At 34.5% G+C, this 142,862-nt stretch overlaps 12 protein-coding genes, 1 non-coding gene and 1 pseudogene across 26 annotated transcripts; 5 read left to right on the top strand and 9 right to left on the bottom strand.

The window, feature by feature from the left end:
* Positions 1-2,396: 2,396 nt before the first annotated feature.
* LOC110630663 (uclacyanin 1) lies at positions 2,397-3,973 on the bottom strand. Its single transcript, XM_021778183.2, has 3 exons — positions 3,676-3,973; positions 3,050-3,586; positions 2,397-2,898 (listed from the first exon to the last, which is right to left on the bottom strand). Exons 1-3 carry the CDS (start codon positions 3,857-3,859, stop codon positions 2,516-2,518), a joined length of 1,104 nt encoding a protein of 367 aa, XP_021633875.1. The 5' UTR covers positions 3,860-3,973; the 3' UTR covers positions 2,397-2,515.
* Positions 3,974-6,545: 2,572 nt separating this feature from the next.
* On the bottom strand, positions 6,546-8,291 carry LOC110631325 (blue copper protein). Its single transcript, XM_021779099.2, has 3 exons — positions 7,917-8,291; positions 7,446-7,829; positions 6,546-7,020 (listed from the first exon to the last, which is right to left on the bottom strand). Exons 1-3 carry the CDS (start codon positions 8,098-8,100, stop codon positions 6,629-6,631), a joined length of 960 nt encoding a protein of 319 aa, XP_021634791.1. The 5' UTR covers positions 8,101-8,291; the 3' UTR covers positions 6,546-6,628.
* A 4,448-nt stretch (positions 8,292-12,739) lies between these two features.
* Positions 12,740-14,488, top strand: LOC110631099 (thylakoid lumenal 16.5 kDa protein, chloroplastic). Of its 2 annotated transcripts, XM_021778816.2 has the most exons (4): positions 12,745-13,176; positions 13,714-13,853; positions 13,929-14,001; positions 14,127-14,488. In XM_021778816.2, exons 1-4 carry the CDS (start codon positions 12,813-12,815, stop codon positions 14,234-14,236), a joined length of 687 nt encoding a protein of 228 aa, XP_021634508.1. In that variant the 5' UTR covers positions 12,745-12,812; the 3' UTR covers positions 14,237-14,488. The 2 variants fall into 2 exon arrangements, with proteins under 2 accessions (XP_021634507.1, XP_021634508.1); XM_021778815.2 differs by having other exon boundaries at positions 12,740-13,176; positions 13,714-14,001.
* Positions 14,489-14,966: 478 nt separating this feature from the next.
* LOC110599825 (methyl-CpG-binding domain-containing protein 11) lies at positions 14,967-20,638 on the bottom strand. Its single transcript, XM_021736405.2, has 3 exons — positions 20,501-20,638; positions 20,312-20,403; positions 14,967-16,061 (listed from the first exon to the last, which is right to left on the bottom strand). Exons 2-3 carry the CDS (start codon positions 20,396-20,398, stop codon positions 15,246-15,248), a joined length of 903 nt encoding a protein of 300 aa, XP_021592097.1. The 5' UTR covers positions 20,399-20,403; positions 20,501-20,638; the 3' UTR covers positions 14,967-15,245.
* Positions 20,639-35,930: 15,292 nt separating this feature from the next.
* LOC110631097 (axial regulator YABBY 5) lies at positions 35,931-39,921 on the top strand. Of its 3 annotated transcripts, none has more exons than XM_021778813.2 (7): positions 35,931-36,038; positions 37,579-37,698; positions 38,261-38,381; positions 38,516-38,564; positions 38,722-38,797; positions 38,904-38,972; positions 39,631-39,921. In XM_021778813.2, exons 1-7 carry the CDS (start codon positions 36,006-36,008, stop codon positions 39,676-39,678), a joined length of 516 nt encoding a protein of 171 aa, XP_021634505.1. In that variant the 5' UTR covers positions 35,931-36,005; the 3' UTR covers positions 39,679-39,921. The 3 variants fall into 3 exon arrangements, with proteins under 3 accessions (XP_021634505.1, XP_021634504.1, XP_021634503.1); XM_021778812.2 differs by having other exon boundaries at positions 35,945-36,071; XM_021778811.2 differs by lacking the exon at positions 35,931-36,038 and adding an exon at positions 36,264-36,637.
* Positions 39,922-44,419: 4,498 nt separating this feature from the next.
* LOC110599915 (nuclear pore complex protein NUP1) lies at positions 44,420-50,970 on the bottom strand. Of its 2 annotated transcripts, none has more exons than XM_021736532.2 (8): positions 50,528-50,970; positions 50,222-50,289; positions 48,953-49,119; positions 48,447-48,768; positions 47,726-48,043; positions 47,551-47,634; positions 45,690-46,322; positions 44,420-44,980 (listed from the first exon to the last, which is right to left on the bottom strand). In XM_021736532.2, the coding sequence occupies exons 1-8, from the start codon at positions 50,799-50,801 to the stop codon at positions 44,528-44,530; spliced, it is 2,319 nt and encodes a 772-aa protein (XP_021592224.1). In that variant the 5' UTR covers positions 50,802-50,970; the 3' UTR covers positions 44,420-44,527. The 2 variants fall into 2 exon arrangements, with proteins under 2 accessions (XP_021592224.1, XP_021592225.1); XM_021736533.2 differs by having other exon boundaries at positions 44,420-44,962.
* Positions 50,971-66,157: 15,187 nt separating this feature from the next.
* LOC110600009 lies at positions 66,158-68,337 on the top strand (annotated as a pseudogene).
* A 763-nt stretch (positions 68,338-69,100) lies between these two features.
* LOC110600008 lies at positions 69,101-70,884 on the bottom strand. The gene is made up of 3 exons (XM_021736678.2): positions 70,192-70,884; positions 69,699-69,871; positions 69,101-69,473 (listed from the first exon to the last, which is right to left on the bottom strand). Exons 1-3 carry the CDS (start codon positions 70,786-70,788, stop codon positions 69,335-69,337), a joined length of 909 nt encoding a protein of 302 aa, XP_021592370.1. The 5' UTR covers positions 70,789-70,884; the 3' UTR covers positions 69,101-69,334.
* A 15,279-nt stretch (positions 70,885-86,163) lies between these two features.
* Positions 86,164-90,854, top strand: LOC110599714 (pentatricopeptide repeat-containing protein At1g11710, mitochondrial). 4 transcript variants are annotated; one of them, XM_021736254.2, is made up of 5 exons: positions 86,233-86,371; positions 87,369-89,441; positions 89,541-89,620; positions 89,742-89,858; positions 90,203-90,854. In XM_021736254.2, exon 2 carries the CDS (start codon positions 87,420-87,422, stop codon positions 89,382-89,384), a length of 1,965 nt encoding a protein of 654 aa, XP_021591946.1. In that variant the 5' UTR covers positions 86,233-86,371; positions 87,369-87,419; the 3' UTR covers positions 89,385-89,441; positions 89,541-89,620; positions 89,742-89,858; positions 90,203-90,854. The 4 variants fall into 4 exon arrangements, with proteins under 4 accessions (XP_021591948.1, XP_021591946.1, XP_021591947.1 ...); XM_021736255.2 differs by having other exon boundaries at positions 89,506-89,620; XM_021736256.2 differs by having other exon boundaries at positions 86,164-86,371; positions 87,372-89,620.
* A 1,774-nt stretch (positions 90,855-92,628) lies between these two features.
* On the top strand, positions 92,629-92,700 carry TRNAH-GUG. The gene has a single exon. It is a non-coding gene; the product is annotated as a tRNA-His (tRNA).
* A 5,811-nt stretch (positions 92,701-98,511) lies between these two features.
* Positions 98,512-101,755, bottom strand: LOC110630991 (EIN3-binding F-box protein 1). Its single transcript, XM_021778667.2, has 2 exons — positions 101,447-101,755; positions 98,512-101,283 (listed from the first exon to the last, which is right to left on the bottom strand). The coding sequence occupies exons 1-2, from the start codon at positions 101,469-101,471 to the stop codon at positions 99,341-99,343; spliced, it is 1,968 nt and encodes a 655-aa protein (XP_021634359.1). The 5' UTR covers positions 101,472-101,755; the 3' UTR covers positions 98,512-99,340.
* Positions 101,756-109,723: 7,968 nt separating this feature from the next.
* On the bottom strand, positions 109,724-113,492 carry LOC110630750. 2 transcript variants are annotated; one of them, XM_021778313.2, is made up of 3 exons: positions 113,263-113,492; positions 112,489-112,636; positions 109,724-110,087 (listed from the first exon to the last, which is right to left on the bottom strand). In XM_021778313.2, the coding sequence occupies exons 2-3, from the start codon at positions 112,629-112,631 to the stop codon at positions 109,937-109,939; spliced, it is 294 nt and encodes a 97-aa protein (XP_021634005.1). In that variant the 5' UTR covers positions 112,632-112,636; positions 113,263-113,492; the 3' UTR covers positions 109,724-109,936. The 2 variants fall into 2 exon arrangements, with proteins under 2 accessions (XP_021634005.1, XP_021634006.1); XM_021778314.2 differs by having other exon boundaries at positions 112,489-112,633; positions 113,263-113,418.
* A 5,011-nt stretch (positions 113,493-118,503) lies between these two features.
* LOC110600216 lies at positions 118,504-119,615 on the bottom strand. Its single transcript, XM_021737008.2, has 2 exons — positions 119,109-119,615; positions 118,504-118,999 (listed from the first exon to the last, which is right to left on the bottom strand). The coding sequence occupies exons 1-2, from the start codon at positions 119,257-119,259 to the stop codon at positions 118,731-118,733; spliced, it is 420 nt and encodes a 139-aa protein (XP_021592700.1). The 5' UTR covers positions 119,260-119,615; the 3' UTR covers positions 118,504-118,730.
* A 3,742-nt stretch (positions 119,616-123,357) lies between these two features.
* On the bottom strand, positions 123,358-127,362 carry LOC110630783 (TBC1 domain family member 13). Of its 6 annotated transcripts, none has more exons than XR_006348399.1 (9): positions 126,698-127,362; positions 126,476-126,568; positions 125,463-125,567; positions 125,159-125,311; positions 124,973-125,071; positions 124,608-124,736; positions 124,280-124,459; positions 123,986-124,076; positions 123,358-123,895 (listed from the first exon to the last, which is right to left on the bottom strand). XR_006348399.1 is itself a non-coding variant. In XM_043950061.1 (9 exons), the coding sequence occupies exons 1-9, from the start codon at positions 127,052-127,054 to the stop codon at positions 123,872-123,874; spliced, it is 1,257 nt and encodes a 418-aa protein (XP_043805996.1). In that variant the 5' UTR covers positions 127,055-127,361; the 3' UTR covers positions 123,358-123,871. The 6 variants fall into 6 exon arrangements, 4 of the variants coding, with proteins under 4 accessions (XP_043805996.1, XP_021634054.1, XP_043805997.1 ...); XM_043950061.1 differs by having other exon boundaries at positions 123,986-124,102; positions 126,698-127,361; XM_021778362.2 differs by having other exon boundaries at positions 123,358-123,845; positions 123,986-124,102; positions 126,698-127,354.
* Positions 127,363-142,862: the final 15,500 nt, after the last annotated feature.

Raw genomic sequence — 142,862 nt, 5'->3', positions numbered from 1 at the left:
CTACAAACTAAAATATTCTTTATTGTTTATATAATTTTTTCAAAATAATAGCTGTTATCTAATAAATAATTTTGAGAAAAAAATAATATAATATTTTATAATTTATACAATAATAATTTTAAATATTTTAAAACTCATGCAAGTAAATGGCCAATTATCTAGTGAGAAAAGAGAAGGGAATTAATAGCTGTTATGCTTTTTGACCAGCTAATTTAGAAGCTACTACTATTTGATTACTAATTTACCTTATTTTATTTATTTATTAAAAAAAAATAGTTCTATGATGCTTCGAATTTGAACAGACTAGGAAATTGACAATGTCATTGCAGAATTTTTCAGGTTCAATATTATACATAGTGACAAATTAAAAACGGTTTGAAATGCCTCCAATTTGAGCAGGCAACGAAATTGACGGTGTCATTGCAGAATTTTTCAGGTCAATTTGGCCATATCATAGTGACGAATTTTGTATATTATATAGTTTCTTATGCACCAGTCCCGTACGTGTATATATGTAGGATAATTACAATATTTTTTAAAATATTTATGAGAAATGATATGACAAAATTTAAATAATAATTATTTAAAAATTTCTTACTTCGAATTACCAGTTTCAGAGAGTGGGTTTCTCTCCTAGTCTCTGGAAATAGGATTTACATAAAGTATTTGCTTTTTTCTTTTTGTTACGGGTCAGAGACCTGTGAAAAGAGCTCTGTTCTTGTGTAACTTGTGTGTACTAGTATAGCTACATGAAAAGAGCTCTGTTTTTGGACGTCTTTGGTTGGTGTTGTTCCACTCCTAGCTTGGTGGTTCGTTGTTTCGGCTCCATGTCTATGGTTCTTCAGCTGAGTCCTCTGTTCCTTGGCTAGTTTTCGAGTTGGGAACTCTTTTTTGGCACCTATTTGAGTCCTCTGTTCCTTCGGCAAAACAATACTTTTTTTTCTCCCCCGGTGAAAGATGCTAATAGAGTGACCTTGCCTCTTCCGAATCTTGGGTTCGGATTGGTTCCCTGGCTAGTTTTCGAGTTGGGCTTTTAACTATTTTTCTTTTAGGCCATGTAATGGGCTTGAAGCCTTACTTAGCAGTGAAATCATTATAGATTCACACCGAAAAAAAAAGGAAAAATTCGAGTTAGGTGACCCAATTAGGCCGTCATACTCATTAGGTTTGCTGGAAATATCTGCACCCATGATTTGTTAAGCAAATGGTCTCCAAACCAATTAATTAATCATGGACCCTATTCCAAAGAAAATTCCATATTCATGAAACCCATTAAATTAAATTAAATTAAATTAAATAAATATGTTAACCTTGTAAATTATACTCATAATTTAAATAGCAAAAGAAAAATTTTAATTACTAACTTTTTATTTGAAAGTCTCAAAATTACAATGGAACTTTAACATTTAAGAATGTTATGATAATCATACCCGTTGTATTCTCGATACAATAAATTTGAGAATGAATTTTAAAAGATTATCTCCTTACTCCTACTGTTTTAAAAATAATTAAATTAATTTTAGACTAATTTATTAAGACAGACTTTTTTATTGTAACTTTACATATTATAAATTTTAATATAAATTTTACTTATAGTAAAAAAAAATTGATATTTCTATTAGTCGATATATCACTCTACTCTTTTATATTTTTGTTAAAAATTTTATTAGATATAATTATTTCTCTATTTGAAATGATATATCTTTTTATTTAATAAAATTTTATTAATATAACTAATAATTTTATTTTAAAAAAAATACCCATATAAATATTGAAAATAAATCCATAAGATTTCATGTGATTCGGTTTTTATTTCACAATAAAAATCCACATGATTCAATTTTAGGCAATAATTTGCCCAACAACTATGCAGAATTCTCCGAGGAAAGTGAACAATTCTATTTAGGTGACCTAATAAGGTCGTCGGACTCAGAAATCAAAGGTGTTTAGATAGACTTGACTTTCTCTACCATGCAAGAAAAATCTGCATACCCATTTGTCAAGTTTTTTATTATTTTTTTTTCGACCTATTCGTCAAGTAAATACGTGTCTGCACCAATTAATCATGGACCTCTTTTCAAAAGAAATTTAAAAATTCATAGACCCCACCCAGTAAATTAACCAAACATGTGAACCTCGTAGAGTCTTGTCGCAAGTCTTTGCAGTCTAATATTTGACTAAGCTTTTTTAGTAAATATCAGATTAACTTAAGCAGTCAATTTAATTAAATTTATCAAATTATGGAAACTAAGGACTGAAATATTTTTATAATTATGGGTGTTGTTAGATTTTTGTATTTTTTAAAGTTTAATTTTTCATTTTCCAAGCTCAAACTATTGAATGTGTAATCCATCCACCAACTATTAGACAAAAAAAAAAAAAAAAAAATTGTGAGCTGAAATTTCAAAAACAGCTTTATTGAACTGTCCAATTATATGAACTCAATCTGTATAACAATAAAATTACATAAAAATGAATCACTCTCACTCTAATTAATGGATCCTCTCATCACAATTTAATACAAGCAAGCTACAACAATCGACAATAAGGTGGCAGATAGACCAGCGACGCTCAGAGATCTAGCAGAGCTGTCTGATGGAGGAGGGACGATTGGGGTGGGTGGAGTGGTGGAGGATGGTGGTGTAGTGGTGGAGGACGGTGGTGTAGCAGTGGAGGACGGTGGTGTAGCAGTGCCGCTGCTGGTGACATTGATGGCTAGCTTTTGGCCAGCAGAGCAGTGGCCGGGGATAGCACAAACGTAGAAATGCTCACCGGCGGTGAGAGTGATTCTTGTTGGTGGGGTGGAACTGAGAGAGATTGGGTTATTTGTATTGCAAGAGTTGTAATTTTCTTGAGTCAACTCAGCCACATCATGTGCTCCATTGTTATAGTTGAAAACTGTAAAATCATTTATAAGAAAAAAAAAATTAGGAAAAAAAGTACATAGTTTTTTTTACATTATTATTATTTGAAATTTGTTAATTACGAATCAAAATCAAGAACAGAACTTCAAAAAAACACTAATCCAATGAAATATTTTATGACTTACCCAAGATGTCTCCGGGCATAAAGTTCTTGCCGGAAGCCCAATTTTGGTAAAAAGCGGCAGTATTGGAAAGAAGAGTCCAGCCCTGACTGTCTCCAACAGTGTAAGTTACTCCAGGCGCGGATGGTCCCGGTGATGGGGCAGAAACCGGTGAAGGAGTCGGTGTAGAAACTGGAGAAGGTGATGGGGCAGAAACCGGAGTAGGAGTTGGAGCAGGAGTAGCAGAAGGTTGAGGAGAAGGGGTGCTGGGTTGAGGAGCAGGAGTAGGAGTAGAAGTAGAAGGCTGAGGTGCCGGAGAGGAGGAAGAAGAAGGTTGGGGAGCTGGAGAAGAAGTTGCGGCACTAACATTGATCATCAACTTTTGACCGGCCGAGCAGTGGCCGGTGAAATTGCAGATGAAATAGTGCTCTCCGGTAGCATTAATGGTGATTCTAGCTGGGCTGGCTGTTTCCATAGAAATAGGATTGGTTGTGGTGCAAGCATCGTAATCAGCTTTTGTTACTTTAGCCACATCATGCTGGTTTGCCGCAAAATTAAACACTACAAATGATATTTAATGAAAAATATTCAGTCTTCTGCCTCTCTAATTTGTAATGAAAATACACAAATTTTTTTTTTTGCATTCTTACCAAGAGTGTCACCCACAGAGAAGGTTTGGTTTGCAGCCCAGTTGGGATAAAAAGTAGCGCCGCCGGGAGGAATAATCCAGCCAGAGTTATTACCTACAACATGGGTTGTCTGAGCGGCGGAGATCTGCATCAAAACAGCAATCACAACGGCTACAAGAAATGCCATGTGTAATTTTCTTGCCATGGAAATGTGTTCTAAAGTTCAGCTCGCCCCTGTTCTGTTTTTACTCTGTTTCTGTCCTGTTAAGTGAGACTCTGTTTTCCAAAGTGAAAGATGACTGAGCAAATCAAATGCTTGTGGGCTTTCTAATTTATAGAAAGATTGTTCAGGCCTTACGGTGATTGGCTGGAACATGTAATTGATTATGAGCCATTAGATGGGAACAGGTGTTTGATTTTCGGGAAATGATGAAGCTACGAGTGATTCTTCGTGGGCGGCTGTGATTAGTGAGAACTTGAACTTTGCCGCGTTAGAAAAGCACTCACCAAACCTTAATGACTTTGGGCGTTTACTAAGTCAATAGGTTTTGTTTGTTATAATGTGAAATTAAAGTAAACCATATTTGAAGGACTCCAACTCTTGGGCCACAATCTTGGAAGAATTGGTGCAAATGGAATTTTATTGGCTCTGAAGATAGAAGACAAAAAGAAAAACAAGATTATAGAGGAAAGTTATAAAACCTTTTCAGTTTAATGATCTTTAATTATTAAAATGTTATTTTTAAAAAAATTTATAAATGCACCATATAATTAATTTTATTAAAATAAATCTTTGTAATTTGATTTCTTTAATTGTGTTTATTTAAGTTTTATTTAATGACAATAACAACTTATTTTTAAATAAATAAATAAAATTAATATTATATGAGTATATTGATAAAAGTATTTATTTAATTATATATGTATACATATTAAATAAAATCAAAATAAAGAAGCCTTAAATCTAGAAGAACGTAAAATTAATTAATTAGATATTGAAAGGACGTGCATAGGTTGTACTAGCGTCATAAGTCAAACTATTAATTTTATTTTCTCACTTAATTGCTATGTCAAAAGGAAAATAGTTGGACCAAGGAGTAATCTAGACATTGCACATAGTCAAATTTAGAGAATTAGCCTTAAGGCTTTCTTCTTAATTAACGATTAAGTATTGACTAGTTAACGGTGGTATGATAAATTTTCTCATTTTTAATATTTCATCCTTCGTTTGCACTTATTTTTTACTCCAATTTTTTTTAATAAGAGGTTGAGAGATGGAGGCCACGGTCTTTTTATTAAAAGAGTGATATAGGCTTTAAATACCGATAATCAATTTAGTTTAAAATTTAATTTTGATTTTTAAAAGTAATCGATTTCAATTGAATTAATTTAATTTAATTCGATTCGATTTTATCAATTAAACTTTTTAATTTTTTAAAAAAATTTTATACTTTATTTTAATTATTTTAAAATTAAATTAAAATATTTTAAATTTAGCCATAACTTAATCTTTATATATTATAAAAAATAATATATTTTTTCACTAATAAATTTAGCTCAATTTTATTAATATTTTTTATCAAAATTAAACTGAATTGAAATAATAAAAAATTTTAAAAATAAAAATTAAATCGAATTAAAGAAAATAAAAATTTTAATCAAAATACTAAATTAATTCAATTTTTTCGATTTAAATTAAATAACGTTCTATCTACTAACCTATACTAACCTATTTGTGCATTACATTAACATAAAAGGGGAAAAATATACTCTAGTAATTTATCAAAAGTATAATCTCCTTTTTCAATTAAAATCATATTTCTAATCTTAATTAATGAAATTTCTTTGAAATGCTTATTTCCTGTTGAAGTTGAAAGATTAGAAAAATAAAAAGTATAATTTATGGAAGCTTTTTATTATAAAAATATATGAGTTAGTCAGCATCTCTATAGACAATACTAACTTTAGAGCCCATTCCCATCCTTTTTCTCATTTGCTACATTATTTTTATTAGCTCTAGATCTAGAAGAAAATAGTTAAACTCAAGAAATTAGATTCCAAATCTTGTGCATAGTTCTTAATATTTAATTTGAAAGTGATATTTTTACAAGCTTTACCTTTTGTTAGTGCGCTTTCTTAAAAGAGATGTTTGTTTTTAAAAAATTATTATTTAATTCTTATAGTGTTTACTTATTATTTTAAAAAAACGTGTTTTTAATATTTTATAAAATTTATTAATTGAATTTTTATTAATTTTTTTATTAAATATTTTATTATTTAATCTTTAATTTAAAAAAAATTATTAGTTAATTTTTTATATTTTAAAAAAAATTATTAATTAATTTTTTATTTAAATTTTTTTTTAATACTTAACCGTTATAGCTAATAATTTTTTTTAAAATGTTAGAAATATTTTAATATATTTTTTAAAATTAAAAAATTAACTAATTAAATAATTAAATAATAATTTTTTTAATTAAAAAAAAAAAACAGCAATTCTAAATGCCCTAGTTTCAGTGCAAATAATATGATTTTAATTGAATTGAAATTAGAGATTTCAAAAATATTTCATTAGGGGATAAATTCAATTTTTTATTATTTATTAATAACCCTTATTTTTTTATTTAAAGATAATAGAAAAATTCGTAATTTTGCGCCATCTTATTATTTAATCGAAATGCTGCGGTTATAGACTAATAAATTAAAAGTTTCAATTTTGAAGAAATTTTAGACAAAATGTAAAATCATTTTAGGAGGATTTCTTTGTGCTCGGCTAATCTAAACATAAAAAAAGAAATACATGTAATAATTGAAAAGCATACTGACAAGATATATATATATATAGAATGTGTATAAAAAAAATTATATATATAAAAAAATCATCAATAGCATTTCAAATACAGGATATAAAGCCACGAATTAAGAAAATGATCAACCCAACAAAAATATCAACTACATAGGGAACTATATATATCTAAAACACAGCCATGGCAATGGAAATCATGGTAATTAAAAATCCAGCAATAACCCGAGATGACGATGAGCTAGCTGGAGGAGGAGATGTGGCAGGGCCGAGTGTTGCACCACTGCTTGTGCTGCTGCTTGATGGCGGATGTGCGATGCTAGAAGAAGGTGTAGTACCATGATCAGTAGTACCGTTCCTGGAGACCACCCTGATGGCTAGCTGCTGACCCAAGATGCAGCCGCGTGGATAAGTGGATGTGAAGAAATAATCACCAGTAGAATTGAGTAAGATCTTTGCAGGACTTTTAGACCAAACTTGGATAGTGCTACTTGTGTTGCAGGTTTCATAGGCTTCCTTTGTCACCAGGGCAACATCTTGTAATCCTTCCACGAAGTTGAAAACTGCACCGACTCATTGACATTGAAATACATTAATGAAAATGACCAAACTAAAAAGTTGTATTCCTTTATTTTATAATTTTTATTATTTTTTTATTATTCTAAAATTTTTTTTTTTAAATTATAATAATATATAAATTGCCATTTCTAATTTTATTTTATTTTTATTTTTTTTCAAAATATCTCTTAATTTAATATATAAATAAATTGATAAGAATTTTTGTACGTTATTAATTGAAGTACTGATATCATATTAATATATGATATGAAAATACAATATGTTTTAAAAAATTACTATATATACATATAAAAAAAAATTTACCATGAAATTCACTTCTTCTTCTTCTTATTATTATTATTATTATTATTATTATTATTATTATTATTATTATTTCTCCTATGTATCACTTATGACTTTAAGGACATACCTAGAGCATCTTCAACCATGAAAGTTTTGTTATAGGCCCAAATCATGTAAGCAAGTTGACCACCAGGAGGGACAAGCCAACCCAAGCCATTGCCGACGACGTAAGTCACTGGTGCTCTAGGAGAGACTGGCGAATGAGCTGTGGGTGGAGAATAAGGATGAGGAGCAGGATTGGGTCCAGGGCCGGTTACATAGATGGCTAACCTTTGGCCTAGTGGGCAGTGTGCGTATATTGTACTGATAAAGAAGTATTCACCAGAGGCATCCAAGGTGAAATTTGCAGGACCAGTTGTTTTCAGAGAGATGGGATTGGTTGAGTTGCAGGTTAGATATGCTTCCTTTGTAACCCTGGCTACATCTTGTACTCCACTTGTGAAATTGAACACTAAAAGAAGAACAAATCAAATTAGGCATAACAAGAAAAAAAAAATATCTTCCATTGTTTTTGGAGAATTCTTTCTGTTATACATACAGAGAACATCACCGACTGTGAAGTTATTAATGGCTGCCCAAGTAGCATAAGCGAGGTCACCACCTGGAGGCACCAGCCAGCCCAAGCCATCCCCAACAACGAGCGTCTTTCCTGCAGTAGCTTGCACAAGTGAAGCAACAGCAAAGGCTAAAATGGCTAAGTTGATGGTTACTGTTCTGGCCATGTCTAATCAAAACTGCCAGGAATTTTCTCTTCTTCACCTTCGTGGGTTTCGAGACTAGAGAGCTGAATTGTCGGGTTAAGTTGTGATCATTTTATAGAGGCTGAGAACGTTTGAAGAAATTGTACTAACTGATCATTTTGTCTTGAATTGATTGGCTAAAATTGGTGAGATATCTAGAAGCCATGAAATCAAATTGGTTTTGTTGGGGAGGCTCAATTAATTATAAACAAATGCGGGTGATAATTATAGAAATGAAGAAAATAACTTGGGATAGAAGATCTTCTGTTTCATTGGTTCACTGAATTTCTTGTGCAATTTTATTTTCATTTACTAGGATTAATTAAAATCAAGCAAGTGCACATTTGTCAATAGTCTATATTCCTGTGTTTTGACTTTTTGCAATTTGAAAATTACCGAAAATTTTCAATATTTACAATATAGCCCTTTAAATTTATCAAAATCTATAATTCAATTTCTATTTTTTTAAGACTAAATAATTTAATTTTTGAATTTTTATTTTATTAACCAAATACCCTTTTGTTAAGTTTACTAATTGATGACCGCTGGATTTCTCCATCCGGATTAGGGTCAGACCCATATCGTGAGCCTATCATTTGGGGGTCCAAGGCCTCCCCCGTGAGACTGGTCCAGCCCGTCCCTCTCCAGATCGGGCTCCAATCAATTTCCTCAATCAGGTCGGTCTAACCTCTTAGACCTGATGAACAGATCTTTCTTGGGCTTAGCCCATGACTTATCTTCCGGTCCAGTCCGGAATCAGGAGAGACCCACTTGTCCGTCATGTGGGTCCATACGCATGCCCGCCCGAGGAGAATCAATGGCCGTCACACATGGGACAGAGATCTAATTCCCTCGTACGTCCGTATCAACGTAGCAGGACAGGTGGTTCAATGATACACGTTCTGTTAACACGTCACTAGCAGACAAAAGAAAATATATAAAAAGAGAAATATTCTTCTCTAAGTCTAGACTTTTCCAGCTTTATAAAATCCATTGTAAAACCTTATTTTCTAGATCTCAAAGATCATCACTATTAATTAATTATAAAATTAATAAAGTTAATTCAAATTAAATTATTAAATTATTATAAATATTAAAATTATAAAAAATCATGTTATAAATTGTCAAAACTAAAGGATTAAATTGTTGTAAAAGGTGAAATTAAAAAAAAAACATAATTGATAGTCTAATTTTAACAGAATAATATTTTATTTACAGAATAAAATTTTAAAAATAAATTATTTCTTATTAAAATAATAGAAATTAGATTGTATGTTTTGTTAAATTTCAACAACTATATTATAAAATACAATAGCTTTAATTAGTTAATCTTGACCAGAACTACTTAGTTATAATAATAAATGAAAATAAAAAGGCAACAGTCTTAGAACCTTCTCTTCTTATTCTCCTTCTTTTTTCTTGTTTCTTTTTTTCTTTTTTTAATTGGTTTTTCCTTTAATTCGCTCAGTTTGTTTACTAAATTTTTTTTAACAAAATAATTTATTTTTATTATTTAATTTTAATTTAAAAAATAAAATATATTAATAAATATATATATGAAAAATATTAATAAAAGTTTTAAAATGCAGTAAATGACTCATCTATACTACATATACAAGTGGGAAGAGAGAAAAATAATAGGATTACCAATTTTACTCTTATATTATTTAATTATTTATAATTAGCTTTAAATTTTAAAATAAATAATTATTTTATTATTTAAATAATTTTAAGTTAATAAATTATTCATATATCATCTAAAATGGTTTTAGATATTTATCATTTAAAATTAATCCATATTTAAATTTCTTATTTATGAGTTTAATTAATTTTATTTGACAATTACGTACAATAATTATTAAAAATTAATCATTTTAATAATATTTAAATTAAATTTTTTGAGATAATATTATTACAATAATAAATTTAAATATTAATTTAAATATTAAAATAATTAAAATGATATCGTATTATTATATTTAAATTATTAATTTTCTGAATTTAATTAATTTTATTTGACAATTAATTAATATTTAAATATATTTTAATAATTATTATCTTAAATGTTTAACGTTGATGTATTTTGTGTATTTAAAATTTTGATATTTTTTTAACATATTTACCACTAAATTTATAGATTTTGATATATATATGATTAAAAAAATTAAAATTTTTAGACATAGTTATTAAAATAACAAATTTAAATATTATTTTAAAATATCAAAAATAATTATCACAATATTAAAATATTAGATAATAAATTCAAATTTAAAAGGTAAAAATTGTATGATATATAAAATTATTATCACAAATTAATGATTAAAAAAAACAAGATAATAAAGTGATTATCTTAATTGGTTTTATTATTATTTAAATATTTAAAAATTTTAAAAATACTTAAAAGAATAATCTTATTATCTCAAATTTTTTAAAACTATGTTCTTAATCACACAAACTGATATATGTTAGAGTAGTAGAAATTCAATAGGATGCTAATCTCATATATTTTAAAATTTTTAATAAATGTATTAAAAAATTTTAAATAAATTTTTTTCTATAAAAAAATATTTGATAGTTTAAATTTAAAAATATTTAAATAAAATATTAAAATTTATTATGATAATAAGTAATTACTTATAATTAAATGGTAATTTAAGCCTATTAAATTTTAAGGAGATTTATTATTTAGTCTCTGATTATTACCATCATTAATAAGTCAGTTCTTATATTTTCAAAAATTTATTAAAATATTTTTATTTTTATTTTTTGTCAATAAAATAGTCATTTCGTCCTTTTTTTCGTTAAAAATAAATGAAAAATAAGAGAAAAAAATTTTTAAAATTCAATTTTACTCTTAAATAAAACCCTTTATTTTTTCTCTAGATATTATCATTATTAACAAGTTAATCTCTATATTTTTAAAAATTTATTAAAATTTTTTTATTTTTTTAAAATTTATTAAAATATTCTTATGTTTTGCTTTTCATAAATGAAATAAGCGCTTGTTTTTTCTTCCTCTAAACACAGAAGAAGAGAAAGAGGTATCTAGAAAAGAAGAAAATGGAAAAGAGGATGACGTGTCTAGAGAAGAAAAAGAAGAAAAATCAAAATCAAAGAAGAAGAAAAGAATAAAAAGAGGCGGAGAAGAAAAAGAAGAAGATGAGGAAAAAGCTTCTAGAAGAAGAAGAAGAAGAAAGAGAAGAGAAGTAATAAGGTTTTTCATTACATTTTTAACGGTAAAAGTAAATAGAAAAATTATAAAAAATATAAAGATATTTTAATAAATTTTTAAAAATATAAAAATTAATTTATTAATAATAATAATATCTAAAAATTAAATAATAAATCTTCTTAAATTTCATTTTTTATTCACGTAAAAAGTTACAAAATACTGTACTACAGTAAAAACTTTTTAAAAATTTCTTCTAATTTTTAAGATTGTAAATTTAGAGTATCGTTTAAAAGCTGTAAATAGGATGAGCCGACTCTCTATTTTCATTTATAAAATAATTTTATTTTTTTGTTATTAAAAAAAATATTATGAGTATGTATATATATAAATATAATATTATTTTTATGAAAAATATGTTTTACTTTATTTTATAATAATTAATAAAATTTAAAATTTAAAATTTATATATATTTAAATTAATTTATTATTAAAAAAATTTAAATTTTAAATTGTATATAAATAATAAAAAGATAAACTTATGGTATAAAATTATTAAATTTAAATATTAAATAATATTAAAAAAGAAAAAATGACTATAAAATTATCAGATAATTTATATATATATATATATATATATATATATATATAATTTACAGTATTATAACGAGTATATATATGTACATCGTTAAATAATGCTAATTTTTTAAAAAATATGAAATTATTTTTTTAAAGTCACTTATTTTTTATTAAGAAAATATATTTCATTAATTAATTTTTTTTGAATATTTTAAATGTTAGAAATTATAAAAACTATTTCTTTAAAAAATATTTTTCCGTGAAAGTACGGAGGGTAAGATGTATATGATTTTCTTATACAAAAACTATTATTTGCAGAATGATTTATCTAGCCTCCCGTAAAGAAAGAGGCTTGTCATTTCATGGAATACTCCATCGTTGTTATGGTAAATAATAAAACTATAATTTATTTTGAAATGTACTTTAAAATATTTTTTTAAATAAATTGTACATATTATTACAATAATTTCGTCATTAATTTTAAATAATTATTATATAATAATTGAAATAGAACTGATTTCTAATAATAACAAAAGAAATTTAAAAAAATAATTATTTAATATTTAAGAGTTAAACGGTTATGATTTATAAAATTCGTAGACTTTATAGTTATATGTTATGAAATTTAAAAATTAAATATTATAATTTTGTAAAGTTTAAAAATTAATGAAGAATTGTTTACTGGGCAATTCAATTTTAATATTCATTTTGTTTGAACAGTTGATTAGACCTTCGAGAAATGGCTAAATAGAGTTGAAAAATCATCCAAGGATTAAAAAGAATATATATGAATTGACTAGAATACCCTTGAGCATTTGAAAAATGACTGGATCAGATTACAGAATCCAGCAACCTTATCCTCTTAAAAAACCTGCAAAAACTATCAATACCTCTGAAATTTTCCTACCAAAAAAATTCCAGAAAAAAAGGAAAGAAAAAGCAGGAAATGGCATTGGCAACAACGTTTCTCTCATCTGCAAACTCCTTCCTCTCCTCCTCCTCCTCCTCCTCATCATCATCTTCTTTATTTTTTCGACAAAAGAACAATGCCATGAGACAGGTGTCTATTTGCAGAGCTTTCAGTGAGTCACCATCACCATCACCATCTTCTCCAATTTTAACGAAACGAAGCCTCTCTATTTCCTTCATCACCAGCTTTGTCTTCTCATTGGCTAGCAGGAGCAATTCCAGTGCCAATGCAGCTATATTGGAAGCTGATGATGATGAAGAGCTATTGGAGAGAGTGAAGAGAGACAGAAAGAAGAGGATTGAAAGACAAGGTTTCATTAGTTCATCTAACAAGGAAACAGGTTCTATTTCAAGCAGAGCCCACTATTTCTACAGTTTGAATAAAACCCATATTTTGTTTTCTTAGGATTGTGATCAAATTGGATTATTTTTGGTGTTCTAATTGTAATTGGATATTTAATTTAAGTGATTTTGAAATATGTACGAACTAATTAATTTTTTAAAAATTCAACAACTTAATAATAATTTAATTTTTTAATAAGAATAAACTACTATTTTGTTCCTCACTTCTGCCATGTTTAGTCCTCGACTCCATGTTTGGTAGAGATGAGTCAAAGCTTCTTTGGATTATAGAAGTAACTATGAAAAAAGATTAGTTATAAAGTAGTTTTCAAATTCTAAGGTTGCACCTCATGCTGAAAGCTTACAACTTCCAGAGCTCACTTTTTGCTGTCTCCACTGAATGGATCTTCCAACAGGAATTGGAGTTAGAAAGAAAAGAAGTATTCATTGGTTTATTTTAAAATTATTTCTCAAGGGAAGACAAGGTGTTAGGCAGGCTCAAGCTTGAAAATTAATGCAATGAGAATCTGTTGCAGGATATTTGCAGGATCTGGTTTACAAGCTGAGCAAAGTGGGTCAAGCCATAGAAAACAATGATCTATCAACAGCTGGTTCAGTTCTTGGCGGAAGCACAAATACAGATTGGGTCCAAAAGGCTAATATTGCTTTCTCCAAGGTAAACATGGTTAATATTGTTCTTTCATTCAAATTATTGTCCACATGTGATTGCTTTTGTGTTATTTGTCCACAGCTGAGCTCCAGTACTGAGGAGAAGAAACAGGTGGATACGTTCAATTCATCTCTATCTTCATTGATTTCGTCAGGTGGGTTATTTTTAAAATTTACGGGCTTATATTGCCACCCATTTCATATTTTCATTTAGGATTGCCGATGAATGCAATATTTGTGCAGTAGTTGTGTAACTTAATGAGCCCTCTTAACTTCGCAGTTACAGGAAAGGACATTGAATCCTCCAAATTAGCTTTTGTGTCATCTGCCACAGCATTCGAGAAATGGACAACCTTGACAGGGCTGTTCGGACAGCTCAAAGGGCTTTAGTTAGGACACGATTATGTTTTTTCCAGTTGTCGTGCACATCCTTTCTTTCTCCTTTCGAGCATTCTGAGTTCCATTCCTTTTAACACCCTCGCTTATATTGTTTGATCTGTATGAGTAGTTCCAGAAACTAGAGACCCAACAGGCTATTTTCCCTGCACAAGAGTTGTAGTTCTTTGCTCAATCCTCTTGAGCTACAAGTATAAAACATTTCTTATAAATTGAATTTCTATGAAAATTGCAGTTAAGTTTTAAGGAGACTTGAAACTCAACCAACTTCTAAAAAAAAAAAAAGAAATTAATATTTAATGTTTTATAGAATAAGAACCCAGATTTTAAAAAATACATTTATTAAATTTTAAAAAAATTACTAATTACTCATTTTTTTAGCAGTTAAATATTTTAATATTTAATCCTTTAATATAAAAAACCTCATTATTTAGTTCCTAATTTTATAAAATTATATAATAATTAATTTTTCATATTCAGAGTATTTTATATTTTTATGCGGCAAAAAATTAATAGAAAAATCAAGTAGTAAACTTTTAAAATTTTAAAAATATTTTAATTATGATTAACTAATAAATTTCTCTACCAAATAATAATTTCCCAAAAATAATAAAGTGATAACCTACCAGCAACTTTTAAGATAAACTGTAACAATCCTGAAGAGAAGAAACAGGGGATTCACAATCTCGCCGGAGACCAAGAAGCTTGATAGATTACGTCCATAGAATCTCTGAAAAGAGTTGTATTATTATTACATAACACCATGATGACATTACAATACCAGTATCTCATATCATACTTCTACAATGGCTACAACATACTTTTCTACATTACACGTCTAACCTGTCTCTATTAAACCAATGTCTGAATGAACAATCAGATAGCTATTGTTACAACATAGAACTACAGTCATCCAAATTTAGCAGATTTTTAAGGTCAGAAAGTGTGAGATAGAAGAAGAAGAAAGCATCAAATTATTCTCTTTGATGTGCTAACTCAAGGCTTAACCTTGCTTGGCATTGGCATCACTGCCACTTCTCCCATTCTCAGTTACCTCTCCTTGAACCTTCTCATTCAAAATATCCGTAAAATTTGGTTTCTCCTTATTGCCATTTGCTGCTTCTTTATCCTTGATCTCTCCTTCAGACTCGGGAATGCTTTTGTTATGTTTCTCTTTGTTTTCTCCTTCAGCTTCAGATTTATCATTCATGCCTGTGCCAGCTTTATCTTGTTCCCCAGATCCACGTCCTTCTGAAGCCTCAACCTGTGGTTGCTCATCCTCTCCTTGAACCTTATCATCATCAACATTACCTTTTCCCTCTTCAGCTTCTTCAGATTTATCAGCATCTTTTTCAACTTTAGCTTCTTCAGTAGGAGTTGCTTCTGTTTTAGCATCACTGTCTAGTGGTTTATCTTTATTCCCTTCCTGGTTTCCTTTCACATCCTCCTTTCCAGCTTCCATTTCTGCATCATCCTTTCCGATTTTTCCAGCTTCTTGCATTTGAGTATCTTTTGTCTTCTCAGCTCCTTCTGGTGCAGTTTCTGGTTCTTTGTTCTCCTTTTTAGGAGCTGATAATTTCCTGCTTCGTTTCTTTGGTGATTCAGTTTCAGGGGTTGGAGCTGCCTTTGCCTTCTCGCTAATCCTTGCTGATCGTCTGGGTGTCTCACCAGTGCCCCAATCAAACTCAGATGCAGCGGGACCACCAGGGTGTGCTTTGAGATATTGTTCCAACTGTCTTCTGCCAGTGATTTCCTCCCCGGATGGGGCAGTGAATATGATCTCATTTTTCTTAGGGGTCCCACTCTTCTTGGGCACAAACTGTACATGAACATAAATCATCAATGTGTGTACTAGGCCAAAAAAGGACAGGAAATATACAATATCAAGGTTATCTGAATCTGGAAATTTTCGATCAAAGACTACAGGCAATGAAAACTTGAAATGGCCAATTACAGCCAACTATAAAGAACCTTCACAAAAAATATCAACAAACAAGAAATTCCATTCCATAACTGTAATATCATATAACCAAAAATGGTGGGATCAAATCCTATAACTAAAATAACTTGTTTAGTCTTATAGGATTCAAGAACAGAAGCGACAGCCTCCATGATCTTCAATATACATCATCCAGCACATCCAAAATTGTGCCACGGGGTAGCAATCAATTTTGCAGAATTCACTACATATGGGAAAAGGGTAAATCAGTGTGTAAGAAGTCAGAAGCATGCACATCATTAGAAGATAATTACAAGACTAGAATAAAAGTTTGAATTAAAAGAACTACCAGGTACAAAATAAGCACTTCTAAATAATGGAAATCCTTTAAAATGGTTTCAGAAATTTCCTCCGTAGTCAAGAATTCCAAATAATGGATACAGCCTACATAACTTGAAAAATGGTATGTTGGATAACTAAGTTCACTAAATGCAAGGGAGAGATGGGTTGCTGCAGTTGCTTGGGCAATGACACAATTCCAACATGTTATTAGGAAAGAGCTCTGAACCGCAATCTAATGCTGGGGGAAAAATTATTTTTTATTCCACATATGTTATAAGTCAATGTGCTTCCAACTCCCCCTAAGAGACAATTTTATCAGAAAGGAAAACAAAAAACAGGAGACATTGTTCATTGTATCACTAGAGAATTCAAAAATGGAATATTATATTTAAGTTGCTCGCTGCACGACCTAATGCATTCCCAGTTTCTCTCTGTTGCGGCTAACCAAAAGAATATGAGTAAACCATCCAGATGAAGACAGCTACCATAATCTGCCCACGTCTTCACCCCAAGACATTCACGAACGGACACAACCTTGCGACACATTTTTTGTCTGAGAGGAGAAACAAAAGGAGGAACAACAAGCAACTTCTCCATTTATTAGTTTACCAGGAAGAATGAAAACCTAACCTAAGTGTAGGCACAAGGCTAAATTTGGCACATGAAAAATCCATCAGAGTCAACTATTCTTTCCTCACTTCTGTGCACCTTTTGGTATTTGACATAAGAAATTTAGTTTATTTGGATGGATCCAATGTTTATAATCTCCATGCTTTTTTCTTCTTCCTGCAAACATTTCCGTCAGAAACAGAGAAAGAAAACTCATTCTTCTATTTTGCATCCCTTTGTTTAACCTTTAGAAATTATATGAATCCCATTGATATGAATCCCTAACCTTTTAGCACCTTATATTCTGGCAAGATGAGTAATGCTTTGCACATTCAATCCGTACAAAAATTCTCCCTTGCATTTTGTTTTCACCCTTCTACTATCTCAGCCCAGAGATGATCATATTTTAACACAAATGCCTTTTCCTAGCCACAAAACAAACAGCCATATCCAACAAACAATGGCAGTAAATAAATCATATTAATTCAAACCTTCAGAATGACAGACTGACAACACAACGAACAAGTTTGCTTTACTCAAGAGACAAATAATTAATGCAAACCATTTGAAACACTGCAAACATATGAAAATTCATTGCACATTGTTAACAAATAAGAAAAAACCATGAATTTGAAGAATAAGACGGTTTCATTATTAAATCATAACGCAAAACATAAGTAAGAACCTTTCTAACACAGATAAGTACTCTAATTTCATGAACCCAAAATGATTCATTTGTTTTCACTAAAATAATTAAACAGCAGATATACATTCTATGCTATTTGAAAATGAACCACTATCAATTGTAAAAAAAAACTAGGCAGAAAACAGTTTGACTAAGTGTAAGAAACTTTAGAAAACCAACTACATAATGAAATATAGTCTGTACTACATTTTAGCTTGTCTTTGAAGTTCATGATAAAGAACACAACTCATAAAATACTTTGACCCAAACACATTGGGTCAAGTGTCAACTCACTTTCGACCAACAAAAAGTGTCAACTCACTACCTAGCACAAGAGTGCATATTATTTAAGAGTCCAAGCACCTCAACAGCAGCGAAGGAATGACTTAGAAATAGCTTACTAGAAAATCCTTTATTCTCTAAAAAAAATCCAACACGAGCCTATGCAAAGTTTGCATTCAAGTAAGATAGTGAGAGAAATCAAGTCATGCCGCCCAAATAGCTACTTTACAAGGTCAAAACTAAATTAATGCTACTTATAATCAAATTAGTTTCCCACATAAGATCAAACTGAGAAATATGTTAATATGTTGGCACATATTTAACTTCCACCAAACTTACTTAGAATAAAACCCTCTTGAAAAAACTTTAAACATGATAATGAAATTAACCAAGCAGAACATGACAAGTCTTTTGCATAGACTTTAACTTAGCTAACGTCAAAAAATCACATGATGAGCCATAAGAAAAGGTTCATTGCTTTCTCACTAAACACATTTCTAACATGATGAGAGCCTTAGGTGCCAGACCAGAAATGCAAATATAGACCCAATAAGAAAACTAGCAACAAAATACATCATATGATAAGACCATCCTAACGAGATAGTGGAAGTTGCCACACTCCATTAAGTGTTAATTGCATTTCATTACCCTTCTGGGATTAAGACTTAGTTGTTGTAGTTGTGCATTCATCAGCCTTTTCGCAATCACATGAATTCACCATATCATCTTTCTTCTTCCTCAATTTATTCTACTTTTGGTTTTCATTCCCCCTTTGGATGTGAGAGAGGCTTCCCAATAAAAAATTCTTGTCCAAAATAGCCTTGTCAACCTCTTTCTTTGATTTTACTGTGCTCTTAACACGATCAATCTCAAATTTCAGTATGAACCGTTTCCCAATTCTGTTCTCCCTAGCATCTTCTACCTAGGAAGTGGATTTCTTCATTTTCTTAGAACTGTCACTCACAGAACTGCAGAACAACTATTTAAGTGGATAAGATTTACAGCACTCAAGACAGCTAACTTCCGAACTTAAGTGGGATCTTGGAGATAATTGCTTAATTTGGTTTCTACATTCACAATCCACAGGAAATTTCAGTAGCTTAATTTGGACGAGTTAAATTTCCTGGCTGGTACTGTCCCCCTCTTGATATTAGAGAGACTGTAAGCAAACTACTACAGCTTTATTTTATTAAACTACCCCAATGTCTCTTGAAACAACTCGAATAAGAGTCTACATAAAAACTAAATCCATAAAGGAAGCCCAACCTCAACAGATTTTTGCCATAACAGCTTCTATGAAGTAATATGAGAAAAATGTCTGGAGGCTGGTAGAAAGCAAAAGTAGAGATAGTCTTGTCATGGAACATAGAAAAGAGGAAAGTGAAGAGCCTATCCAACAAAATGGTTATATAGTATAAACAAAGAACTGAAGAAAAAAAAGGGGAAGAAGGACGAGGAGGAGGAGAAGTCAATAGCATTTGATAAATTCTGGGAGTACATTGCAGCTACCCAAAATAGTTACATAAATCAGGGAGTAGATACATTGATAATTTTCCCATATTGACAGATGAAAGCCCAAAAATAGTTATAGTTGCCGCATTGGTTGATTGCAAATAAAGAGAAATTGTAACACTCATAATGAAAAGGATCATAATCAGCAGAATTTCTTGTGCCAACTGCAAAAGGTTCTCACTCTCACCTTTAAAGTAACTCCAACTGTAACAACTTTCCACTCACAATTTGCGTTCCCACAGAGAATATAAAAACAGCTCAAAAAAATATTCACCTTGAAAAAAACAGAATAAATTGGAGATACTGAAGATCTTAAAGAAAGCCACAAACCGACAAGTAAAGTTTAAACAAACTACTAACAGCCCTTTATATCGTCCTACCAGGCTATCTCCAACTAAACTCAAGGACGAGGAAGAACCCACACAGCCTCTTCAATAAAACCCTAGCTGATAGAAATGACTGAAACCAGAAATTTATAGAGAAGTCAAAACAATTGACTTAAAAAATACAACCTAATTCCAGCTTATGGAGCAAACCCAAAAAGCCCTAGGAGCCAAAGCAAAAAAATTCAAAAAACCCACTAGCAATTCAAGTAAATTTAGCGAAATTAAGTCCAAGAACCACAAATTTAATGGGAGAAAAAGAAAAAGGAAGCAAATTGTATCTCCAAAACAAGAGAGAGAAGGAGAGAGCGACAGACCTTCTTTTTCCAGCCAGGAGGAGCAGGAAGCTCTAAAGAGAAATCCTCCTCTTGTATGGAAGTATCCTTCTCCACTGAACTCGCCATTTCACCTATCAAATTCAAAAATTTTCAACACCACAACACAATATATACACCCATAACTAAATTAAAAAGCGGCGTAAGCTCTAGAGTCAAAGAGAAGGCCACCAGAAAAATGGGGAAAATTTTAAAATTTATCCGTTGTTGTATTATCCCTTTCCCTGCAAATAAGATGACAAAACCACCTGACACCCGTCGTTTGATTTTATTCCCAAATTAGCGTTTCCCTGCTCCTTTTCCTTTCGTCCGATCACCATTTTAGCATTGGGTATTTTCAAAGCGTCACGGTGCCACGTGAGAACGACACCTGTCGCCGGTTCCACTACTCAACGGTTTGGATCATGCCGGTCATTAAGTCGGTGGTGGTTGTAGTATTTTGTGACTGTTAAAGTTTTATTACTTTTTTTTTTCCCAAATCCATTTCCAAACACATGGGAAAGAAGTCAAATTCAAGATAGCCTTAGCAGTTGGGGCATGGCATTATGGAATTTTGATTGATTAATTTATATTATAAACTAATTTATATAATAACAAATTCCCTTTTGATGAATTGCAAGAAAATGGGTGATATTGATTTTTCTTAATGTGGTAATATTACATCTAAATTAATTAGAGGAGGGAAAAAAAAAAACAAAAAGAAGCCAACAATATTTTAATAAATTTCTATTTATTTTATATTTTTAAGTCTTTTGTATATTGTATAATAAATGGATATCTTTTACAGTAATAAAATAAACTAATATGTATTTTTATTAATTATTTTATTAATGACAATAATATATCATTTAATAAATAATTAAATTATCTAAATAAAAATAAAAAATAAATTATATTTTAATCTCTAAATTTTAACGTAATTAACATATAAATTTTTATTTTTTTAAAATTAAATACTTAAATTTTTATATAATCATTTTATTCAAATTGAAATCCCCTTCATTCATAATTCTGTTAATCAACAAGTCAAAATGAAAATAAACATTTCAAATATTTAAAATATTTTCGTGATCACTTAAACATTTAAATTTTTGTTAATATAGGTAAAAATTTTATACTATATAAAATATACTTTGATTATTAAATTTTAGCGTAATTGACAAATCAGTTTTTATATTTTTAAAATTAAAATTTTAAATTTTTTATATTTAATCTTTCTAAAATTACAATCTTTTTATTCATTATAGTAATGGATAGTCAAATTTATTCTAAAAATATAATTTCTCTCTAAAATACTCTTTATATAAATTTACAATCTATTTAAAAATTAATCATATCACTTAAAAATAGTTAAAGTCATATGTAATTTATGAAGATTTTATAGTTAGAAGTATTGAAATATTTTAATAAATAAAAAGTAAAAAATAAAAGTATTAAAAATTAGTTAAATGAGATATTATAGAGATTTAAGTGTTTTTTAAAATAAAAAATAAAGGATTAAAATATTTAAATTATAATAGATGATGACAGATTGATTATAGAGAGATTTAAGTATATATTTTTTAAAATATAGGAACTAATTTATTAATTATGTTAAAATTTAAGAATTTAAATATAATTTATCCATTTAAAAATAGTAATTAAGACATTTCTATATTTTTAATGATTAAAATAAATGGAGAGATCTCTAATTTATATAAATTAATTATAAAAAATTTAAATATTTAATTTTAAAAATATAAAAATCAATTTATTAATTATATTAAAATTTAAAAATTAAAATATAATTTACACTAAAATATATTATTAACTATGGATAAAATAAATTATCAGCTTATCAATTGTGTAGCATTACTAAACTAACCAAGCCTTGAATAAAGATAGAGTTTAAGGATTAGGGCAAAAGACCCTCCAAAATATGTGCAGCACTTTGGGTTTCTTCCAACGCACATACGTAATTATTAATGGGATGGACAGAAAGTGTGGTCGAAGCATCAACCTTAACAAACCAGGTTCCACTTATTGCAATGGCTTTCACGTTTGTGGGCTCAGGGCTGGGCTAGATGGATTGCGCTTCCAAAATGGGTTGGTGCATCTCTTATGCTTTGAGGTGAACACTCGGTTCAAAAACCGAAAGTTTAGCATTTATGAAAATTAAATTAATTTTAAATAAAAATTATTTTAAATTAAATTAATCTAATTCAATTAAATTTGATTTGATTTGATTTCATCAATTAAATTTTTTATAATTTTTTTACTTTAAAAATCGAATCAAATTGATTTTAGATAAAAATCGATTTAAATCAAATCAATCTGATTTAGTTCAATTTAATTTAATTTAATCGATTAGACTTTTTCATAATTTTTTTTTATTTTTTTACACTTTATTTTTAATATTTGAAACATTTCATTTTTGTTATGGTATAATTTTATTATATTATCAAAATTAATATATCATTGTTCGTTAATTAGTTTATTTTTATTAATTTTTTACTAATTAAAATTAAATTAATATAATTAAAAATTTTAAAATAAAAATTAAATCGAACTAAAATTTTAAATTAATTTAATTTTATTTATTTTTTTGATTTAAATTAAATAGTGATCACGTTTATTTATATTATGTTTGATTTAAAATATCATCTTAAATATAGTTAAAACTTATAAGGGTGACGTTAAAATACGAATTTATATGAATATTAATTTTTAATTTATTTATTATATATAGGATAGGTTTGTTTCTTTAAAAAAAAATCTTAATTCAATTCATCTCCCCACAAAAATAATACTATAAAATTAATACTCATATCAATACATATTCTACTTAGTCTCATCCTAGTTAAAAAAAATTGAGATTTTTGAATATTTACCCTTTAAAATTATAAATTTTAATATTATAAAGTACCACCTTCATTCCGCAATTATATATTTAAGATTTATACATCCAAATTAATAAAATTAATTATTTAATTTTAAAAATATTTATAATAATTTATTTAAAATATCCTTCAGATTGTTATAATTTCTTTGCATATTAATATTAAATAATTTAAAAAATAGTAAAAATATATATGAAAAAATTGTGATAGATAATCTGAGAAAAAAAAAAAGAAAATATATATTTGACAGTTTTAATTTTATGCATATATTTTTATTTATACATACATATACATATCCCTAATATTAATTACCTTTCATTTCTTTACCTTTTCTTAATTATAATTTTTGTTATAAGTACATTAAGTTAATTTATAATTCTTAATTTAAAGTTTTAAAATTGTTATTAATACACAATATTTCTTATTATAAAAATGCATTTAACAACAATTTTTTATTTTATATATTTAAACTATAAATATAAATATAAACTACTAAATAAATAAAATAAAATTTTAATTTCAATAATTTGTTTACTTAAAATATATAAATAACTACACAAATAAAATTTTCTTTATTTAAAATATATATTATATATAATTAAATTGAATTCTAATTTTAATAATTTTAAATTATTGTTTTAATATTAATACAAAACTGGGCCTCAGGCCCAGAACAATTGAAAACAAGGTAACTCACTCATAGTACAAACAAATCTAAATCCAAGCCCCAAAAAACCTTACCCAATAAGCTACCCAACTCAAAGAGTTGATCCAATGGAAAGAAGCTTCTCACTGTCGTCCTTCATCACAGCTACACCAGAATTGCTCTCTGCAAATATGGTGGCCGGCCCGAAGGATACTCTTTGGTGATAATAGCATTAAAACACATTCCTTTTCTTATGCATGTCCTTAGATTTACCATTCTTGGACTATATCAATACGCAATTAGTCCTCTAGTCACATATGACAAACCCTCTGAGACAACAAGAGCCGACCGACGTTAGAAGACAATCCTAAATCTAGAATTTGGCTGCAACAGGTGGAAGTGAGAGATCTCATCAGTGTCTCACTCGTATGTCACCGTCGAGATACCACCAACTATCTCGTTCTTGCTACACATGTCGAGCCATATGAACTGACGAAGAAGAGGATCTAGTGCTCCAAAATCTAAAAAGTCCATGCAAGCAAGCAATAAAAAAAAAAAAAGCATCTAAACAAACACCCATGGAAGAACACAAGGAGAAGCCATGGCAGTCCAAAGAAATCCTCTCAAGAAGCTTCACTGCCAGCAAAAGATCAATAAAAAAAATTATATACACCTTAAACTGAGGTGAGGAGGCAGATCCACGGCCGTGTCATGGGAAAAGACGGTCATTCCCTTGCCAAAGCCATGCGAAGTGGCAGATGAGTGAGATGGAATATATTATTATTATTATTATTATTTATTCATCTAACTTTAATTAAAGTTTAAATTTAAAAATAACTACAATTATTAAATTGAAATTGATCCGCATCACATTTCCCTAAATTCATCAAATGGATGTCATATTTCATCGACTTTATCATATGTAGATCTAAAATTGAAAATGATTAGCTTTTGTGTGTGAATAAATTCTTCCACCGAACATCAATGTTTGGGTCAGTGGTCCAACCATGAGTTATTGACCCATATGCTTAATGGGAAATATGATCCACATATAATCATCTTCATAGTTAGTCAGGTATTGATTGAACCAGTAATATGGATGACCGACCATAAGTCAACTGCTAGATATGCAATATTTCTTGGCAAAAACCCGCTTGCATGGAACTTTACGAAATGAGAGCAGTGGCTCGCCCTTCTACAGAGGCAAAATATCAAGCGCTTGGGGGGTAACAGCTAAGGTAACATGCAACCAAAACTCCTCAAAGACACATCAATTTCAACCCAATGAATCCACCAAAATTTTGGTGTGATAATAAAAGACCCACCTATATTACAATAAATCCAATCTTCTATGCTTGGACTAAGCACATTGAAGAATATTTCCATTTAATGAGATACAAAGTGGCGAAGAAAGAAATCATTGTTCACTAATCCTCAAAATATAAAGTTGCTTACATCTTTACCAAGCCTCTAACTTGAATTGTAAGATGATATTTTACAAGTAAAAAGATGCATTTATGGTTATAACAAAGACTGGAAAAATTCCTAGTTACCAACATCATGATGAGTGCTCCAACAAAAGGAAAAAGGTCTGGACCCTTGAAGAATCTTGAGTAAAGAAAAAAAATCCTGGAGATTGCATGCATGAGTAGGCAAAAGAATGATAATATAAACTTATAATTGTTCCTGTGGGATGCATGGTGGGTGTCTAAGTTGAGGACAAGCAGAGTTGGGTATGATAAGGAAACACTCATCACATGGTACACATGGACTTTCATGGCAAAGATGCTGAGCATCAAGATCATATGATTATGCCTGTTTTGATCTATCACCATCATCCTTCACACCCATTCTTAAGTTTTATCATTCAAAGAGTATTATGCTTCATTTTTCCTTCAAGCTTCTCTCCCTTTATTATTGGTTTTATTTATGAAAAATATCCGTTCTACATCCACTCAAGGTATAATTCTATATTACAATTTAGAGAAATTTACTATTAATTTTTATATTATAAAAAAATTTATTAGTTAATTTTTTATTTTAAAAAATATATTAAAATATTTTTAAAATTTTAAAAAATCTACTAATTAATTATTCTGTAAATTTTAACTAATAAATATTTTATTATTTAGTACCTATAGTATTGAAAAACTCATTAATTAGTTTCTAAAATCAGTAACTAGGTGGTTGACGTATATGAGCATATACTTTGACGCTCAAATCAGTAACTTGTTAGAATGTGTGAATTTAATAGATTATTTTGAATTTAGAATGAATATATAAAAATGTGTATTTTGAACTCTGTACCCCACCGTAAAAAAATGAAGTTAGTTATTGAATCTCATGAAAATTCGATCAGTATCAGATAATATATAAAAGATCTCGTGACTATAACTATAATTAGAATTTATTAAATTATATGCATTAACGATAACTTTTTATAAATATTTGATTTGTTCAGAGTATTATGGTATTCAAAATTTTTATGACTAAATGTCAACTTATTAAACTCTTGTTATGGGGTTTTATTCTATAACAATAATTCATAATTTATTTTGAACGATTATTATACCGTATCACTAAAATAGATAGAGTGAAATAACATATGTAGAATTATTACAAACTTGTGACAAGTAGCTATTGTTTATTTAGCTATTGTTTATTTAATTAGGCCATCGTAAGATTATAATGTATTTAGCCATTATGTTTTTTTTTGTTTTTTTTTTACAATTATGAGTACTAATTATAATTAATTATAGAATGATGAAAATCTTTATAAAATTTTCATTATTATTTATAATTTTGAGTAAAAATAATGATATAGGAGCTACCATTTTACAATTTTTTATGCATTGTGATGAAAGATTTTAAAATTTTAAATATTTTATTAAGCATTTTAATCATTGTAATTTTTACGGAAATTTAAAAAATTTAAAATAAGAAAATATTATTTACATCTAAAAATATTAAAAAAGAGGAAAAACAAATTTTCAAATTAATTGATTTAATTTTTATTTTGAAATAAAAAGTTAATTTGTGGAACTTAATTTTTAATGATAGCCAATTAACTTAATTTATAACTTTTTTTTCCTTTGTGGAACTTAATTAACTTTAATAGTATAAACTTTATTTCCTACATCAACAACTTAATTATTTACAGATCGGAGCTCCTTTGCATTTCTGGGATCTAGATGATTTGGTGCTCTTTAGTCTTCGGAGGTTTTCGCCTTGAACCGATGATGGTGGCATCTCGGAAGACGGTGAACCTAGGGTTAGTGGCTAGGGACTTGGGCTCTCCTACTGTATTGGGCCTTTCTACTATTGTATTAGGTCTTTTTTTTTCCCCTATTTTTAATGTATTTGAGGTCTAAATCTGTAATTGCATTTAAAAATAAATAAATAAATAAAGTGGCTTATAAGCCAAGAATATACCTCCATATATTGCATTATTATTATTATTAAAATATTGTTTCTATTCGGCAAATGATGATAAAAAATTAATATTTATATTTAAAAGTTAGATGAATAAATTATAAAAAATTATTTTTATAATATTTAATTAACAATAAATAACACTATTGTTAACCATTAGAACAATTAGTGTCGTTGATTTAATATCTATTATTTTCATAAGAATTAATTTATTCTCTGAAATTTTTTTATTAATAAAGTAGTTATTTTGTTAAAATTTATTATTTGAATATAATAATTTTATTATAAATTTATTTTTTTACAGAAATTTAATTCTTATATTTTTAATATTTATAATAGTTTAATTTTTATAATTTTAGTATTTAAATTAATTTAATCATTTTAATTTAGATCGATTTCTTTCATTTATATTTGACTAATAACGAATTTAATGAAATAACTATTTCATCAATAAAATAAAAATTTAAAAATTAAATTGGGAATTTTATTAAATCTATAGGCTATACTTTTTTTTTTTCACTTACATCCCATGTAGATTTGATTTGGTAGTTGACTATGAAGTAGACATGTAAAAACAATTGACAGAGAAACAACATTCCTTCATCTTCTTTTTTAAAAAAAAAAAAATTGCATGTCTTAGTTGCCTGTACTGATTGGCTTGTAAAAGAAAAGAAACCTATCTTTCTCTCCAGGAACTATCTAAATCAAGATACCCACATAAGATTTCCCAATAATTTTTCTTTTTTTTTTAAATAAAAAATAAAAACAAAAACACTTCACATGTTTTTTTTTTTTTTCATCTCTGATATAATGAGATAGCTCTTGCTACATTGTAATATAGGACTGTGTGTCTAGAATGATAGAGAAATTCATAGGTTTTGCTTTTCACTTGGATGAAGACAGCTATTCTCTTATAGGCCTCATGAAAAGAAGAAAAATAAAAAATTTAGCTTTTCTTAATTTTATTTTATAGCTTTATATCCTGATGGATCAGAATTATTAAGACAGTAGCATGCAAAATTTTTTGGCAGAGGAAAGAGAGAGAGAGATGGGTCAGAGGCAAAAATTCCTTTTTTAGATGAGAGAATGTAACATGTAATTTATAATCACATCTTCTTTCATCTGCTGCTGCTGATACAGAAAACTTTTCTTTTTGGGCCTGTTAAATGGGGAGAGGGGAGTGAATGAGGCGCAGCAATTGCTGCCCACGGCCAATACTAGCTAGCTGCCCAGTCTCATCTACTGTGTGCTCCATTCATTGCTATTCTGACTCTCAACTCTCAACCTCTTTTTCACTTTTTATCTCAGGACCCAAGTTTCCTGTTCCTTTTTTACTTTGTATAAGAGAGCTTAGTCTAATAAAACTAGATAATTAAGATGGGAATTTATGAAACTAGATAATTAAGATTGGCAATTTTTTACCTTTGATTAATTTCTCCCTTGGGTTGAGAATGAGAACTTTTTCTCTTGAGTGGCTTTTTTCTTTTTGAGGCAACAAGCTTCATTTAGTGTGTCAGACGTGTGGCTTTTTCTGTCCGATACGGGTAAGGGTGGTTCCCTCACTTTACCTAGAGTAGATTTCTCCTTCCTCCTCGTCCAGGTGATGTGTGTATAGATTTTATGGTTGTTTTTGACTTAGCAGGCCGTTCTTATGTGAAAGGGTGACCCTTTTCTTGCTTGGTTTAGATGGTGCTTTTGTGTGTTAGTTGTTTTCATGTTTGGAGTTGCCACTAGATCTGTGCCATGCAAGGTTGAAGACTAGAGAAGAAGCTACAACGGTGTACAGATCTTGCATCGACGTCTATTTAGTGCTCTCACCATATTTTGGTGTATCTGGTGTCGCCTCCCTTAGCTTAGATGATGAAGTTCCTTAAAGATCAATGAAGTATTCCCTTTCCATCATTTCTAGTCCCATTTGATATTTTATGTTTCTCATTTGGTTTTTGCATCTGCCTTCTTGGCATTGTTCGCTCTTCGCTCTTCATTAGTGGAGTTAATTAGTAAGGTTTTGACCAATTTTTCAATGACAGACTTCTCCTACTTCGACGTAGACAACAGTTTTGGACTTTCAGAGACGGAAAGCACCGCAGTCTGATTTAGCTATCTAGTCTAGTCGGAGTCAGAGGGTTTTTATTCGAGTTGTAAGGAGATTAAATGGATCAATTTGAATTGAATAAAAGTTGTATCGATTCAGTTTAATTTTTAAATGAAATAAATTTAAATTTAATTTTTAAATTTATTTAATAAATAAATTAATTTAAATTTGATAATAATTTATTAATAGTCTCATTAAATAAATTAATATTATTATTATAAAAAAATAAACTCATATTTAATAATTATTTTTATTAAAATATATTTTTTCAACATGTCATTTTTAAAAAAATGATTATTAAATATTTTTAATTGTTTTGACGAGATTAAAAAATATTAATTATTTTGTTTTAATTTTATATTTTTTTACTAAACACAATAATTAATTACTTTCACAATTTCCAAAAAAAGCCTATCTTATTATTTAATTTTTTATTTTTTAATGATCCCAATTGGTAGTTGTTGAGATTGGAGTAATTATTTTCTTAATCAACGTATAAAATCTTTTAACAAAATATAAAAATAGTGAAGGGAATAACGAGTAGGCTAGATGCGTAATACATGAATGCTACACGTCCGTACAGCTGAGCTTGCTAGATTGATAAAATAATAGTAAAATTCAATATATCTACACACATTTCAAGGTTGCCATTAATTGTCTGGTGCAGTCCTGCTTGAGGGCCACACTCTCATATTAACCTTCTTAAAGTTATTTTGATATCATTCTCTTTTTTAATTAAAAAAAAAATTAATTTCATCCTGATAATAAATGCATTCTATTTTTGACAATCAGAGGTGGGTTTTACTTATCTTTTTCATCAGTACATATCTGGAATAAATTAACAAGAAGTTTAGCAAGGTGTTCAATTTTCCTCGTTAAGAGAATATAAAATTTGAAGGTGAAAAATGAATTGATCCTTGGATTGAGAAATTCTATTTATAAATTAAGAAGCTGACATGGAGGCTCCACCAGGCACTAGCTAGAGAGTAGGGTTAGCTGGTTATTGATAGTTTGTGTACGTGAAAAAAGAGTACTAAAAAACGACAGAAAGTGAGCTGTGGGTGTCCAAATTTTGATAAAATCAAGCTCTCCACCCAGCATGAAATGACTCTTATGATTCCCAATTTCACTTCCTGCTCCTTTTCTCTTTTCCCCACCACACGCCTATTCCCAATTTCTTCCTTTTTTTTTTTTTCCCTCTCCTATTATTTTATAAAACTATTTATCTTTTTAGGCAAAATATATATTATATATATGGAATTAAGCGAGAAATATGCAATTTATAGCTTGGACGTTTCGTTTATGGGTTCAAATACAAAATTCACACCTTCATTTAATGATGATATTTATCAGCATCGAATTTTAACCAGATCTAAATATCAGTACGAAAAGTATATATCTTTGATCGAGATTTATAAATATATAAAAATTTAATTTAATAATTAATTCATTCAATTTAAAAAATAATTTTAAAAGAAATAAAAAAAATTTCAAAATTAGTATTATTATATGAGAATTTAATTTATTTCTTTTTCTTGCATATAATTATTTTAAATGAAGATAATTTGTTACCTAAAATGAATTGTACAATTTAAGACATGTAGTATCACAAGAAAGTTTCTCTCTGTGATCTTATTATGATTCGATATTATCATCTTTTTTTTTCCTTTAAATTTTTTTTTTATTATCTATGAAATACGATATGCGTTAATTAATTATCAATAAAAAAGAAAATGTTGTTGTTCCTATTAAGAGTTACAGAAATATTTTGATCGTCACTTATGATTTCTGTATGGTGAGAATGTTTCTCACGTACAATCCAATCAATTTTCAGAATATGCAAACCTCTTTGGTAGATTTTATGGTTGCAATTCTCGGACAGTTATTGTATTGAAAGATTTGGTTTCTAGTTACAAGCAGGACATTTATTTTTTATGGAAACAAAAACTCTTAGTTATCGTATGGAATCTTTTCATAATTTTTAACATTTTGATGGTTGCTTCTCAATTAATAGACAAGAATTGGGAGGAGACCTTTCGTTAACGTGGAAGAGTCATGGATATGTTTCTATGGTTAGCTTTTTTTCAAATTTTATTGATTCGGTTGTTTCGAAATGTAATATTCAATGGAGGTTTACTAGTTATTATGGGTTTTCGAAATCACAACGACGACGTCAGTCTTGAAATCTTATTCGAGTTTTATCTCGTAGAAACTCTTTTCTATGACTTTATTTGGGAGATTTTAATGATTTATGCTCGAAAGATGAGAAAGAAAGAGAAATATTTTTGTCAAATTATCAGTACAATAAAAATTAAAATTAATTATAAAAATCTTACGGCAACATTACTTTTAATGTTGTAAAAGTTAATATTTAGTAGTAAACGTGAGTATTGGTTGATTTAGTTTAAAATCGAATCGAATTAAATAAATTAAAATTTTAGTATTTGTTAAAATCGAATCGATCTGATTTTAAATAGAAATCGATTTAAATGAAATTAGTTTGATTCAGTTTAGTTTAATCGATTGAATTTTTATTTTTTATATTATTTCTAATATTTTAAAATTTAATTAAAGTATTTCAATTTTAATTATAATTTAATTTAACTATATTATAAAAAATAATATATTATTGTGACGGATCGATTTGGTTTGATTCTATAAATTTTTTATTAATAAAAACTAAATGAAATCGAAATAATAAAATTTATTTTAAAAAATCAAATAAAAAAAATAAATTAAACTAAAATTTTAAATTAATTTAATTCAGTCAGTTTAAATTGAATATTACTACTACTTAGTTAATCGTAATATAAATAATTATTGCCGATCATATATAAAATGATATAATAACGACAAAATTTTTAAAATTTAGTAAAATAATTATTTTTAATAGCATTATTTATTATTATAGAAACAATCATAACCGTACATTATAAGCAACAATAATATTACTGCTATAAATTTATATCAATAAAATTTATATTTTTAATAGAAAAATTACTACTAACTTTATCATTTCTGGCAGTGTTGTCTCTTAAATATAGACATATTAGTAGTCCTAGAAATATTAATGAAGCTTATTGTCCACTTAGATTATAGTTTTTTTTAATGTAATATGCTTGTTTCATAATTTTTATTTTTTTACATATATTAAAAAATATAATTTTTTATTAATTTTTGAATTATATCTATATTAAATAGATTAATTTTATTAAATATTAAGAGAAATTTTAATTTTTTTTTATAAATAAAATAGAGTTATAGTAATTAATTTATATTAATGTTGTCTAAAAATAATAATAATAATTTTGGGATAAATAAAAAAATCATAAAAATTATAAAACAAAATAAGTATATAACTAATTGCGAGGTGACTGAACATTCTTGGATTAGATGTTCTGCCCCTTTCTTATCTTACATAGTATAGTCCTTTTCATTGTGCATATAAATTAATTATTGGTTAGACATTAAATTAATTCTATAACTATATATTATTACCATTAATTCAAATTTTGTGGTATACAATGCTTCTAACTTTAATTTGATGTGCATTGCTAGGTTTGATTACAATTTTAAATTCTCAACCATTTGATTCCTAACCTAATTGACCCAACTTGACTAAATCTAGAAATTGATAAATTAAATTAAATTAAATTAAATTAAAATTCATGAAAATTTTTATACAAATTCATACCAAAACAAATTTCCTTCTTTTATATTACTTCAATTAAAAAAAAAAAAACTTTTTGGTCACTAAATGTGTTATTGGGATATTATGAAGTAAAAAATTTAAAATAAAATAAAAATAAAAATAAATAACGAATGTAAGGGTTGATTTGAAGTGAAGATTGAAGAAGGGTGAATTGTACTTGCTCCTAATTAGTGTATGTGAAGCTGATGCAATGTGCCAAACCAATAGAATTTGTTTTGTAATTGGATTCTTATATTCCACACGCATGTGCCTTTCTAATAAATTTAGATGCTTTCAATTAATAATATATACTCATAAATTAATATTATTATTTAAAAATGAATAAAAGATTCAATCCTAAATTATGAATTTCAATTCCCAATATCTTGATTATGTTCCGCGCATCCCTATATAATTTATATATAGCGTGCGTGTAAGATTTGTTAAGAAAGATCACCCTCTTCCCTTTTATCTGCTAGTGACGTATAACCGCTTCTCTGTACCACCTGCTTCTCTAAAACTCTGATTCGTACGTGCGGACGAGTCAAAACATCCCACTATACTAGGCGGTCATTTAATTCTTTCCGGTGCGCGTGCTAATAGAATTGTGAAGTGATTGAACTCGCTTCACTTATCTTCTATCACGTCATTGGATTAGCCTTTCCTTAGGTAGGTCCACGTGCGTAGTCAATCCGGTTCACTTCACGTCACAGGACTGAATCGCGTGATGTTGAGCCGATTTACTTGCGCGTAGCTTGATGGGCTTTGGACTCGTATCATTCTCCAAGACTCAATCTCGTCCAATGGTGAGAGAAGTTCGGCGTTCATCATATATATATATTAGGTTTATTTTTTTAAAATTGAATAAAAAATAATTGAAGAAGGAGCTAGTATATTGTAAGCAAACATGGAAAAGGACCAAACCTAAATACGCAATGCTCAATCGACAAACAAGAGATCTTAATAATGTTGTGCTTTATCCATCTTCTCTCGTGTCCTTATGTTTCCATCCCTTTGATTGCCTTTGTCGTCTTCTATATCTCTTGCTTTCCACTCTAATAATCACTACTTTTTTAGGGCTGTGAATTGCTCTCAAATTTTCAGTTTCCACCCGATAAAAGTTTTAATATGATTTTATGCAAAAATACTACTGTGTTTTGAAAAGATTACCTTATTTTTATATAGGGAAATCTTCATAATTGTACCTTTAATTTTTTTTTTGAAAAAATATTTTATACTAATGATATTTTTTTATAATCCTACTCTTCATTTATATTTCCGCTAAAAATTAATATAAAAAATTAATTCAATATAAAAAATTCACCCATTAACAAATATGAACCCTAAATAGACTTGTACCACTCATCTGTATTTTTATTATTCGCCCTACACGGAATGTTGAAAGTTTAATCACGAGATAAAAAAATATTTCTTTTTATCTATATATATTATTATGTTTAAATATTACTCTAATTAGGATTTTTCTTTATTAATTCAATGAATTTTTATTTTAAAAATGAATTTTTCTTGTTAATTTTAAAGGAAATATGAACAAATTGTATAAAAATATATGTATAGAGTATTTTTATGAATATTATCTCTTTTATATATATACCCATATTTATATATTTTTCCCAAAATTGGTAGATATCTCCTTTTCTTTTTTGATACTTGGAAAATTATTAAAGGAGATGTGGTCTGTTAGAATTTATATCAACTAGATCTAATCCTTCCTCCAAAGAACATAAAATCATATTTTTATAGTTTTAAAACACAATTAATATAATTTGAATACATTTATACTATATTTTATACGAATTAAAAAAAATAGTTAATATCGTTGAAATTTATAGATATTATTTTATCTTTTCTAATATATTCTCAATTTATATTGCTTCATTTAATAAATTAAATAATTATTTGAACTAATAATTTTTTAATGCATATTGTTTAAGGGTATATTAGTAAATTAATAAATAAACTACATTCTAAGAAAATAAATTTTCTTATAATTTAAATAAACGAAAAGAAAAAATAAGTCTAGAGTATACACACTTATATATAGCCAAGTATCAAGGTGTTGAGTCTTAATTGGTTCATTTAAACCAAGTTTAAATAGAACATAGTCTCTAATTATTACAATGCTAAAATTGGAGAAAAATTTTTGTACCTAAAAATATAAAATTTGCTATTATAAATTTATATCAGCACATATAAAAATTTTGTACATTATTGCTATAAAATTGTCACAATAATAATAAAAATATTATATATTAATGTTATAAATTTGTGATTATAAATATTTTATAATAAAAGTATGATTGTTATTAAAAAAATAATTATTAATAAAGCCTAATATAAACAAAACTTTTACGTAATTTTAAATGTTTTATTTGCAATATTTTCATTTTAAATTGTTTACATATATAACATCAGGCATAAATTGGATAAACACCTTTATATTTTATATTATGTTATGGTCAATGTGATACTCAATAGTTTACATCTTTCTCGCATTTTCTTCAGTTTCACCTTATCCATGTATCTATATATTTCAAAACAGAAAAATCATACTATCATAATTTATTTTATCCACATGAAATAATAATGTGAAAATCTCATAATAACATAATTAAAATTACATTAAAAAGTAAATTATGATGTTTAAATATACTCAAAATAACGAAGACGAACTCAATTTATATTTATATTTTCGATAAATATTTATATCATCAATTTTACTTGAGTTTTATTTGATAATATTTCACTGTAAATTGTTGTAGAGGTACTTATTCATTTATTAGTAAGAAAATCTTGTGGGATATAATGGTGTAAATGAACTTTGTACGTAGCGCACACAAAATACAAGATATGAGTAAAAGATATAAAATGAAAAAATTTTCGCCCCCCTCGTCCGCTGTGGAGAAGCAGAAATGAGGAGGGACTGGTCACACTCACTTCTTCAGGTACCTACAAACTTCAATCTCGACAGACTTATGGTAATACTTCTGCCAAAAGCTATCCTGTTCCCACTTCAAACCCTAATTTTCTTCCTTTTTTTTTTAAACTTTTTAATTTTTAATTTTATTTTTTTAACCTTCACAGAACACTCACTTTTTCCTCCTCATTCATTGTCCAGCATTTTTGCTTGACCCAACTTTTTTTTTTTTTTTTTTTTTTTTTTGCTCTCCAAAGGCCTAATTGGCTATGGCTTTCTCTCTCTCTTTCTCTATCTCTCTCAGCTCCTCTTTGGAATTTCTCTCTCTTTCTATATATATGGGCCATAGAGTTTTACTGTTGTGATACAATAGCCCGGCATCAAAGCAAAGTAAGGGTGTTGTTAGAGAGAATAAAAGCTTTTGCTTTCTCCTTTAAGTAGAGTTTCTTTGCAATTTGCAAGAGCCAGCTTCTTCTTCTTCGTCTTTCTTCTTGTTCTTGAGGCTAAAGAAAGTAAAATCTTTAAATCTTTTTAATTATTTGGGTGAGAGAGATGTCGAGCTGCATCGATGTTGTGCCTGAGCAACTCTGCTACATCCCTTGCAACTTTTGCAATATTGTTCTTGCGGTATATACGACTCTCATCATCATCTTTAATGGGATCTGTTCTCTTTTTCTGGGTTCTTATTAGCAACTTCTAATTCAAGTGTTTTTGGTTTTTGTTTTTTGTTTTATTCTGTTCTGTTCTGCACTTCTGTTTCTCCCCTTTTCCTTTGTATCTCTTAATATGAAAGAAAGAAAGAAAGAAACATATTAGATCCTGATAAAAGCTAGTCTGAGGCTTCTGCTGATCAGGCTCTCGTGCTATTTTTAACAGGAAAAAAAAAGGCTAACTCTATTGATTTTCCTTCTGGGGTTTCTTGTTTTTGTTACAGTCAGGTCTCCATCGTTGGACTTTTCTTTTTTTCTTCTTCTTTTGCAGTCAAAGAAAAGTCAGACCTGCTGCTACAAGCCACTGAGAAGAGATTATTGTGGTTTTACTTCCGTTAATAGAGGATTTTTGGACGTCAAAACAACAATTTACTGATAAATTTTTGATGAAGACAACTCCTTCACCACTGGATTTTCTCTCTCTTCCCTTGTTAATAGACTACTGCACCATCAAAGTGCTGCTCCATTAGGCTTTTAGCTGATGAGAAAAAGAAAATGAAGATCTCAGTTTGGTGTTTTCTTCTTCTAAACAAAGGAACCCAACCCAATTCTTCACTTTTGATTCTAAACCTTTTGTTTATATCAAATAACCCATTTTCTTTTGGAACTTTTCTTCCAGTTTTAGCAAATTAATCCAACCCTATTAGGATTTTTCATGAGCCCAGTCTTCTTAATTTTCTTTTGATCTTTCCTCTTCCTTGGATCAAGAGCGAGAATCGAAGAAAGTTTCTAATTGGTTTTTTCTTGACTTTATTTTTCTTGTTAATTCTCGGTTTCACTGCTTACATGAAAATTAATACATGTACAGAGTTCTTCCTTGAAGATCGACTCGGTTATTAATGGAGTTATTGTGTGCAGGTGAGTGTACCATGCAGCAACTTGTTTGACATCGTGACCGTCCGATGTGGCCACTGCACCAATCTATGGTCCGTCAACATGGCAGCTGCCTTTCAGTCACTTTCATGGCAAGATGTTCAGGTGATGTTCTTGTTTTTTTAATGACAAATAAAAACATGTTTCAGCTTATTTCTAGGGGGGTTTGCCAGTAAATCTAGCTAGGGTTTCTGGGTCTTTTCATCTTTTGAGGAAATTAATCAAGAACCCTTGAGTTATCAGACAAAGCCTCGTTTCTCTTTCTGATTTCGACTAGTATTTATTTTTCAAAAAAACATTTCCAGCAGTGCAAATCGTAGCTGCAGCCGCCATAACCCAAAACCTATTTTTTCTACTTTTCGTAGAGAGCAGCTGATATTTGCGGCCGCAGCAGTTATATGTATATGCGTCAGGGCCTAACAGTGTCTAGGGTTTCTTTTCTTTCTTGAGCCACTTTCTCTGTAGCTTTGATTATACTGTTAGGGTTCTTAATAAGTTTAATGATTTCTTTTCATCAGCTTTGTCCTTAAAGTTTTCATTTCACCACCTGTCCATTAACGCAATACAATTCTAACTGATTCAGTCACTTCAATGCTGCTTCTTTTTCATTTAAGTGAAAATAATAATAATAATTAATTAATTAATTAATGTTTTGTGTTATTTTTAGACACCAAGCTATAGCTTTCCTGATTACAGAATTGACTTGGGTTCATCATCCAAGTGCAATAACAAGATCTCAATGCGTGCTCCGGCGAGTCATGTCTCTGAGGACAGGGTCGTTAATCGACGTGAGTTTTGCAAATTAGTCTTCTTTCTTTTTGGACCCTTATTTAAAAAAGAAAAAAGAAATGGTAAAAATATAATAGATATGTTGCAGATCATGCATGTATATGATTCATTGTGCTGTTGTTTTCCATTTCAGCTCCCGAGAAGAGGCAGCGCGTACCTTCTGCATATAATCAGTTCATAAAGTACTGCAATCCACAGTCTCTTGAATTTTTCTGATCATTTTGCTTCTGATGACACCTTTATTCATAGCCATAGAATTTCTTTGTTAATTTTTGGAAAATATTATTTTATTTTATTTTATTTTTAATTTGTGAACCAACCTTTGAATCTTTTGTATAGAGAAGAGATTCAGAGGATCAAGGCAAATAACCCAGATATCAGCCACAGAGAAGCATTCAGTACTGCTGCCAAAAATGTAAGTGGAGAAAGATCTTTATAAAACTTATCAACATTTTCTTGGATTTCCATACTATCATCCTAAGATTTTATGGGTATTGACCCCCAAATTTTTTGTATTCTAGTGGGCACATTACCCTCACATCCATTTTGGGCTTATGTTGGAGACCAACAGCCAAGCTAAGCTGGATGATGTAAGTACTACCATGAAGTCTCTATTCTCTCTCTCTCCCTTGCAAGAAAGAAGAAGGAAATTTTCCTTTTCTTTTTGCTTCCAAGTAATTATTTTAAGTTGCTTGCTGCCATATAGTAATTATTTTAAAATTTTGTCAAGTACATAAGCTTTATTCGTATACACAATGTCAAAAAAAAAAAAAAAATCCACTTAGGAATGAGATTGATGATATATATAAATCAAAATTTGATTATTAAGCAATAATTGAAATTTTTGATTTATCTTATTGAGCTACCTTAAGTTATTTCTCACTATAAAAAAATAAAAATAAAATTACAACATTTTGTCGATAAATTCCTATTTCAGATTATTAGTAAAATCATCAATAATTTACTTGAATAATTACTTTTTTAATAATTTAATCAGTAATTTTTTTTTTAATTTTTAAATTTTTTAACAAATTGTATTCTTATAAAAAAAATTGAAATCATTGATACACATAGAGGATATTATTTTATTGAGATGTATGAATAAGGTTTTATACAAATGAAATATTGAAATCTTTGTCCTAATAGGAATTCTTATAGAAAATCTTATGATCATGTCCTAAACTGGATTATACAGTTTCTTTGTTCATTAATGGACAGCATATCTTGAAGCTTAATTACTTTGTGCAGGCCTCTGAGAAGCACCTAATGTCAAGGGCTGCACTATATAACAAATGATGGACTTGATTTTTCAAGACCAACTTGATGGAAGTCTGTGCTATTACCACTAAAGGAAGTGTTGACTCCAATGTGTTTGAAAGACATGAATTAATATCTATTATCTATATTCTTCAGAAGTGTTTGTCATGACTTGAACTTAACTAGCTACTTGTTTTGTCATTTAATTTTATATGAATATCCTCCTGTGTCCATGTCAAGATATGAGGAGAAAATAAATTTCAATATCTATGTTGTTTGTCTTGTGGCTTTGTTTCATCTCTTTGATCATTTCATTTCTCCTCTTTTTCATGATATCACCTCAGTTTTAGTTAAGGAAACTTTATAGCTTCATAGGAATCAAATCAGCTCTAAAAAATGTTCTTATTTATAATATTTATTATTAGATAGCTGATAAACTCTCGATAACCGAGTAAAAACATGATAATATTTAAAAAATATATAAAATAACAGAAATAATATAAATTTTTATGAAATTAATTATAATTCGTGTGACTATGAGAATTATTGAAATTTCAAGAAATTAATATAAAAAGGAATTTTTTTTATTACAATAATCAATTTTTTAAAATTTAAACTTTATTGTAATTTACCAATAATTAGGAAAAATTCAAGTTCTAGTTTGCAGTCTGCAATTTTTAAATTAATTAGTTTAAAGCCTTCTTCAATGGCATTCTAGGGTTTGAAGTGAACCAAAAATTTTAAATAAAATATAAAAAATAATATGTTTAATTCATTGTTAAATTGAAATTTTCATCTAATTATTATACTACATTTACATGTGAAATCTTTTTTTTTCCCCGATTTCCATGTTTGAAAACCTAAATGGGTGAAACAATTAAATTACTTTTAAATGTAAAAATTTCATTTTAAAAGAAAAAAAAATGGAAATATAAAAATTAGATTGAATAATATTCTTGCAAATTTTTTTTTTTCTTTCAAACTAAGTCATATGTTGAAAATGAACTCGATCATTGACTTTTAAGTTAGCGATCCTGCTCAAAAGTCAAATTCAAGTGAGAAAATATATATATATATATATATATATATATATATATATATATATATATATATATATATATATTTAGAGGAAATTCCAGAATGGAAAGAACAATAAAAACATAATATTCATAGAATCAACAACCCTTCTATTTAAGCCTATCATTTAATAGTTATCTACCACTCTATAATTTAAACTTCACCTAAAATTAGAACGTAAAAAGTTAGACTTTAACACTAGTCCTTTTCTTAAAAATTATAACAAAAGAAAAATCATGCATTTAGAAAATAAATAAATAATTAATGCATAACATGTGTATTAGTTAATATTTAAAAAATTCCAAAAAAAAAAACAAAACACAAAACTTAGGTTATGGGTGTTTGATGAAGGCTAGATATACTTGCCGTAAAAACAAGCATATGCATGTGAAATTTTTGGTAAATACAAGATATAGAAATTATGATTATAATCTTTTTCATCTCGCACTCATATCATGAAAGTAAATCTTACAGTCGAATCACAATCAATTTTTTTATCTATTATTTTATTTTCTTATAATTATTGAATGGATTTGAATTTAGTATTATATATATATATATAAAGAAAAAAAAAAAAGAAAAGTTAGTTGCATGAAATATAGATGAAAAAGAAAGAAAGTCTAGTTTTTGAGAGGCAGAAGCTGCAAATATATATATATATATAGAAAGGAAAAGCTAGAGAGGCTTTATATGAGAAATTTATCAAGTTCTCTACAAATGGGTATGTTTAATTTTTGAATGAATAGAATGAAAAAAGCTGTTTCCTTTTTCTTCTGTTTCAAAGTAGATATCTAAGAAAAAGAGTTTATCTGTCTACCACTCAATGAAAAGGAATTTCATGGACCACCATTTTTGGCTTCTCCCACCCAATACATTGCCCTACTTCTTTCTTTTTCTTTCTTCCATTCAGCTTAAGATTGATTCAATTATTTCAGAAAATTAGCCAGACAAGTTTTGCTAAGAGTTTTTAGAAATGATTAATTGTTTTATATATTTTCAAAGGGTTAATTAATGAATTATAAGATTTCACATTATCTATGATATAATAAAGGCATTAGGGGACCATAGCATCCACTTGCCTCTTCCCCCATCTGTATGTTACTGTCTTTCATAAATGGAAAAGGGTAAGACTAAAGATAAAGCTTTGATTTTTCTTCCATTTTCTCATTATAATAATCACAGGATCACCAAACTCTAGCCTGGATCCATCTACTTAATTTAGTTATGTAGTGTTGAGTATATAACGCTTTTATTTTAAAAAATTTGAATTAATTAGACGAATGAAACTTGAAAACAATTTGAGTTGGCAAATATGAGACAGTGGATGGGTGAATTGAAGTTGCTATTACCCGTCAAACATATAAATGAAATATGAAATTTGATTGAGTTATCCTTTATTTTACATGATTACTTTCATTTATATTAATTTATTAATAGAAAAGTGAAATAATTAAAAAAATAAATTTTATAAAATTATAAAAATGATAATTTTATTTAATAGAAATAAGAATAAACTATAAAAATTAATTAATATTATTTAATCTTTTGAATATATAATTTAGAACAGATTAACTTTTCTAATCAGGGTTAATGGAGGGAAGTATTTGAAAGATGGAAGGAGAGTAATGATTGAAAGACATCCGGATCAGCAAGTGGATTGTAGTAGATTACAAGCTGGCATATATGTTTTCTTCTTACAAAATAAAAAAATAAAATAAAAAAAGTGACAGAGAGTGGTGGTGGTGGTGAGTGAGGCCACTCCGGTGGAGAGGAGAGAAGAGCAGCCCCGCCACTCTGACACTTAGAATCTGAAACGTCAAATTCATGTCTCTGTAATGCATTTAATTCATTTCCTTCGCTACCAAACACGTCCCCCTTCCTTTCCGCTCCATTTCTATATCTTTCTCTACTCTTTGCTCTTTCCTCTCTCTCTCTCTGCTCACTGGTCACCTCACCTCTGTTTATTTGTTTTATCTGTATTACAAAAATTAAATTTATTTTATTTTTATATAAATTAAAAAAATATTATAAATAGAATTAAAACATTTTCAATTTGTATTGAAATTAATGATATTTTTAAAAAAAAATGGAAAAGTGAAAGTAAATCTATTTCTATAAAATGGAAGGAGAAATTAATATGATTAAAGTAAATTCTATTTGATATTTTAATTGTATTTTTAATTATGTATTAAAAATTAAATAATTTTATCTTAAAGTAATTTTTTAATTCAATGAATTTCATTTTGCTATCCCGCTGTATCAAAATAATAGTACAACCTTCTCTTTTTTTAGTGTCCCAGCATAATAATTTCATTTATATTATTGGTGTTTTTGGACCTTTACTATAACATTCCTATCTAAGTACTGATGTGTATAATTAATATTATACCATTTGTCTATAATTTCTATTCACTTTTATATTTTTATCTTTTCAAAATATTATTATTTTTTATATTATAATTAATATATAAATCAATTATTATAACTCTATTTACATTGTCATTCATATGAATCTTGTATGAGTTAGTTATTCCACCCAACACACTAGAAAAATGAGAAAATTCCAATTAAACTATATAAATATTTTACACCCTATTTTTAAACTCTTTGAAATAGAAATAAAATTATTATTTTAAGATAAAAATATTTAAAAGTATAGAAGAAAAAACTTTAAGATAAAAAAATAATAATAAGTATATCTTTATAATACAAACGCAAATATATACATATTTTTTATGCTTCAGATTTACTAATTTTTAGGACTCGTTTGGTTCGAAAATATTACTCCGCGGAAAATAAACTTTTCAAAAAATAATTTAATTGGGTCAGACATCAAAAGTAAAAGTCTTATGACTTCCAAAAAATCAAGAAAATATTAACGACCCAACAAATAATAAAATATTAACGGCCCAACAAACAAGATTTTAATATTTTTCAATAACTTTAAATTTTTTAGTTAAATTAATCCAATCAAACAAAATTTGAGTACACAACTCTACAAATGAGTAGTGTTTCATTCATACACACGTACAAGGAATAATTAAAGGTAGAAGAGCGAGTCTGGCAATGACTATAAGTTGCTTAATAGAATCTTAAACACCATATAAAAGAGATAAAAAGAAAAATGGGAAAACGAGAAGGATATAATAAATGAGAAAAGGGCCCGCTAGCTGACAACCTAGCTTAGCTGAAAATTGGGGATAAGTTCCTGTTGTAATGAAAATGGGAGCAACATGTGATTCTTCCAGTGGCATCATGTTCTATTGTGAAGCTTAAATTCTTCAATGTGTGATCAGAATTTGTTCTTGCCTACTCGAAGCTCATCCAAACATCTGGGTCACCACTCACCCACTTTTGTCTCCCAAAATCTAAATTACATGCCTATTAGTTACCGCTTTAACAGTCCTAAACCTTTTGGGCCAACATGAGCTTCGCCTAGAACTATCCATGGGCCATCATAAGAACTTATCCCATGTTCAATTTCAATCAGACAGTACAACAACAAATTCTTAATATTCAACATTTTCAGGATTACCTTCCTCAACATCACCTCAAACATGCAAATAGAAAACAGACTCTTCACCTTGGATGACAGCTCTTGCAGCCAAGATCTCTGGGAGCACTAAATTCTCTTTCATTATACTCTTCCCTTAGCTCTCTACCTGCGTCTCTCTCAAGGAATAATAATGCAGAGGCTTAAATATACAACTAATTGACTTCATATAAACTGAATATTCAACATAGTCCAATTGGAATAAAGAGTAAAACTGGAATAGGAAAAGAAATGAATATCCTTGAACAATCCTTACACTCAGTAACATATGGCACCTTGGCCTATAGAACTGAAAGATATCCTCGGCGTCTTTTCTGATCCGAAGTTGAACTTCAAGTCAGATACGTCATCAGGTACGGGGACGCTGCTTGTTGAAGGGAAAGAAAAAACAAGGGCTGGAGTAGACCTCTTCGTGCCAAAATTGTATGAAGGGATTGATGATCCATCATTCTGTTGATGCAGATCAATGGATGAGGATAATGGCATGATAGAAGGTGTCGGCGGCTCAGATGATACCCCAGAAGATGCAGAAACTGGGAAAGTAAATCCTGAGCTATTATCAGAGGAAAATGTCCACCTTTGGTTAGGCTTATCAACGTTGATAGAAGGCAGCACTGGTTTTGTACCGGAAGATTGAGGTGGAAGCTTTTTATGTAAACCGAAAACCTCAGAACCAGCAGCATTTGGCAGAACCTTTGAATTTGAAACATCCTGTATATTAAATGATGAGGAAGATAGTTCAAGTACATGCAGAAATTCTAAAGACTGTATTATGCAATGCAGATAAGGAAAATGGATGGAAGACAATACAAAGTTTTGTCCTTTGAGTGCTTTATTTTAATAAAATAAAATCAGTTGAAAACAACTTCAGCAACATATCTAATCCTAGAAGGGTTTAGACTTTCTTGATAGGTGTGAATCCTAAATCAGGCTATTGTGAGGCCTGTAGTTCTATTTTTTGTGTGTAATTCTATTGAAACCAGGTTAAAACACATTTGGCTTGATTTGCTACAGTTAATAACCATTTGCTGCATTAGTTGGAAGAATGATACAATAAGCGCCGTTAAGCATATATCTATTAACACATAAGGGCTTGCTTGGTGCTTTGGCACACTTGAATCTGACAACATGATACAATATTCTCCTCCACAGATGCAAAGGCACGAACCCTCACATAAATCCATCTCCCTGCTCCCACCCAAAAAGAGCATGTCATTGCTCCCCTTGCCCAAGAGGGACTGCATAGAGATGATGGTACAAAATTTACCAATGCTGAGACTGCCTTCTTAAATACTTCATGGGTGAAGCTAGATGGCGTCTAAAGGATTTATACCATGTTTTTATGCCCAGTCAGCACTTGTAAAAAAAGAAAATAAATAAAATTTCATCAAAGCCACAATTGTAAAAAATTAACAAATACCTCATGCACAGTCATTTGTTGGGAATCCCAGAGTTTTCTAAAATCTTGTGAATGCGCTGCATAATCACCATCTTTTGAAGCTGTACCAACTTTCATTTTTGAAGCTGAAGTGTCATTATTTGCATCACCAGTGACCCCATTAACAGGCTCCAAAGGATTATTTTTATGAAGTTGAATTGATTTTTCAGAAGAATTCAAACCTCCTAATTGAGTTGGGCTGTTAAGTTTGCTGGGCATGATAGTTGCTAGATCAGAGGACTGACCTTTCTTCCATGAAGTGGCTAACCTCAACTCAGCAGACTTATCTTTAGGGGTGGGTGGATTTCTCTCAAGGTGCTCTAATATTTTCCGGGCTACCAGACTAGAATGTGGAGGAACAGTTGGGACACTGACTTCAGAGCTTTGTGGCTTACTGCTTGCAGACTGAAATTTTACAGAGCTAACTGTTCCTCCATTTTCAAAATTTATCTTTGGTGTTGAAAATAAGCTTTCTGAAATACTGAAGTTTTCCACCTGAGGACTGTTAAAATAAGCAGATCCTCTAGGAGTTTCTGCAATGACTTTATTCCGTAATCTCCGGATGGGGCCCACAGATCCATGGCCATCATTGAAAGCATTTCCCCTTGAATTTATCTATGCAATCAAAGGAAAAATTATGAAAATAAGTATAATCCCTGAAATTTCTTCAGCACAACTTCAAACTTTTACAAAATCAGCATCAACAAGAAAAAAAGAACTTATTTGAAATGTTCCATAATGCAAAACAACTTCTAGTATCATAATGATAGAGGTCCAGAAAATGGGGATCCAGGAACAGGACAACTGAGAGTATACTACATATGAAAAGAAGAGGATTAGAAAGGAATAGAAAAGAATATTCTAGAAACAAACAGAAGGAATTAGTTGTAACGACTTCCCCGTTAGAGGGAATTGTTGAGATAGAGTCACATGGAAAATGGGCCAGCCAGGATGATTCAGAAACTATATATATGGAAACGACTTCGCTCTGTTAGAGATAATAGCAGAGGAAGAGTCACATGGAAAATGGGCCAGCTGGAATGATTCAGAAGCTTTGTATATTATATGGGAGTAATTTCTGAAGTAGAGGGAGGAGAGTATTTTGTTGAGTTGCATCTATTAGCTGGGAAGCACTTTGCTAGCATTGGGGTTATCTCCTGGGACTTGAGCTATCAGTTATTTCTGTATTTCTTATTCCGATTGTTATTTCCAGAATTGAGAGGAAAAGGTAGCAGCATACTTGCAAGTTATTTGATTGTAGGCATTCTATATTTTCCATTGAAATAAAAAGCTTCATGTTTCCTTCCTTTCATATTATTTTTTGCATTCCCAGTGCATCCAGAATTCACCAGTTCCAATGATGGGACTGAAATTGTTTAACCACAGTGTTAAGTTAGTAGTAGAATGAATGAGAAGAGAATGGAGAGACCTCAAATGATGTGGAGGAAAATAATATCAAAATATTTACAATTATTTAAATGTTGATGTGGACTTGATTTCAAACAGAGGCTGAATATTGAAAAGGACCAATATAGCTGACCTCTTCTAGTTTGCAATTAAGGCTTAGTTGTTATTGTAACAAAACCAGAATTTCTTCAGAACTCACAGCAAGAATGCAAAATTGCAAATGTAATTGCTTGTACACACACAAACCCTCATCCCGATAAATATAAATTTCATTATGAAAAAAAAATACCAAAGGAGATCAAAGGGGTGTCAATGTTATAAATTCTACAATATTTTTAAAATAACAAAATAACATGAAGGAGCATCATAGAGATGATATAAATTCCATCAGCATCAAGACAAACAACTCTGATCACTGCTAATATGGAAAGAGTACCTGTCCAAATGGATTTTGCGCCTGCTGAAAGGGAGTAGCTATCGTTTTTGGGTTTCTATCACTATTGCCCTGTAATGGAATCAACTGCAGAGACAGAAAAGAAACCAATCATCACATATGCAATAAATCATGTTAAAGCATCATTAGCACAAGACTAAACAATAATTCCACATACCTTGGACTTAGACTTTGAATAAATAGTTCTAGAATAAGGTGTTCGGGGGAAATTATGAAGCCCAATTCTCCCTCTTTGACTCTGTGGGGTCATATAGCCACGCTGGTCCTGCACCAGGGCACCTGGCCAGCAAGGAGATGATTTGGGGACAGGTGATGGCAAGAAGGGTTTTAGTACAAGTTCTTCACTGCTTGGTATTGTCCCTTCATCTTTTGAAACTAAGCTGTGAGTACCATAGCCTACTTCTGACGTTCGATTTTCCATATATGCTCTCGCAATTTCCATTGGTGAAGTACCAACATCATCCTGTAGTTGTGCCTGTCAGATAGCAAACAATTATCAAACTATCTATGGATATAAAACTAGCAAACAGTAATTTATAGTTCAGGGCGCTTGTCATAATACAAGATAAAAGAAAGATATATGTCAACTTGATCATATTTTAGCAGCAAAAGAAACGCAGGTAAAGGAAAAAACTAGACATTATAGAAGTTAGATTCTCATCTTTTGCCACCAAGATTAGAAAATTCTTCTTGTTTTATTTTTTCCCCCCAAGTTTCTTTGTTCTCTTTGGTGTTCAAATATCTTGTCCATAGTTGTTCACATTTGTGGCGTCAAGGCTTTGTTACCATCAAGAATGATGCTTTTTTTCCCAGTAAGAATTTAAAAGCTGATTTTAAGAACCTCAGAAAGTGAAACACACGTTAATTATTTCACTTACTTTCAGCTGGAGAAGAGGAGATCTATCCAATTCTTCATGCTTTTCTTCAATATGCCTTGAATTTTCAAGGGCATTTGCAGGCTCTCGAGAATCTACTGAAATTGTATTTGAGTATTTCCTTTCTCTAATTTTTGAGGTTCCTCCAATAGCTCTATTCAAATCTTCTTGCTTTTCTTCAGCTGACTTCCCTGAAAACCCAAGGGCAACCGTAGACCTTCTAAGATCTCCCACAGTGAGGCTTATAGATTTACTTTCTCGCTCAACCTCTGGAGGATCAATAGCCCTTGAATTTATTATCTCTATTAAACGGTTAACTTCATCCCTACAACAAGGGGGAGAGAACATAGAGAAAGGTTTCACATTAAATTAAAGCAGCCAGCTCCTATATTGGTTCATAGACATGGCAGGGAAAATGCAATACAAAAGGCCATGTTTCACAATATTATAGAAAACAAATATAGGACTGCTATCCAAAAAATACAATAAAATGAATGGATGCAATATACCTAGAAAATTTTTTATCTTTCATTAGTTGCTCAAGTTCAGATAACCCATTAGGATCAGAAACGTCAACTTTTTGGTTTTGTTTGAGCCCATTAAAGTCTGAGTCGCTATTTGATCTATCCACTACATGGCTACTACCAGCTACTCCAGTTGCTTTTGATTCCACATGCTGTAAAATAATAATTCCCAATAGTTAGAATACTTTTTAATCACAGGAAAATGACATGTCATACAGCACCATGAAAGCTTATGTAATGTAGTAAGATAAATGTTTGGTATGTCATTTCATAACAAGACCTAGATAAGCCAATCAAATATGGCATTCTTAAGTAAATAGTTACAATAGTTAAACAAAAGCACATAAGAAATGAAAACAAATTCTTACTTATGCCAAATTGCTATAAGATTTTGTTAATGAACAAAAAAGCATATATTCTGAGCACCGAAATACCATTAAAATTTTGCATTATTATTATCCAAAAACATTAGTTAAAACAAATAAAAAAAGTTTACATGAAAAGCAAATGTGACATGATACACCAATGAAAATGAGTTGGAAGTAAGTAAATTTGAAGTGCAACTGTGAAGTAAAACGTATAAAAACTAAAAAGAATTTCTGCACTGAAAGCAGCACAAGGTATAGACAGAATATTGAGCCAATTAATACAGAGAAACAGTGCAGCAGAAAAAGTTAAAGCAAGTATGCATCTGAATTAATCAAATTAAACATGATTTACATGGTGGATCAAGACAAATAACTGAATTATTGTATAGATACCAGGCAGCACCCCTTTTCTTTTATTTTGTTTTGCTCCCTCTGTTTTACTTTTGCCTAGGAGGGGGATAAATTGAGTTACAAAGACAGCTTATTCATATAATCCCTAATTTGAAAGGAAAAAACATAAATTAGTCGAAGTAACTATAAATAAAATACATTTTAACAAATGTCAAGGTTGTGGTAAAAGTAAAATCAGATTAGCCACTATTCAATAGGTCTAAGCAGGTTCCCTCCAAATAGAACAGGTCTAATGATCACTTTATCAGTACCTCCTCAAGTGTCCAGTCCACTGAATCATTGAGAACAGATTGGACGCGGAGGAGCACAACAAATGTTTATGCACGCTAATAGGCAAATAATCCAAAAAATGAACCTAGAACCTAGTAATAAATTAGCATGAATAACACCAGAGAAGGCAACTAATCCATAGAATAAGTAAAGATGAGGCTAATTTTTGCACAAGGAAGATATTATGAAATTGGGAAAACATTACATTCCAAGCGAAATTGACATCATCACCACTAGCATTTTGTTCCACCTCCGTGTGCAAGTCTTGTGAACCTGAATGCCCCCATGAAACGAAAAAACAACAAATAAATCAAGAGCTTTGAAATCCATATCAGCAAGGATGGAGAACCATCAAAATACATCATTCAAAAAGCTCCACATTTCGCTATGAATGAGAATTCGTTGTAAAACGTATAATAATGTCAGCTGAAAATTATACCATTAAACCCTAATAAACCACAATCAATAAACAAGAGAACTCGAGAGAGATAAGTTTTAGTTCAGAACCAACCGTATCCGGCGCTAGGAAAAGGTAGCGCATTGACGGATGGCGATTTCGAGAAGAACGAAGGGAAGATTAGATTGGCGCCGCCAGCGATAAGACGGAAAGCAGGATCCACGAGCTTAGAGAGCCAACGGCCGCGCTGCTCCTGGTTCTGCGGCGGGCGAGCATAGGGAGTGGCCAGTGGCCTACGCGACGGCGGTTTCCTCAACTTGCCGCCGGCGCCTCTCTGCTCAGATGCAAGCGAGGCAAACGACGTCGTTTGTGAGTCTCTCTTCTCCATGAGTTGCAGTTAGAGGCAGAGTCACACAGTATTGACCACGCACAAGCACAGAAGACACATGCTCGCAGGTAAGCGCGCTTTTTGACCGTTTTCAGTTTCAGGTTTTGGCTTCTTTCGGCGTCGCCAATATGTTATTAGGGTTTTTATTGAGTTAGGTAAGGGACACGGTGTACCCTCAAGGAGCTATCGTTACGCATTACGCTCCCGTTTGAATTTTGTGGGACCGGTTAATCCCTAGCCATTCCAGTAAAGCCACGTTCCTCTTTCTAGCAGTTTAGGACTCGTTCACTGTTCGACCCAAAAAAAAAAAAGAACTCATTCACTGCTGATAGGTTTTCTTTTTTTAGTGTGACTTAAGTAAATTCAGTGCGGATTCAAAACTTCCAAGAGAGAGTTAAAATTAATGATAAAATTTTTTTTTTATAATTTATTTAAAAATATAAATTGTTTTATACTAGCTATTTTAAATGGTAAAATTCAATTCTCGTACCTTTTATTAATTTATACAAGTATTGGGCTTAAAAGTATAGCTTTTAGTTTGAATTGATAATTTTAATTTTGTACCACATTATCCATTAAATGCTACATAATGACTGCAAACCCCTTATAAAAATGTCTAAAATAAAAAATATTAAAGATAATTTATGTGCAATAAATAATTCAACTAATTTAATATTATTATAATTGAAAAAAAATAATAATATCTGATGACCGATGGATTTTTTCACCCCGGACCAGGGGCTTAACCACCGCTAAAGGCCCATAACATAGAGGCCCACGTATCTGATATACCCAACAAGCCTGGCTCATTCAACCTTCAAGACCGGGCTCGGCCCAGCTTCTTCATTCATAACGGCCCAGCCCACACGAAGTAGGCTCTCTCCTCTCAAGCCTAGCGTCCGGCCCGACTTTCGGCCCAACCCAGGATCCAGAGTAACATTCACCAGACAGCCTGGCAGATCCGCTTAAACTTACGCACGAGGAGAATCAGAGGCCATTACGCATGGAGCAGGCGGCTGATACCCTAGTACCTCCGAATCCGCATGGCAGAGACGCGTGGCCCAATCCTGGAGAGACCTTTACACGTCACCAGCAAGCAAGACAATGTATAAAAGAGGAGTCCCCTCCTCAGGAAACTTAAGCCTTATTCTGTAATACATAAACCCTTGTAAAACCCTATTCTATTGGATCTCAGATCATCAATTGGCGCCGTCTGTGGGAAACGAAGGAGATCTTTTCATCACCGGAGTTTTCACTTTCAAAACCCACTGAGATCCACGATGGCAAACCACCAAGAAAGTAACCTTAACACCCCAAATGACTTGAACTCTGCCCAAGAAGGGCAGCAGTTCTCTTTTTCTAGCCCTACAACGCTGAATAACCAAACGCCTATTCCTCTTAATCCCTCGCCAAGCTTGACAGGGAATACTCCCACCATGATCCTGTCCAACCAGGACATTCAAACTATGGCTCTCCAGCTACAGACTACTGCTCACTGGTTAGGGCAAATAATGCAACAGAGGGGACTCAGCACCCCAATGAATACACTCCCAGTGGTGGAAGAACCCAGAACCAATGAGCCTCGACCCACCTCTGACCGCCTACAAACTAACAGCCATGACGCCAGGGAAGAAGAAGAACCGGAGGCCCGAATCCATGGGAGAAGGGCAAGGGAGTTGATAGAAAATGAGGAGGCGGACAACTATTCCGCCGAAACAACCAGGGAAACGGGAACTGAAACGGAGGAGGAGGAATGCAGTTTGGGCAAAAGCTCCAGCCCTGAAGATGAGAAGATGAACCAAAAGCTGAAAAGGTTGAAAGAGCAGCTCCTAGCCGAGCTAGGTAAGAAAGATCAGAGTCAAACCTCCTTGCCTACTTCTTCTCCCTTCTCAAAGTTAATGCAGCAGGAGACCGTTCCCAAGAAGTTTATGATGCCGCCGATGGCGGCCTATAATGGGACTGGTAACCCGAGAGAGCATGTCATGAACTATAAGACCTTCATGGAGTTGCAAACTCTGTCAGATGCTCTGATGTGCAAGGTGTTCCCAACAACGCTCTCGGGACCAGCGAGGGCATGGTTCAACAGCCTGGAGGCCGAAAGCATTAAAAGTTTCGGAGATCTTGCCACCCGCTTCATCAGCCGGTTCGTAGCCGGGGTGCCGGCAGATAGGAAGACGAGCTATCTGGAAACAGTGAGACAAAAAGTTGGTGAATCCCTCAGAGAGTATGTCGCCCGTTTCAATACGGAGGCCCTGCAGATTCCCGAGCTCGACGAAGGAAGGGCGGTAGAGGCCATGCAAAAGGGAACAACCTCTGCCGAGTTCTTTGGTTCACTGAGCAGGAAACCTCCAACCTCACTGGCCGAGTTGATGAAGAGGGCGGAAAAGTATATAAGGCAGGATGACGCCTTAGTAACGAGTAGATTTGCCAAAGGGGTGGCAGGAAAAGAGAAAGCCCCGGAGGAGGGGAGGCCGGAGAAACACGAGAAGAAGCATGGAAAGAGGCCTGAGCCGTATAAGCAGGCCTGGGAAAGAAGGGATCAAAGGCCTCCTCCTCCTCGGGTTCTTGAACCAAGAGTGCTTCCTCCTTAGGTCCCGGAGAAACCGACTCCATTAAATGCGTCCAGAGCTGAGGTGCTCATGGCTGTCCAGGATAAGGAGTTTCTCCAGTGGCCCAAACCTCTGAAGTCGGAAGCAGACCAACGGAATCCTGACAAGTATTGTCAATATCATCGGACGCATGGCCACGATACCAACAGCTGCTTCCAGTTGATAGCAGAAATCGAGAGGTTGATAAAGAGGGGGCACCTAAAGAATTTTGTGAAGAAATCGGAGGGGCAGAGGCCTCAGCCCGGTCCGGCAGCCCAGACGCCGAGAAGAATTGGAGGTGGTCCAGTGAACGATGGGTCCAGTGGGACCATCAACATGATTGTTGGAGGAACGGGAGGACGGATGAGCCGTCGAGGCAAGAAAAGAAACCGGGAAGGAGAGACCAGCAATGCGGAAGTCATGCAGATCGTTGACCATTCTCCCCTGACCATCACCTTCTCCTCAGAAGATGCTCAGGGCATTCAGATGCCCCACGATGACGCGCTTGTCATTGAAGCCGTCATTCATAACTATCGGGTAAAGAAGGTTTTGGTAGACGACGGGAGCAAGGTCAACCTGCTGCCATACAGAGTGTTCCAGCAGATGGGGATTCCGGAAGAGCAGCTAGTCCGAGACCAGGCACCAATCAAGGGGATCGGAGGAGTGTCGGTACTCGTAGAAGGAAAAGTGAAGCTGGCTCTTACCTTGGGAGAAGCGCCCAGAGCTCGCGCCCATCATGAGGTGTTTTTGGTGGTCAAGCTCCCGCTGAGTTACAATGCGATTTTGGGGAGACCGGCGTTGTTCAACTTTGAAGCTGTTACTAGCATCAGATATTTGGCACTCAAGTTCCCAACGGAGGAAGGAGTGGGGATAGTACGGGGCAGCCAGGAAGAAGCAAGGGCAGTATACTTGGCCACAGTGACGGAACCGAGCTCAACCGGAGAAGCGCTTGACTCGGAAGTTTTGGAGGTCAGGGATGAGACAAAGGAAGCCCGGACAGAGCCCGTTGGAGAGCTGGAGACCTTCTCCCTATCAGAAGAAGAAGCGAGTAAGGTCTTCAGTCTCAATGCCGGCCTCACCAAAGAACAAAAAGGTGAAGCCATGGCCCTGATCCGAAGTCACTCGCCGACCTTCGCATGGAAGCCCTCGGACATGCCGGGAATTGACCCCAAAGTGATGACACACCAACTGAATGTCCTCCCCGAGGCCAAGCCTGTAAAGCAGAAGAAGAGAGTAGTGGGAAGAGAAAAGCAGCAAGCCACCCGGGAGGAAGTGCAGAAGATAGAAGAGGCAGGTTTTATTAGGGAAGTTATGTACCCGCAGTGGTTGGCAAATCCTGTGTTAGTTAAAAAAGCAAATGGCAAATACAGGATGTGCATAGATTTTACTGACCTAAATAAGGCCTTCCCTAAAGATTGTTACCCCCTCCCTGACATTAATAAAATGGTCGACTCAACGGCCGGATTTGATTATATGTCCTCTTTGGATGCTATGTCTGGTTACCACCAAATCCCAATGGAAAAGACGGATGAGGAGAAAACCTCATTTATAACTGAAGATGGAACATACTGTTATAGGGCTATGCCCTTTGGGTTGAGAAATGCGGGGGCAACTTATCAGAGGTTGATGAATAAAATTTTCAGAAACCAGATCGGCAGAAACGTGGAAGTGTATGTGGATGACATGGTGGTCAAAAGTTCAACTTTCCAACAACACACGGCAGATTTGAGGGAAGTATTCGAGGTATTAGATCAGTACAGAATGAAGTTGAACCCAGCAAAGTGTGCCTTCTTCATCAGAGGAGGAAAGTTCTTGGGATACATGGTAAGCGGAAAAGGCATCGAGCCCAATCCGGAGAAGGTAGAAGCTATATTGAATATGCCGGAGCCGACCTGCGTAAGGGACGTCCAGAGATTAACTGGGATAGTAGTGGCGCTTAACCGATTTATGTCGAGGTCGGCAGAAAAGTGTTTGCCATTTTTCAAAAAATTGAGGAAGGTTCCAAATTTTGAATGGACAGAAGACTGCCAAAAAGCCTTCATAGAGCTTAAGGAATACCTCAGCTCGCCTCACGTGCTCAGCAGCCCCATAAAAGGGGAAGAACTCCTGATATACTTGGCAGCCTCAGAGCAAGCAGTCAGCGCAGTACTAGTAAGGGTGGAAGAAGGAGAGCAGAAGCCTGTCTTCTACGTCAGCAAGGTGCTCAGAGATACCGAAGTCAGGTATTCAAACATAGAAAAATCGGCTTATGCCCTGTTGTTGGCAGTCCGGAAATTCAAAGTTTATCTAGAAGGCCATCAAGGAGTTGTGATGACAGATCAACCCCTAAAGAAGATTTTATGCAGGCCAGAAACTTCAGGGCGAATGTTGGCTTGGTCCGTAGAGATCAGCCCCTATTGTTTGGAATACTGACCTCGGACAGCTATAAAATCTCAAGCGCTGGCTGACTTCATAGCAGAATGCTCATTCAATGAGAAGAAGGAAGGATCATCCTCGGAGACACCAAGAAAGGAGGAAGAGGGAGAGCTTTCCCAAGAATTTAGCTGGAAGCTATACGTAGACGGAGCATCAGGTGCTGAGGGCAGTGGCGCTGGAGTAATGCTTAAAGGGCCGGAGGGCTTTAAAGTATGTTATGCTTTACGGATGGAGTTCAAGGCTTCCAACAATATGGCCGAATATGAGGCCTTGGTGAATGGGATGTTGGTAGCCTTGGAAGTAGGGGTAACCGACCTCGAAGTAAATAGCGAATCTCAGTTGGTGATCAACCAGGTGACGGGAGTATATCAGGCTAGGGACCCTATCATGCAGAACTATCTTGATAAAGTCAAAGCTATAGAGGCCGAGCTTACGGGTCGGGGAGTTATCGTCAGGTTTCAAAGGATACCTCGGGATGAAAATGAGGAGGCAGACCTGCTTAGTCGGTTGTCTAGAGAAGAGCTAGAGCAGCTTCCCGATGAAGTATATATACAGCATGTCCGTACACCTGCTTTCAAAAAGGCAAACACAACACTGCAGGTGGAACAGAGCCTAACATGGATAAGTCCTTATCTAAAATACTTAGAGAAGGGTGAGCTCCCTGAAGATAAAGACGAAGCCAGAAAGATAGTAGCTCGAGCTGCCAATTACCAAGTAATAAGGGGAACCTTGTACAGAAAAGGGAAGTCCAGCCCATGGCTCCGATGTGTGAGCCCGGAAGAGGCTACGAGGATAATGGAAGAGATACATAGAGGCCTATGTGGAGCTCACGAGGGAGCAGGGACATTAGCCAACAAAATATTCAGGCAAGGATACTATTGGCCCACTGTTAAAAAAGAAGCAGAAGAGTTTGTCCGGAGGTGCGACGTATGTCAGAGATTTGCTAACGCCATCAGGACCCCTGCCACTCCTCAAGCAAGCATATCCAGTCCATGGCCTTTCTCACAATGGGAAATTGACATCCTGGGACCTTTCCCCAAGACTACGGGGCAAAGGAAATTTGTAGTAGTGGCTGTGGAATACTTCTCGAAATGGCCAGAGGCAGAAGCAATTGCCACAATCACAGCCAGAAAGATGATAGATTTTGTATGGGGGCATATCATCTGCAGATTTGGCATACCCAGAGTGCTTATCTCAGACAACGGCAGACAATTTGACTGCAGCACTTTCAAAACCTTCACGACGAACATGGGCATATGGCATAAGTTCTCCTCCGTGGCTCATCCTCAGACTAATGGCCAAACAGAAGTCACTAACAGAGCAATCCTCCAAGGATTAAAGAAGCGGCTGGATGGTGCAAAGGAGAATTGGGCAGAAGAACTCAATAGCATCCTATGGGCACTCTGAACTACTCCAAGAGCACCCACTAAAGAAACACCGTTCGCACTCGCTTACGGCATAGAGGCCGTAGTTCCAGTTGAGTTGCAGATCCCCACTCATCGAGTCCAATTTGTTAGTGAGGACACTAATGGGGACAAGTTAAGAAGCAACCTGGATGCTCTTGAAGAAGTCAGAGAAGAAGCCCAAGTCCGGACTGCTGCTTATCAACAACGAGCAGCACGATATTACAACCAAAAGGTCAGGGAAAGAAGCTTGAAGGTAGGGGACTTGACCTTAAGAAACCTGGAAGCTACAGGAAAAAGAGTAGCCGCAGGCAAACTAGCACCAACCTGGGAAGGACCTTTCAAGGTAACAAAAGTGGTCAAGCCAGGGGTATACCGAATCGAAGACATGCAAGGAAACCCCGAGCCCCACGCTTGGAACATCCAGCACTTAAAAAGGTATTTTTCTTGAAATATTTGTAAAGAAAAAACGTTGTATTTTGACAGACATGAGTAAATAAAAATTGTTTATACAATGTGATTATCTTCATGAATAACGTTCTACATAAGATCCCCTGAAACAAGGCCTCAGTTAGGCACAAAACCAGCTGAGATGACGAAGCGACAGTAAGGCCAATGAGCCTGAATCTTGTACAAAACCCCAAAGTAAACAACCGGCGAGGCCCCGAGGTCGTCCCGGAAATTCAAAGAAAACCAGGATCCCGTAAGATCTCCTGGAAACAAAAAACAACCGGCGAGGCCCCGAGGTCGTCCCGGAAATTCAAAGAAAACCAGGATCCCGTAAGATCTCCTGGAAACAAAAACAACCGGCGAGGCCCCGAGGTCGTCCCGGAAATTCAAAGAAAACCAGGATCCCGTAAGATCTCCTGGAAACAAAAACAACCGGCGAGGCCCCGAGGTCGTCCCGGAAATTCAAAGAAAACCAGGATCCCGTAAGATCTCCTGGAAACAAAAAACAACCGGCGAGGCCCCGAGGTCGTCCCGGAAATTCAAAGAAAACCAGGATCCCGTAAGATCTCCTGGAAACAAAAATAGGTCGGTGAAGGACTTAAGAGCCTCCCGAAATGAAAAATTTTCCCACACCACATGCAGGGACAACTTATAAAATCCAATTCCGACCTCGGAAAGAGAAGAGCCCAGAGCTCTAAAAAAAAAAAAAAAAAAAAAAAAAAAAAACTCAAGGTACAAAGGAAGAGGCCGAACTTCCAGCTCGGATAGTCAGATTCCGACCTACTAAAAAGGCGCAAGGCCTAATAGCTAAAAAAGCGCCGATCTCGAAATAGATGCTAACAATAAAAGTTTAGCTACAGAGCAAGAGACCTCGCTCTCAGCTCGGATAGATCTATGTTCACCAAGGCTGAAGACCGAGCTCCCAGCACGGATAGACTTACATCCTCAAAAGCTGAAGGTATAAAGGCTAATAAAAAAGGCCGAGCTCTCTCCAAAAGGACTCATAAATGAAGAAATCCTTAGGAGGATAAAAAGGGTATAATCAAAGCCTAAATCAGTTTATATAAAACAAATATACAAAGTCACAACCAAGAAAGAAGGACTAAAAGCAAAAAACAGACATGATAGTTGCCATTAAAAAGGTACGAGATTTGATCTCTCAGACTATCAGCTAAGAGCTGAGCTCGCAACATAAGATTAATTCAGAGCTTATGAATGAAAATGTGTAGTTCACATCACAAATACGAAAGATAAATTTCAAGAAATATGAAAAACAAAAAAGAGGAAACTGATATTTCATTAATGACTGTTACAATTTATCTCTCCGGCGAGGTGGGAGGATAAATAGTCCTTAAAGGACTTACATCAGTAAGAACACCCTCGCCTGCATTATCTCTATTTACAGTCACCTCCGAAAGAAGCTCGGTGTCCCTTGGGCCAGAGCTCTCAACATTAATAGTAGGGGCAACTTCTGACCCAGGGTGGAGGCCTTCTTTCTCAGAATCAGGATCATCTTCCTCCGACCCTAGCTCGGATTCCCCTGAAGAAGACTCAGCTGGCCGGTCTATGTTCCTCCGGGAATCTCCTCGGGGCAAAGGGAAATTATCCTCCCCGTATAGCACTGACTCGCCATCTGAGTCCACTTCGCGCCTACGAAGCTTGGCCAAAGGAATATCAGGAGCCTGTCTAGCTTCTCTTAAACCGCGATTGTAGCCAGTTACATACATGCGGAAGGCCTTATCAATGATAGCCTGTTTCATTTCACCAGAAGCTTTATACTCATCAAGATGTTCTTCACAAGCCTCAGCTACAAATTCCTTAAATTCAGAAGAGTCTTTGTAGTCCTGAAGATGAGCTTCACAGGCCTGTTCAATTTTAACCTTCAGCTCATCAGACTCCTGATACTCCGCTATACACTGTTCATGCTTTAGCTGAGCCTTCCCTTCGGCATACTTTACCACCTCGAGCAGGGCTAAACATTTACGTTCCAAAGTCCTGACTTCATTTTTTAGCTGTTGTTGGCGAAGGTTGAACTCTTCAGCCGATGAAGATAGATCTTTGATACGTTCAGAACTTGTTCCCAATTCCTGCTCAAGGACCTCCACCCGGGCTAGAGCACTTTCCCTCTGAGCCCTCACCTCATTCAGGTGAGCTTGAAGCCCTTCAAAATCAGCCTTTAAGGCCTCATATTGGCGCTGGACCTCAGCTTTTTGGCTTACAGCCTCATCCCTCTCCTGAAGGGCCGCTGTCATAGAGGACAGCTGCTTTACAACCTCTACACAACGAGCTTCCACCTCAGCTGCCCTCTCATCGGACTCCTGGAGAACCCTGCGAGTACGAGACAGCTCTGATTCCAGGGATTTGCTATGTTCTGCCGCCTCAGCCGCTCTGTCCTCAGCTCCTTTAGAGGCCTCCAGCGCAGAATGCAACTCCCCCTGGAGAGACTGGATCTGTTCCTGGGCGGCTGCCAGGTGGCCCCTCGCGTCACTGGTGGCAGTCAGGTTTTCATCGCGACGCGCTTCTTCGATCCGGCGGTCCACGGACTCCCGGAGAGAGAGGTCACGGGCATCCACCTCCATAAATAGGCCCGACACCTAGTACGGAAGAACAATTGTCAAGAAAAGAAACAAAGCAAACTCAAAGAGAAGTGAAAAAATAACTTACCATCAGAAGCATTTCTCTAATCGTGGATCCGAGCTCCTCACGAGAGCGAGATTGGAAGGACACCTGCTCCTTGGTAGAACTGGCCAAGTGACCAGTCAGGGCCAGAAGACGAGGATCCGAAGCCTCTGTTATTCCGCCGAACATCCGCTCCCGGAGAAGTGCGGCAACAGCAGTGGCCGGAGACTCAGAGGTAATGCCTGATAGGTTCAGAATGTTGTCAGTAGGGGATGACGACGGAACAGCAGAAACACCCTTCCCCTTCCCCATGGGAGGAAGAGGTGGGGAAGGACCCACAGCAGTCCTGGATTTCTTCCGAGCAGGAGATGGGGCAGGCGTTCCAGAAGGGGTTGGACGCTTGCCCCCGGTCTTTGATGGGGCGCCCTCAGATCCCTCAGGCTCAGTCCTCACAGGGGCAGGGGCACCTTCAGCAGAAACCTCTGGGCTTTGATCCTCTAGGACGATGATCTCCATCCCTATCCCAGAGGTCTCCTTGTCTTCAACAGGGGACTCAGACTTTCCCCCTGACACCCCCTCAGTAGAATGGGCAGCACCCCGCTCCACTTGTTCAAGAACTTGGGTCTGCTCCACAATAGCTAGGGAAGTTTCCCTCACGACCTCTGAGGAGGCTGGAGCAGATCTAGACCCTTCAGCAAGCGTCAAAGTTGCGCTCGACCCACCACGGCTAGATGACCGAGCTGACTTGGTGCTGCGAGAGCTCGGCTTGGAAGCTCGAGAAGAAGCTTTGACGGGAGGTCGGCTGACCTTCTTGAAGGAAGCAGCCTGAGCCAGCTCCGCAGCAATCTCAGCTACCGAACGCCCATCCCCAAAGGCGTCAAAAATTGCATGCATATTCTCCCGAGACAGGTCAAAGTTCTTGGGGAAATTGATGCCATCCATTTTAACCTCAGAAGCTGCAAAAAACAAGAAGTTATAAAGAGTCAGCATATTTTCTGATATTACGAGCAAAGAAGAAACAGAATAACTGGACAAAGCACTATACCCGTGTCACGGATATCCCTAAGGTTGGAAGCAAACATACACTTTTCGACGTCATACTTCCTCTCAACGGAAGTCAGTCGAAGCAGCCCCACCTGCTCAATAAGACTCAATTGGGGCAAATCGTTACAGCCCGGAAAGATCTCCCCCCACGTTAGATCTACTTCCCATAATCGGCAGGACCCTAATTTCAGCTCCGCCACAAGGAAATTCTCTACCCAGCCCTTTATAGAATCCTTATAACCCGTGAGAAGAGATAACCCATTACGGGGAGAAAAGTAATAGAAGTTTTGCTTCGCCCTAACCAGGCGGAAAAAGGTGACAAACAGACAGGCCGTGGGTGTAAAACCCCAACCCAGACAGATACACTCAAAACAAGACATGAATAAAATAGAGTTTGGGGATAACATCCGAGGAGTTACCCCGAAGTATTCGAAGACCTCAGTAAAGAAAGGGGAAAAAGGAAATGGCAGACCGAATTCCCTTTGCTTTAGAAAAAACACTATACGGCGATTCTCTTGGGGATCGATCAAACCAGGAGGGGGAGGGTAAGGAAGAACTATCCTCTCATTGGGAAGAGGCGCTCGAATAAAATACAGTGGAGTATCTAAGAGCCTCCGGGAAATATGTTTAGTTATGTTGGAAGGCGTAATATGTGACTCAAGGTCAAAAACATCAGGAAGCTTTGAACTTGCCATGGAAGAACAAGGAAGCGTACCTGAGAACACGATGGGATGAACAAAAACCGTAGAAGGAGTTGCAGGAAGACAGAGAGCAGACAAGAGCTAGTTCTTCAAAAGACAGAAGGAATTCGAAAAGAAAGGCAATTATGAGGCAGAGTGTTGATCTGCACAGTTTTGTCTTGGAGCGGCGCGATCATTAATTGTTCTCGAAGTTTACCCTCTCAACGGTTAGGTAAATACCCGGCGAGATGGTAAAGGGGCAAAAGGATGATCGCTGGGCTTATCTACATCTATCAAGGGCCAAGTACACGATGACAGCCCATCATTTAAAAGCCCATTCGCCATCCACATAATACAAGCCCAACTCATCAGTCAGAGCAACTTAGCCTACTACTTTACCATCCCTATGGTAAATGCCGAGGAAACAGAGGGGCAAGTCATGAAAAAACTCAAAAGTACAAGCAAATGGGAGCATGATAAAGGTCAGACTTGCTCATCACTTAAAAAGTTATAAGATTTTATTTATCGTTATTAAACAAAGGCTGTGAGATCGGAAAGAGGCGCCAAGAGCACCTCGGGATCATACAGACCTGGAGCTCAGAAATTAACTCAAGGATTAAAAGGCCGAGCTCACAGGTCGGATTAGTCCAGCTCGGAAAACATAAACTTGAGAGCTCGGTCGGCTAAAGGAGACCCAAAGCTCAATCCATCAAGAAAAGACCGAGCTCACAGGTCGGTTAGTCAAGCTCGGAAGAGTAAAACCGCCCGTCCAATTGGTTAAATAGGCCTGAGGCTCGGCTCATCGACTAAAAGAAGAAGTTCGCGAAATACGGTCAATTTAGCTTGGAAAAAAACGGAACAAAAGTTAGTTGGCTAAAGCTACGAAGAAGAGCAGTATCAGTACTTCATCCATGACAGAGAAAAGAACAAGCTCAAGTATGAAAAACAAGCATTTCATTAAAGGAAAAGTACATTACAGCACGTTACAAAGGCCTACATTACAGAATGGAAGACCACCCTTAAAGGATTTACATATCCAGATACTTCATCATCTACGATTATCACCTACCCTACTATTCTAGTCTTCAGTTCGGAGGACTTCTCGCAGCTCGGAATGTGAGTTTTTCAGAAAAGGCCAAGATCTGTCCCGCTATTATAGGGGAACTGAACAAGTTGATTCCCATAAGCATTTCTCACTGTCCCCCTGGGCAAACGTTCGGTTACCCGAATGTGATGCACGGTACATTCGAACAAGCTCAGATATTGTATGCCGGCCGTGCACCACACATGAAAAAATAAGTCTTCGGGCTATGGCCCCGAAGAGATCGCGAAGTACACATTCGAAGAAATCGCTGGAGACTTGACTGAGTGCAGCAGATCCCAGTCTCACATAATACTGGTACTTCACATCGAAGGGAGCAATAATACTGGTACTTCACAGCAAAAGGAACAATAAGCTGAGCATTTGCGCCACTTCCATTTATATCAAAAGAAGATAACAGGGGGGGAGGTCGACCAGAAACCCTGGACGAAGTAGTTTCAGCAACTTGCCGAATGGTCCCACCCATCGACCGCCCTACCAGAAGGATCTCCGAAACAACGTTCCAACTCCTTAGAGGTAACCTTCAATCCTCAAAATTTTTGAATTGACTCATCTTCATCTCAGGTACTGCAAAAGGGTCCCAAAACAGAGATAAGTTAGGATAATCTTCCGTCGAGATGATAAAAGCGAGATTAAAGCAAATTCCTGGGGCAATACAAAAATCCCGCCGGAAGAAGGAAACAGACAGACAAATTCGAAAGAAAAATCCCTTTGCTCCCACAGAATGCCTGGGACTGGTAAGGAGGCGATGTTAATATATATCCGAAAGTTTGTATTTTGCAGGACAGGGGAGCCGAATTCTCAACTAATGCCGTCAGAGTCCTTAAAAGGTATTCATGGGAAAGGAAAGAAAGGACATGTCCAGATAATGATGACAAGAAAGCAAAGATAGCAGAGAACGCGGAAAGTAAAGAAAAGCCCGAAAGAGGAAAGAGCATATAGGATTCAGAAACTGCGCAACGATAAAAAGAGGAAAGGGTATTATAAAGACACCTAGACACGAACAGACGCGGCCATAATGGTTCTTGATATTCACCCCCTCGGCAGTTGGAGCAATAACTCCCGAGAAGGTGAAGGGGCAATTGATGACCGATGGATTTCTTCACCCCGGACCAGGGGCTTAACCACCGCTAAAGGCCCATAACATAGAGGCCCACGTATCTGATATACCCAACAAGCCTGGCTCATTCAACCTTCAAGACCGGGCTCGGCCCAGCTTCTTCATTCATAACGGCCCAGCCCACACGAAGTAGGCTCTCTCCTCTCAAGCCTAGCGTCCGGCCCGACTTTCAGCCCAACCCAGGATCCAGAGTAATATTCACCAGACAGCCTGGCAGATCCGCTTAAACGTACGCACGAGGAGAATCAGAGGCCGTTACGCATGGAGCAGGCGGCTGATACCCTAGTACCTCCGAATCCGCATGGCAGAGACGCGTGACCCAATCCTGGAGAGGCCTTTACACGTCACCAGCAAGCAAGACAATGTATAAAAGAGGAGTCCCTCCTCAGGAAACTTAAGCCTTATTCTGTAATACATAAACCCTTGTAAAACCCTATTCTATTGGATCTCAGATCATCAATATCCATTCGAACACTATAATAAAAATATATTGAATAAAAAATTAATAATAAATATTTTTATTATTTGATAATTCATTTTAGGCATTGCAATGCAAGGATTTTTACTTAAAAGAAATAGAAATAACATGTATCATACGTGTAAAATTTAAGAAATACTTATATGAATTTTCTACTATAACAAATATTTAAGAATAGATATATGAGATTTTAATAAATTTAAAAGAAATTATACCAAAAGGCAATTTATTGAAACTTGTGACATATTTATTTATATTAAGAGTGCTAAATATATAACTGTTCAAAATATCATCTTGTGAAAATTATTAATAATGCATAACCTATTGAAAACAATTGAATTGTTTGGACTCCAAATCAATAAGAATCGTGGCTATCATATAAAATTAATAAACTATAGATGTCTACTCAAATGTTAATAACTCTCTCTCCCCTGATACAAAAGTGAGATAATTAAAAAAAAAGAAAAATTAGTAATAAAATAGATTTTTAAAAATTATAAAATTAATTATCGTATAGATAAGGGTAAATTTTAAAAAAATTAATTAATATTTGAACAATTTTGAAAGAATTTTTTTATTTTTTTTCGATTGAATTAATCTTACAAGATTTAAATATTTATATATAAATAATCAATCTAAATTAGGTATATTTACAATTAAAATAAAATTTTTATAATTAAATCTTATAATCAAGTCTAATTAGAATTCTAAATATTTGAATCTTATTGATTAGTAACCTTTTATATTGGTCAACACTCTCGTCCAGATTGATTCATAGATATCACACATGTCTAACTTATACAAATTAAGGTATGATAGAGCTTGTTATTAAGTCTTTTAATAAACACGTCAACTAATCATTTATCGAAAGTCACATAATCTAATCTCAAGACACTATTTATTAACTTTTCTTTAGTGAAGTGTCGATCAATCATTATGTGTTTCGTTCAGTAATGTTTGAACTGGATTTTTGTTGTCACAATATAAAAAGGAGTTTATCCCTTTAAAACAATTTCAATTCCTCCAATAATCTTTGTAGTTATGAGAGTTCACAAAAATCTTGTGCCATCACTTTATATTTCTAACACAGCCATCCATTGTCGTCCCCACACTGCACAAATTTTCTACATGCATTAGCTCCATTGATTCCATAATCAACTCATCAATCAAATCCAAGAACCCCAACTAGTGCTGTCAACTAACCCTACTACTTTCTGTTCAACAAGATAAGTTCAGCTAAAGCCCTTGTTTGGTTCAAATGGATTATTTTCTAGGAACTGAACTTTGCATGAAGTAAGTTAACTGAATTAGGAGAAGTTACATCCTTGTACCAAACGAAGAAATGACTTTAATTTTCCAGAAAGTCAAGAAAAAATGTCAATCAAACAGATATGATTTTAATACTTCTCATGAAAGTTTCTTATTTGAGTTAACACAACCAAACAAGGCCAAAGTTTGCCAGTAACTATCATATATTTCAAATTATTTGACTCAGCTGCTAAGAAGAGCTTGCCTAGCTTCTTTGGTCATGCCTTTTGTAATGAACAGGACAGAACATACAATGATGTTTGATTCCAGCTTATTTTAAAGCTTAAACTCCAATATCAACCCTTCAGCCTGCAGAAAAAATGGAATGGGAGAAAGGACTCGAAGATCAAACTAAGCCAAGAGACTCCTAGTCTCCTACAGGATTGCTTATGTAATCCATTTTATGCTTGGTGCTGGTAATTTGCTTCCCTGGAATGCTTTCATCACATCCGTTGATTTCTTTGGCAATCTCTATCCAACCAGGCACGTTGAGAAGGTATTTTTTGTAGCTTACATGAGTTCTTCAATCGTAGTTCTGATCTTCGTCTTAAGTCGGGGTGGTTGGAGCAAGAAGCTTATCTACAGGTTGAGAATGAACTGGGGATTTTCCATGTTTGTTCTCTCTTCAATGGTGCCTCCGACAATAGATTGGCTTGGGAGGCCAAAGGAAGCATACGCTGTGACAGTAGCATCGGTGGTGCTTTGTGGTTTAGCTGACGGTTTGATTGGAGGAAGTCTGATAGGATCAGCCGGAAAGCTTCCCAAAGAGTATATCCAAGCTGTGTTTGCTGGAACTGCCTCTTCAGGTATACTATATAATATAACACTACAATTTAATTCGAATTCAAATGAATTATTGTAAAATGACTTAATTGCTAGCGTATTAGAGTTGTATTATGATTGAGTTATTATTTCCTAGTTAGAATTGCTAGCGTATTAGAGTTGTATTATGATTGAGTTATTATTTCCTAGTTAAAATTGTATTCTTGTTATACTTGGTATTCACGTGTACATATATCCTATAAATACTCTTGTGAATAATATGAGAAGCAAGTTAGTTTTGCTGTAAACCTATTTTCTCTATAGTAATATTTCTACTTCTTTCTAAAATATTTTTTTTTAAATTAAAATGAATTGAATCCTTCATTCTAAACAAAAAAATTGTTACATTCTTATCAAATTCTTGATTCCAAATGGAGTGTTAAAGTTCTGGTTGTGCAAATTCTCATCCTTGCTAAATCCATTGTCCTGCCACAGGAGTTCTTGTCTCCATCTTGAGGATAACAACAAAGGCATCACTCCCACAGACTCCCCAGGGTCTCCGAATAAGTGCCCACTTGTATTTTATAGTTACTGAAATTATTCTGATGTGCTGCACTGTCTGTTGCGACTTTTTGTACAAATTACCAATTATGGAACAGCATTTCAAGCTTCTTCCAGTTGATGATTCACTGACTTGTAGGCCAACATTTTGGGGAGTTGCAAGAAAAATCCCGTGGCCAATTTTCGGGATTCTTTCAATTTATATAGTGACTCTTTCAGTTTTCCCTGGATTCTTAGCTGAAAGTCTTGCATCCAAGTTGCTAAAGGATTGGTATCCATTTCTGCTGATAACAGTCTAATGTTTCAGATTTTGCAGGGAAATCTTTAACTGCAGTATATGTTCTGAAAAGCATCAAGAAGACAACATGGGCTTGCATTCTCAGGCTTTTGTTCTACCCTCTCTTTGCAGCATGCCTGAATGGACCAAAACGGCTTAGAACTGAAGTGCCAGTGGTGGTGCTGACCTTTATGCTTGGAGTAAGTAACGGCTATCTGACAAGCGTCATCATGATCCTTGCTCCTAAGTCAGTTCCAGCTTCAGAAGCTGAGTTATCTGCAATTGTGCTGGTCGTGTTCCTAGGACTAGGATTGGTTGGTGGTTCAGTCCTTGGCTGGTTTTGGATTGTTTAAGCATGTTGAGTTCTCAGGTCACACTGCTTGTTGATCCTGAAACAGCTAGAAATCCTTGGTTAGAAACAGTGTTAACCAAAGAAAAGTCCATAAGGCAATGTCAATAGAAAATTTCCATCACAAAACCTGCAATACCTGACCAGGTGATCTTCTGTCCTACATTGAATCATCCTTTCTGATCTAACAAAAACAATAATTAGAGTGCCTGTTTAAAGTATAATTGACACATGAACAGGCCTAGCTTACGCAGTATTCTTATTCGTACTTGAAAAGCCTGATGCAACAGAAGAAAAGCTGGAGTCTCATTCTAGCCATTCCCACCACAGAATGGCTGTAGGAAACCAATATTCGATTTCTCACCTGAACGCCAAAAGCAAAGTATACAAAAATTCCAAAAAAGCAAACAGCATGTGTTTATAGAGGGCCTGCTAAAATGTCAATAAAGCTCTTTTCACTATATAGGGATTAGCAGCCAATGAAAAAATGAAACAATCTATCAGGCTTAGCCTTGAGTCGGAGAACTATGCTGTTCCAAAACCAACCGAGGATTACATGATAACGAGTGTGTTATGTTGTAACGTCCATGCAGACCATACATCTTATTGACAAATTGCATCCTGGAAAATTTCAATGGTCCTGTGGATCAGATTATGATAATCTTAGCGAAGGATAAAGTTATCTCTGCGAGTGGGACTTATGTGGCTGCATACAGATACTAACACCCTTCAAGGAAATCTGCAATTCTGTACCAAATGCCCTTTCTAGCAGAAATCCATGGTATCCTGCTCATTTAGCCTCTTCGCGTTTTAGAAGGCTAAGCGAATCTGAGCATAAACAAGTGTTTCATGATTAGTGTGAACCAGGATTCATTTTTCCAACATAATTAGTATGCACCAGGATTCATTTTTCCAACCAAGAATCACACTTGTCTATATTCCACTTAACTAAGGACTCGTCGGCCATAACATGGTCTATTTATGCATGAAAGCTGAGAAATCAAACAGAGCATTTCAAAAAAGCCTTGTTTCTTTGGTCCCCTGTCATTTTGCTATATTGGCTTTTGAATGCAGGTTTTTTTTTTAAAAAAAAAAAATCAGACTTTTGAATACAGTTAGCAGAGACAGAGAGAGGGCAAGAGGTTTTCCAACAAAGATTCATTCCCTTTCTTAATTTCCTTCCGCATTATATGGATCAACAACCCATAAGCACAAACTATAACAACTGGTTAAAAAAACTCATCTCAGAAACGGAGCCAGGCCTGAAAAGAAAGCATGTATTAACATAGGGGAACCAGGACTAAAATGAAAGGATTTATTAACATCGGTCAGAAGTTGTATCCATAATACAGGATTCAGATCTGAGAGTGCATAAATTTATGAAGGTGCAGCTACAGGAGGTGATGTTCCATGGAACAGAGTCGGTGGTGATGACTTGTTCATCTCTTCTCCTTCTTGCCCCTCCTCATCTTCTTCAGCATCCCACAGAAACCGAGCATATGATGCTAGCACAAAACTGCACCATACAACAGAGTATATTCAATACTAAGATTAACTACAGCAGATTTAACATATGCTATTATCAACAAAAGTAACAACAAGAAAGTTCATTATGGAAATTGCAAAATAGACTGTGGACATGTTAGACGCCAATAAGTAGTAAATAAATTTGTGTTAGTATTAGTATGAATATAGGGGCTGTAAATTTTTGTAAACCATCATAAACAAAAATGGTTCTAACCAATCATCAGGGGCTGCTTTAACAGCTTGATCAAAATATGTCTCAGCACGAGAAGCATCCTTATGGCTCTGCCATATCAAATCAGCGTACATAGATAAACTATTTCCATCATTGGGGTTTGCTAAGATTGCTCTCCCACAGTACTCTTCAGCTTTTACAAAATCTGCACGAACCTGTTACCGAAAACAGTAAAAATTTATTAGTATCACATCCAGCCTGCAAAAAGAGCACCTAAATGCTATAGAATATCGTCTTCAAAAGGAATTTCTGTTGATAAACAGTAAGCCAGAAAGAAAGGAAGAAGCTTTAATTAATTAACAAACAAAATTCAGTTGTTATGGACATTTATAGCAATTACTATTTAACAGATGCTAACAATTTTCAAAGTTTTCAGCAAGATCCGAAACAGAGCAGAAAACAATTCAACAAAAAACACCAGCCAGAACCAGAAGAAGTTGAATGAAAAAGCAAACTTGCATCATTGCAGGTATACCTCTTTCAAGAATTTCGCATAATTGCTAAGCAGCAGCGAATTCCCCGGATTTGCTTCGATCATTTTTTGATAATAAACGTCTGTACTGTCACTCCCAAGATTCGAGTCCCAAAACCCAGAGTCCCCATCATCTCCTCTGCCAGAGCCCCCACTCCCACCACCACCGCCATATATCTTCCCGCCACCGCTACCCACTCCACCATCCACCAAAAATCCCAACAACCCATCATCCTTCGTCCCAACCGCACACTCCTCATTTAACACACTAGCTCCCAACGTAAAACAACCAGGACCCACCAATGCCGTTTTCTCGTCTTCCTCCTCAAGCATAACAGCATCCATGATTTTGTTCATGGGTTTCTTCTTGGGCAACGGAAGGTGCTTGAGATCGTTCTCAGAGAGTGCTCTGATCATTTTCTTGACGGAATCGTCATGAGAGGAACTGGAAGACGAAGAGAAAGGACTGGTAGAAGAAGCTGTTAAAGTAAGCGACCGGAATTTGTGGATTTGGTGACAGATTTCGGGCTCCGGCGAGGATTCTTTAGTGTGCGAAATCCACGAGTTGAGTATTGGCGTAGATGCGCTTCGCAGTAGCATCTCTGATATGTAATGTATGATCACAAGCAGAGAGAAGGAGCGAGTCTCGTCTTCCTCTTTTTCTCTTTTCTGTCACTCTGCAATACATAGAACTCCATGGAAGAGATTTTTATACGAGCTCAGATCAGAAGTACGGATTTAATCGTGACCGTTGATTGTGTTTTCACGTGGTTTTATTTATTATTAGCTCCACTTACATATACGCTGGACATGGACGGAGGCAGTATAGGGTTGACGTTCCACGATTGTAGACCCGAAGCATGGTCACGTGACCTGGGACCCACTAGAGCCGTCCGATTGGCTACCTGATGTGCTTCAACGGTACACATTTAATTCCACCACGTGACCTTTTTCTCCGCGATAACTACTCGCTTTCTCCTGGCGACTCTGAAAATGAAAGGGCAGGATTTTTCCGCGGTTTTGATGAGATAACGTAAAAGCCCATAGATTTTCACAATATTACAAATATGCCATTGAAGTTTGGGTGGCTAGCCTTCACATTAGTGGGCCCAACTAGAGAATCGGGAGAGCTGTTTAGCAGTGCGGGTGGAGCCCATGGCTCGATTGAACGGTGAAGTTTGTGCTGGCTGGTATGGCCTCACTTTGTGAGATTTTTATGGGTCATGTCAGAAGTCCTATTCTTTTGTCCACGAGCAAGGCAAGTTGATTGTCTAGGGGTAGAGTTGTAAATTCGGGTGTATAATAATACAATTGAGATACTTTTATTAATGAAAATGAACTTTTTTAATTATTGCCGTTTTTTGACTGACGTGAATGAATAATGATTGTTCTCTTTTGTACTTTGAGGGAAGATTTTTTTAGCTAATGGGGAACTTGACACGTTTGAGAATATGGTTGGCTTGAGTAGTGGGAGAGTGCAGCTATAAAATCTGCAATGGTCGTTAGCCAAAGTATCCCACAAATCAAATCGCGGATTTTAAAATTATCTAATTGATTTTATGTTCGATCAACAAATGTACATAACATCCATTTAATATATTCAATTAATCTGAAAAATTATATTTATTAATACTGCAAAACATGCATTTATAGTTAAAATTGCATAGTTTTCATACTAATGAATAGTGTTAAATAAAATTTAGCAACTGTATATTTACATGCACTAAAAACTATTAATCCTCTTTTATTTTTTACTAGTTTTTTTAATATATAATTAAAATCAATAAATTTTATATTATATTTTTTTAATATATCCTAACTTTATCGTTCTATTGCTAATTTATTTTTTAAATTAATAAATTTTACTTTTTAATATATTTTCATGGGATAAACGAACCAAATTTTTTGTGAATTATTCGAGATTCGACTCGATAAAAACTCGATCGGGTTCGCCTCGTTTAAAAACGAGCCGAGTTCGAACTCACTTTGTAGGTTTATTTAATAAATGAACCGAGTTTGAGTTTAGCAATATTTGACTCGTTTAGCCTCGTGAGTTGACTCATGAATAAACTCGTGAGTAGCCTCGCGAACAAACTTGTTTACTAACACTTAGGTGTGAGCATTCGGTCGGTTCGGTTCAAAACCGAACCGAACCGAATAAATCGAAAACCGAAATTTAGTGTTTATAAAAACCGAACCGAACTGATTTTGGTCAGAAACCGAATCGAACCGAACTGGTCTGATTCGGTTCGATTCGGTTCGGTTTGATCGGTTTCGATTTTTAATAGTTTTTTATTTTTTACACTTTATTTTTAATATTTTAAAATTTAATTAAAATATTTTAATCTTAATATGATTTAATTTCTCTATATTATTGAAAAAATATATTATTATCACTAATCGGTTCGGTTCGGTTCGGTTTTTTCGGTTTTTTTCTGATCAAAACCGAACCGAACCGAAATAACCGAAATTTTTGAAATTAAAAACCGAATCGAACCGAAATGTATAAAAAACCGAACTAAAATTTTAAATCGGTTCGGTTCGGTCGGTTTTTTCGGTTTGAACCGAATATTGCTCATCCCTATTAACACTAATCACACATCGAAAGTTGAAGGAATACGGAGAATCGTGACTTCTCTATAAAAAAATAACACTTCTATATTTTTTTATTAGTTTTAAATTCAAAAAATTTCAAGTAAATAAAAAAATTTAATTTAGAATTATTTTATTAATTTTATAATTTAAATTTATTTATAATTTAAATAAATTTGAATTATATTGAACGTATTTATAATATAATCAAACTCAAATTTGAGTTTTTGAATAAAGTTTAAGTTGGCTCATTAATATGATAAATGAAGTTATTATAAATCGAGTTCAAACCGAACTCGAGTTTAATATTTATTTTATAAATCGAGTTTATAAATAAAACTCGAACTCGAGCATATAAATGAAACTCGAACTTGAACTTTTATATTTATTTTTTAATCGAGACTGAACTTATCAAAATACGACTCGACTCGGTTCGATTACAGCTCTATATATATATAAACATTACAAAATTAATTAATAAATTATTATTTTAAAAAGGAAGTGGTTGGAATGAATAAAAAAGGAAAGCATCCTATCTTATGGGATAAAGAGATGTTTTAATTATTTTTTAATAAATATAAATATATATATATATATAATATACAATCAAAATATTTTTTTTAAATCGGATATATACAATCAAAATATATATATACGAATTAAAATAGTCAGATATTCTTTTATTTCACGATATACAGAATACAAAATGTAATTTAATATTTACAAGAAATAAATAAAAATAATATGAGAATAAATTTTTTATTTTTTCATTAATTATGTTACAGAAGAAAAGAAAAAGGGTAGTTAACTTGTAATCCAAATGTATTTATCCTATTGGTTAGAATAGCTCTGTCTCTTTTCCTATTGGTTAGAATAGCTCAGTCTCTTTTCTTTTTCTTTTTCTTCTTTATATATAAAGCATCTTCTATCAATGAGAAATCCATCAATTCTTCTCTCAATTTAACGATTCCTTTTCTGTTATGGTATCAGAGCTCTTCTGCTTCCATAACCATCTTCTACTTCGATAATCGTTTTCCGTCTTCTCAGAAAATTTTTTCTTTTCTTCTCCTTTTCTTTTTCAATGGCGAATTAACCTGTTGTTGCCGTGAATCAAGTGAATGACTACTTGCAAAATCCATCCAATCCATACTACCTTCATCGTAATGAGAATCCGTCACTTGTACTCGTGTCCACTCTTCTCAATGAGAAGAACTATCACCCTTGAGCTCGTGCTATGAAGATGGCATTATTATCCAAAAACAAATACAGATTTGTTGATGGAACTCTACCAGCACCACCGATTGCGGATCCGATGCGCGTTGCTTGGCAAAGATGCAACACAACAGTTTCATCTTGGATTACAAGATCCTTATCTTCTTCCATCGCACAGAGTATCATATGGATTGATTCAACAGCTGAGATCTGGAAAGATCTTCAAGAAAGATTTTCACAAGGAGACATTTTCAGAATTTCAGATCTGCAAGAAGAAATATATGCCTTCAAACAAGGTGATCGTACTGTCACTGAATATTTTACAGAACTCAAGATACTATATGATGAGTTAATGAATTTCAGACCTATACCTGTTTGCACATGCACTGATCCTTGTGCTTGTGGTGCTGTGGCAAAATTTACTACATATCAGAAAAATGACTATGCAATTCGCTTCCTTAAAGGACTGAATGATTGATTCACTCATGTTAGATCTCAAATTATGCTTATAGATCCTTTGCCTTCCATAAATAAAGTTTTCTCACTAGTTGTACAGCAAGAGAGACAGTTGGATCTTGGTGAAAATGTGAAGGTATTTGTTAGTGCAAAGGCATCAAATCTTGAAGGAAACTCTCAAAGAGCAACTAGTTTTAATCAGTCACAGAACAGAAATGCTTTCTACAAAAATCCTTCTAGCAATGCAAAGGTGTGCACTTACTGTGGAAAGCAGAGGCATACTGTGGATACATGCTATAAGAAACATGGATTCCCTCCTGGTTTTAAGTTTAGAAATTCATCTATCAATCAGATTGCAGTGCATGATGCTCCTAAAACAGATGAGAGTGTACAGTCGTATCAGATGCCGGCAACTATAAATTCTGGTGGATCATGTGCTCCTTTTACTCAAGAGCAAATCCAGCAGTTATTAGCTTTAATTCAACCTTCAGATTTAGCAGTTTCACACACCACTAACCAAGTCAGTACTAGTAATGCTTCAGTCTCAATTCCCACAGGTAATTCAGTCTCACTGTCATGTTTTTCCAAGTCTCATTTTTGGCTTTTAGACACAGGGGCAACAGATCATATTTGTTTTTCTCTGTCTCTTTTCTCTTCTTACAAAAGAATTCACCCTATTCATGTCAAGTTACCAAATGGTGAGCAGCTAATATCACATTTTTCAGGCACAATTAGCCTTAATGATGATCTCTGCCTCACAAATGTCCTTTATATTCCTTCCTTTACTTTCAATCTAATCTCAGTCACTAAACTTACTGCTGCTCTTAAATGCTGCTTGGTGTTTGGCAACAATTATTGTCTCATTCAGGCAATGAAGCCCTGGAGGATGATTGGTACAGCTAAGGTCGAGGAAGGCCTATATGTGTTGCATCAAAAGAATATTAATCAGGTTTCTCAAGCTGCCAGCAGCATTGGTTCTCACTCCTTTAGTGTTTGGCATTACAGATTTGGTCATCCATCTACTTCTAGACTCAAAGTTTTGCATTCCAAATGTCCATCTATACTTGTGGATCATATATCAGATTCCTGTGATATATGTCATTTAGCTAAACAAAAGAGAATACCTTTTCCTGTTAGCCAATCCCAAACTACTAAACCTTTTGACATTGTACATGTGGACATTTGGGGCCCAGTTTCTACTGTTTCAATAAATGGAGATAAGTATTTCCTTACTTTGGTGGATGACTACAGTAGATATACATGGATATATTTGATGCAGAATAAGTTCGAAGCAAGAAAATTATTACAGAATTTCATTCAAATGGTGGAGGTTCAGTTTGAAACAAGTTTGAAAAAGATAAGAAGTGATAATGATCCTGAATTTAACATGCCTGAATTCTATCACAGTAAGGGAATTATACATCAAACAACATGTGTAGAGACCCCTCAACAGAACGCAATAGTGGAAAGAAAGCACCAACACATCCTTAATGTGGCAAGAGCTCTTTTGTTTCAATCCCATCTCCCTAAATCTTTTTGGTCCTATTCTGTTCTTCATTCAGCTTTTCTTATCAACAGAATTCCAACTCCCATCTTACAAGATAATTCACCTTTTGAGGCTTTATTTTTGAGACCTCCAGATTACTTGCAACTGAAAGTCTTTGGCTCTATGTGTTATGCATCTACTCTTGTATCAGGGAGGACCAAATTTGATCCAAGAGCCAAGATATGTGTGTTTCTTGGTTATAAGGATGGCACTAAAGGTTTTATTGTGATGGATTTGAAGACCAGACAGATATTCTTATCCAGAAATGTAATACCCGGCTAGACTCCGGTATCAGAATTCCTACCGTCCGGTGGAATCTCTGATGTCGGAAGCCTCTAGTAGGGTAAAACCATGTTTTTATGAAATGTTTTAATGTGTTTTATGTTTTAAGCATGAAAGAAAATGAGTTTTTGCATGAAAATAGCATTAGAGGAAAACTCAGGTTCGGCCGCCGAACCTCAAGTTCGGCCGCCGAACATGCATGCGTTGCGGGTGTGCTTTAGGCCCCCAAAAGCATAAGTGAGGGAAGTCCAGGTTCGGCCGCCGAACATGGCATGCATGCGGAGGCACATTCGGCCCCCGAACGTGGTCTGGCCAGCCACTATAAAAGGGTCCCTTAGCCGAAAGCGGGCGAGCTTTTTCCCCATTTTCGGCCAAGGTGAGTCTCCGCCGCCCCCTCACCCATCTTTGATGTTTTTCCTCTAAATCTTTCAAGGTTTTCACTTGTTTTCACTTTGTTTTGAAGATTTGAGCTTTTGAGCAAAGTTTTGGAGCTTGGAGGTTCAAGAACCCAATCTCTCCCAACTTCGAGTTTAGGTCGTCTCTCTCTCGATCTTCAAGAGGTAAGAGCCGATCTTAAGCTCATTGCATGTTTTAAGTAAGTTTTAAGTAGATTTATGGGTTAGAATGCATGTTTAGGTTATGGTTATGCTTTTGGAGTTTATGGGTATAAATGTATGTTCATGTACAATGTGAGTTGCTTGATGTGTTGTAGATGGGGTTTATGTTGGTTTGAGGCCCCTAGGAACATGTATGCTTGTGTTTGTGTGTTGTAGAATAGGTTTGATGCATGTTTGATAAGTTTGGAGGCGAAATGTGCAAAGGGAGCCAAGTTTCTGCCCTTTGGCAGAAACCAGGTTCGGCAGCCGAAGGACTTTCGGCCGCCGAACATGGCTGGGGAGGCAGCCTTTCGGCTGCCGAAGCTTGCCCCCGAAAGGGAGACTTTCGTCTCTGTCTGGCAGTTTCGGCCGCCGAAAGTGCCGCCGAACATGCATGAGTTTCGTCTCTGTCTGGGAGTTTCGGCCGCCGAAGGTGCCGCCGAACCTGCCTGACTTTCGGCTCTGGAGGGACTTTCGGCCGCCGAAAGTGCCCTGTCCAGGCCTTCCTTGCATGTTTTTGTATGGTTGTTTCATGATGTTTTAGGGGGTTTTTGGGGAGTAGTTTATAGTTATGTTCAGGTATGTTTGGTCCCTCATTTGAGTCCACCTATGTAGGTTCGGACCCGAGGAACCGAGGACCCCAGCAGTGAGTTCAGCTGCTTCGGTGTTGTCAGAGTCAGCCAGAGGTGAGTGGAACTAAACTTAATCTTTTAAATTAAATGTTTTATCATGTTTCATGCATCATGATTATGCAATAGGATGATTGCATTAGTTTCACGAATATGCCGCATTGCATCGATTGTTGTTGATGTGGGTGAATGTTGGATGACCCAATTAGTCCATGACAGGAAGACCAGGACCCCATTCTACGGCCTGGCACTATGTAAGGAAAGACCAGGACCCCATTCTATGGCCTGGCACGGTTATGGGACTCGAAGACCAGGAGCCCAGAGGAGGCCGTGGGGCAAATGGTAAGTAATGTATGTTATGACAGGAAGACCAGGACCCCATGCTACGGCCTGGCACAATGTTAGCTTGGACTAATTGGTGACAAGTTCACCCAACCCTTATGTGAATTGTCTGTGTTATGATGCATTTCATTGGAGCATAGTGTTAATATGTTTTATAGTCCTACTCACTGGGCTTTTAGCTCACCCCTCTCCCTTTACCCCCAGGTTTGCAGGTACGGTATAGTGCGGGAGTCCGGATAGAGTAAAGAAGTCATGCTTATGTAATAGCTAGCAATGGACATGATCAAATTGTAATGTAATGTCTTAAGTACAGTATAGTTATGTAATGATGTTTATGGATGATTAGAGGTGTGCTTGACCATAGATGTTGTAATCCCTTTTAATACATGATCTTGGTTATTTTATGTCATTTATGTAAACCAACTCAGCATATGTTGTGTCACCCATTGGGGGCACTGATGAGATCCCACTGAGGGATCAATGTTATGATTATGTTAAGTATATGTATATGCACAGGTTGAGTTTGGTTGATGTATATGGAAAGAAAAGTTTTAATTTTTATGTATGTTGTTGATCATGTACGGGATTAAGCAGGTTCACAGGATGCATGTTAGGCTTGCTACGGGTCCCGGCGGCCTTAAGTCGACCCGGATCCTAGCGCCGGTAGCGGTCCGATTTTCGGGTCGTTACAAGAAATGTTACTTTTCAAGAACATGTATTTCCATACTCAGACTTATGCAGCAATAAGGTTATTATCCACCATGAGCATTCTGATCTTGACTATTTCGATTCTGTTCAATTGCCTAGTTTTGTTGATATTTCTGAGTCTCCTTCTGCCACTGAGTCTTCTTCTACTATTGAGTCTCAGTTAGATCCTGAGCCTCATAGTGAGTCTTCAATTCCTCTCACAAGAGTCTCTCAAAGGATAAAGAAATCACCTGTTTATTTACAAGATTATCATTGCAATTCAACATCTTCCAACTTCAATATGTCTCAATCTCCTAGTGTCCTTTATCCTTTATCTTCTGTCATTTCATATGATTCTTTGTCACCATCACACTTGCACTTTACTCTAAGCATTTCTAGTACTACTGAACCCAAAAATTATACAGAAGCTGTTAAATCTGAGGAGTGGAGAAAAGCTATGGCTGCTGAGATTTCTGCCTTGCAGCAAAATCAGACATGGTTGTTGGTAGATTTGCCTATAGATAAGAGTCCCATTGGCTGTAAATGGGTGTACAAAATTAAACAAAAGGCAGATGGCAGCATTGAAAGGTACAAGGCTAGATTAGTAGCTAAAGGCTATACACAAACTGAGGGCATAGACTATTTTGACACTTTTAGTCCCGTAGCTAAAATGACCACAGTAAGGATCTTATTGGCTTTGGCTTCTATTCATCAATGGCATTTACAGCAATTAGATGTCAACAATGCCTTTTTACATGGAGATTTAAATGAAGAGGTTTATATGGTTCTTCCACCTGGTTTTAAAGCTGATAGTCCAAATAAAGTCTGTAAGTTACAAAAATCTTTATATGGACTTAAACAGGCTAGCAGGCAGTGGTTCTTCAAATTGTCTCAAGCCCTTACTACTTGTGGTTATTGCCAATCCAAAGCTGATTACTCTTTGTTTGTTAAAAGAAATTCAGAATCATTTACAGCCATTCTGGTCTATGTTGATGACCTAATTCTTGCTGGAAATGATTTAGTTGAAATTAACTCGATGAAAGTTTTTTTAGATTCTACTTTCAAGATTAAAGACTTGGGCACTCTTAAATTCTTCCTGGGACTAGAAGTTGCTAGGACTAAGGCTGGCATATCCCTCTGTCAAATAAAATATGCACTAGAACTTCTTTCAGAAACTGGATTTCTTGCAAGTAAACCTGCTAAGAGTCCTATGGATCCAGCTTTGAAATTATCAAAAGACAAAGGTGATCCATTGCCAGATACTTCCTCTTATCGAAAACTTGTTGGCAAACTGATCTATCTAACTACCACCAGACCAGATTTATGCTATGCTACCCATCAGTTAAGTCAGTTCATTTCATCCCCAACCACTGATCATCAACAGGCTCTTCGAAGGGTATTGAGATATATTAAAGCTTCTCCTGGACAGGGATTATTCTTTCCTTCTGCTTCTGCTCTCAAACTTACAGCTTTTAGTGATTCAGATTGGGGAGGATGTGAGGATACTAGAAGATCTATCACTGGTTATAATGTATTTCTTGGAAAGTCTCTAATTAGCTGGAAATCTAAGAAACAAAGTGTTGTTTCTCGTTCTTCTTCTGAGGCAGAGTATAGGGCACTTGCTGCTACCACTTGTGAACTTCAATGGATTCTTTATCTGTTACAGGATCTACATGTCACTACTCTTTGCCAACCAGCAGTAATTTACTGTGACAATCAATCCGCTCTTCACATAGCAGCTAATCCAACATTCCATGAGCGCACAAAACATATAGAGATGGATTGCCATGTTGTTAGGGACAAAATTCAACAAGGTATTATCAAGCTTTTGCCCGTCCAATCTTCTGACCAACTTGTTGATCTGCATACCAAAGCGCTTGGCATAATTCCCTTCCAGATCTTATTATCCAAGCTCGAAGTGATAGACATTCACTCTCCAGCTTGCGGGGAGGTGTTACAGAAGAAAAGAGAAAGGGTAGTTAACTTGTAATCCAAATGTATTTATCCTATTGGTTAGAATAGTTCAGTCTCTTTTCCTATTGGTTAGAATAGCTCAGTCTCTTTTCTTTTTCTTTTTCTTCTTTGTATATAAAGCCTCTTCTATCAATGAGAAATCCATCAATTCTTCTCTCCATTTAACGATTCCTTTTCTGTTAAATTAATCTGTTTTAATAAAATTTTTTAAGAAATAGATGGAAAAAAAATTCAAGAATAAATAAAATTTTCTTGAAAACTGGGGAAGAGAATTGAGAAAGAATAATGAGAGCATATGTGAAGCCTTTTTCCTCTAACTCTTGATGAGAGGATGGGAGTTGGTGGTAGCTATCTTCACCACAAAATAAATTTAAAATTTAATATATATATTAATTTATATAAAATAATTTAATATTAAGCTATTATAAATAAAATATAAAATTTTATTTTAATTTTTTATTTTCAATTCTATTTTGAGTGTATAATTTTTTTCAATTTATTTAATAAAATCCATTAATATGAAAAATTACTATTTAAATGATAAAAGATAAGAGAGTTTCTATGGTTATTTGATATAAAAATAAAGTCCATTTACCATAGAAATATATTAAAATTTACTTAAATTATATATTTTATATCATACATTTACGTAAAGCTATAATTATTTTTGTAAAGTAACCATATGTTAAATTAATGACAATTATTTTTATAATATTTTATAAATTAATATAATAAAACTATATTAACTTAATAACATTATTATAATAAAAATAGCATTTTATTCTATTATTTACACAAATATGTTATTATATGTATAATTTAAAGTGTTAATATTTTAAAATATATTGATTATAAAAAATATATTTACTTCACAAAAAATTTAAAGTAAATTCTAAATTGCTTATTACTCCGTATCATAATTTATTCATTTTTTATTTTTAATTATTTTAAAATTATTATTTTAATTTATTTTACTAAAAAAATATTTTTAAATACAAATTACTTTTTAAAAACAAATTAAATTAAATCAATTAGTAGCTTTGTTGCATGTTTTTTCTTATTTAGTTTGGTACAGAGGTGAATATCGTCTTGGTTTAGGCACTTTAACTTGGAATCAGCCAAAAAGAGAAATCAGTCCAATAATTTTTCAGATACAATAGATGCCGTTGACTTGTAATTTAATCTCAATAGAACTCTTTGAGACTATTGATTTGATTTTTTAATTTATTAAAGACTTCCCTAAGAAAACATAAAAAATAGTCAAAAACTTTTTTATTTCACAACTTGCCCAATTATTATAAGAAAAAGAAACTAATATAAGCTCATATTGTGCAATAAGCCTTGACTTAAACTTGAAATGCCTAAGAATCTTATAAGCTACATTAAAAAATCTTTCTATGGGCTTATCCCAACGATTCCTTATAGAGAGAAGGATCTACAACAATATTCTCATTTGTATGCATTTGATAACATATAAATAATATGATCCATTAAAATCGCTATACGTGTATACATGATTTGAGATATGTATACACATGATTTGAAAGAGTTTCATAAATTTTTTCATCTAATTTGACTGGATAGTAAAAAGTTCAACTTGTGAGGTACCAGGATCAAACCATCAATACCCTCTCACTCTATTCGAAACGGACGGATATGCCTCTTTAAAACTTGTACCATAATGAGATATTAAATACAGGTACAACCAACCTTAGTGATTAAGAAAAACCCACATTCAAGTGAGGCGAATACAACTTGATAAAATTAAGATAGGAAGCCGATCTCTTAGACACTGTTTCCTCAGTATATCACCATAATCATGAGTGTGGTGCAGTAAAATAGACTGGCATGATGCACACCATAAACAGGATATGAGTTAACAGACTTTACATTTATTAGCCAAATGCTCACTATTAAATGAAACAAACCTATGAAAAGCACTATAGCCATATTCAACGTGATGTGTCACTAGTGATGTCATTGTGACCAAAGGTATAGTCCGAACAAGGGGATTCTAATTTATTCAAGAAATCCCAATCTCTCTAAACTCATCTTTTGATTCATTAACTCCCGTATATTCCCTCTGTATGTTCTCATCTAGTAAATCTTGGGATCTAAGTCTATTAACATCAAACCCAAAATTCAGTTCCAAAAGAAAAGTCCAAAATCAAAAAATTAAACGGAAAGAGTTTCGTCATAAACTGGACATACCAACGGAGAGAAAACTCACCTGATTTTCATATGAATAAAGAAAAATTACTTTTTAGTTCTTAAGTTATATTATAATTAATGGATTTGTCTCTCTATTTTTAGAATTCAACACTTTTATCCCTAAAGTTTAATTCCGCCAAAATTCAAGTTCCCTAAAAAATTTTTTGTTAAGTCAATGATTTACACCTGGTCAAAACAAAGACAATAAATGTAATCATAAAAATACCCTTATCAATAATAAAATGAGAAAATTACTATTTAGTCCATACAGTATTCGCTAGTTAGTCTCTCGATTTTGAAAAATATATTAAAATGCTTATGACATTTTAAAAAGTCTATTAGTTAGTCCCTCCATTAATTTTGTCGTTAAAGATTTTACTATTTAGTTCCTATAATTTTGAAAAACTTATTAGTTGGTCTCTCAAATTATTAAAAAGTTTACTAATTAGTCTCTCTATACTAAGAATATTTTAAATTTTTTTATAATACTTGACGATTAAAATTAATAGAAAAAATAATTAGTATGCTTTTTAAAATGTCAAATACGTTTTAATACATTTCTCAAATGGCGAATAGTGATCGACAGCGAGCAGTGTCACAAAAATAATTTATATTGAGTTTTAATTCTTTTAATTTTAATAATTTAAATTTTATAAATTTTAATTTTTATTATATTTAATTTGAATATTAAATTTATTGAAATTTTTATAGTTTAAAATTTTTTTCAATGAATTTTAACCAAATTAAATTTCAAACACTTCAAATATTGATTTTGAAAAATAGAGGAACAAATCTAGTAATTATATAATATTTTTTCATCCTCTTAATCACATCTTTTCATGGTTTAGATATTTAAAATAATTAATTAACAAAAAAATTCTTTTAAATAAAAAATTCAATAATTTTAAAGAAAATGAATAACTATTCTCTCACTTCCTCTATTCGTTATATATATATATATATATAAATTGAATGAATAAAATATAAAATCTGTCAGATTTATTCAGATGTGATGACCGCTGGATTTTTTTATCCCGACTTGGGGCCCGGCCCATGGTACCAGCCTATTATTTGGAGGTTTTCAAGTCTCCCGCATAAATCAGGTCCGGTCCGCTCAGATTTAAGACCGGACTCCAGTTAGCTTCCTCAATCAGGCCGATCCCGTCCATACGGCCCATTAAACAGGTTCTATTTGGGCTCAGCTTTAATCCTATCTTTAGGTCCAGCTCGGAATCAGGAATGGGATCAATCCATCTGTCTTATGGGTCCATTCGCATGCACGCCCGGGGAATCAGAGGCCGTTACGCATGGGGCAGAATCTGATATTCTCGTACGTCCGTATCAACATGGCAGGGACAGATGGCCCAATGACAGACAGTTTGTTATACGTCACTAGCGGAAAAAAAAAAACAGATAAAAGGAGGATTGCCCTCCTCCTCTAGACCAGAGCTTTTTTCTAAGTTTACAGAACCTTGTAAAATCCTATTTTCTGAATCTCAGATTATCAAGATGTACTTGCATATCTATATCTATATATATATATATATATATATATAAATAATTGTTATTTTATTAATATTTTTACATGAATTTTTTAGTTTTAGAAATAAAAAAGCTATTTATTTTTAGAAATAAATTTACCTAATAAAGAAAGAGAAGAAATTTTATATGCCGAGTAAAATAAAAGTATTAATTTTTATTATTAAGTTCCAAATATTAATTGTTGATCGTAATTAAAATAAAAATTTAAAATTTTTACCTAATTATTTTTTTTATTTATGATACTTTTAATTATATCAATAAAAATAAATAAAATATTAATAATCATCCATATTAAATGCTGCAACCATTCCCAATATCATCAACTAAAACAAACCTAACCTTTTTAAATCTGGTTAAAATTGATAGGGTAAAAAAATTAAAAATAAATAAACAAATTATTTACTCTCTTTATAATTTTTATTTATTTTATTTTTAATATATATTAAAAAAGATAATTTTATTTATTAATTATTTTTATTTTAAAAATATTAAATTTTATTAAATATTAAAAATATTTTATTTTTTTTAAATAATATAAAATTAAATAAAAATATAATAATAAATTCATATGTTATTATAATGTAAAAAAATAAATAATAATTTTAAAATAATGACACTCGTATACGTGATTTAATGATAATTACATCTGATTAAATCTTATAATCCTTTTATTATATTCCATCGATCCCCTGTTCATTTAAAATAAAAAAGGAATAAACTGCAATTTAGTTCCTCTAATTTAGTGAAATATAATTTTTTATCTCTCTATTTTAAAAAATCATCAATTTAGTCACCGTGATTTAACTCTCTGTTTTCTCTTTCTCTTTACTTCTTCTTCTTCTGCTCTTTTAGATTCGTTCCTCTTCTCTTATTCTGTGTCAATAAGCTTATCATATTGCTGTCGCAGCAGAATTAAAAAACTATTCAATCTTCATCTTCACCTTCTGCGGCCTCAAGATCGTCTATGGATATGGATATGAATTGCAAGGCGATCGCTGATTTTGCTATTCCTAAATTCAATAAAGTGATTTCTCTTTTGGGTCAAACCAGAACCGGCCATACTCGCTTTAGAAAAGCTCATGTGGCGGTGGCTTCTAAGCCACACCCAAATTAGTCAAGAAAATAAACTTCTTGAAAGTAAGGTTTATTATGCTATGTTGATCCAGCAGATTCCTCCTCCTCCGTCCCCTAATCATTACCATAATTATTCTTCTACGGGGATGATGCCAAAGAATAATGGAGTGATTAAGGAGAGGAAAGAATCGTCTACCACCATTAATTTTTCTTATTTGTCTGCTGGGAACTCTTTTGTTTCTTCTTGACGGGTGATATGTGATACGACTGATAGCAAACAGCCGTCATCTTCATCAATGTTTCAGCCCCTTTTGTAATTGGAGGGAAAAGTATTTATTCTCCCGCTAGTTAGAGGACAATTTAGAAATTTTTTATTTATATTTCTATTGACCAATTTATAAATTGAAGATTAACGGAGACTTAACTGAAAATTTAATGGGAGGGACCAATGACATATTTTTTAAAAATTACAGTAATTAAATTGACGATTTTTTAAAATAGAGAGACGAAATATTATATTTTACTAAACTAAAGGGACTAAATTGTAATTTATCCAAAATAATTTTAAAATAATGAAAAAGAAAGATTATGGGACAGTCTAGTACATTTTAGCCAACCTAAAACTAAGCAAGCAAACAGCAAACTCTCCTTAATATGATCCTCCCCAAAATAAGCTGCCGTCACCGCCCAGACCTTCTTTGCTAACGAGCCCACGACCAGTCGACTACTAGCCCACGACCCATCCGTCGCAGACGCCCCCAATTCCTTCCTTCTCCTTCCCCCAATAACGCAGCCGGCAGCCCCCCCAACTGCTTGCAGCAGCACCCAGCGGCAACGGCCTTGCTTCTCAGCACAACAACGCTGCTTCGGTTCGCAGCTCCTCACCGACGCAGCGCCTCAGCCCGACGACAGCCACGTTCAGGCCAGGGATGACGGCTCCTGCTCCCCAGCAAAGCGCTGGTCCAACCACAGTCGGATGCAACTGGTCCAGCCACAGCCTCGCGCTGCTGTTTGTTCAGTTTGCTTTTGTGTTGTCGTTGGTGAGATGTGATTTCCTTTCCAAAAAAATTTCATCTGTTGTTTTATCGTTTCATGATGTTGTTTTGATTAAATTTTGTTTGGCATTCGATTGTTAAATTCTCCATTTTCAGATACTTCCATGTTAACTTTTGGCTAGTATTGATTAGTTGGCTATGCGATTGAATTCCCTTCATTAGTAAACATTGGTTCTTCAGTGTACGGCTTTTGTTCTTGTTGTTTGGGTCGATTCAGGTCGTTGTGTTTGGAGGAATTGTTTACCCCACCCGGTACCATTCCTAATTAATGGACCAGTTTGTAGTTGGTTCATTAAAGCTGTGGAAATGGATTTGAACCAGTTCGGTTCAGTTTCCTCAAAAATTCAGTTTGGTTCAGTTTTTGTCTTTAGCATTTTCAGTTAATTCTGTTCTGTCAAAACTTAATCTACTCTTGCCACTCATATTTGTTACACAATGGCATTTAGCCTTCTCAAGAAAAGCAGAACAACTTTTCTACGAATCAGAGTAGTTGAGTTGACTCAATTTGCTCCTATCAATGTGGTTCGGCTTTGAACCTAACCAACTCTCGCCCGTAGTTATGATTTTTATACAATAGCAATTTGGCTTCTCAAGAAAAGTTAAACCTGTTTTCTCTGTAGCAGAGTAGAGTGCATTGGTTGAAGAAAAAGGCAATATTTCAGTCATCTTTTTCCGCTTCAAACTCGTATTTCAGAGTCTTGCTCAACACCGACTATAGTTTTTGTGCTTGTAAAAACCCGAGTTTATGTTTTAAGCTTCGGTTTATCTACGAACTTTTAATAAGCATGTGGATAAACATATAACATCCCTTGGTGATGACGTTTGGAATTTTTCTTGTCAAATACTGTTGCTACCTACATCATTTGATGAATGTAAAGTTCTGTTCTTTTGAAACTATGTGTTTTAATATGTTTAACATAGAGCTTTGCCTTTGGTGCTCTTATCCTATGCTGATTTGTGTTCTCTTTTTCCTTTTACTCAGTAGTGCAGTTACAGGATCATTTAGGGAAGTGGGCATTTCGTATTCTATTCTATGTTTTTAAGCTTCTGGTTATCCAAAAGAATTTGCATCTTAAACCGTGGTTTTCACGCATGTCAGCATTTCACAAACCCTAGTACTGGGGATATTGTTTTCAAAGCAATTTGTATTAATCTCAAACACAGGAGATGGAATATCTTGGAGCAAATGTCACCCAGCCTCACTTCCTTGTTAGTGAGTCGTGTAATTTGCCAGTTTCAAAACTCACCGCAGTTGGCTTTAGAATTTTATAATTGGGTACTAGAGAAAAAGAGTGTTTTGCAATCAGTGGAGTCTTGTTGCAATGTAATTCATGTGCTGGTCAAGTTGAAGAAATTTGATGATGCTTTGTCTCTTATGAGGAACTTAATGAGTATAAATGGGAGATCCCATTGGGAGGTTTTAGATGCATTGGTTAAAACTTATCGAATGTATGATTCAAGTCCGGCTGTTTTTGATGCTTTGGTTCGGGCATGTACTCAAATTGGGGCCACTGAAAGTGCTTATGAAGTGATAAAGAAGCTGCAATTGGAGGGTTATTGGGTGACAATTCATGCTTGGAACAACTTTTTGAGTCATCTCTTGAAGTTGAATGAGATTAGTAGGTTCTGGAAGGTGTACAAGGAAATTGTTTCTAGTGGATATGTTGAAAATATATATACTTTCAATTTGATTATTTATGCTCTTTGTAAGGAATCTAAACTGCTAGAAGCAATGTCGATATTCTATCAAAGCTTGAAGCATAGTATTTGGCCTAATGTTGTTACTTTTAACATGATAATTGATGGTGCTTGCCAGATGGGTGCCATGGATCTTGCCTTGAAGCTCATTAGCAAGATGGAAGTCATGTCAGGGGGAACGGTTAAGCCCGACTGTGTAACTTATAATTGTCTCATCAATGGATTTTGCAAAACTGGCAAAGCGTCTATGGCTGAAAAATTTAAAAATGAAATGATGGATAATGATATTGAGCCTAATTTGAGGACCTATGCAACCCTAGTAGATGGATATTCCAGAGTGGGGAGTTTGGAGGAGGCATTTAGATTATGTGATGAAATGCTGAAAAAGGGGTTATTACCCAATTCTATCATATACAATTCCATTATCCAGTGGCATTACATTGAAGGAGATGTGGAAGGAGCCTCTTTGCTATTATCTGACATGATTGATAAGCGGATACACCCTGATCAAGTCACATATTCTATTCTCACATTGGGTCTTTGCAGAAATGGTTATGTCAATGAAGCATTTAAATTCCATAATAAGCTTCTTGCAGAGAACCTCATTGGAGATTCATTTTCATACAACATTCTTATCAATTACTTGTGTAGAAGCAATAATTTAGCAGGAGCTAAGCAACTTCTGGCAAGTATGTATGTTCGTGGCTTCGTTCCTGACGTTGTTACATTTGGTACTTTGATAGATTGGCATTGTAAGGAGCGCAGCATTGAAACTGCAGTTCAGGTCTATGAGAAAATGATGAAGGCAGGGGAAAAACCTAATTTGTTAATATACAATTCTGTCATAAATGGTTTATGCAAGAAGGAATCTCTGGATCTTGCAGGAGTTCTGAAAGATACATTACAGAGGATGGATATATTTGATGTCATAACTTATAATACCTTGATAAATGGATATTGCAAAAGTGGGAAGATTGATGAGGCATTCGCTCTGTCTTCAGAAATGAGAAATGTAGGAATTTTGGCAAACCATGTCACCTATAACACACTGATAAACTTTTTGTGCAAGCTTGGTTGTGTTCAACAAGCGAAGGAACTAATGAAGATGATGATCCTTTGGGGTTTGGTTCCCAATTCCATAACATACACAACTCTTATTAACAGTTGCAACAAGAACTGCAGCCCGGAGGAAGTAATTGAATTGCATGATTATATGGTGCTTAAGGGAGTAGTGCCTGATAAACAGACGTACAGGGCCATAGTGAGTCCACTTCTTCAAGAAGATGGTGTGGAGACCTGAGTTTAACATTTTCAGAATGCATCTTGAAGGTGGACGGAGTGCAAACAAGACTCCCCTGTAAGTGCTAAAGTCTATATTGTCAATTGTTTTAAGTTTTCTGATGGAAGATCTGTTCATGCAGTCTACCATTAAATATTTATGTCTCTGAATTTCCAGAGGAAGCTTGGGTTGCACATTCTTCACATAATAATTGTGCTTACCATTCTTTGACTTGTGATGAGCCACTATCACACTTGGTATATTCTCTCTCAGATTTAAATATTCAAGCTTTGGTTGGATGGACATTTATTTCTCAATTTCACATCTGCAATTTTCTCTGATTCTTTCCTTCTTTCCCATCTCGATTGTCTTTGTTAGATATATGCGGTGCTGATGTCATTCTAGTCCCATCATGTTTTGAGCCTTATGGACTGACCCAAGTTAAAGCTATGAAATATGGTTCGACTTTGATACCTGTTGTTCAAAACGCTGGAGGTGTGTTCATCCTAGCTCCTTGGACATTTTGACAATTGAATTGCTCATTAAATTTCTGTAGTCCTAATGATTATAATGTGCTCAGCTAACCAACAGTCTTAGTTCTCATGCGTGTTATTCAATTAATATCCCTATATTTCCTGTATAAATTGAGATACTTGTGAGATCCATAAATTTTCCTTCATTCCAAATCAGATGCTTTTTTTAATTGCTTTGCTTTCCCCTGTGATCGTTCATGTGATCACACAAATTCTGTAGTTGCTATTTGATAATAAAATATGTTTTGTTTTGCTTTGCCCTGGTATAATGTATTTAACTGTTCATTATGATATTTTCTTCTGCAGGATTTATGACACTGTTTGGTGTTGACCATGGTAAAAGAGAGATCAGAAGCACATGGTCTTGAGCCAAATGGATTTAATTTTGATGGAGATTGCTGCTGGCGTTGATTATGCTCTAAGCAGGGGAACAGAGGCTGGCTTTGGTTATTTTAGTGGATAAATTTTATCTTCTTTGTGAATTAGCAGCTTCCAATTTGCCATTATATTGGTTCCCTTCTTCCATTTAAGTAGAGTATGATATGAGATATTGAGAAAGAACGCCTTCAGTACACAATCAACCCAGTAAAAATATTTAGTCGTTTTTGCAATATCATTGGACAATAGGGATGGTTTTACAAAGGCTGAATGGAAGATCGGTACAGGTTGAGGAATGATGCAATTAGCTTTGTCAACTGTGGGTGATATGAAAAATTAGTCAGTGTTTTGGTTTAGAGCTGGGCCATTTTCGGCTATATTAGCGGTTGTAGTAGCTGTGAGCCATTATAGTGATGAGATAATTGTTTTATAGTAATGGGATAATTATTCGGGTAGTGTTTAATCAAATATTATAAGGAGTAGCTTTTCATAAATCACTCCTTCAATCCTTAGATTACTATTTATAATAGTGTTAATAGTGTTTTGATTCGATCAAAACACTAAATACTACTTTGAAAATGATCATCGATCAGCTTTACAGTTAAGTTGGGCTTAAAATCATGGTTTCAATAGTTCAAATCATAGTTTCAGTAGTTCAGGGTTGAAAAAAAAATTCATTGGGTTGACTTGCTTAATTGGATTAGACATGCAATGACCTGTTTGTAATACATGGTTAATATGTTATATATTGAGTCTTTTAAATCTATTATGCTCTATTTATTTAATTTATACTTAATTTTTGTATAACTTAGTCATCTTTTAAAAATTCTTACACATTTACAAATTGAAACAAATAAATAAAATATATAAAAACATTTTAAAATTTAAAATTAATATTTTATTAATCTCTCTATAGTAGGTTAATAATTATTTTATTCTAATGTATTGCTAATGCCTCTAAATTACAATTATAAAATTTGGAATTATTTTTTATTTTAGGAAAATTTATATTTTAGTTGTTGGATATTACTATTATTAACAAGTCAATCTTTACATTTTCAGAAATCTATTAAAACGTCTTTAATTTTTCTCTCCATCAATGAAATAATTTTTTTGTCATCTTTTTCGTTAAAAATAGATAAAAGATAAGAGAAAAATTTTAAAATTTAATTTTACTTTCAAACAAAATTTTTTATTTAGTCATTTGATATTACTATTATTAACCGGTCAATTTCTACATTTTTAAAAATCTATTAAAAGTCTTTATCTTTTTTTATATTTATTAAAACGTTCATATTTTTTCTTTCCGTCAACGAAATAGTTCATCTTCCTCTGAACAAATAAGAAAATGATGGTGACGAAAGAAAAGAAGAAGAAAAAAAAAAGAAAAAAAAAAGACCTCTTTTTTCTTAAAAAAAAAAAAAAGAAAAAGATGATGATGAATGAAAAGAAGAAGAAAAAGAAAAAGAAGAAAAAAAATTTCCATATTCTCTTAAAAAAAAAATCGAAGAAGAATTAAAGAAAAAGAATTAAAGAAGAACCAAAGAAGAAGAGGAGGAGGAGAAAGAATCAATAAAGAAGAAAAAGGAAGAGGAGGAAAGAAATGGGATAATTTGATTTTTTACTATATTTTTAATTATAAAAATAAAGAAAATAAAAGATAAAAATGTTTTAATAGATTTTTAAAAGTGTAGGGACATTATTTATTAATAATGTCTATACTCAAAAATTAAATTATAAATCTCTCTTTATTTTATAACTTAATATTAAACTATTATTTAACTTATTTTTAATTATAAATACTAATATATATGAATTAAGATTCTAAGAATTTCTATATTTCAATAAATTTACGTGGTAACTAAATTAATTCTCATAATTATATTTATAAAAAAAAATTCTCATAATTATATAAATTTCTAGATTTCAATAAATTTACGAGGTAACTATTTTTCCTTTCGATAGCCTATGTGGGACGTTATAGAGGCGATCATTTTTAATCCGTGAAGACGAATGGTTTGCTCCTCTAAATATATATTATAAAATTAATTTTTTTTATTTTTAAATAAATATTAATTTTCTTATTTTGTATTTAAAATTTATATTATTTATTTTTTTATAATTATATATATAATTTAATATTTATAATTTTAATTATTCATATTATATATAAAATTTTTGACCAAAATTAAAATAAATTCATTAAATTTGTTTATAAATTGAGTATTGGATATTTTGAATAGTTAATTTTAACAAGTTATAACCCCCTGGTATTAATTGATTAAAAATGAAATTTCAAAGGACAGATCAAATTAAATTAATAGAAAGGTGCAGATTAATAAGCTCAACAACGAGTGGCTGTAGTTTAGTGGTGAGAATTTCACGTTGTGGCCGTGAAGACCTGGGCTCGAATCCCAGCAGCCACATTAAATAAAATTTTATATTTTATTTTATTTTGTAGATTTATATCGAAAGATTATGATATAAGCAATCGTAATAGATAATAATATTATTTATAAATCGAAATTTTAAAAAACATATAATAAATAGAGATTACAATTACATAACAAATGGCTTTTGGATGCACTTAGAGAGTGAACTTAACGAAATGAGGACAGCTTTAGATTTAGATTTCACTGCAGCTTAAAGAATTTACAATTTCTTCATAAGATAGTCATCATCCCAAAGATGTAATTGTCAAGGAGAGGGAGGCATAAAAGCTCCAAAACCAGAACCAGAACCAGAATCAGTTCATATAGAGAGGGAGAGATAGAGTAAGATGACCATTGACATATGTATATATATATATATATACACACACATCAAGGTTGGAAGTACTTATCTCCACATTTGCACTTCCATGACAGCAGATAATAACTTTCATCTCCTCTAGCCAACGCCGTTTTGTGGTGGGGAGAGGTAACTAGAGCAGCCATGCAAGGTCTACAGCTCAAGCATTTATTGATACACAGAGGCGGCCTTGAACCCAACACCATTTTCCTTTGCTTCACATCTTCATCTCTTTTGAAAACTGATGATCCAACTGCCAAAAATTAACCACAAATTAGTAGTTAAACAAAGCAAAATCTTGATTTTTTTTTTTTGTTTTTTGCATAAATTGCCACAGTTTCAGCCACTCTTATCCTGATGAGTTTTTAACTCAAAACTCAAAATGGGTTTTGCTTCTTTTTCTTCTTTACCTGAAATGGAAGGAAAGAAAGTGAGGGAAAAGATGAGCATCACAGTGACTGTGATTCCTAACCCTAACCCATTTGGGTAGTGAGCAAATGAAGCCATAGGTCTTGTCAAGTAAAGGAACCAAAGAGAATTGGAAGAGCTAGTGATGGTGTTTCAGTTGAAAATTTAAAAAAAATAAAAAGAAGAGTAAATATATAAGGGTTATTATTCCATTACAATGTTCACATATGATTGCAGTTCTGTTTTGTTCAAAGATGTACAAATGCATCTCATCAGATTGAGCGTTGGGAGAGGGTCCCAAGAAGAAATACCCTTTTTATTGAAGTCTCTTTTCAAGCAATAGTCACAATGTGTTCAGTTTTTTTCAGTGAATGACTCAAGTTAAAAATATTTTTCATCTGTTCATTGCTTATGACTTGACTTCTTTTTCAAATTATTGGAGTACTGTACTGTTGTCTTCACTTGACTTCTCTTTTTTTTTTTTTTTTTTTTTTTTATCTATTTATTTATTATTTACCTGTTTTTATTTTTCATTAATAGACTTATAAGACTAATAAATCTATTATAACTCCTAAGTCAGAAATAAAATTTTAGAACTAAGAGATCTGTTATAACTCGTAAATCAAAAATAAAATTTTAAAATACAACTGATATTTGTGTAATAATTTTATTGGAATCATCAATCACTGTGGATCTTATACTAGTCTTATTATCGTTAATAATCAAAGTAGATTATATTCTTTGTACATAGAATAATTGCACCGAATAAATTCTTGTAAGTCATACACCCAATCTCCTCACAGGATACTACATATTTTTTTAAATCATAGCTTTGATTATATTGATCATAGTTTTCAACCATTATAATCTCAATAAAGTTTTCTAACTAAGAATTTCGTGATCGTGGTACGTGTACATCTAAATCGAAAATCTTTTCATTTGGTTGAGCTAAATAGTAAGAAGTCTGACCTATTAAGTACAAAGAATCATACCATCAACACTTCTAAATTTATCAAAATCCAGAACAGACAAACTAATCTCCTTAAAAATCCATATTACAATAAGATTTTGAACGCTGATGTGGCCGACCTTAGTAACTGGAAGGAACTCATTTTTATGATGAGCCCGGTACGACTTGATGAAGTCAGGGTAAAGATGCCGACCTTCTATAAGCTGGCCGTCTCCTTGATACAACATAGGAATCATAAGCATGTATATACAGGGTACGAATCGGTCAACTCCACATTTATTGTCTTATAGGTTATCATTAATGTACTGCCTGACACACTTGCACAAAAGTATCCCTATCCTATCAGAAGGAGACACAACATCAGGGATATCAATTTTATTCAAAAGCATTCATACACCGAATTAACCCTAAAAAATGATATCTCATTCTCTGAAAAAGGTCATATCTCTCTCTCTCCATCACACAGAGGGAATCCAAAACCACTATTTTTTTCTCTTCTCTGTTTTACTTCTCTTAACTCCACTAAGTTATCAGATCTGACTTGAGCGTCGGAGGATCTCCACCGGAAACTCCCCCGATGGACCCTTGACCGTCTTTATTGTACAGGACCCCTTCCTCAAAGCCAAGCATGGAGAGACTCAATGGACCGGTTATAGATCGATGATCAACCCATCGAATAAGACCTCTGCCTAAGTGTCCTCATTTGGACGTCCCACCGGATCTCAACATTATCAAGTTTGTGCCCTCTGTGGGAACGAAGGAAACTATCTTGTCGCTGGAGTTCCCAACAAAACCCATTGAAATCCACATGGCAAATCAAGAAAACCTAATAGCCAAACAACAAAAAAGGACCAAAGGAAAGAGAGATGGTGAAAGGCCCAAGAATCACTAACGACATCTAAAAATCACACGGTGAAAGTTAAAAAAAGATCGACGCCGTGGGAAAAGAATACGACACAAGGGCAATCCACCTGGCGTAAAAGAGAGGTGACATGCGTGAGTTAACCAAATTACACAGTTATCTCTTTAGTTCAAAATATTTTTGTCATCATGACTAGTTTCAAACATTAGTCCTTTTGAATATATGCTTGGGGATGATAGCATTTTAGAAACGACTTAAAAAATTTTAATCGGTAATTAATATTGGTGTGAATTCCTTAAAAAGGTATTATTTACTTAAGCATGTTGCTATGAGAATTAAAAGTTGTAGAATGATTTATGCATAAAAAAATATTATTTATTAAATTCTTTGAAATTATATGAGATGATGTAGTTGGATAAAATTAATATTTTGTATTCTGTTGAAATATGAAGCTAAATATCTTGCTGTTCAATTTAACAACGAGCATTTTTGTGACATATACTCTATGCAAACTTTTATTTTGTAGATAAATTTTAAAAGCAAGAATAAGGCTAATAAACCTGAAAGCTCTGGCCATAAAACCAAAACACCTCAATTAGGTAGGTGACCGGTCTCGGAAATAAGACTGCCGAAATCGGTTGAGGAGATGAAGAGTTCAATGAGGTAGGTGACCGATCTCGAAAATAAGACCGTCGGTACCACAAAACCGGTTGAGAAGATAAATATCTCAATGAGGTAGGTGACTGGTCTCAGAAATAAGACCGTTGACACCACAAAACCGGTTGAGGAGATGAAGATCTCAATGAGATAGGTGACCGGTCTCGGAAATAAACCGTTGGCACCACAAAACCTCTTAAGGAGATGAAGATCTCAATGAGGTATATGACCGGTCTCGGAAATAGATGGCCGACACCACAAAATCGATTGAGAAAATGAAGTTCTCAATAAGGTGGGTGACCGATCTAAAAAATAAGACCGACGACACTACAAACTAGTTGAGGAAATGAAGACCTTAATGAGGTGAGTGACTAGTCTCGGAAATAAAACCGCCGACACCACAAAATCGGTTGAGAAATTGAAGATCTCAATGAGGTGGATGATCGGTCTTGTCGATCTCAAGAATAGACTGCCGACACCACGAAATCGGTTAAGGAAATGAAGATATCAATGAGGTGAGTGACCAATCTCGAAAATAGACCGCTGGCACCACAAAATCAATTGGGGAAATGAAGATCTCAATGAGGTGGGTGACCAGTCTCGAAAATAGACAGCCGACACCACGAAAGCGGTTGAGAAAATGAAGACTCCAATGAGGTAGATGACCAATCTCGAAAATAGATCGCTAGTACAAAAAGTCGAGTTGAGAAAACAAAGAATTCCAATGAGGCAGGTAATCAGTTTTGGAAATTGACCTCTAGTACCAAAAGGCCGAGTTGAGGAAAAAGAAGTTCGAAAACAGACCAGCGAGTCAAAGAGCTCGGACGACAAAAAACAAAAACATTCGGATGAGATCCAGTGCTAAGTACCCAAAGGTCCCCTCCAAAAGGAGTATGGATTGATAATACAAAATGCCAAGTATACCACAATATTGTCTATTACTCTTTCCGTTTATATAAATTTTAAAGTATAGTTATTTCACTATGCCATCATAGCTAAAACAAGTCGCAAATGGCTTGCCGATCTAACAAGGTCTTAAGATTTCATATAAATAATAGGGATAAGCTTGCCCCACAAGAAATACAAGAAAAAGTCTAAAAATGCTCAGACTAAGGTCTCAGGTAAAAAGTCCGTAATCTCGTTAAGAGCAAAAAGTTTAGTTAAAAATCAGGGCTAAAGAGTCCGAAATAATATAAAAAGCTAAAATGCTCAGGAAAAAGAATCAATGCTAAAAAGCCCAAAAAGCGCTTAAGGGCAAATAGCTCGGAATGAAAAATTAGGGCTTTAAGCCCTAAAATTCATAAGTGTCAACTAAAGGAATAGGTGATATCGAATTAGCAGGATAGATTTCCTTCTCCGACGGTCATAAATAATTATCAGAGAAGCGAAAGGGCAACTGATAATATAAAAAATAGGACTCCTAAGATCGTGATACGTGTACACGTAAATCGAAAACCTTTTTATCTGGTCGGACCGGGCAATAAAAAACTTGACCTATTGAGTACAAAAAATTAGACCAACACTTCTGAGTTTATCAAAACCCAGAACGAACAGACCGACCTTCTCAAAGACTGAAAAGGACGAATAGACCGACCTCCTCAAAAGCTCGTACTACACTAAGATTTTAAACGCCAACGTGGTCGACCTCAGTAACCAGAAAGCTAATTTCTATGTAGGTCGGATGAACCCGGCATGACTTGATGAAGTCAAAGTAAAGATAACGACCTCCTATAAACTAGTCACCTCCTTGGTACAATACATGGATCATAAGCAACCGGCCAGCTCCGCATTTATTGTCCTATAACCTATTATTAATGTACTGCCTGATACAGCTGTACAAAAGCATCACTATCCCATCAGAAAGGAACATAGCACTAAGATTATCAATTTTATTCAAAGATATTTATATACGAACTAACACTAAAAAAGGATCTCTCCTTCCCTGAAAAAATGTCTGATCTCTTTCTCCATCACACACAAGAACTCAAAACCACTATTTTGCTCTTCTCTGTTTTACTTCCCTTTAACTCCACTAAGTTACCAAATCTGACTTGAGTGTCGGAAGGTCTCTACCAGAAACTCCTCCAAGTTACCAGATCTGACTTGAGTGTCGGAAGGTCTCTACCGGAAACTCCTCCAGTGGACAGTTTTCGGTGAACCCTTGACTGTCTTTTTCATCTTACAGGACCCCTTTCTCAAAACGAAACATGAAAAGATCCAATGAATCGATTAAAGATCAATGATCAACCTAATAAATCAGATCTCTGCTTCGTTTGGACGCCCCGTCGAATCTCAGCATTTTCACTTATCAAGTGGTTTCTCCCTTGGAAAACACAAACATCTAAATGTAAAGAAAAGATTTTCTCTCACAGGATGTATAGCAATGTATTACATCCGTATAGGAATTCAGAAACTTGAAATTTCCACCGTTGTAACTTCTAAAGAAATTCCCATAAGTTTCTAAACAGAGGGCATGAAATAATTATTCATAGCATTCCTTCCCAACATAACATTTGAATTACATGTGAATTACATTTGAATTACATGTGATAAGAGAAATATTATACTTTATTGAAATAGTTGCAGAGTACAATCCATAATCATATAGAAGCCTGTACAAATTAGGCCTGGCTTAAAACCAATGTTTCAGGCAAAGCGATGAACCAGAGGACAAAGCCAAAACTTGCTGATCTAAGGCACCTAGATACAGAACTGCCCAAAGCAACCTTACACACAAAGGACTCAGATGAAAGGAAACACACATGGTAATTACCCAAACAAGTATTTCAAGTTTCAAGCACTACTACCCTTTATTAAGACACTTGCAACTAAGATGAACTTATTAAAACAACAGAGCAATACATGGAACACTGCAAACTTGGTCGAGGGATCGTGGATCATATCATACCACCAAACAATATTGGACAAGAGCTAAATACTGCACATGCTTACATCCAGCAAAACAGAACAAGGACTTGACCTGATGTGCAATGAAGCAGCCACAAGTGAAAATCTAAACTTGGCTTAGTAACTGTATTCTCAAGAAACCATGGAAATGAAAGAGGCCTCCCACCAATGGGCGCCAAAAAGTTACAACAAGCTTTCCATCTGAGGAAAGCTTGCAAAAATTTAAGAGGAAAGAGGAGCGATTTGCCAAAGCTCCCTGGAAAACAACCAAGCCAGAGGTACCAGTGGGACCCATTGCTGATGGGCTAAAAAACTATGCTAAAGCTGCTACCTTGTGAGCTTTCCGAGAGAACTTAATCCTTGTACAATATATCAGGTCAAACTGGAACTCTTGAACTCCCTAAGGCAGAGTCCACCGCATTCAATTCTGTCCATTTGTTCGAGTGAGTATGCCTTCTGTTTCCCTCCACAATTAAGAGAGGATATCACATCTCCACAAGCTCTCCACAAGCAGCTCAGCTGCGCTGCTGCTGATAGAATTGCAGTTTTGAAGATTCAACCCCACCAAGGTTCTGCCCAATTTCTTTAGGAAAGGGAAGCTCTTATTTGATACTTCTGAACAACCAGAGAGGGAAAGGACTTGAAGATTGAGGTGATCAGCGCTAGACAGGACTGCAATTCCAGAATCAGTCACAGTGCATTTTGACATATCAAGATCACTAAGAAACAAACAATTTTCAGCGATTGACACCAAACTGGCATCAGTGATCTTCCTGCAACCTTCTAGATTCAGCAATTCAAGAGTTCCACCATGTAGCCTAGCCAGGGATGAAACTACTCTGTCGGTCAAACTCATGCAGCCACTAAGATTCACCTTGACAAGTCCCACCTCACAACTCTCCAAGAGTGGGAGAAGCCCTGCATCTGTAATTGCACAGAGGCCACTGAGATCTAAATGCTGAAGCTGAGGGCACAACTTGCCCACCAAAGCCAAACTAGCGCTGCCAAATCCTGGGCAGTTTCTAATGGACAGGGATCGAAGAGAGCTACAAGGAGAGGATGCTAGCATTCCTGATGGTACATCTCTAATTCCCACGCACTTTACAAGGCTAAGAGCCTTCAACTTTGTTCCGCAATTTGAGACTGCACCAACAATCCCTGATTGGCTAACCCTGTTACACTCTTCTAATTGCAGGCTCTCCAGAGATCCTGCAGCTTTGACAAAAGACACCAGTCCATTGTCTGACACAAAGCAACACTTACGAAGGCACATGTGCTTCAGATTTGCACAGCCCTTTGCTATAGCTTCAAGACTCACATCTGTAATCCCTCGACAAGAAGAAACTGTCAAAGACAACAATTTCTGCAAACCTCGAGCATTACCCATGACCCAAAGTCCCTTCTCACTCACATACTGTAGACTGCTGAGAACAAGATTTGTAACAGCCTTCCCATAGTGCCCGATTACAGCAAGAGAGAAATCTGTGATGTTCAACGCCTGAAGCTTTACTTTAGATAATGCAGAAGTAGATGATGACAATAAACTTGATACTCCATTATCTCCAACGAGAGGGCAGTCTTTAATAGAGATGGACTGCAGCTTGGGGCAAAACTTTCCAATAGCTTGTAAACCCTCATTACCAATCTTTGGACAAGATTCCACATTCAAAGAGATCAAGTTAGGGCAGTTCTCAGCAATCGCAATCAAACCCTTGTTGGAAATTGAAGGACAGTTGCATAGATCAAGCTTTTCCAACAAATGGCATTCTTCGGCCACCTCAAATAGACCCTCATCCCCAACAGAAGGCACATCCCACAGAGAAAGAGCCTTCAAAGATGGGCAACCATGAGCTATTGCTGATAAACCAAGGTTGGTAACTCCACGAACTGAGTTGCTTCCCCGGATAAAAAGCTTGCCTAGCCCCCCATGGCCACTAGTTCCAACGGAAATTGCAGCAAGTCTCATATCTGTTGCTTTCTTTCCTTCCAAAGACCTTGTTAGGTAGCCATCACTGCAAATTTCACCGTCTTCGTCACAAGAAACCATTTCAATCTCGTCAGAAACAGAGACTGTAACCTCGCTGTCTGAAGCTGTGCTATTTGTCTTGCAAATTTCAGACCTCCTAATGCTGCTCAATAGCATCAGCCAGCGCTTGGAGACAGAAGCACAGACACTCCTCTCTTTGCCTCCAGAGATGCGCCTGAAGATCTCAAAAAGGCATTCATCTGGAAGAACGTCAATTGATGGCCGCTTATTCTGCTCGAGATCGGAGATTCCATAAAGAAATGGGGAACTAATGCGAGCCCGCTTGCAGGGAGGGCTGTATATATCCACATGAGCGCCAATTGAATATAACTGACCCAAGTCAATCGGATTTGTACGAAAAGACCCCCCAAGATAGAATTCATCATCTCCTGAAAAACCCATTGAAAAGAACTCCAATTTAGCTAAAACCCAGATGTTATTATTCCCTAACTATGTTCTTTCTTATATCAAGAGCTCAAAACTAAGAATCAGCTAACAAACATAAACAAACCATGATCCAGCATAAAACATTCAAGAAAAAGGAAAACTTACCACTGTAGTTAACGAGAGCAGGCATGATTGAAAAGATCCAGAATCAGAAAAACTTGCGACAACCAGCAAATAAGCGAAGAAAGCAACGATCAAAGAAGCAAGAAAGATTGAAAGCATCACCAAATGAAAGCAAGAACTTGAAACCCCAACAAAGTAGGGCAAAAAAAGAGAAACAAGAAGAAACGGAGAGACAATTGAGTATTGAAATTTGTTGGTAAAAGGATTTGTTGGGTAAGAATTGAGGAAGGAAGAAAGAAATATATATGAGTGGAATAGGTTCAACAGATACATTGGCTTTAGAAACATGCAATGAATCCTTCCCCAAAACCAGTTATTCCTTTCGGTCCAACGACACACAATTTGCCTCATCGAGCCCACCGGCTACCGGCTATTTCCCTTTTTTTATTATAGATTTTTTAATTTTTATTAAAACCGGCAGCTTTTTCTTTTTTGCATTCGTCATTTGTTACTTTGTTTGACAAATTAAATTCCCCCATTAATTGGCCTACCTTAATTATTTCCAAAAGTCTCCCAATAGGCCGATATTATCAATAAAAATAAATAAAAATATTAAATTTTTTTTGGGTTTTGTAAGATTATGAAAGTTATAGCAAACGAGAAATTAATCTAAGAAAAAATTTAGTAAATAGATTTATTTAATATTTTTAAATATACATAAATATGAAATCCAATTACCTCATATTTATTTTAGTGAAAATCTAAATTAATCGTTTATTTATAGAAAATATCTTGAATGTTCTACCTGCAAAATATTTTTTGAGAAAATAATTTATTTCATGATAAGTTGAAAATTAAAAAAATTAAAAAAAAAAGAAAATATCCTTAATAGTAAGTAAAATTATGGATTGATTCAATCGGGATTGGTTAACTCTTGTTTGATCAAATCTCAAAGAATACAGTGGCCTTGAATCCAGCTGCATGGTGTAACATTTACTTTTAATAGTTTAATTATGAAATTTTTAAATAAGCAATTTGGCAAATTGAACAGAAAAAATCCCAATTTCTAATAGAATACAGATAGAATATTATTGAATTACAAAAACAAGTTGTGCAAATGAGATGACAGATTGGTACAAATGGGTTAAGACTTGAGAAGAACAAGTTGGGCAAGTGTACAATTTTTTTTTTGGCAACCATTGATTTGTAGGGTGGCCAATATAAGCTGGAGCCTGGATCTAGCTAGCTGTTGATGCTGCCCAACTAGTTACAATCAGTCATTGTATCTTCCAAATACTGCTCATATGGACATTTTTTTGACACTTGGAGAGTTGGGAAAGAAAATTCAACTTTATGCTGTTTTACAAATCAACTGCTTTTGCTTCAAATATTAAATAACTTACCTAAAGACTGACAGAATAAAAGGAAAGAACCATACAGTGATATTCTGATATTCAGAAAATAGGGTTTTACAAGGGGTTTGTAGGGTGCTCCTTTCCTTTTATTCATTTTCTTAGTCTGTCAGTGATGTGTAATGGTCTCACTGTCATTGGGTCACCTGTCTCTGCCATATAGATACGGTTATACGAAAATATCAGATATCTGCTCTATGCGTAACGGTCATTTAATTCTCCCTTTTAGCACGCGGGTTAACTGAGCAGTTCGGGACTGAGCCAGTGATCCTCATTTTGCTAAGCTTCTAGGCCGGACTCGGGAAGAGAAGGTTAAGTTCTGAGAAAAGTCCGACCTCAAGGATGAATGGGCTGGGTCTTCTCACTCGTGGGATTCAACGGGTCCTGGGCCGGCCTTATCACTATGGGCTTGGCTTCTTTTCAGGGCAGTGAAACCCAGCGGTCATCATAGGGGATGCTTGGATTGGATTGGCAATTGACAATGGACATTCACTATTAATTAGGCACATTTTTTGCTTTGTGCAATTTGATGATAAATATAGTTTTAAATTATGAATATTTTTATAGAGAAGTTTTACATTCTCCCCCATACAATTCTCTTCCAAAATAGTCTCTTATCACGTCCAAGTGTTATAAAACATATGAACATATAATTCTAAAAAATAAAACTTGAAATGTACTATTCAAATATTTTAACCATTTCCATTCAGAACGAAGGAATACAACAAAAACTATTCCAACTCGATCATATCAATTTACATTTCTCTTAATTTCAACTCGATCATATCAATTTACATATCTTTTAAAAAGTGAATATTGGAAGATGTAGCCTCCTTTTCTTTTAGTCGCTTCAACATTAAATAATTCACTATTCACCATAAATATTTTATATGAATATAATATATTATGTAAAAGAAGATACTAACATGGATCAAAATTAATAGAAAAAAAGAAATAAAAAGTATAGAAGGAAAAGATGATAATCTCCACCCACTATAATTGAACCTTGGAACTATGAGAACTTTCAAATGTCTTAGTTATTACAAACCATCCAGAATCACTACTCACTGAGGACAACCTTCCAACTACCATTAATCCGACTTGATCTACCATTTTGTATACCTAGCTTCCACCCAAATATAGTCCCTGTACCACGTCTCTTCCATTCGTGAGATATCAGATCTCATTAGTTATCATCTATTATTTATTTATCCTTTTTTTTCTAATTTATTTTTTGATTGCTTTTCATAAGTTTTTCAATATTTATCTTTTTTTTATTACTTTGTTGTAATTTATAAAAATAATTCCTAGATCTATTAATAATAAATCTAAGATTTTCTTTTTTTATAAAAATTGGCCTTTTACTTGATTATTTTTAAAATTGGCATTCTATTTTTTTTTAATCTTCCCATTCCTTTGTGATAACATATAAATAAAAAAATCTGTTAATATCGCAACATGTATTTATAGAATTTAAAAAGATTTTTTGGACATTTTTATATCAAGATCAGACTACCAATATTACTCACATTGAAAAAATCCGAAATAGGATGGCAAACATTTTCAAAACTTGTACCACAACAGAATATTAAATACGCGTGCAATGAACAATATCAATATAACGTGCCTAATAGTCAAAGTATAGACTAATTAGTTTTGAATTTATTAGTCACCTATTCACTATTAAATAAACTATTTGATAAACCTGTTAAAAAATCATCCGGTCATATTTGACGAGACACATCAGAAGGATGTCAGTGAGACCAAAAGTATATATACTCTTGATATAACCCGAATTAAAGACATTCCTTAACTCACTAAATTCATTATCTTTACTCTTTCAAAAAATTTTAACCTCTTCAAACTTAACATCGTTTATTAATTATCTTTTATTTTACTGCATTTATTTCTCATCACACTAATTTCAGTTTATTGATTTTCTCGTAAAATTAAATCATTGTTAAAATATTCTCATTCAATAACCTATAAATCTCATTTATCATTTTTAAGTAATTTTCTTGTGTTTTACCTGTTAAATAGGTTCCTTAATTGTTCAAATTACACTGTAGTTTATGAACCATTTATGATTGGAGACTTAGATCAGCAAACAGGATGAAGATTTTTCTTATGAAGTATTAGCCTTATCCAAGCTCAATCAATAATTGCTTTGCTATGAGCCACAACTTTAACTAGTCATTAAGCAAAGCAAAAAAGAAAATTTCAGCTCATCAAATTATTACATTTTGCACTCAAAGGAGGAGACAACTTGATGGTTACTTCAGCATTTAATCAATTACAGTAGCATTTCTCATCAATGACCACTGAATTTTTATCCATAAAGTAACTAACAAAATTAAAATGAAATCTATTTGTGTTTTATTATAAGGCTTTGTCATGCTTGATTCATGTCTCATCAAACCAAATATTGACATATTATAAACACAAATCAATAATTTATTGGATTTTTTTAATTTAATTTTAATCAATATTTAAATTAATAATTTCAATTTTAAGTCAAATATTGTAAAATTAAAATTTTATAAGCAATTATTGAAATAGTAATTGAAGAGTCAAATATACAGTAGGAAAATTTATCTTAATTTGGGAAGACAATTTCATCTTCAATTGAAAGTTAACCAAACCAAATTGCACAAACAATAGAAAGCAGCAAGCCAATGTAGAAGAATTTGTGACAGGTGAAGTCAAGCAAGGCCATTTTTGGGGCAAAGGTCAATATTTGTTTCTTGCTGCCAAGCAAAGAGAGAGAAAGAGAGAAATAATAGAAATAGAGGGACCCATTTCCTTTTAGTCATTAATCATTTGATTGGTACAGTGATTTTTTTTTTGTTTTCTTTTTCATTGGGTTCTCTTCTCTTGGACAATAGTTTGGGGATATGCAATGAATTTTTGGTTATTGATTTAGAATTGATGTATAGGCCCATCACCTTTATTTTTATTTCTTTATTATACGCTTGTGATAACTTCTCAATTTCCATTTCTCTTATCTTCTTGGTTAGAATCAATGGATCTCTTTGCCTCTTTAAATTTCTAATCTTTTGCTTGTTTAAAGTCTCTTGTAAGACTAATTCAATGGGTACACATTCTACCAGTTTCATTTAGACAAGTATATCTATTGAAAAATAACATTTAATCTTATTTTTCAATTAGGTCAATTTTAAAGCCTTCGGTAATTATAGGTAAAAGAAAATTTTAAACTTTTTCATATGGTTTAAAAAATAAAAGTATTCAGTCGATTCTGAATCAATTTAGTTCGATTTTTTTTTTTAATTTAAATTTATATTAATCAGATTTAAATGAAAATTTTTTAATTACTATGGGATGAATACAATTCTAACACAAAACCTTTAATTAAAAGGTAGTTGAACTAATTATAATAGAACCAAATGGTGGTTTGATACTAAGCAATTTAGTTAAAACTGCTTAATCTCAATAGGTTCCTTTAAAGGGGTAGGTCCCAGAATCAGGATAGGGACATTATTCGTATATTTACCGAAAAGGACATATTAAAGTCCTTATGCCATGAATTTTTAACAAACTTAAATGATTAGTGTCCTTTATACTCTGTTTTTTTTCCTTTTACATGTAAATTAATAAGAGAATAAATATACTAAATTTTAATAAAAATAATTAAAATATTTATATAAATATAATAAATATTAATAATTTATGTTGTATTAAATAAATTGTACGTACGGAGATGTCCGACCGTTTTGTACTTTTTTTCTTAAAAATTTTGATACTCCTAAAATGTTGTGTACAGAGAGATAGAAATCAATGAAAATTGTGTGGAGATTTTTCTGACGTGGAGCGTGAAATGCATTGAATTAATCCATGCAATGCAATTTGGTGGGTGTGGAATGAGATATTGAAACGTGTTGGTCCATCACCACGGTATGGGACATAAATTGAAAAATGTGACCCACGAAATAAGAAGGAAATTGACAGATATTGAAAAATGTGGCTCACGAAATAACAAGGTAAAGAAACTAATGTAAGGCTAGAATCATTGCATCTCTAACCATTTGAAGGTTGTAATTAAGCCAGCTGATTGCTTGGAGCCTCCCTTGACATGGTGTCGTTTGTAGAGGTTGAATTCCTCTATTTTAGTGTCTGCTCCTTCCTCTCAAAGGGTTTGCATGGTGGTTTCTTTACCTGTGGGTCTTTGTTTTCCGGTGGCTTGAGTTCATTGATAGTCCTTTTGAGCTTTAAAAGCTTTTTTGATATGGGGTTTTATCTCTAACTTGATTAGTATAAATATTTTATCTCTGACTCAATTAAAAAGATCTTATCCCTTTTCGTACTATTTCAATTTTTTTAAAAAAAAAAAAAAATTCAAAGCAAAGAATTCACATGGTTTTATATACAATTTGAATTTGTGAATTTGTTGATAGAGAATGAATGATATTGGAAATAGCATGGTTCAGTTCATGCATTATATATCAATAAATAAAATAAAAGAGGTCGGCAGGTCATCACATGCACTTAGGCAAGCAAATATTATAATAAAATTAATTAATAATTTTTAATTTTAAAAATATTTATAACAATTTATTTAAAATATCTTTTTTAATGTTCATATTTTTTTACATATTAATATTAAATGATTTAGAAATTAATATTAAATTAAAGTTCACAAAATAATAAATAATTTAAAAATAAAAAAATTCTCCAAAATCAGAGTTAATACAAATGGATGATCCAGCCAGAATCCCAAATCTCAATTATGAAAAATTATCAATCTGATTAATAATTATGATTTTGGAAGATCCATTAGTAGAGAATTCCAAGATCTCTATAGATGCATCTTCTCCATTAAATAAACAAACAAATCATTTCCATTCCCAAGAAACAAAATTTAAAAAATAAAAAGAAAATCAATGTTGCAAAATGCATTGCAACAAAACCACATATGGGTTTTCACAAAAATACATGTTGCCATATTAAATGAGATGCATCATATCTTAACAACTTTATTATATATTTCAATTTTATATTCAAAAAATATTTAATTTTATTATTTTAATCTATATTCTAATATATTTTACCTTTCATTTTAATATGAATAATTTTATAATAAAAAATTGATCACTTATAATATTTTAATTAAATACACAGTTTATTAAAATTTAAAATGTTTATTAACAAATTTTTTCATAATTTCACGTATTCTAATTAGACAATTGGTAAAATAAGAATGAAAATAAGGTTTCAAGTAATTAATCTTACTTGGAAATTTCTTGTTTTTGATAATCTTTACGTTAAAAATGTTTAAGCTATAACTTTCTTGAAATTTTCAAAAAATTCGGAAAGATGGGTAAAACATAATTGTGTTTCCTGTTAGAAACTTTAATGTTTACTTATTCTCCGTTTATTTTACGAAACTTATTTTGATTAATAAAAAATATTTTTCCTCATCAAAAGGATTTCAATTAATTTATTTTTTCAAAAAAATTAATCAACATGCAAATAATGGATAAGCATTGGATCTTAGGCTTAGATGACTATCTGAATCAGTTGTTTATCTCTTTTTCCCCTTTTGTCTTGAAGATAATTAGGTTCATTTACAGTCATTTGAAATACAAGCTTAAGCCTAGATGACATTTGTAGAATCTTTTAAAACCCAAACAACCCAACTGCAAACAGCCCACATAAAACTTAGAGGATAGGGATAAGGGATGTGGATACGTCCAAATCGGATCAAAAAAAGGGAACAATGGGCACAAGAAGAACTTCTCACATGCCAATTTCAATCAGCTTCTGATGAGGCATGCAACAACTGAGAGATCACACATTGAAGGCTCATTTAACAAACAGGAGAAATGGAGTCTTAACAAAAGAAGCCATTCTTCACAGTCAAGCACTAGAACCTCGCAGGATTGAGATGCATATCAACGACTGGAATGACAACAAAACAATAAGCATCAAAGTAGAGCTCCTTAAGCGTTCTCATTCTCTTATAATCATAGAAGAATCGGTGCCACTGGCATCCTCTAAGATACCAAAACCAAAAAGACTTGGGATTACAGCTAGACAAGTATAGCTGGATGCAAATACTCCACCGAGTTTGCAATGAGGACGAGTTTCTCCTGGAGCCATATGTCATTTTTGTTTAGCTTCAGTAAAATCAATTAGAAAATAAGGAGAATTTTTTTAATCAACTACATCTAATTTCATCAGAGAAGACAGTAAAAAAAATTAATTGTGAGTACATTTTTCAAGAAAATAAATCATATGAAAATAGGTAAATTACGCATTAGTGGTTTTGAACTTATAAATATTCAAATGCGCCCTTCCTAAATTTGAAATTATTATATAAAATCCTCCGACTATTAACATAGTAAAATGATTTAAATACTCTCTAAAATTCATCACTCTTTCGAGTAATTTTACAGTATAATGGCTCTATAGAACAATCCAATAATATTATGACATGTGAAATAAACAAAACAAAAACTAACCCACATTTCCTATTTTTACTGCATGTCAAAATACAAATGAGTTATTCTATAATTTATCCACTCTTTCTCTCTCTGCTATCTTCTCCCTATATGTCTCTCCTTCACGGTTTCTTTCTCCGATAACATGAAACGCTTGCACTCTCAATCGCTTTCACGACACTGTGTCTCTTTATACCTTATTTTCTATCATCTCGTTCTCATTGATTGTCTTTGTCACTCTCTCATCTTTGTTCATCCATCTCCTCCCCTTTTAGTTCTCTCCCAATCTCCCCAGTCTCCATATCCATTTATCTCACCCGCTGTCACTATACTCTCCTACCTCCATCTTTTTCTTTCTCACCCTCAAGCCTCTCTTTCACCTTATCCTTCCAAATGGATAAAAAAAATCACAAACAATAGATAAGATTCCATAATTCACTAAAAAGAGATACAGGAAATTTCTCAATTCCATTAACAACAGTTATTCAATTCATTAATGAAAGATTTCTCAATTCCATTAAGAGCACAGCAGAACTAGATTTTGCAGAAAGGTTCAAGATAAACAGCGAATTCTATTATAAATTGAAAGAAGAGTTGAGGAGCATAAAAGCAACATTATCATTTCATCATCAACCTCAATATTTCAGTTGTATATTCCTATGTCAATGCCCTTGTTTAAAAAGAAGCGATGCAAGGTTTGCACTCCATCCATAAATCATTGAAGGTTCATGCTTTTTAGGGATGATAGATGCCAGACCTAGCCCCACGTTGTGACTGGGTGTAATCTCCTGCTTGGCGTTAGTCTCGGCAGCCCTGGGAAAGATACCAACTAAATGAAAATTTCATTCAAATTCTTCAATCAAAAGGATTTAATTGTATTAACATCAAAAAAAATGTTTAGCTAGTGATAGCCATGCGTCTTTCCAACATCATCTCCATTAACTTTCTGCTAAATAGAGAATGTGAAATGACAACAAAATACTAACAATTCAATCTTTTTGATTGGTAGTTTTAATAAACTTTCATGGATGTCATTCAAAACATAGAAAATAGTTTGGCCAGTAATGGCATGATTCACGGTTCTACAAAAGCAAGAGTCAAGTAGGGCTATCATAAAACATGCATATGTGAGAGTATTAGATCTTCTTGATTAAAGAATATTGAATTTCGTCCCTCCCCACTCTTAATATTCATAAAAATTAGAAAACAACACATTTTTGAAGACAACATTCAATCATCAAGGCTGGAAGAGGAATTTATTGAACATCATTGCAATGCACTTCTAGAAGAGGCTTTAACCTTTGAAAGGATTGCAACTAAATGCAAATTCAATAATTTAAGGATTATTGTCTTTTCTGTTTTCCAAAGAAGCATCTTTGTTGTGGATTGGCTACATCTCGACCATCCTCATGCCGTCAACAAGTAGTTAGAGATGCATCCATAGGCAAGGACTATGCAAGACATGGGCCACGAGATAAGGAAGTCAATGGTAACAAAATAGCAGCCACTAATGTCGGCTCCAAGCATGACAGCAGTCTTCCTAATTGGAAGTTTATTAGTCTTCTTATTTTCTTGATTTTCATTTGATACTTCGGAAGAAGTAATCTCTACACAAAGAGAGCATATTTATGAATAAAACTTAAGCAGCATTATTTTCACAAATTATTAAAGAGGTTCCAGAGCTCCCACAAATGAGCTCTGCTTCAAGCAACCATAGGTTCCTCATGTACAGGCTGAAACAACAAAAAGGAATTCATTCCGTCCTGAAAAGAATTACCCTTTCAAATCTATGACGTGATCCTAATTGAGGACCCATAACATAAGCAATCATGCTACCATTTATTTATTTACTTCTATCTGCTCATGGGAGTTTTACTATGAAGATAAAAACAAAGCAAGTGTCATCAGTTAGCACAGAAGTTCATAAGAATTGGAGCTTGTGAAACCCTCACTATCTTACTACTTGTGGAGGTTGCTACTGTAGATTTCTCTTATAGACCATCGAACAATGCTTCAGAAAATTATATAATTTAATGTTTTATAGATAATTATTAATTAAATACCTAAAGTTATTACAAAGTCAATATATAACTGAAATGGGGGTTTTACTATGAAGATAAAAACAAAACAAAGAGTTATCAGTTAGCACAGAAGTTCGTAAGAATTGGAGCTTGTGAAACCCTCACTGTCTTACTACATGTGGTTATATAACTTAATGTTTTATAGATAATTATTAATTACATACCTAAAGTTATAATAAAATCAATATATAGCTGAAATTTAAACTTCGAAAATCATCTTAGAACTTGTGATAATCAACTCACAAATATAAAAGAACACAAAATTTAACGCGATTCAATATAAGGCTACTCCACAATAAATCCACTAAATCCACTAATAAAAGAAATAATTAGAGCCACTAATTATTTTTCTTCTCTCTCAAAAATCACCCACACTGCTCAAACACTCGCAATTTTGGCCTCAATGCATACCAGTCACCAGATAAAAGCTCAAATACTCTATCAACCACACTCCTATTTACAATATTAGACCTTTCAATTTTAATCTAATTAAAAATCTAATCCTTTCAATCCTAATCTAATTAGAAATCTCATTTAATTTTAGATTAACATATAAATAAGAGATGTACCCTTTATAATTCACTGTTGAGAAATAAATCTTCCGCTCTAATTAGTAAAGCAGTATCTCACTGGGATTATAAGTCTCTACCTATTGAGAAATAAATCTTCAACTCTAATTAAGAAAAAATATTTCACTAGCATTATGAGTTACAAATCTAATAGAACTTTTTCTCTAGAACCGTAGGATAATTTATTTATGGCTGTTTTGTTCTTCTTCAACAACCACTTGTTGAGTTTGTAGAAAAGAATCAACGGGACTGATTGTCCAAAATCTGCCAATCACCTAGTGAGAAAAATATTTAGCCATTAATTCTGACTTCACTTTTACAGGAAAACGAAAAACCAGTGTTCATCTCTCACTCTCTCCCTCTCTCTTCTTTTTTTTTCCCTTGCAGGAAATCTGTATAATACTTTAAACTCGAACAATACCCACTTCTGAAGATACTTTTTAGTCCATGGCACAAACCAAAATGCAACTAAAGATGACGGCAAACAGAAACAGTGTATATGAGCATTCGTGTGTGTGTGTGTGAGAGAGAGAGAGAGAGAGGTGGAGGAGTTATATAGCTTACACGGATCCTTCATATGCAAATGTTGAAATGCCTTGCCGTTGCTTGTGCTTAGGATTGGAACTACAAATGACATATACACGACCCCGGCGTTTGATAATCTGACAGAACTCGCACATCTTCTTCACAGATGATCGCACCTTCATGGCTACTGAAGGAGAAAAAAAATTCATTAAATGCAAACTCACATAATTGAATAAGAATGATTATAACAGAACTTCTGCAAGGGCAAAAGTAAGAATCCGAAAGAAATATATTGTGATGCAATCACCTCTTTTCTACACTATACGTAGACAGCTGATAGCTCTCCATGTAACAAGCTACCATTGAAATCCCAGAAAAGGGTTTAGAATCTTCTCTCATCAATTAGAGGGCATATCCCACCAAGTCCCAGTTTCAACAGTCAGTTTAAAAAAGTTTCCAGGAGTCAATGATGTAAACTGATGCTTTTAAATGGTTTACGAATTTTTTGCCAATGACTTAGGGATGATAAGAACAACTTAAATCTATTAACAAAGAAATTCTGAATACAAATGTAATTAGCAATACATTCAACTCTGCACTCGAGAATTAACTGATTTAATTGAGAACGGACCAAGAACAGCAAGTATAGAATTCTGAGATATCTAGTTTTCCAACACTAGAAAATTTTGAACTGAAATTAAAAAATAATAGTAATAATAATGATAAAATCAGCCAACTAAAACTAAAATTAGAACTGAAGTACAACGCAGATCATCACGAAATAGACCGGGGAGAAAATGAGAGTTAACTAACCAAATTTGGGCCGAGAATCGTTGTGGCGTCAGGTGCTGATCTGTAGAAGCGTCTTCAAATCGACAGTGAAGGATTGAGAGTGAGAAATGAGAGTGCTCGAGATCATTCGCAGAGGAGAGGGAGAGAAAGCGTAGGGTTTTGGCCTTAGGGATTATATAGGGAGGTTATGGTTGGAAGCTACTCAGCCTAGGATAAGACACAGTACTCAACCGGTTAAAGCGTGACATGTTTCAAACATTTTCTGTATTAATGATTTCTTTTGGGTGAATATATATTTTAAAAGCGAATAATCAATCAATAATCCTCTCACGACTTTTTCATTAATTGGTTGTAAAAATAATTTAAAATTCACGTAAAATGCAAAAAATAATAATTGTTTTGAATTTTTTAAATTATTTTTTTAAACAAAAGTTAGCTTCGTCAATTTTTAATGGTTGATTAATAAAAATAATAATAACAAATTATTTATGAAATCAAGTATTAAAAATACTTATTAATTTGATATTTAAATAATAAAATCTAATAGAAATTATAAGTGAATCTAAATGGATAAATAATAATCCACTCTTGTAAATATAATTAAATTAGACATAAATAAATGAAGTGAATAAAACACCATTCTGTTGTTAAAAGAATAACTGTGAAATTTAAAATTTTTTTTAGTATAAAATTGATTTCGATTTGCGAGTTAACGAGTTTAAATTCAATTAAATTAATTATAAAAAAATAAAATTTTGAATATATATTTTTTATTAGTTAAAAAGCTAAAATAATGTGTTTATAATTTACTAAAAGTATTTTTTTAATTGATTCTAAAAAAAATACTTTTATAAATATATCCCTTATGTGTACAAATTAACGATAAGATATGTTCTAAAACAATAATATTAATAGATTAAATGGATTAATTTAATTTTAAATTGAATTGAATGAAATGGTAATAATTAAGTGATAAATAAATAAAGTTAAATTGAAGCATATCTTTTCTATAATTATATATATCTTACATTATTTATAAAAAAAAATTCTCAATTTCATTTAACAAATAAAAATATTAAATTATTTATTTATTAAAATATATATTTATTTAAATTAAATTAAATTAAATTCAATTTTATTTTTTATGAAAATGCATTATAATATGGTCATAAGGATAAATAATATAAGTATAAATTGCACTCCCAGACTTACTAATAATAAGTATATCCTAATAAATTTGAGAGATTTCTTATTCTCTAAATTTTATATTTCCATTTCAAAAACCTTAACCCAACTAATAAAACAGCAAAATCATATGCTATCTCATAATTTTTTTTTTATATATATTAAAAAATATAATTTTTTTAACCAATTTTTTAATTATACTATTTTAAATTAAATATTAAAGAAGATTTTGAAAGATTTTTTAAAAATAAAATAAAATAAAATTATAATAATCAATTTACCTAGTATTATAATATAAAAAAAATAGATAATAATTTTGATACAATAGGATAGGATAATGATTATAAAAGAGAGTAATATTTTCATATCTGCATACATAGAGAGTCTCTATAAAAGTAGTTTAATAATCACAATTTACTTAAATATAATTTTTAATTTTAATTTCTACTTATTATATAAAAATTTATAAAGGTATATATCTTTAGGAAAAAATAAAAACATTTTGTACTTATCAACAAACAAAATAGTAACAAAATTATAATCCAGAATAAGTTTATTTTTAAATAATTTTTTAATTTTAATTAAATTAATAATAAATTATAAATCATTATTAATCAGTACTCATATGTTTAATCCGATAATAAATACATATGAATAAGTCTGTGAGATCTCAAATTTTATTTTTTCAATTCTCGATTTTTATTTAAAAAATATTATTGTTAATCGGTTATAAAATTATAAATATTAAATTAGTAGCGAGAAACAAAAATTTATTATTAAATCAGAAAACTGTTATACTAATAAATATATTTATAAATTTTATATTAATAAGTTAGGTGAAAATTAAAAGAAAAAAAACATAATACGCAAGCCATGCATAAGGGATAACAACTAAGATACCAAAGTTATTAGAAAAGGTTAAAGAAGATTTACAATAAACGTAAGCTTGATTGGTAATTTATTTTAAATAACTAAAAAATCCCAACCAACTTTCTTATCTCTAATGAATTTGTATCGTCGCTAATGAATTTTATTTTATTTTTATATATTATTATTATATGAAAAATGAATAATAATAATAATAATATGTATCAATTTATTTTTTTATAAAAAATATATAAAATTATCAGCTACTATTTAAAAATTTTACTAAAACTTAAATTCAATTATTTTGTTATTTATCGGTTATTAGTATTAACCAACAGTTAAATCTAGGGGTGAGCATTCGGTCGGTTCGGTTTAAAATCGAACCGAATCGAATAAACCGAAAATCGAAATTGTAGTGTTTATGAAAACCGAACCGAACCGATTTTGGTCAGAAACCGAACCGAACCGAACCGGTCTGATTCGGTTCGATTCGGTTCGGTTTGATCGGTTTCGATTTTTAATAATTTTTTTATTTTTTACACTTTATTTTTAATATTTTAAAATTTAATTAAAATATTTTAATTTTAATATGATTTAATTTCTCTATATTATTGAAAAAATATATTATTATCACTAATCGGTTCGGTTTGATTTTTTCGGTTTTTTCTAATCAAAATCAAACCGAACCGAAATAACCGAAATTTCTGAAATTAAAAACCGAACCAAACCAAAATATATAAAAAACCAAACTAAATTTTCAAATCGATTCGATTCAATCAATTTTTCGATTTAAACCGAATACTGCTCACCCGTCGTTGAATCAAACGCTTTTACAATTCTGTATTAAAAGATTTCATCTGAAACTATTTATTTTATATAAAAATTTTAAATTATTTTTAAATAAAAATTTCGAATTAAAAAATTAATTTTTTATAAATAAAAAAATTAATTAAATTAAATCTCTATAAAATTTTTAATTTAAAATAAAAAATACATATTTTTAATGCCAAATACAAAGAAAGGAGTGCAACTTTTGCAATCTAATCCTTAATTATATAAGAAAGATTCATGTTAGGGATGTTCCAACATTTAACCTATGGCAAATCAATCAAACGTCATTAAGCATTTGATTAGTCTTAATTAAAAAGATTAGCACTAATCCTTATCTTCTATCACTTATTTTTAATTACCATTTAAGAAACTGAAAGGATTAAAAAATTATAATGAAGTCATTACTAGTATCTTATGGTGATTAAGAACGTGGATTACATAATCAATCTAACATAATTGACAACCGAACCAATGAAAAACTGGCATCTTTATGCTTGCTTTTGGGAAAAAGGATAACACTTTATAATTAATAATACTATGAGAAAGCTTTGTCGAGCAATAATTTTGCAATTGACTCAATAGAGTTCAATTTTATTGATTTTTCTGATAAAAATTAAAATTAAACTAAAATAATTAAAATAAAAACTGGTCAAAATCTGGCTAATCAATTTTCAACATTCCTGAGCTTGCCCACTCCAGAACTCAGATTTTATTTTTATTTTTGGGAAAAAAGGCAACTATTTTTAATTAATATAAAAAACTATAAATTTATTTTTATAAAATAAAAATATTACAAAAGAAAAATAAATGGCATTTTTTTAAAGGCAGAAAGCAGATAAAAGATTTAAAATTAAAAGACACAGTTGCTGATATCTGATAGATATGAAAGATTCTTCTTCTGCTCCAAAACCAAGAATTTTCAGTTGCCCATCCTCTCTTCTATGCGTTTTCTTCTCTCCAATTATTGCTCATCACACTCTGCCTCAGCCCTTCTTTACTTTTTTTTATTATTAAAAAATTACTTTTTTAAAATTTTTTTTAATTTGTTATGATTCTCAATAGATAAAATCATGAAAATTTGAGGGCCTTAATCAACCATGGTTAAATTAATCCAGCAATTAATTACAGAGAGAAAAAAAATCCCACTGGATGATCATGTGGTTGTCAAATTCTGAAGGAAGGAAGACGAGTTCGAGCTTTTTTGTTTTTTTTTTTTTTTTTTTTTCTGATTAAAAAAACCTGTGAAAGCGTGTGGATGTATGGGCTACTGAGACTGACAAAGGAAGCATCCTTGCACATGCCTTTGTTTATAATATGTAGGAATTGAGACTCAAGTCTACATTAGGCTGCTTCATGCCTCTCAAAGGTCACTTAAACCAACTCCCTTAGGGGCATCTTTGTTCCTTGAGGTTCTTGCAACTTCATACATACAATACAATATATGTCTTACCAGATTTAATTTGATAATAAATATATATAAATAAATTTAAAATATTTTAAATTTTATTTTTTTAATTTTAATTTTCAATTAAAACGAAATTACCATCATACACGTTCAAACATTTAGCTTTATTTATAATAAAATATAAATTCAGCATATTTTAATTAAAATAGACAAATTTAAATTCATGTACCTTGATATTTTATCATTAACTTACTCCTTAATATTGATAAAAACAATAAATCTACCTGCTTTCCCTAAAAAAAATTTACTTTAATAAAAAATTAAAATAATAACTCACTATTAATAAATTTGCATTTTATTATGTGAAAGAAATTTTATGTTTGATCAATAAAAATATAAATCCAACAAACACCTTCTCATTGAAAATATGAAAAATAAAATCCACAAAGAAAAAGAAAATAGTAACACAGGGAAATTAAATTTAGATAGAGGAAGAAAAATAAAAATTAAAAAACTTCATAAAAATAGCATATGTATTATTGAAAAAGGTAATAAGATAGTATTAAAATCAAATAAAGGAAAAAAGAGGTAGGTGCTATTGCTGATTCACGGTTACTTATCCATAGTTATATTAATTATATTTTTTACTAAACTGGTGAAATGAAATAATATAAAAAAATATTAAATTTGAGTTACGAGTACGAAATACATTGAATAGTATAAAGAAATTATATTTTTTAAAATAATATAAAATAAAAATAAACTTATCTTTATTTTTATGGGATTTATGAAAAATTTTTATTGGTTTGATGGTAAATACTCGATTAATTTTCTTCCAAATTTGGAGTATAGTTAGTGATGGACAGTTAAATTATTGATTAGTGCTGAATTCTACAGATTTCTTGATTTAGATAAGTGATATTAAGACAAAAATATCAGAGAAAAAAGTCATAAAAAAGTCAGAATTATTGATATTGATGTAACTTATGAACAATTTCTATTAGATTACCCTAAAAAATTACGGACAACATCCTCTGCTAATACCAACAGGATTTACAGCCATCACCAATTAGTTGATGATCAGAAAAAGCCACAGGCACAGTCTTCAAGGACTGAGGGCCATTTCCTCCTTCCAAATTAGTAATTAAAAAAAAAAAGAGAAGATTATTTACACGAAAATATTATACACAAAGCTAATCGGTTAACAAGAATAGGCCAATCGGTGAACCACACGATCCCTCAGGATCCCATTGTAGAGAGCCAATCTATTTGCAGGCATTCCTTTGCCTTTAGCAGCACCGCTGCCACCACCTCCGGCACCACCTATCTTCTTCAACTTTGGTGGAGACGATGAATTCTTGCTGAGAACAATGGCACCACGCTGCCGTCTGAAATCTTCTCCGTTTCCTTTTGGATCCACCACATCCTCTGCAAAGTGCACCCTCTTCTTCTTCTTCTTTTTGCTCCCGTCTTCATTTCCCACCAAAAAATTAAATACATAAATAAAACGAAAACCAAATTTCAAGAACAATTATGTATGTATATGTAGATATGCAAAGAGATTTATTGTTTGGTGTACCTGAGGAGATACAGGAGCGTAGAACTTGCTGCGAAGATAAGAGGGAGGCAGGGTGAGATTTTTGAAGGCGAAGAGCGAGGAGAATTACGGTGCCAGAAACAGCCATGGCAGTGGCCAGAACCACTCCTTGTGAGCAGAGTATAGAGGACATGGTTGACGAAGAAGCAGAAGAAGAAGGAAAAAACTGAATAAAAAGGAGGATATGCTGTGGGGTTTTTACTCTTTTTTACATGGGGACACAACACAAAACAAGAGTGGAGGGATAAATAAATAAAAAAACACAGTGGTGGGTGGGTGCACTGGAAAATAAAATAAAAATAAAAATAAAAATTTCAACAAATAAATAACAATTATAATATATAATTGGTGGGGTTTGGAAATTGAAAATTTAAGCTGCCACAGTATGTGAATCCAATGTAAGCATGTCGTTTTATGAAGGTTCTTGATAGACGACTCTCTCTGTGTCTGGTCTTGTTAAACTTTTGCTTCGCGCAGCACACGGCAGAGCAAGCTTTTGCTGATGCAATTTCCTTGTTGAAATGGGTAATATTTTATTCTTCTTATTCTAATCTGGAAGACCTTCAGGGCTTCAGCATCCGGCCATCTGTAATCTGCATTCCGGTCACCGCCCGATCACCCAGACCAGCCTATCAATAATTATGCAAGAGATTTGAAATAATAATAATAATAATATATGTTGGTGGGTTAGAGTCATTGATGATGTGTCAGAGCAGGCGACCAATGCCAAAACATTGGAGGTTGAAGAGCAGTTGATAGGGAAAATGACTTAGGACCAATGGGTATAGAACTTATCTAGGATGCTGCACATGCCTTGAGGCACATGTACATCCCTTTATTTTTCTTTAGTACAAACGTCTGGTCCCAAAGATTCCAGTTAGATTTAGTTCAGTGAATATCTTAACTAAGATGAATCAAAAGCATTCCTAAAATGTGCAAGATAATGGAAAACTCCTTCGTTCTCAAAAATAATAATAATAATAATAAAATAACGGAGAACTCCTAACTCATACGAAAATTAATGATTTAAATATTTTTTTAGACATTTAATTCCATTTAAGTTGAAAATTTGCTAAAAAGTTAAAATATAAAAAGGACAATGAAAAGGGTAGTTAAAATGAGTCAAGTAGGGAAAGAAAATTGTTGAGAAGTTGCAGGAAATAATTGAAAGTATGATCAGAGCAGCAGGGAAGAAGGAACAAGTTGTGAAAAGAAAAGGGTTGCTTGAATCTCAGTTTATGATTGAAAGAGACAACATCCCATTATTTATGGCAATACTAGCAAGCCCAAAAAAAAAAAAAAAGCAATCACTACCATTGGAAAAGGGTATGGATGGTGAGATACTTGACTACTATTTTTCAAAGTACTTTCTTTTATTTAGAGTGCCTCTTCAATCTCCATCATTTTGGCATTGAAAATCTCTAGCCATACATTTCTCAACTCAATAGCAAATTCCATCATCCCTAGTCAAAAAAGTTGTTGATCATATCAGTTAAAAATTGAAACAAATTGATAGGGTTTTTTTTTTAAAAAAAAAAAAAAATGCAAAGTACATTACAAGACCACTAGCAAGGTGCTTTTTATAAGTTGTATATCTAAAACCAAAACTCAAAAAAATAACAAAGAAATAGTTAATGATACACAAAGACAAAGAAATAGTTAATGATATACAAAGTTTTAGGCTTTAAACTTAAGAAAGTATGGCTTCAGGAGGCAACAAGGTAGAGCTTGCAGCGCCTTAACCTCTTTTAGCCTTTGAATAGACAGATCATTGGCATAGTGGCAAAGACTGGGGAGCTGTCCTATTAAATCCTTACCAAAAAGTACATTATCTCCATAACTTTAGAAGTTTCCTTTTGTCATCTTCAAATATTTAGAAGATGTTATTGTCATATTAAGTTTAGATATGAAAGAAGAAAAAAAGGAAATTAAACACGCAAGACTTAAACAAAATATCCACTTTGAATAGAGAGCATAGACCCATAGTTGAGTAATCAAAATCAACGAATCTCACACACTAAAAAGTAAGGGAGAGTGTCAGAGAAACAAAATCCAGCCTTTCAAAAAAGAAAGGAGAATAAATTCAAAAAATTGGAAATATTTATTTTTTAAATTTAATAATTTAATTTAAATATTTTAATTTCGATAAATTAAAAATCTTTCCATTCGTATTATCAAAAAATATATAATTTTCAATTTGATAAGTAAAAAATAGGAACTAAACTAATAACTTTTAGAAAATCAAATAATATTATGTGATAATTTTAATATAATTTAAGAAAAAACATAGTAATTTGTCTTTATTTGATAATTTTTTAAAAAATTAATGTATAATCGATGGAAAATTATTTTTAGTTTGATGGTCAAAATATAAAAATTAAACCATTGAACTTTACACATTAAAATATATATATATATATTTATTAATTGTGATGATAACAGTTCTGAATGTTCGCACTCTAAGACTTAACCTGATGAAAAGTGCATCCTGTAGTCTTGAAAAGGTCTAAGATTCGACTCCCCCAACTCCCTATTTCAAAAAAAAAAAAAAAAAAACAGTTCTGAATGTTCCAACTTAGACCGAATCTACACTAGAAAGGTTAAGTATCATTTTTATTAAAATTTAATAATTAGACCTGTCTCATGTATAAGAATACAAATACAAACAGATAGAGAATAAAAAAAAAATAGAAGAAAGAGAGAATAAAATCAAACTAAACTTATTAAAATATATTTTAAACTCTTTATTTGATCTCAGGATTAAATTGGATCAATGAATTTTAAATATAAAATATTTTAAAAAATATTAAACTATTTTTTTAAAATATAAATTAAGAATTGAAAGTAAAATCTAAAATTTTTTAAATTTATTTAAATACACATGTCACTTGATTGAGTATAATATTAAACCATTAAACATTAGAAATAAAAAGAAACGTTTATTTCTTAATCGGACCAGTAATTTTGAATATGGTAAAAAATATTTATTAGTTTTGATATAACTGAAAGAAAAAATTTATATTAAATAAATAAATAACAGCAACAAAAAATTATTCTAGAATTCGATGAAGTCCGAGTTAGGTGAAATGTGGAAACTGAAGTAGTGCATGCGTGCACTCTTTGGAATTCTTTTACTGTTAGAAATTAGAATAAATTATAAAAAACTGCAATTTATGTTTTATATAAAAAAATAGTTATGATATTTTTATCTACAATTGAATACTTACTGCTATTTTTTCACTAATTATTTATTTTTTATAAAATGAAATATATTTACTAAATAATTTTAAATAATAACTATTGATTTTATGAAAACGATAAATTAAAACTTTTTACAATATTAAATAGTTTATATATATTTTATGTATTTCAAAATATTTAAAAATATAACTATTTAAAATTATGAAATCTTCATGCATTTATTATCTTATAAAACGAAATACATTTACTAAATAATTTGAAAATAACCTCACCCCTGATATCTACCTAACAGACGGCAGGTTGAGGCGCCTGTGTATCTGGAAAAAAATATGTTTCAGGAAGCTCTACTCCAATGGGATAAGTAAGCAAATAGCCTGGCAAGTCATCTTCAAAATTCTCACAGGAGTAGAGGTCCCAGTACTTACTAGCAATGTGGTTCATCCTCTGGACACATTCCAGGGACTCAGGTTCTTAGAATGACTCGTCAAGCATGCCCATGTGCTCGTACCACAGTGACATACTGAAGCCATGAATTTGACCCCTGGCTGGCTGCTTGGTGCCCAAGTGATATGGCTGGTAGGCCAAATTTGTGGTAATGTATCTTGATAAAGGCAACTCTGCAACCTCTTCATTGGGGAAAGAATGTGTAAAGTATGCCTGGAAATTTAGGACCTGCAATTCCTTTAGACCAGCTGCTTCCTTTACTGTGCTTTGACATGAATCTTTGAACCTTTACGTAGAGGTTTATGGTTCTTATTCAAGATCCTAAGCCGTGTATCCACTTCTTTTCCATTTAAAAGTTGGGAAGCAGGCAGGTAATTAAGCTCTTCCCATCACTTCTGCTCCAATGGGATCTTTTACTTTGATGGAGAATACGACATTGGAAGCCATATGAACACAGTAACTAATGAGTTTTACCTCAATGGTATTAGAGTCAACCTTAAAACTACGACGAATTCGGGTCTCAAATACAGATTAATGAATTTTTAAAAAAATAAATTAGAAAAAAATCATGCAACACATCTCCACATGAAACAAATAGTCTACTTGTCTTCCATTTAACCAAAAAGAAAAAAAAAAAAAGGACAGTTTGCACAGTGCAGTGAACATGACAACAAAGGATCCTTTGTTCTTCAAATCTTTGGCCAGCATAAAAATTAGATAAGGAAATGTTTGAATGGCAATTTGTGCTGGCCAAATAAATGATGCAAAGGTAAGGAAGATTGCTTTTCAGAAACTCAAGAGCAATTCCTCAAGTCTTGTCTGTCATTGCCAAGTTTGTTAAGAGAGAAGCAGAGACGGACAATTTGCATAGAAATGACATAGGATGGAGATAATTTACAGCGATAAGGGACAGGATTAAGTGTCAGGACTCAGATCCCGAGCTAACTGAAGAAGGTATTCTATGTTGATATCAGGATAATGCTGCAAAAGCCTCAAGTTAGCTGCAAAATCCCCACTTAATAGCCTGCTTTTCACACATAACAACATTGCACAACAGATCCGCAAAAGCATATCCTGCAAAAAAAATGTTTTGTTTCCCACTAATCATCAAGCATCTGGATCACCTGAAGATAGCTGAGCAACAGCGTCAGATACTTCAAGTCTGGTCAATCTTGGTGTGTGTGTGTGTGTGTGTGAGAGAGAGAGAGAGAGACCTGAACACCAGAAGGATTACTCAGAAGTGAATCCCAAATTCTTAAGATGCACTGCAAGTCAAATTCTTGAGTGAGCAGTAATGTGATCCACCTGAATGCATAGAATTGTGGCTTAACCTGGTCATTAGGTGACACAGTATAAGCTTTCTCAATCTTGACTACAATCAGCACCAAGCCAATATATCAATATGATGGCAAAAATTTTACCAAAACTGATGGCCTCTGAAAATAATGAATTTTGAAAGCAATGTTTGGCATCAACTTGCATGTGTAATTGCATTTAATTTAATTTACCTTGGTTGTGAACTCAAGATGCCGCCATAATTCCTCGTCATTTGCTTTCAGCAAGTCTGTCAATCGGGAAAGGGTGGATAGGATACCAACTGGACTATTATCCAACTGTGGACAAAAGTGATCCACTGAGTCACTCAGTAGTCGAACAAAACAAGAAAAACTATCTGCTTCTGCATTTGCCTGCATGATTTAACAAAGGAATAAACATTTTTATTCTCGGCTTAGGATAAATCCATGATATAATAGTTCTATTTGATTTTTCTTAACAGCTAATTTGTAATGTGTTTACAAGTCTCAAGCAAATGAGAACCACAAGGATATGTCTTACAGCATTCTGCTGATCAGTGTCAGCACTAAACACATAGAATATTGGTGCCAAGACCTCATTCATGCCTTGAACATAACGAATAGCAGGATTTAGTTTTGCAAAAAGGAGAAGAATATTCCTCATTGCATCCTGCAGTTGAAAATACATGGTAAATTTAGTCTAGAACCCAGTCTCATCTCTTTGCTGTTACTAATACTGCAACTAGGCAAAGAATATTGAATTTCATCAAGTGGCTAAAAACCAAGATATAGAGAAGCTGCCGTGAAAGAAATTGAGAACTGGTATGCCCTTCGGCATGATCAAATACTCATTACCAACTGATAGGAAATAATGAGAGGAGAAAATAGTAAAAGCACAAGAGATACCCTGTTTTTCCTGCTGAATGATGAGTCCCCTGAAAAGAATTTAATATTAGGGTGTGTACGCTGCAAATCACGGTCAATCTGGTCTGCAATCTCAGTATGCTATAAACAAAGCATTCATCATGATAAGTGGTGGCTCAAGCTAAGCACAAGGAGTTCCAGACACCTAAGAATGGAGAAGAGTTTTACCTGGAAGTACTGATGCCAAGCGCTACTCTTACCAACGCTCAAGGGGTGATCTTCATGAGAAACCCCATGTCGCTTAAGTGGTCCACCACCATCACCTTCAGCATTCAGCTCATCAGAATTCAATACATCATTATTTACCGCATTGAGCTCTGACTGTCGAGATTCAAGATTTCGGTTAGTGCATGGAAATGGTCAAAGCAACAACAAAAAACCACCTGACTGAATGTGTTGTAAAAAATGAATTTGCAATTAAAATTCAGAAATCAGTTTATATGTGGATAGGACATGGCAATCAGCAACTCACGGGACTTGACAGAAGCTCCTCTTTTAGCTTAGCATACTTTTGTCTGTTCTCAGTTAGCTCCTTTTCCCACAAGTCGCGAGAAGGAGGCAAATAACCTAAAAGAAGCTGCCAGCAGTTCAAGAAATGTTAGAATATTCAGGACTCCCTCATAACAACAAGCACTTAAAGGTTGAACTTAGTAGCGTTTATGATGAGTAGATCTATGGCCCTATTTTCATAACAATTAATTTGAACTTTTCTTTATAATGAGCAATTCAGTTGTTGCCACATATTTTCTGATACACTGAGGATGAGCAGTATGCCAAGTTGTTGTGACTACATAATGATGCTAGCAGTTCTGTATTCATACTGACAATAAACCTTGAACTCCAACAGCTATTTGCAACATAAATGCTGTATACGAGAGGAAGTCTTTGAATTATTCAAAAGGCAAGATGCTTTAGATTGCCTGTATACCAATCCAGACCTCCTCTGGCACAGAGTGACAGAAGTCTCATTCTCGTCTTTGTTTCTTGCAATCTCCTTTTATTATGATCAACAGCAATGTTTGCATGGATAGTTCATTTTGTTCAAACATCCAAAAGGTCAGCACAAGCGAATAATATTGTTGAAATTACAATATTTGAATATCCAAAGTAGAAAAATAGAAATTTCCCGGGTTGAACGATATGACTATGATTCATAGACTGTCTCAGCTAATGTCTAAAATAACATGGAGGACCTTATGCATGAGAATGCAGTCATAGTTATGGGATTTTCTTCATGTAAGGACATAGAAAGCAGAAAAACCCTTTGGGGAGCTGTAGTTATTCACAAGCATATTGAACATCTAAAATATGAAGTCACAACTATCACCACTATACAAAGAATTCATTACAACACAAATTCAAATGAAAATCCAATGATCAATTGCTGCATTAAATCTTAAAATTTCTCCATTACCAAAATAAACAGAAGAAGTAAACAATAGAATTACATAAAGCAAAGGAAAAGACCAAGTAATAGAATCCTACCTTCCAAGTTGTTCCACGTAAACCTCCTCCCTCAGGGAGACCTGTACTAGCAATTCTCCTCAACTTTTCTAAATTGATCTCCTTCTGAGAAAGCTGACCACAAACAAAATTACATAATATTAATAGTAATAATAATAACAGTAATAATAGTAAAAGCACAAAACCCAAACCCTTTAAATTAGCCTCGTTAAAGAAGAAGACGAATGAGTTTCAATGCCTCACCTCATGTTCAATATCAGACCTTTTCTCGTCGGCGGCAAAAACCTCCATCACCGAAACCTGACCCGGTCCATCTTTCTCGGATCTTTTCCGTGTCTTAGCATCCTCTTTTTCCATCATTTTATCATTGAGGCTCAAATCACAGTCATCCCCGTATTCACATTGGAATTCGTAGTCACTTTCCTTACACAACTCGGCCCTATCGGGCTGAATAAACTCAAGCTCCTCTCCGGACTCAAAAACCGAGTCATACAAGCCATTTTCATCTTCTTTATCAACGAGACCCGCGACCAAGCTTCCAAGGCGGTCGGGGAAGACACGGCGAGCTTTGTCAGGGAGCTGGAGCTTGCCTTTGAGCATGGGGAGCGAGGTGGGCTGAGTCAGTGGAGCTGAATAGGGTGAGTTGGGATTGTGGGTACGGGGAGTTGTTCCATAGGAGTGTTCTGGGAGAAATGACAAGGGAGAAGAGAATCTGGAGGAAGGCCATTACTGGAGCTTAACAAGGTTGGAATATCGGTGTTTCTCTGGTGAGGAAGAGTGGTAGTTAATCACGGTTGAATGGTAGTTGTACAAGAGATTCTACAGACCACAGTAATGGTTTTGTTCCAGGCTTTTGGGGTTGTCTTCTCCTTTATTTCCATGCAAAGCCCCATTACAGCCCAAGAGCAAAGAAGTAGAAGCAGGATTGTAATGAGTCCTATTAATCCAAACCTTAAGCCCAACCCTATTAGGCAAAGCACCATCTCCTCCAGACATTTACAAGCTCAGTGTTTAAAGCTATCAAAAGGAAAAAAGCTAAAGTTCACACTTGTTGATGCATCCTGTGGTATCCTTAAACATACTTTAGCTCACCTACAAGGCTATATATCAAATTTGTAGACACGATATTTATAAAATTATATTAATAAGTTATGGAATTAATATTTTAATAATAAAATAAATTATTATTAACATTCAATATGAAGTGAAATTAGACAATATATTTATTAAATTAAAAATGTAGTACTTTTATTAAGTATCTTACTATTTTCTCTTTTATTTTTGAAATGTTAATAAGGTATTAATAAGTTCAATCTTAGTCTTAATTTTCAATATAAATTAAGATATTTTATAACAATTTTATATTAAATATTTTCTTTATTATATAAATTTCAAATTTTTAAATTCTAAATTTTAAAAAATTTTAATTTATATTAAAATATTTTATAATAATTTTATATTAAATATTTTTTCTATTATATAAATCTCGAATCTTTAAAAACTAATTTTTTAATTTTTAATTTATATTAAAATATTTATACCAATTTTGTATTATTTTTTTCTTTATATAAACCAGAACCCATAACTTCTAAATTTTATAATTCCTAATTTATATCAAAATATTTTATTTCTGTATTATATTAAATATTTTCTCACCTCTTTTAAAATAAATAAATTCAATACAAATTAATAAATTATTTTTATAATATTTATATAATTTTTTAAAAATATATATATATTACAATAGCTAGATGTAAATAAAAAATAAAAAATAAAAATTTAAATTAAATTATTTATATTAATATAATGGAGAAAATATTTAATATAATATTACTATAAAATGAAAAATAATTTAATTTTTAAAATTTTATTATATTAAAAAATAATTATTTTATTAAAATTTATTATTAAACTATAATAATATAATCGTTTAAATTTCACTTTCTATAATCGTCTCTTTTATTCATATAATTTATTATTTTATATAATTTTAATATTTATAATAAATTAATCTTTTAAATTTAAGTGAATTTTTTAATTAAAAATTATTAACAATAAATTTAATAAAATAATTATTTTACTTAAAAATTTTAAAAATTAAATTATTTACTATTTAAAAAATAAGAATTAAGATATAAATTTTAAATTTAGGAAATATAATATAAATTAACTGATGACTTCTGAGTTCACCTCACTCCAGTCTAAGGCCAGGCCGAATAAAATAGCCCATTACTTAGAGATCCTCAAGCCATTCACGCCAATCGAGTCCAATCTGCTCAGCCTCTCGACCGGGCTTCATCTGGCTTTCTCCACCAGGCCGGCCTCGTCTTCACTGCACCTCGGACCGATCCCATTTGGGCCCAGCTTTATTCCTATCCTTCGGCCCAATCCGGAACTCGAAGAAGGATCCATCCATCCGCCTCGTAGACCCGCCTACACGCACACAGGGAGAATCAGAGGCCGTTACGCATGGGGCAGAGATCTGATTCCCTCATACGTCCGTATCAGCGTAGCAGAGACAGGTGGTCTAATGATACTCGTTCTGTTGGCACGTCACTAGCAGACAAAAGGAAACATATAAAAGGGGAAATGCTCCTCTCTATGTTCAAGCTTTTCTAAGTTTTACAGAGCCCATTGTAAAAATCCTATTTTCTGGATCTCAGATCATCAATTGGCGCCGTCTGTGGGAACGAAGGAAATCTTTTCATCACCGGAGTTCCACTCTTAACAAAACCCACTGAGATCCACGATGGCTAATCACAACGAAAACAACCTTAACCTCCCAAATGACCTGAGCTCTGCCCAAGAGGGGCAGCAGTTCTCCTTTTCTAGCCCTACAACATTAAACAACCAAACACCCATTCCTCTGAATCCCTCGCCAAGTTTGGCAGGGAATGCTCCCACCGCTACCTTATCCAACCAGGACCTTCAAACCATGGCCCTCCAACTACAGAACACCGCCCACTGGTTGGGGCAGATAATGCAACAAAGGGGCCTCAGCACTCCGATGAATACACTCCCAGTGGTAGAAGAACCCCAAACCAATGAGCCCCAACCTATCCCCGACCGCCTTCAAACCAGTAGTTGCGGTGCTGGGGAAAGGGAGAGAAGAGCCGGAGAAGAGGAAGAGCCGGAGGCCCGAATCCATGGAAGGAGGGTGAGGGAGATGATAGAAAATGATGAGGCTGACAACTGTTCCGTCGGAACAACCAGGTGGACCAGAAGTGAAGCAGAGGAGGAAGAATATCGCCTGGAGAAGAAGCCCAGGCCGGAAGATGAGGATGTGGACCAGAAGCTGCAGAAGTTGAGAGAGCAGCTCTTGGCCGAGCTAGGAAAGAAGGATCAAAGCCAAACCTTCCTGCCCACTTCTTCGTCTTTCTCGAAGTGGGTGCAGCAGGAGACTGTCCCTAAGAAGTTTATGATGCCATCAATGGCAGCCTATGACGGAGCTGGTAACCCGAGGGAACACGTCATGAACTACAAGACCTTCATGGAACTGCAAACTTTATCGGATGCCTTGATGTGTAAGGTATTCCCAACGACGCTCTCGGGGCCAGCGCGAGCGTGGTTCAACAGCCTGGAGACTGGAAGCATTGGAAGTTTTGGAGATCTAGCCACTCGTTTCATCAGCCGGTTCATCACCGGGGTGCCAGCAGATAGGAAGACGAGCTATCTGGAAACAGTAAGGCAGAGACGGGAGGAATCGCTTAGAGAGTATGTAGCTCGTTTCAATACGGAAGCCCTGCAGATTTCCGAGCTCGATGAAGGAAGGGCGGTGGAGGCCATATAGAAGGGGACGACCTCTGCCGAGTTTTTCGGCTCGTTAAGCAGGAAGCCTCCGACCTCACTGGCCGAGCTAATGAAGAGGGCTGAGAAGTATATAAGACAGGATGATGCTCTGGTGACAAGCCGGTTCGCCAAGGGAGCGCCAGGCAAGGAGAAAGCTCCGGAGGAAAGGAGGCCAGAGAAGCATGAAAAGAAACATGGCAAAAGGTATGAGCCTTACAGACAGCCCTGGGAGCGAAGGGACCAAAGACCTCTTCCCCCTCGGGCCTCAGAGCAGAGGCTACTCCCTTCATGGGTTCCGGAGAAGCCGACCCCACTTAATGCCTCTAGAGCCGAAGTGCTCGTAGCTGTCCAAGACAAAGAATTCTTACAATGGCCCAAGCCCCTGAAATCGGAAGCCGACCAGTGAAATCCTGACAAATACTGCCAGTTCTATCGTACTCATGGTCACGACACCAATAACTATTTCCAGTTGATCGCAGAAATCGAGAGGTTGATAAAGAGAGGACACTTGAAAAATTTTGTAAAGAAACCAGAAGGACAGAGACCTCAACCCAATCCGGCAGTCCCAACGCCGAGAAGAGCAGGAGCTAATGCTGTGAATGACGGGTCCAGTGGAACCATCAATATGATCGTAGGAGGCACAGGAGGTCGGATGAGCCGAAGGGGGAAAAAGAGAAACCGAGAGGGAGAAAACAGCAGTGTTGAGGTCATACAGATCATCGAACACTCTTCAGCAACCATCACTTTCTCCTAGGAGGATGCTCAGGGTGTTCAGATGCCTCATGACGACGCCCTTGTCATTGAAGCTGTCATTCACAACTACTGGGTAAAGAAGATCTTGGTGGATGACGGAAGCAAGGTGAACCTGTTGCCTTATCGAGTCTTCCAGCAGATGGGAATTCCTGAAGAGCAACTGGTTTGGGATCAAGCTCCGATTAAAAGGATTGGAGGAACACCAGTGACGGTGGAAGGGAAAATAAAGCTAGCCCTTACTTTGGAAGAGGCTCCGAGGGCTCACACCCATTATGCGGTGTTCCTGATGGCTAAACTCCCCCTGAGCTACAACGCGATTCTGGGGCGACCTGTGCTGTTCGACTTTGAGGCCGTCACCAGTATCAGATATCTGGCGATGAAGTTCCCAACAGAAGCAGGGATGGGGATAGTTCGGGGAATCCAAGAGGAAGCAAGGGCAGTATACCTGGCTACAGTGGCAGAGCCGAGCATAACAGAGGAAGGGCTGGATTCAGAAGTCTTAGAGGTCAGGGACGAGAAAACAGAGGCAAGGACAGAGCCGGTAGGAGAACTGGAGACTTTTCCATTATCAGAGGGGGAAACAAACAAAGTCTTCAGTCTCAACGCCGGCCTCACAAAAGAGCAGAAAACCGAGGTCATGACTCTGATCCGAAGTCACGCACCAAGCTTCGCCTGGAAGCCTTCTGACATGCCCGGAATTGATCCCGAAGTGATGACACATAAGCTGAATGTCTTCCCCGAAGCCAAACCAGTGAAGCAGAAGAAGAGGGTGGTAGGAAAGGAAAAGCAACAGGCTACCAGGGAGGAAGTACAGAAGTTAGAAGAGGCAGACTTCATTAGGGAAGTCATGTACCCGTAGTGGTTAGCTAATCCTGTACTAGTCAAAAAAGCCAATGGCAAATATAGGATGCACATAGATTTCACTGACTTGAATCAGGCTTGCCCTAAAGATTGTTATCCCCTCCCTGATATTAATAAAATGGTCGATTCTACGGCCGGTTTTGATTATATGTCGTCTTTGGACGCAATGTCTGGTTATCATCAAATCCCAATGGATAGGTCGGATGAAGAAAAGACCTCGTTCATAACAGAAGATGGGACTTATTGCTATAGAGCCATGCCTTTCGGATTGAAAAACGCTGGGGCAACTTACCAAAGACTGATGAACAAAATCTTCAAAGAACAGATCGGCAAAAACGTAGAAGTTTATGTGGACGATATGGTGGTCAAGAGTCTAACTTTCCAACAGCACGTGGCAGATTTGAGGGAGGTGTTCGGAGTGTTAGATCAGTACAGAATGAAGCTGAATCCAGCAAAGTGCGCCTTCTTCATCAGAGGAGGAAAATTCCTGGGATACATGGTGAGTGGGAAAGGCATCGAGCCCAACCCGGAGAAGGTAGAAGCCATACTAAATATGCCAGAGCTGACCTGCGTAAGGGACGTACAGAAACTGATCGGGAGAGTAGTGGCACTTAATCGATTCATGTCAAGGTCAGCAGAAAAGTGTTTACCATTCTTCAGGAAGTTGAGGAAAGTGCCAAACTTCGAATGGACAGAAGACTGTCGAGAAGCCTTCAAAGAACTCAAAAGTTATCTCAGCTCGCCTCACGTGCTTAGTAGTCCCATAGAAGGTGAGGAACTTCTGATATACCTGGCAGCCTCTGAACAAGCAGTTAGCGCCGTATTAGTAAGGGTGGAAGAAGGAGAGCAGAAGCCTGTTTTCTATGTCAGCAAGGTGCTTAAAGATGCCGAGGTCAGATATTTGAATATTGAGAAGATAGCGTATGCCCTACTACTGGCAGTCCGGAAGTTCAGGGTTTACCTGGAAAGCCACCAAGGAGTAGTGATAACAGATCAACCATTGAAGAAGATTCTGCATAGACCAGAGACCTCAGGTCGGATGCTAGCATGGTCCCTTGAGATCAGTCCTTACTGCCTAGAGTACCGACCTCGAACAGCTATAAAATCTCAGGCCCTTACCGACTTCATAGCAGAGTGCACATTCAGTAAGAAACAAGGAGAATCATCTTTAGAAGTATCGGGGAAGGAAAGAAAGGAAGAACTCTTCCAAAAGTTCAGCTGGAAGTTATATGTGGACGGGGCTTCAGGCGCCGGAGGCAGCGGTGCAGGAATAATGCTTAAGGGGCCTGGAGAATTTAAGGTTTGCTACGCCCTGCGCTTAGGATTTAAGGCCTCCAATAATGTGGCGGAGTATGAAGCCCTAATAAACGTAATGATGGTGGCAATGGAGGTAGGGGCAACCGACCTCGAAGTAAATAGCAACTCACAACTGGTGGTCAATCAGATAACTGGGGCATATCAGGCCAGGGATCCAACCATGCAGAGTTATCTGGCAAAAGTAAAAGCAATAGAGGCCGAGTTCATAGATTAGGGAGTTACCATTAAATTTCAAAGAATACCACGAGAAGAAAATGAGGAAGCAGACCTGCTTAGTCGGTTATCCAAAGAAGAACTAGAACAGCTCCCCGATGAAGTGTACATACAACATGTCCATACCCCTGCTTTTAGCAAAACAAACACGGTGCTGCAGGTGGAACAAAGCCCGACTTGGATGACCCCATACCTAGAATACCTGGAGAAGGGAAAGCTTCCCGATGATAACGACGAGGCCAGAAAGATAGCAACTCGTGCTGCCAACTATCAAGCAATAAGGGGGACCTTGTACAGAAAATGGAAGTCCAGCCCGTGGCTCCGGTGTGTGAGCCCGGAGGAGGCTACAAAGGTGATGGAAGAGATACACAGGGGAATATTTGGAGCTCACGAAGGGGCAGGGGCATTAGCCAATAAAATATTCAGGCAAGGGTACTACTGGCCCACCATTAAAAGGGAAGCAGAAGAGTTCGTCCGAAGGTGTGACGTATGCCAAAGATTTGCTAATACCATCAGAGTCCCAGCCATTCCTCAAGCCAGCATATCCAGCCCATGGCCGTTCTCACAATGGGGAATAGATATCCTGGGACCCTTCCCCAAGACCACGGGGCAAAGGAAGTTCGTGGTGGTGGCCATAGAATACTTCTCAAAATGGCCAGAGGCAGAAGCAATAGCCACGATCACAGCTCGCAAGATGATAGACTTTGTATGGGGAAACATCATCTGCAGATTTGGCATACCAAGAGTACTTATTTCAGACAATGGCAGACAGTTCGACTGTAGCACCTTCTGAGCATTTACGGCAAACATGGGCATATGGCACAAATTCTCCTCCGTAGCTCATCCTCAAACTAATGGTCAAACAGAGGTTACCAACAGAGCTATCCTCCAGGGATTAAAGAAACGGCTGGATGGGGCAAAGGCGAACTGGGCAGAAGAGCTCAACAGTATCCTATGGGCACTCCGAACTACCCCTAGAGCGTCCACAAAAGAAACACCCTTTGCACTTGCTTACGGCACAGAAGCCGTAGTCCCAGTCGAGCTGCAAATCCCCACCCATCGAGTCCAATTTGTCAGCGAGAACAGTAACGACGACAAACTAAGAAACAACTTGGACGCTCTCGAAGAAAGTAGGGAGGAAGCTCAAGTCCGAGCTGCCGCCTATCAACAATGGGCAGCCCGTTACTACAACCAAAAGATCAGGGAAAGAAGTCTAAAGGTAGGGGACCTAGCCCTCAGAAACTTGGAAGCCACGGGAAAAAGAGCCGCAATGGGTAAGTTGGCACCGATCTGGAAGGGCCCATTCAGAATAACAAAAGTGGTCAGACCGGGAGTATACCGAATTGAAGATATGCAGGGAAACCCTGAGCTCCATGCTTGGAATATCCAACACTTGAAGAGGTATTTCCCTTAAAATATTTGTAAAGAAAAATATTATACTCTGAAAAACACAACTGAATAAAATGACGCCATTCTTTATATGATAATGTTATTTCTATTATGAATGTCACTTTTCAAAAGGAAAAACAGAATATGAAGACCCTGTAGCAGAGAAACCTCAGGGGTAGAAGACCGGGATCCCCTAGAACTCCCGGGAAAACAAAGAAGACCGGGATCCCTAAGAACTCCCGGGAAAACAAAACAAAAACGGCCGGTGAGGATCTTAAAAGACCTCCCGGAGCATGAAGACTGGGATCCCCTAGAACTCCCGGGAAAACAAAGAAGACCGGGATCCCTAAGAACTCCCGGGAAAACAAAACAAAAACGGCCGGTGAAAATCATTAAATTTAAACAAGTCAGACTGTTTAAACAGAATAAGTAGTCAGGCCTGATAAGGCTGAAGCAACAGACAAAGTAAATGTAAGTGAAATTTCATTAAGTACAAAAAGATATTACAACTTATTTATCTGATGAGTTTGAAGGACAAACAGTCCTTAAAGGACTTACATTTCTCGGAATGTCATCACCTATAGTATCTTTATTTACATCTACATCCGAAGGAGATCTGGCACTCTCCAACTCAGATCTCCCAAGGCCAATAACAGGCACAATCTCTAACCCTGGGCCGGGGTCTCCCTCTTGAGGCTCGGGGTCATCACCTTCAGTTCCAGAGTCCTCCATATTGTCCCCCTGTTGCTCGGACTCTTCCCCAGAAGACCCAGTTGCAATGCGAGAGGTTCCTCTAGGCAAGGGGAAATCATCTTCCCCGTATAACACATCCTCTCCATCAGAATCCACTTCTCTAGCCCGAAGTTCTGCCAGAGGAGTATCAGGAGCACGTCTGGCTTCTCTTAAACCTCTATTGTAGCCAGACCTGAACATACGGAAGGCTTTCTGCCAGATAGCAGTCTTCATCTCCGCTGAGGCTTTATACTCGTCCAGATGCGACTCACAGGCCTCAGCTATAACTGCCTTCAATTCAGAGGAATCCTTATAGTCTTGGAGGTGAGCTTCACAGGCCTGCTCAATCTTTCTTTTCAGCTCATCTGACTCCTGATACTCCTCCAGACGCTTCTCGCACTCTAGCTGGATCTTATCCTCAGTATGTCTAGCCACCTCAAGCAGGGCCGCACATTTACGATCTAGAGTCCTGACTTCATGGCTAAGCTACTGATTACGAAGTATAGACTCCTCTGCCGATGAAGCCAGGTCTCTGATACGTTCATAACTCGTGCTCCGCTCCTGCTCCAGGATCTCCACCCGAACCAAGGCCCTCTCCTTTAGAATATCCACCTTATTCAGGTGAACTTGAAGCCCCTCAAAATTAGCCTTCAGGGCCTCATACTGGCGCTGGACCTCCTCCTTCTGGCTTATAGCCTCATCCCTTTCACGAAGGGTCTCCACTAGGGAGGACAGCTGCTTCAAAACTTCTTCACTTCGAATCTCTGCTGCAGCCGCCCTCTCATCAAACTCCTTGAGAACCCTGCGAGTATGAGACAACTCTGCCTCCAGGGACTTGGTATGCTCTTGCGCCTCAGCCGTTCTCTCATCAGCTCTTTTGAGGGCCTCCAATGCAAAATGCAGCTCCGCCTGGAGGGACTGGGTACGAGCTCGAGCCGCTGTAAGGTTGCCCCTAGCATCACTAGTTGCAGATAAATTCTCCTCCAGACGCGCCTCCTCTATCTGGCGGTCCACAGATTCCCGGAGAGCGTGATCGCGGGCATCCACCTCCATGAAGAGGCCCATCACCTAAAACAAAGGAAAAAAAAACTGTTAAAACAAAGAAAACCAGAATGAAAACAAAGGAGGTAGCTTAGCTTACCATCAGAAGCATCTCCCTGATCGTGTCTCTGAGCTCCCCGTGAGGTCGGGAACGGAACGCTGCTTGCTCCCTAGTAGAGCTGGCTAAAAAACCAGTGAGAGCAAGCAAGCGTGGATCCGAAGCCTCCAAGACGCCACCGAACATTCGTTCCTTGACAATCTCAGCAACCACGCTCGCTGGGGACTGATGAGTGATATCCTCTGCATTCAGAATGTCGTTATCAGGAGCGGACAGCAGTGGTATCACAAGGACTTCTTTCTCTTTCCCAATAGGAGGAAGAGCTGGAGGTGATCCCTTGGAAGCTTTGGATTTCTTCCGAGCTGGAGCTGGGGATGGCACTTCGAGGGAGGCAGGACGTTTGTCCCCTACCTTCTCTATGACTTCCTCGTCCTTGGCAAGGTCCGACCCCACCTCTTCAGGGGCATCCCTGGTAGGAGCCTCCGGGACACTATCCTCAACAAGAATGATCTCCAGTCCTGTCCCGGGAGCCTCCTCTTCAATAACAGGGGATCCAAACCTTCCCCTTGGTGCCTCCTCAAAAGGAAGAGCAAGATCTGCCCTCGTCTGTCCAATACCCCCAGCCTGCTTCACAACAGCTAGGGGAGCTCCCTCCGCATCCTCCGTAGAACCCTGACCGGACTCTGACTCCTGAACAGGTTTTAGGGCAGGAGCCGACCTGCCACGGCCAGACGGCTGAGAGGACTTGGCACCGTGGGAGCTCGACTTAGGAGCTTTAGAGGAAGCTCTGGCAGGAGGTCGCCTAACCTTCTTGGTAGAAACAATCTGAGCCACCTTTGCGGCGACCTCAGGCACGCGGCGCCCAGCCAGAAGGGCATCTAAGGCGGCGTGCATACTCTCCCGGGACAGAACTAAGTTCTTCGGGGGCTTGATCTCATCCATCTTGACGTTAGAAGCTGCTAAAAAACACAAAACCAGAAAGAGTCAGTGTACTTTCTAATATCACTTACGAGGAAAAAGCGGAGTTGCTAAACAAGGCATTATACCCGTGTCCCGAATATCCCTAAGATTCGACACGAACATACACCTCTCGACATCATACTTCTTATCAACAGAAGTCAGTCGAAGATACCCCACCTGCTCGGTGAGGCTTAGTTAGGGCAGGTCGTTGATGCCCGGGGGGACATCCTCCCAGTCTAGCCCTACTCCCCACGACAAGTCGGTCTCTTTTCTCAACTTCGCCACAAGAAAATTCTCTACCCATCCCTTTATCGAGTCCTTGTAACCCGTGAAAAGAGACAATCCACTACGGGGGGAGAAATAGTAAAAATTCTGAGTCGCCCTAACAAGGCGGAAGAAAGTGACAAATAGGCACGCGGTGGGTGTAAAACCCCAACTCAAGCAAATGGATTCAAAACAAGCCATGAACAAAATGGAGTTTGGGGACAACATCCGGGGGGTTATCCCAAAGTATCGAAAAACCTCGATGAAGAAAGGGGTAAAAGGGAAAGTCAGACCAAAATCCCTCTGCTTAAGGAAGAAGACTATGCGAAGACCCCTTTAGGGATCTATCAAACCAGGAGGGGAAGGGTTTGGAAGAACTATCCTTTCATTCCGGAGAGGAGCTCGAATAAGGTAATGTGGAGTGTCTAAATAACTCCGAGAAATATACTTGGTTATGGAAGAAGGAGTAATGTGCGACTCGAGATTAGCAACATCGGGAAGCTTAGGACCCTCCATGGAAGAGTAAGAGAGCGTACCTGAAATACAATAAGGTTGAGAAAGCAGAAGAAGTCGAAGGAAAACAGAGAGCAGACGAAAATAAGTTTCTTCAGAAGACAGAAAGAACTCGAAATGAAAGGCAATAATGAGACGAAGCGTTGCTCTGCACAATTTTGTCTTGGAGCGGCGCAGTCATTAACTACTCTCGAAGTTTACCCCCTCATCAGTTAGACAATAACTGATGAGAAGGCAAAGGGGCAACGATGACCGCTGGATTCTCCTCACCCGGTCTAGGGCCAAGCCCATGGCAATAGCCTATCACCCAAAGGCCCACAGGCTATCTGCATAAAACAAACCCAACTTGCTCAAACATTAAGACCGGGCCCCACTTGGACCTCTCACTCAATGATAAAGACCAAACTTGCTCATCACCTAAAAAGATCAGGAGCTCGGCTCACAGGTTAAAAACAGAACTCATGGTTACGACTAGTCCAGCTCGGAAAAAGATAAGCCTGCTCATCACCTAAAAAGATCAGGAGCTCGGCTCACAGGTTAAAAATAGAGTTCACGGTTACGACTAGTCCAGCTCGGAAAAAGATAAATAAAACGTTCAAAGACGCAAGCAGATGGAAGCATGATAAAGACCAGACCTGCTCATTACCTAAGAAGATCAAGAGCTCGGCTCACAAGTTAAAAACAGAGCCCACGGGTACGACTGGTCCAGCTTGAAAAAAGTAAGTCAAAAGCTCAATTGGCTAAATGAACTCTAGTTCTGAACGACTAAGGGGACGAGAGGGAAAAAGCAATACAGCAGACCCCTCGGGAAAAGTTACGGAGCAAGCAATCTAAGTATTTCATTTATGACAAGGAAAGAACAGCTCGAGTATAGACGCGAAACAAAAATTTCATTAAAAGAAAAACACATTACAGCATGTCACAAATACCAACACTACGGGATAAAAGGCTATCCTTAAAGGATTTACATGCCCGGATACATCATCATCTATGTTTACATCATTATCACCTACACCACTACCTTAGCTTTTGACTTTAGAAGAATTCTCATAGTTCGGAAGACGAGCTTCGCAGGTCGTGTAATACCCGGCTAGATTCCGGCATCGGAATCCCTACCTTCCGGCGGAATCTCCGTTGGAATATGGAACTTTGATGATGCCAGAGTCTTCTAGAGGGGTAAAATGTGATTTTTAAAATAATTTTTACTGATTTCATGGTTTTAAATGAAAAAGATTTGAGTTTTGAAAAGAAAAGACCAATGAGGTTTTTGCCAGGTTCGGCCGCCGAAAGTGAAGTTCGGCCGCCGAACATGAGTTGGTTTTGGGAGCGCTTTTGGCCTCCAAAAGCTATGTTTGAACAAACCAGGTTCGGCCGCCGAACCTCAAGTTCGGCAGCCGAACATGGGGGTGTTTTGCATGCACGTTAGGCCGCCGAAGGAGGTTTGGCTGGCCACCTATAAAAGCCCCTCAGGCCGAAAATGGGCGAGTTTTCTCCCCCTTCTCGAGCTCAGATGTGTTCATGTCCTCCTTTGGTCATTTTCATGTTTTTTCTTCATCTCCCTCATATTTTTATGAGTTCCATGGTTGTTTTGAAGAGTTTTCAAGCTTAGATCAAAGTTTTGGGAGCTTGGAGACCCAAGGAGTAGTTTCCTCCCATCTCCAAGTTAGAGCTCGCACAAACCCTCGATCTTCAAGAGGTAAGTGTGGATCTATGCTTTCCTTTACGTTTCATGAAGTTTTAAGTGAGTTTTAAGAGGTTTTGATGGTTGAGTATGGGTAGATATGCATGTTAGGGTTTATGTGGGTTTTATGCCCAATATATGTTTATGTGATGTGTTTGTATTAGTTTATGGATGTGGGAGAGTGTATGCATGATTGGGAAAGAGCAAGTGAGATTGTGGGATGTTTAGGTGATTTTGGCCTATGTGGGTCATAAGTTACCTATGTATGCTTTTGATGTTGTTTTTGGAGTTTAATCTAGTTGTTAAGCTCCTTTATGCATGACTAAGGGTTTATGCTTGGTTTTGAGAAGTTTAGGCATGCTTTAAGAGGTTAAAGGCTTGTTTGAGAGGTTGGGAGGCTTGTATGCACAAGGGCTGAGTTCTGGAAGAACTAAAGTTCGGCCGCCGAAGGTGGTTTCGGCCGCCGAACCTGCCTATAGATGCATGGATTGGCCGCCAAACTTTGCCCCCGAAAGTTGTGTTTCGGAGCTGGAGCAGACTTTCGGCAGCCGAAGGTGATGTTCGGCCGCCGAAAGTGCCTGACTTTCGTCTCTGGAGAGAAGGTTCGGCAGCCGAAGGTGCCCCCGAACCTGCATGACTTTCGTCTCTGGAAGGGACCTTCGGCCGCCGAAAGTGCCGCCGAAAGTGCCCTGTCCAGCCCTTTCATGGGTGTTTTCTATGATTGTTTTGAGGATGTTTTAGGGGGTTTTTGGGGAGTTGTGTACGTATTGTTTAGAGTATGTTTGGCACCTCACTGGAGTCCATCTATGTAGGATCGGACCCGAGGAAACAAGGTGCTTTGCAGTGTTAGCTGCTTCAGAGCCGGTACAGAGCTAGTCAAGGTGAGTAGAACATAACTCTTTTAATATTAAAGAAATTGAATGTTCAAAGCATGTTCATGCATCATGAATGCCATGTTATGTAATAGGTTGTTGCATTAGAGATCACGAATATGTTGCATTGCATATTACGATGTATGATGATGTGGATGAATACTGGATGATCCATTAGCCCTCATTATGATGTGATATGATATGACGTAAAATGACACGATATGACATGTATGGCATGATATGAGATGAAAGACCAGGTGTGGCCGTATCGCCCCTGGCATAGAGTATGAAAGACCAGGGTGGCCGTATCGCCCCTGGCATAGAGTTATGTGAAGTCCAGGCGTGGCCGTATTGCCCCTGGCATAGAGCATTGTTGGATTTGTTATGAGATGAAATGTAGATGTAGAGGGCTAATGGTGACAAATTTATCCTTAATGTGTATTGTTTGTGATGTGATGCATGTCATGAAAACATATGATATATTAAACTGTTTTTTTTTTCTCTTTAGTTCTGCTCACTGGGCTTTTTAGCTCACCCCTCTCCCCTAACCCCAGGTTTGCAGGGCCAGAGATAGTTCAGGAAGTCGTCAGGATGTGGCTATGGTTATGGTTATGATATGTAATAGTATAGTTGTGGACATGATGTAATGTAAAGTTATGTATTGATGTAAAAGAGTTGTATTGTAATATGTTTAGAGATATAGTATTGTGCTTGGCCCGAGTTGGTTAATCCCTTTGTACATGAGTTTTATTTTATGTTGATATATATGTATATGGACCGAGTTTGACCTAGGGTATGCTGACCCTAGGGGTTCTATGAGTTCAGTCATAGTGCATACACAGGTCAAGCTGGGTAAAGGTAAAGTTTTAAATGTTTTATGGATATGTTTGATCATGTTTGGGATTATACCAGCTGTTCAGGATGCATAGTAGGTTTGCTACGGGTCCCGGCGGCCTTATGCTGATCTGGATCCTAGCGCCGGTAGCGGTCCAATTTTCGGGTCGTTACAGAATGGTATCAGAGCCCTAGGTTCACATGGTCGGACCTATAGTGTGTCGGGCTCATAGAGGTTATAGAAGGGCAAGCACAATAGGAGAGATCATGTCCACTAGGATAGGATGTGGAGTCCTGTCTTGTATGATGATGTGAAATGCCATGATGATATGCATGTGCATTAATGTTATGCTATGTATGTAATGTATGTGAGGTAGGTTCATGTGTTTCCACATGAACCGTATGATGCTAATGTTTATGTGGTATGTTATGCTTTTAGAAGTCGAGATGAGAGGAACTCGTCGATCCGTAAGATTGACTGGAGCTCCGCCAGAGAATGAGGGCATGGATGCCCATCCCCCTGCTCTGCAGAGGGCAAGATCTTGTAAAACAAGCAGAGAAGGTACATCAAGGGACCCTAGAAGGTCTTTTGATGCAAGTCGGAGGAGATCAGTTCATGGTGGTATGTCAGCGGATACGATGGGAACAGAGGAGGATAACCAGAAAAGAGATAATAGTCTGGGCATGAGTAAGTCAGAAGAGGATATGGGAGAGTCCCAAGGAGGCACTCAGGCCTCGGGCTTTGTTCCACCACAGTATACACCCTATCCTCAGGGGCCAGGGTATCCGATGGGAAGCACGTCGGATTTCTCTAATTATAACTCATACCCCACCTTTATGCCCTACCCTCCCTTTTACCCACCATACCCACAGTACCCCATATTTCCACCCTCACCCTTTTATCCAGGTCCAGCAAACCCTAACCCAAGGAATGCTGCACCTCCTCCTCCACCAGCAAGACCAACAGTCCCTGATGTCCAGATACCCAAACCTGGTTCGTCAGTTGGGGGTAAAGTAAAGATGACAGATTACCTCAAGTTGGATGCCCCCAAGTTCGAAGCAGGCGATGATCCTTTTGAGTACCTTAGAACGGTAAAGATGATAACAGATGAGCTAGGAGCAAGTGACAGC

Source organism: Manihot esculenta, chromosome 14 (genome assembly GCF_001659605.2).
Source record: "Manihot esculenta cultivar AM560-2 chromosome 14, M.esculenta_v8, whole genome shotgun sequence".
Classification (NCBI taxonomy): Eukaryota; Viridiplantae; Streptophyta; class Magnoliopsida; order Malpighiales; family Euphorbiaceae; genus Manihot; species Manihot esculenta.
The sequence above is the reverse complement of the archived record's forward strand: the minus strand, read 5'-3'. Positions and strand labels throughout refer to the sequence as shown.

Excerpts from the sequence above, each read along its gene's own strand:
- LOC110630750 (XM_021778313.2), bottom strand. The coding sequence starts at position 112,631 with ATGAAGGTGCGATCATCTGTGAAGAAGATGTGCGAGTTCTGTCAGATT. Across the intron at positions 110,088-112,488 it reads TTTGCATATGAAGGATCCGT|GGCTGCCGAGACTAACGCCA; the intron begins GTAAGCTATATA and ends TATCTTTCCCAG.
- LOC110630991 (XM_021778667.2), bottom strand. The coding sequence starts at position 101,471 with ATGCCTGCTCTCGTTAACTACAGTG. Across the intron at positions 101,284-101,446 it reads TGCTCTCGTTAACTACAGTG|GAGATGATGAATTCTATCTT; the intron begins GTAAGTTTTCCT and ends TGGGTTTTTCAG.
- LOC110600216 (XM_021737008.2), bottom strand. The coding sequence starts at position 119,259 with ATGTCCTCTATACTCTGCTCACAAGGAGTGGTTCTGGCCACTGCCATG. Across the intron at positions 119,000-119,108 it reads ACGCTCCTGTATCTCCTCAG|ACGGGAGCAAAAAGAAGAAG; the intron begins GTACACCAAACA and ends TGGGAAATGAAG.
- LOC110599714 (XM_021736256.2), top strand. The coding sequence starts at position 87,420 with ATGTTTTTAAGCTTCTGGTTATCCAAAAGAATTTGCATCTTAAACCGT.
- LOC110600008 (XM_021736678.2), bottom strand. The coding sequence starts at position 70,788 with ATGCTACTGCGAAGCGCATCTACGCCAATACTCAACTCGTGGATTTCG. Across the intron at positions 69,872-70,191 it reads ATGCGAAATTCTTGAAAGAG|GTTCGTGCAGATTTTGTAAA; the intron begins GTATACCTGCAA and ends TTTCGGTAACAG. Across the intron at positions 69,474-69,698 it reads AAAGCAGCCCCTGATGATTG|TTTTGTGCTAGCATCATATG; the intron begins GTTAGAACCATT and ends TGTATGGTGCAG.
- LOC110630663 (XM_021778183.2), bottom strand. The coding sequence starts at position 3,859 with ATGGCAAGAAAATTACACATGGCATTTCTTGTAGCCGTTGTGATTGCT. Across the intron at positions 3,587-3,675 it reads CTCTGTGGGTGACACTCTTG|TGTTTAATTTTGCGGCAAAC; the intron begins GTAAGAATGCAA and ends TATCATTTGTAG. Across the intron at positions 2,899-3,049 it reads TATGCCCGGAGACATCTTGG|TTTTCAACTATAACAATGGA; the intron begins GTAAGTCATAAA and ends ATGATTTTACAG.
- LOC110630783 (XM_021778362.2), bottom strand. The coding sequence starts at position 127,054 with ATGCTCAAAGGCAAGCTCCAGCTCCCTGACAAAGCTCGCCGTGTCTTC. Across the intron at positions 125,312-125,462 it reads AGGAGCTTCTGTCAAGTCCC|TCAGAGCTCAATGCGGTAAA; the intron begins GTGAGTTGCTGA and ends GAATCTCGACAG. Across the intron at positions 124,737-124,972 it reads CATTCAGCAGGAAAAACAGG|GATGCAATGAGGAATATTCT; the intron begins GTATCTCTTGTG and ends TTTCAACTGCAG.
- LOC110599825 (XM_021736405.2), bottom strand. The coding sequence starts at position 20,398 with ATGGCGAGTTCAGTGGAGAAGGATACTTCCATACAAGAGGAGGATTTC. Across the intron at positions 16,062-20,311 it reads CTCCTGGCTGGAAAAAGAAG|TTTGTGCCCAAGAAGAGTGG; the intron begins GTCTGTCGCTCT and ends GTTCATGTACAG.
- LOC110631099 (XM_021778815.2), top strand. The coding sequence starts at position 12,813 with ATGGCATTGGCAACAACGTTTCTCTCATCTGCAAACTCCTTCCTCTCC. Across the intron at positions 13,177-13,713 it reads TTCATCTAACAAGGAAACAG|GATATTTGCAGGATCTGGTT; the intron begins GTTCTATTTCAA and ends AATCTGTTGCAG. Across the intron at positions 14,002-14,126 it reads ATCTTCATTGATTTCGTCAG|TTACAGGAAAGGACATTGAA; the intron begins GTGGGTTATTTT and ends TTAACTTCGCAG.
- LOC110631097 (XM_021778811.2), top strand. The coding sequence starts at position 36,563 with ATGTCGAGCTGCATCGATGTTGTGCCTGAGCAACTCTGCTACATCCCT. Across the intron at positions 36,638-37,578 it reads TTTGCAATATTGTTCTTGCG|GTGAGTGTACCATGCAGCAA; the intron begins GTATATACGACT and ends TATTGTGTGCAG. Across the intron at positions 38,565-38,721 it reads GCATATAATCAGTTCATAAA|AGAAGAGATTCAGAGGATCA; the intron begins GTACTGCAATCC and ends TCTTTTGTATAG.
- LOC110599915 (XM_021736532.2), bottom strand. The coding sequence starts at position 50,801 with ATGGAGAAGAGAGACTCACAAACGACGTCGTTTGCCTCGCTTGCATCT. Across the intron at positions 48,044-48,446 it reads CTCCTCTTCTCCAGCTGAAA|GCACAACTACAGGATGATGT; the intron begins GTAAGTGAAATA and ends GCTATCTGACAG. Across the intron at positions 47,635-47,725 it reads ATTCAAAGTCTAAGTCCAAG|TTGATTCCATTACAGGGCAA; the intron begins GTATGTGGAATT and ends CTGTCTCTGCAG.
- LOC110631325 (XM_021779099.2), bottom strand. The coding sequence starts at position 8,100 with ATGGCCAGAACAGTAACCATCAACTTAGCCATTTTAGCCTTTGCTGTT. Across the intron at positions 7,830-7,916 it reads CACAGTCGGTGATGTTCTCT|TGTTCAATTTCACAAGTGGA; the intron begins GTATGTATAACA and ends TTCTTCTTTTAG. Across the intron at positions 7,021-7,445 it reads CATGGTTGAAGATGCTCTAG|TTTTCAACTTCGTGGAAGGA; the intron begins GTATGTCCTTAA and ends GAGTCGGTGCAG.